At 40.2% G+C, this 109,371-nt stretch overlaps 5 protein-coding genes and 1 pseudogene across 5 annotated transcripts; 3 read left to right on the top strand and 3 right to left on the bottom strand.

The window, feature by feature from the left end:
- The first annotated feature begins 7,394 nt into the window (after positions 1–7,394).
- Positions 7,395–29,958, top strand: LOC139471561 (tRNA pseudouridine(38/39) synthase-like). Its single transcript, XM_071253939.1, has 17 exons — positions 7,395–7,483; positions 8,970–9,477; positions 10,296–10,984; positions 14,106–14,233; positions 15,011–15,151; positions 16,804–16,864; positions 17,881–17,965; positions 18,720–18,825; positions 19,328–19,388; positions 20,537–20,670; positions 21,380–21,497; positions 22,358–22,421; positions 22,951–23,013; positions 23,789–23,846; positions 24,491–24,546; positions 26,037–26,153; positions 27,232–29,958. Exons 2-17 carry the CDS (start codon positions 9,165–9,167, stop codon positions 27,324–27,326), a joined length of 2,289 nt encoding a protein of 762 aa, XP_071110040.1. The 5' UTR covers positions 7,395–7,483; positions 8,970–9,164; the 3' UTR covers positions 27,327–29,958.
- An 8,500-nt stretch (positions 29,959–38,458) lies between these two features.
- LOC139471627 (ankyrin repeat domain-containing protein 46-like) lies at positions 38,459–40,499 on the bottom strand. Its single transcript, XM_071254019.1, has 2 exons — positions 40,119–40,499; positions 38,459–39,169 (listed from the first exon to the last, which is right to left on the bottom strand). Exons 1-2 carry the CDS (start codon positions 40,439–40,441, stop codon positions 38,836–38,838), a joined length of 657 nt encoding a protein of 218 aa, XP_071110120.1. The 5' UTR covers positions 40,442–40,499; the 3' UTR covers positions 38,459–38,835.
- Positions 40,500–40,721: 222 nt separating this feature from the next.
- Positions 40,722–53,924, top strand: LOC139471762 (transmembrane protein 185A-like). The gene is made up of 7 exons (XM_071254248.1): positions 40,722–40,821; positions 42,693–42,869; positions 45,217–45,424; positions 47,920–48,003; positions 48,910–49,086; positions 51,558–51,687; positions 52,914–53,924. The coding sequence occupies exons 1-7, from the start codon at positions 40,784–40,786 to the stop codon at positions 53,138–53,140; spliced, it is 1,041 nt and encodes a 346-aa protein (XP_071110349.1). The 5' UTR covers positions 40,722–40,783; the 3' UTR covers positions 53,141–53,924.
- A 12,666-nt stretch (positions 53,925–66,590) lies between these two features.
- On the top strand, positions 66,591–76,550 carry LOC139471796 (ciliogenesis and planar polarity effector 2-like). Its single transcript, XM_071254287.1, has 5 exons — positions 66,591–66,944; positions 67,517–67,660; positions 72,785–72,909; positions 74,770–74,906; positions 76,188–76,550. The coding sequence occupies exons 1-5, from the start codon at positions 66,836–66,838 to the stop codon at positions 76,432–76,434; spliced, it is 762 nt and encodes a 253-aa protein (XP_071110388.1). The 5' UTR covers positions 66,591–66,835; the 3' UTR covers positions 76,435–76,550.
- Positions 76,551–81,333: 4,783 nt separating this feature from the next.
- Positions 81,334–91,546, bottom strand: LOC139471846 (thymidine kinase 2, mitochondrial-like). Its single transcript, XM_071254344.1, has 10 exons — positions 91,474–91,546; positions 91,027–91,085; positions 90,308–90,382; positions 90,063–90,116; positions 88,414–88,503; positions 86,163–86,239; positions 84,151–84,239; positions 83,539–83,618; positions 82,536–82,616; positions 81,334–81,448 (listed from the first exon to the last, which is right to left on the bottom strand). The coding sequence occupies exons 1-10, from the start codon at positions 91,499–91,501 to the stop codon at positions 81,362–81,364; spliced, it is 720 nt and encodes a 239-aa protein (XP_071110445.1). The 5' UTR covers positions 91,502–91,546; the 3' UTR covers positions 81,334–81,361.
- A 516-nt stretch (positions 91,547–92,062) lies between these two features.
- Positions 92,063–93,237, bottom strand: LOC139471881 (uncharacterized; annotated as a pseudogene).
- Between the last annotated feature and the right edge of the window lie 16,134 nt (positions 93,238–109,371).

Raw genomic sequence — 109,371 nt, forward strand, 5'->3', positions numbered from 1 at the left:
TCTATCAGGGCTTCACACAACGTGTTTCACTTCAAAGCTTGCTAGTTTACGGTCCAGACTGGTATAACCCGCAAGACGAGGGTGTATGTATCTATCAATCACGTGTACATTTCATAGTCCGACTTCGCCTCGCTTGACAGGTAATGCCTTCTTGTCACCCCGGATGCATGTACATAGCATCCAGTTATCCACCTTTCTCACGCAGGAAAATAAACCATAAACTCGCAGTTTTCCATGGGGTAAACGGTTGCATAGTGAAGCCTCGTGTCTACCCATATGGAATGCCTTAAAACGATACATGTCTTCACCTCGTTATAACGCGTATCCAAAACTGCTCCCTAACGCGATGTTATAGAAGCAAAATACACGGGTGTTTATCATTATTACGCAAACACGCCCTTTAACGAGCAACATCCGTAAAGATTCACACTACTTTGCAATTAATTAACGTTTCATTGCGGTACAATGAAGATAAATTCAAAGTTGCTTTGGGCTCATTAAACCGCATGGTACTGTGAGGTAAGGAGAAAAGGGATGCATTTTCTTGCTGGGTGTTACGACAAGAGAAAGTTGGCCGCGTTTCATTGGGTACAAGTGACATGGTATCGGGTCAGACCCCCAAATGAACTTACCCGTTACTCATTGTCCCCGGGGCTGTCACATCTGACAGTAATGCGGGTGCGATCACTGAACAAAGCCCCCAAAGACAAAGCGCCTCTGTATTTGGCTTTCACATGGGAATTAACCGTCTAACTGTGTGGACAGGGTATGTTGTGAAATATTTCTATTTCGTTCACCGCATTTTGTGAGTATTTTATTTGATCTCTTCATTAGTTACTGATTGTGTTTGCTTTTTAAACTTCTCAAACAAACTGCATCTTGAATATGTATTTACATTAATATGATATTAATATGTTCTTTCAACTTGAGCTACACGAGTCTACTTGATGGATGGTTTGGATTTATTTAAAATCCACACATAAGTTGCATAAATAGAAATGGTTACATAAACTGCCGGTCAAAGAAAGTATACTCTTGAAATTTGGATTTGACCACATAATTATAAACGTTATGAAAACGTTGGCTGAAAACAGTCACCGATACATCGCAATGTTAAGGTCCAAATCATAAGCATCATACCCGTATGAAATACAGCTTCATCAAGTAACCATTTCTTGTTTAATTGTTTCATTTTTAGACACCACCAAATATGGGTGTTTACTTTCTTTTGCCCTGAGCCCCGTTCCACAAAGCGATCTTAGCACTAAGATGATCGTAAGTCCCATACTTTAACATAGGTTTACTATCATCGTAGCGCTAAGATCGCTTTGAGGAATGGGGCCCTGTATCATTTTTTCAAACTGACCCGGTAGTTATAAGGTTGGTTGTAATCGGAGCTGTATGTAGCTTCATAGTACACAGCATCATGCACTCTCACATAACAACCACAGGACACTGGTTATGTGAAGTATTAGACGATAATAGTTTTAAAAAACACTTTCTGGGCCGATCCACGTCTGTTATCATTCATCATCAAGTTGATTATCTCATTAAATTTCGTGTTTTTAATTCCACCCTCCACGTATGTACTGAGAAATGATTGACGGGTTGTTGTTATTGTCGTTTAAGTCAGTAACTCGATCCCCCGTTGGAAAGAACACAGGCAAGAACAAGTTTGTCACATGGCTGAATCAGCCGAGACATCAGACTGATTAGAATGTATCAAGAACCAAGATTATACACATGATTCATTAATAATGGTTGACGTTGTAACGATGTCAAATTTGTATCCATCACGCAGAAAATCTTAACCTCTTTTGTTTAATGTTTTGAGTCGCATTGAGGAGGGGGTAAGGTGGAAGAGCAATACAACAGATGTGACGAGATGTGACAACATGTGATGAGAACTGACATGCCGTGATGCAGCTCTGAAATACTCTCTCTCTCTCTCTCTCTCTCTCTCTCTCTCTCTCTCTCTCTCTCTCTCTCTCTCTCTCTCTCTCTCTCTCTCTCTCTCTCTCTCTCTCTCTCTCTCTCTCTCTCTGATACCATGTAAATCCGTTGAAACCTAATGCTCGCCACATGTTCAGTTATGCTCACTTCCGCATTGATGGCTGTGTTGTCGACTTCCTGCTTCGTTCCACGTCATGTCCGCGTAACTCGGGACCATGGTCATGTAACCATGCACTTGACATGTAGTTTCATATAAACACATTGTCACCAGAGCAGGTTTTCAAGTGGATGTCCGACGTGTTTGCCATCACGTGTTTATCAGGGAAAACAACGGAATGTTTTAGTGAATTCTAGCAGCCAGCAATATTCTCTTATTGAATATTCTAAACGCAACTGACCACTCCATCCCTATTTTCGTGAGCTCTCTAAACGCCACGCTCTGGGTACTAATTTGACCCGGAAACATGGGAAACAATAGATGCTCACCTGCCAATGATATTCTTAGACAAACCGACGAAAATGTGGATTGATTGGTCACAAACGCAGTTAATTCAAGGGGATTCTGAATGCGGTGTGTGTGTTTTTGTTTGTTCTGTTTACTTTGTTTGGGGTTGGGTTTTTGGGGTGTTGTTGTTTTGTTGTTTTTTATTTAGGTTGTTTTTTTCTGGATTTGTTTGTTTGTTTGGTGGGGGGGGGGGTTGAGAGTCACATATCAGTAAAAGTTTGAGCCTTTAGTTATGACAGTTATTATTTTTTCGTCATTGTCAGTAAACGCCGTGAACCAGAATATACATGGTAACATCATCTGCCACCATTCCCAATTCACAGTCTTGACAATTAAGTATGTGTTGTACCTTGACCTTATGGCACTCGCGCAATCCACCATCTTTTTTGTGATCGGATCCATACTCGAATCTTAAAAGAGTCGCCGTTGCGATGTCTCTAATACCGCTGACGACGACGTAGAACAACATTCAGCATGTGACTCACATTCTGTTTCTTCATTCTGGTTGTATTGCATGTCTAAAAAAGTGTAAAATGATATTCCGCTAATCCGAATTTACGTTTATCCGGTCCACTGTACAGAAAACGGTTCCGTCCGGATAAACGAGTTGCCCTGAATGTGTGACAGGTCAGTATATTCAGATGGCTCAGGTATAATCTCACACGTCTAGCCATCTGTAACAACCATGAAGGTGAAATCGTGTCAATGTCATGCATATCTTCATTAATATTCTGACTGTCATAAATGCTGACTCCACATTTAAGGCAAGTTGAAGAATGGGGCTGATGCACCAGATTCGTCTCTTAGGTTTGATTTTCTTAGAGACCACATGTAGGTATGTGTATGATTTCTGATTCTATTGTGATTTTAATAGTTGACAAAACACCCCGTTTTATCTATTAACAAAGACGTATGTCATGATGTCTTAAAAAATGAATATTTTAAAGGATAAGAAATGGAATAAACCTGTAATTTAAATTTTAAATTATATTATGTATATAGGGTTATATTGTAGTGCAATACATTTCATCTAACAAGTATGTTCATTGTGAGTCTATGTTTATACTATGAGTCATCTACACGTCACCAGTTAGCATTGTCGGGTGGGTCTTTCCCTCACCACACATGCCACAAACCACCCCATTCCCATTGCAACCCACCCCGCCAGCTTTTAGGTTCCCAAAGTCGACACGTGGTCTACCCCTATTCCAAAGCCACCCGGCCCCGTCAGATTTAAGCTCCCCAAATGACACATGGTTTGTACTGCCGCAAACGTACCCCTATTCCCACCCTGACCCCATCCGGTCTGTCAACTTATCGGTACCCCCGGTGTGCACATGGCGTGTGCTGCCAGCTGGCACTGAAGACAACGGCTATCTGAACAGGCTGATCAAATTGACCGTTCTCCTCTACACCCCGACTGACACAGTAATCAACAACACCCAACAGTCACGCAACAGCTCTCCCCTCGCCCTCCAAACATGTAGGGGTCTGTCTCGTACATGCAACAATCTCACATGTAACATGTAAGGAGGACCCCCCCCCCCCCCCCCCAACACAGACATATGATAAGTTTACTCCCCCCCCCCCCCCCCCCTTTCGGCATCGTGCCATGCCTTGCAACATTCATATCTGACTCGCTACAGCACCAGTGTGACCTCGACGTGTTGCCGTGACACTGCACTTCTCTCCCCCAACCCCACACCACCGCACTGCCTTCTGTGATGAACACTCGCCATTTGCTCCCCTCTGAATACCCATCCGTTCACAATGCACCCTGCCCCGTCACCTATCACTGCTATCTCCTCCTTTGTCAGGGTAAACCAACCAACCAACCCCCCCCCCCCCCCCCCCCCACCCACCCACCCACCCACCCCGGAATATTAATCTCACCACAAACTCACTTAGTTATCTCATCTCACATTGCATCAATTTGTCAAGTGTTAACCCAACCCAACTCTCCCAGGGGCATACAGTAGAGACCCACCCCCCGCCTCCAAACTGTCTCTCCCCGACGAGCACGCACACTCACACACCGCGATTACGCACCCCCCCCCCCCCCCCCCCCCCCCCCCTCCACACACACACACACACACCACCACACACACGCACAGCCTCAACCCTTCTTGCTTCCACCTCCATGCAAACATTACATGGTATTTCGAAACGCGCTAAACAGCCATGCCCCTTCCACCTCCCGACCTCCCTAACCCTACCCCACACCCAACCTTGTCCACCACTGCTGTAGAAAAGTCCTCATCACAAAATACACCGAAAAACGTACAGCGTCCTTCATAATACCAAGCATCTGACCTCCTCCACCCCACCACCTCGACCCATTCCACTCCCCCCCCCCCCCCCCATCGCACTCTCCCATCCCCTCTCCTAATAGACACACCACTGAGAATCCATCCATCCGCTTCGTAACCGAAAATCCAAATATTCCTCAGTCACGGAGCGAGATTCTTCTGCTAAACTCGGAAAATATTGATTTGTGTTGGCGATATCGTGTCGCACCCAGCATTAGCCAGATGCCCGCAGTGAACGCTCAGTCTCAGCTATTGTGTAGGGATGAGCAGGATTAGGATTAGGTACAGGGCTGCTGGGCTTATTCTCGGTCATTATGAACAATGGAGTTTATGGCACATATTTGCCAGATATTGATTTTCCCCTCACCATCCAGCAATGAGGATCTGCATGTGGCTCGCCCTGTATCAAGTCAATAGATATAGAGAGATGCTATTATTAAATGGCTATTGTTATCTCTTCGCGAATAATATTATTTTAATTTTCATAACTTCGACACAGAGTGACACATGTTGTGAAACAGTTCATACCCTCATGATATTGTTATATATACTTTATACATGTACAGTATCAAAGTATTATTTAAATACAATCCAAATATATGACAAAGGATACACCCTCTGGTTATATAGTGACAAAACATGGAAGTCGTGTGTAAAACGATATCATAGGACCAAAATGTAAAACCGCTTATTTTAAATTGACAGTGCTTTAAATTGAAATCGCCATAATATCCCGATAGTAGTTTACAGAGGTTTGCATAGATACCTTGTTATTACAATATTGCATGGTTTAAACTGAAAAGGGTGGGGTATCTAAACATAAAAGCATGCAGAACAACGTCCAAGCTAATCACACTTAATAATCCTTTAACGCACGTATCGATTACCTGAAATATATTTTTAAAAGAATGGATTACATTGTTTCATATAATCAACATATACATCAAGTTAATGGCTTATTGGTCATGGCCAATGCATGTCTGACGCTGCTAACCTTACACTTCGTTGAATAAAGTGCGCATGGCGAATGTATGCGGAGTCTCACATATGTTAACCTTAACATCGTAGCGTATTGATATGAAGACTATACAAGTAGGATTTTTTAAAGTTGGTGATCCGAAACAAAATATGTTTCATACACAAGTAAGCATTTTTCTTTGATTGGTAAAATTGTGATTCATTCTGCAACACGTACAATATAAAAATCTCGTTTTATATGAAACATATCTGATCAAATTGTTCATATTTTCACTTTTCCACTGTAGTCCTTGTGTCCTATAATCGTTATGTCTGCACTGGAACTAAAGTAGTTTTACGAACGAATTATACATATTCCATAGCGTGAGCGACAAACACACGGTCAATATTTCACAAGAGAGTTGTCAATATACAAACAGGCAGGTGCGCGTTATAACGAAACGGTATTGTAAGTATACTCGTATTTCAAATATGTGACGAAGTCAGTACTTTTATGTGATCGTTATGAAACATATTGCATTTATTTTAATCTTTCATGAAATTAATGACTTCAGCTGTTGTTAGAGCATGTCGAGGACAGGTGCGCGTTATAACGATGTGCTATGTAACGCAATTTCTCTCTATAACATGATGATTTCCAAAGGGGTGTATACAGATGTATGCCGTGCGTTCCTGTTATCAGCAGCTATACCAATCGATATCGATAAAACACAAGGCCGACATGGAATAGACACCTAATTAGTTCATATTAAATAGCGATTCATCGTTACACGAACTTACATCGGACCAGAACGCGTTATAACCGAGTTGACATCTAAACAATGTTTCTGAACAAGGCGTCTTTAAGATTATCAAATCTCGCGTACCCACGTGCTTGTTCTTCCTCTTAGTAAGGAAACTCCACTAATTCCACTTACATTCGTCAGTTTCCGTATCGTCAAGCTGAACTGAAATTCCGTCTCCCGAGCACATTTGGTCACGCCCATTTATTTCGTGGTGTTGTCGAGAGCTGTCGCTGTATATTTTCTCTCCATCAAAATGGAAGAATCTAATGTCTTTCCAACTCGATGGTATATTTCACAATTTTTGTTTATTTGTGTCCCCTTTTCGTCAGATATTACGTTTAATTTTGTTTCGTTTTTTTTTCGTTTTCGTAAAATGTCTATGTGTTCAAAGTATCAAAAAATATAATATGGAATAAATACTTCAGCATCACTCTGTATGAGATAACCACTAGTTTTGAGTTTAAACGTGTGTTTTTGCATATTTATATAATCTAACACATTCTGTGGTTAATAATATCTACATATCCTAATAAAATCAATAAGATCGATGTCAGTTATTGATATAAACAATTCATAGAGTCGTTAATTAAATGATTTAATGAAAATATTATTTTCGGGTTTTTTTCAGGATTTCGTTTTGAAGTAAGAAAAAGTGAAAGTGAAATTAGATTAATTGGTGGGTGATAAAATGCGTAGGTATTTATAAATACACTTTGTCACATCTAAAATTATTAAAGTTCATATTTTCATGACATCACACATTTCAAAGGCATTAATGAGATTCAAATGAGGGTAGGAACAGACAGAGTTACGGGTACTGTCCGCGCACCCACCGGATAGGGGTCGCTGTTTACTTTCCCAGCAGAGGAAACAAAATGGCTTCACCCGGTTCAACTGCAGATATGCCCTCTCGACAAACTGCACCCGTTATGCTTGAAAATTTATCGAAGGAGGTAAGTGGCTTAGCTGGTATAAATCCTAGATGCTTTTACACGTTTGTGACTGAATATTAGCCCGTTAGATGAGTTAAGGAAAAGGTAATGGGGGTTTATAATGGGGTGGGGAGATCGGTCTTTTGTCAGCAGCGAGCGATGGCGATCGGCCAATACCCAGATGTGTCCAAGCGACTCCGCGCTACGCCCAACTCTGGTGAAAAATTTAATGACTGTAGCGTTTTAGACGACTGCGGAGGTACTATTTGAGCAAGTGAGCTTTGTTATTTATTTGATGCATGTATTAGAAGGCTTGGTTTGATTGAAAATGTTATTTGTTAGACGGGTACGATTGTAAAAGCTTTCGTTTTCAGTCATTTAATATTCAGGTCAGAGTGGTGTGACGTCACGCAAGCTTCGCTGCAAGGAGTTCACCTCGGACTGGGCGAAATGTGCCAGATGTTGATAGCTTGTAAATGTGTGGGAAGATGTCCCGTTATTTTATCAATAAACGTTACTTGGTCCTAATAATTAGAAATATGTGACCAAAACTTAACATATTTATTTCTCTAGGTGAAGCTGGATGCAAACAACAACATTGGAGATCTCAGTCACTATTGAGAATTCTCCTGAGTTTATGAAATATCTCATAGCTTAAAGTTGAACCATTTTAATGGTGTTAGTCTCTATGTTGTATGTTGTTTTGAACATGTTAATATTATTCTGAATGTAGTCAGTGATGCAGTTTGTTTGAAAAGTTTATGTTGCGGCATAAAGGTATAAGTTATGTTTGTGTGAAACACCATTTACCTTTGCTTGAAATATGGAAATAATCAAATCGTCAGTTAGGACAATAAAATTAATGTACCCAGAATATTCCAGATATATTTCAAATTTTGTGCTTTTGTTCCATTAATACTTTTCTAAAAAATGTCTTTTCTTCTTACACTTGATTAATATTGATTCCATACTCAGACAATTTGTAAAAAAAACTTTGTGCAGCTTTTAACCAAATTTATTCATTAGCTTTTAGAAGTGATCAATATTAGGAAAGCCTACTTTTCACACTTTTTCAGATGTTCTACTCTCTTTGAGCACCATTTCCTTTTACAAGATAACCCATAACATAATCTATAGCTCATTTTCTGTCTGAAAATGTACAATCATTGACATTCATAAGGACAGTCATCATTTCACTTGTCATAAGAGGCGCCAAAAATGGGATTGGATGGCCATACAGCTGCTGAGTATGGTCAGTACTTAGTAAGGAGACAAACTGGGAAGACCAACACTCAGCAGTGCCTGATGTGTGTCATGGTACCCAAATGTTCTGGATCTATGCTGCACTGACCACTTAATTGGCCAGTTCTTGGCCCTATTTGCTATAAAAACCATTGCAGTATAGCTGTGATTTTGCTGAATATGGTGTAAAACCCTACTCACTCACTCTCTGCTTTTCTTTTTGCCTGTCCTCTTCTATGCTAACACTTCTCTTTCTACTGTCCAGCTTAGTACCAAGAAATACTCTACCACGGACAATGTAATGGGGTGAGCGTCTCCTATGCAGAGCCATTCGCTTGCCAGGCTTCTTTAGCACCTTTGTGTGCTACACAACAATTGCTACCCATGAAGAATACTCAAATCCTGTGATATTCAACCTACAGCCAGTATATATACAATTATATAAGAAAATCTCACCAAAATGAAGGGAGAGAAAATAGCTTGTCAGGACCTGCGCCAGTACCTCTATAGCATTGATAATTATCGCCAAGCAAGCATGCTTCGGAAAGGACGGGAGGTGCACAAAATATATTGTGAAGTTCACAAGGGACCGAGTTTCCTTGACGACCGATTCACATTGACAGAGTTTGGAAAGATGGTGCTGCAAAATGGATCAGTCAGGGCTGGAAGAGCTAAAAATGTTCGTCATATCGTCATGGCGAGAGAGACTTTGTACTGCAGTGGGACTAATTCATGCAAGAGAGGATGTGGCGGATTCGGAGTTTGTGTCCCAGGTATTGAACTGTTTCTGTTTGTACTAAGAATAAACATTATTACCTACTTATTGGTTACATATAAATTAACACGATGCCCGAATTTGTGGTTAAACATAAAATTTCTGAACTAAGTATGTTTTGTATGTTTGGGTACAAAACCAGTTTCAATCTTTTCTCTTTGGCAGTGTTTAAAAAACTGTAATTTAAGAACTTCAGAAACATTCAAATATCAATAGAAATTATACTGGAAACATCACAGATATAATTTTCTCTCCAGTTTTTCATTAATGTCTTCTTGGTTGTCATGTTAAAAAGATCAGAATTTATTTGTATTTCATCTGTTTATGACCGATAACATCCAGTATCACATTCGTAATACCCCTTTGGTGGCCAGAAGCTGATCTGGTTGAACTTGAATTGTGTCACATTCGATATGGAAATGCATAAATATTAAAAAAGCCTTAAGATTATAATCACAAAATTAGTTTTTCCTTTTTTTAAGTTGGGAATTAAGTCCATGGTGTACCAAAATTGAACTGAAATTATGACAGTCAAAGGGGAATAACTCTTCAGATAACCAAATACAGAAATAGTCTGGATCAGATGTCGAAGAGATATGACTTAAATGAAATGTCAAATTTGAATATTCATGGAAGGATCATGTCTAGTGTCTACTTTTTATGGTTATGTTGGGAAATAAAAAGGTGTTTTTTTTCTGGATTTGTAATTTTAATCTAGATATGTTTGATGTTTAGTTAAAACATTAAGAGTGATGACATGAACCATTTGTTCATACTTTCACCACTGTTTAACAAATTTGTTCTCATGTATTGCAGGATGTGAGAAACACAAAGTTCGTGGTCATAAGTGTAGTTTTCGTGTGAAGCTGACAATGAGGCTAGGCTTTGCTGACTTCTGGTTTGTGGAAGTTTTGGGCAACCATTCAAACTTCACCGATGAGCCTGATCCCACTGCAACTGATGTGAAGAGGATGGTATCAGAATACGAAGGCTATACACAGACAGTAGTTCCCGTAATTACTTCCAATCATGCCAGCGAGGAGAAGAAACTGGTCAGTAGCGTTGGGAAGCGTGGTGCTATATCTATTCCTGAAGTCTACTGTAACTCCCCAAGTCTGACAGTAACTAGTCACCATTTGAATATTCCTGTATTTCCTGAAACATACTCACTCAACTCCGTCAACCATGTCCAATCACCCGCCCAGTCCACACCCACTTCTCAGGATGGCAATACTCAGTTATCTCCCCTCACCATGGCCATTAAACAGGAACCGGTCGATGATGCGTACCTCGGAGGTGTCATGCTGGCATACGCAAACGGTCATGGAGCGATCCAGCTTCGGCAGTTAAATGAGATTAATCACGTGGAAAACAATAACGATATCGCCAGTGTGACCGATGATTCTATTGTAGAGACTCAAACTTACGAGGATAGTCGCACAAACGATGACATCGAAGAGGAATATGTTGATATGATAACCGAGGAAAGTGACAACGAAGAAAAGGTATATCCTGGTTTAGTGGATGGTCATGGTTGCCACACTTAAGTGGTGCGCATGTGCATGAAGATTGTAGCATGCTTTGGATGTTGGTAGCTTCTGGCCTAAAGCTGTGGGGAGCTTGCACAACCTGCAGTTCTGTTCTAAGAGAGCTGCTCCTTACATGGTGTTTGTTTTGACAAGGATTGGTCTTATCGTAGCAATCAGAATTGCCTGAACACTGCATTCATGTCTTGAGTCTGATGTTCCTGAAATTTCTCCTATCACTCTATACCCATATCTGTATAAAAAAAGTAAATTTCTTTCACAAAAAATTGCATTGATATTTTTTAAATTTTTTACATATTCGTCTGTCAAACCAGTTCTTGGTCCCTGACTGTACTAGTCTAAAGCTGGTTTGAATGATATTGGACCTTTTTTTAGACCACTATGTCATGGTTAAATACCCTGGTACTTTTTTGAAGAGCATAACAGTTATCACAAAATGTCAGACTTGAAACAGGCAGTTCTGATTTTGTTAGTCCAATGTTCATTGTATGGTTTGGTTGGTGTCTGGTTGTCCTTGGTGCAAGACATTGAAATGATTTGTCCTCATTTATGACATGCTTAACAGTGCTTAACCCAGACCAAATGGTGATTGGCATTATAATATGGTACGCGATCATCAGTGTACACGTTTCTACCATGGCTGACATTCATGTGGGTAATCCCTTGCTTAACCATTTAATCCATTTCAATGTTTCAGATAAAGCTAATATCAGAAGACGAATTAACCTTCAAAAGAGAATTTTTTTATTTAACATGTTTGTGGTTGTATATATGTATAATTGTCAAAGCTAGGATGATGATGCCTTTGTAAGGCGGCGAATAACTAATATAGCTTATGTATATCTGGATGTATATATGGCACAACATCATCATTTGAATCTTGTTCAGTTTGAAACGGAATGCATGTTTGTTTTGTGTTGTCTTGCAAATATAGACTTGTATGGCATGGGTATGACACATATTGTGAAATGTGAATGAACACGGCATGAGCACTGAAACAACTTGACCTAACCGACTGTTAGCCACGGTCATGTCTGAACAATAGTTCCTCTAGCAACACAAACATGAAATTCGTTTGTTTGATGACTTTCGCATAGGAATTATATCTTGCACAGCATGTGATTATAAACCATTCATTATTTTTTCAAGCCCTTTTTTTGACATATGCTAATATTTTGTTGGACATGGGTTTTTTGGTTATTTTTGCCATCGCTGATATCGTGACTGCTGACTAAAGACCATACTGGTTGTAGGTGCTATTGCAATTTTACCTATCTCTCGAAATTAGATTACGCAGTACCTAAAGCTATTTTTAACTTACTCCTTTTGGGGAAAGAATTTCTGATTTGCCCACACTAGCCATATTTATTTAATGACTAACTGACAAATATGACCATCTTATCTGGATTTCAGCTGGAGTTTCTTTGAAAATCTTCATGAATATGTTGATACCTATCTGAGGAAAACCACAATGTTTTGCTTTTTTATGCTTTGTTTTTGCAGTTCTTGGGATGCTATGGGATGCTCTAAATTTTATGAAATATTTTTTTGGGATATGCCTTGGAAGAAATGATTCTTATGAATTTTGTGAAGTTTTTAGTCCCAAGAAAAAATGAAAATAATTTATTTGAACAATATTTCTACTTTGTTTCAGTCAGAAATGGTAATCATGTATTTTGGCAACAGAAATTTTCAACAGATACACCAAGAATCTTTTAGGTTTTCTTCAAGATGATTTGAGACATGTAAGAGATGTGAAAACCATTCATGGACATAAATTATTATTTATTATTTTTTTATTGAGTGAGGAACTTTATACCCGATTTCATTAATTCTCAAACCTGTACCTCATAACATAGTGTACCTTTTTATTATATATTGGGAGATAATATATTTATCTTTTGAGAAAAAAAAGTGGTTGCACACACAATATATTGTTGAATTCACAAGTCGCTTAACTCTTAATAGATTAGTTGTTTTATTTCTTGGTTTGCAGATTATTCTGTGAGAAATCCTGGATGGTGGGTGGGAAATTTTTTTTTATAAAAAAATGATCCTGTTTATGTTTTAAGGATTTTCGAATAATATTTGAAAGAATGTTTCAATACATAGAATGTCAAGCTTGTCACATTAGATAGCATTTCAATCAACTGCACAATTTTCTTTTGGTGATCTTGTAAGTTTCATGATGCTGTTTAGATGGTTTTTTGAACTTTCATTTTTTAGGGTTAGTTGGATCTGTTTACCAGTCATATAATTTGAAAAAAAAACAACTTTCTTTTATTGTCACAAAATTAATGAGTCAATACTACCTGGCATGTATTTGAAGTGCATGACACACATTATGACATGTCAGTTGTTACTTGTATGTCTCAAACTGTATATATTATATATTTGTGATGTCACAATGTTGATATGCATGTTACTTGTCTGATGGTGAATAACTGATGATAACAAATGGGATCGTGCATGATTATTATGTGACTATGGTAATTGCAGATTGTTCTTGTATGTGATCACTGCAGAGATGTATTGATTAGTAAACAGGCTGCATCCATTATGAAAACTGGAAGATAACATATGTTTAAATTTTTATAGAATTATTAAAGGAAGGGTTGATAGTAATTAGCATGCTCAGTTTTCACATATCTTTGTGAAACATAAAAACACTTTCCAGTGTAACCATGGTAACTATTGACTAGTGAATATGTAAATTCTGGTATAAAAGGTTTCAGTTGATTGTGCTTGTCAGAAGAGGCGACTAAAATGTATTAGATGGTCACAGTGACTACCGAGTATGACAATTAGTTTTATGGGTAGCAGTCAGGCCAGATTATTTTGTCTGGTCTGTTTATACACCGATACGGTGAACGGTCATTGTTCTACTGCACTTGTGTTAATAATAAATATTGGTCCATTTATGATGCGCCTAATATCCCATGACGAAGTGGTTGCTCATGACGCTTGCTGTAATAGCCTGATGCTGACAACAGCTACAGCTTGTCTTGAAACGAAGTAAGGTTGATCATGGGAGCACCAGTGTGATTCATGTTTTTGAAATGTGGCTGTTCACTTGCAGGACCTCTTAACGCGTGTCCGTCAGTTGGAGGCTCACGTGACCCAGCTGAGAAATATTGTGCTCAAGGGAGAGTTGAAGGTCGATTGCAAGAAGAAACTAAAGGCCCAAAGAGAGTTTGATTTCTCAAAGTGAGTGTTGTGACTGTCATGACCGTTAGCATGGTTCTTTCCTTCCGTGAGCATCAGGTTTAGAATTGGTTCCCGGGAACCTGTTTGTGAGGCAGTGTTCCCGCTGGCTTTTGAAACTGCCAGTCCTTTTGGACTGGCAACTCTAAATATAACCAGTCCCCCACCACTTTTTGTCAGTCCCAGCTTTCAACAAATATGAAAATGTTTTTGGTTTTAATTCTTTCAACATCTTGTACAGTGCAAAGATGTCATCTCTGATGTAATTTTGTTAGATCTATAAGTCATTCACTCAAGCTTCAGTCACAGTTTTCTCTTCTTCTTTTTTTAATATTTCGAGACAAACTTGGTAAACATGGATATTTAACCTAGAAATAGACAAGGGGAAACCCAGATGGTAACAGAGGATGGAGCGTCTGCTTGGAGACAGTGTCGATGTCAAACCAAACGACGCTAAAAGGTGGCACTTGTTATCCTGATTGGCCCTAAGCATCAAGGAAATGAAACAAGGACTGTAAAATGTCTGAGCATGGTGTATTGTTAGAGGTGTATGAACCATGTTAAACTGAGGCATGGTAAGTCAGTAGGCTTTCTCTATAAAACTGGCATTTGTCAGACTAGTACAAGCAGCCATGTTGCTATATAGGTGCATTAATCTTGAACGTAACATTCCACTTCACCTCGACTGAAATAGTGCTGAATGTATTGTTTAACAACCCAATTGTGTGTCATGTAAGGAAATATAACCAATCAAGCTGATGCTAAGTTTTTGTGTGTCAGGTACAACACTCGTCACATTGCCTTGAAAATAGCGTACCTGGGCTGGGACCACCAGGGCTTTGTGGTTCAAGAAGAGACGGACAAGACCATCGAGGCAGCTGTCTTTGATGCCCTGCTCAAAACACGGCTCATTGAATCAAGGTAAGATACTCTTACTGTGTGCATGTGCAGTGATGCTGAGCTGTTGTTACCCTGTCTGGCGCCTGGCATTACAGGGCTAAAACAAAGACAGGTCAGTTCAAAGTCAGTAGGGGCGGTCGGGTAGCCTAGTGGTTAAAGCGTTTGCTCGTCACGCCGAAGACCCAGGTTCGATTCCTGACATGGGTACAATGTGTGAAGCCCATTTCTGGTGTCCCCCAGCCGTGATAATGCTGGAACATTGCTAAAAGCGGCGTAAAACCATACTCAGTACTCAGTCAAAGTCGGTATAGTTTGTCTTAGTGGGGTATTCAAGTTAAACTGCGGCGTGGTATCTCAGTGGGCTAGCACTATTAATCGGCATAGTCAGATCTAGTACGAGCGCTCATGCACACACTTACATCACTTCATAAGTGCAAAAATCGTGGATGTGACGTTAAACCCCATTTCACCTCACTTCACCTCACCTTGTCACACCATTTAACATGGATCGATTGTGATGCCCATTCCCTTGGGTGCCAGGGTATGAATAGGTGATCCCTGGAATCTTCAAAATGGCTTAAAAAAACCCATAGCTTGTCCAATATTTAATACTAGAATCTCCCTGACGCCCCCTACATTTATGATACTCCCTACGTTAATGATACCTGAGTGTTTTGTGTACATCATTTTGCAACTATTTGATTATGTCTGATTTTGTTTCAAATGGGATTTATGACATTTGGGTTGTCTAATGGGGTTTCACCCCTGCTCTTTATAATGTTGGATACCAAGGGTAGATGTCAAGGGAGGGACTGGCAAGTGCATATCTAGACCAGTTCCTATCACCTGCACTCGACAAATACACGAGTGTATGGTGAGGCTCACCCTTTCTCCTTTCTTGTTAGCAATAATGACTGGAATGTGAGGTATGGCCAAGGGGAGATAATTCAGAAAATTCACAACCTATAAGAGTACCAGTATAACTAGAAGTGAGAGGGAATCTCTTTTATAAATTGAAATATATAAACACAAAATGTTATTGTTGGAATGAAGTGTCACATAATCTCCAAAATTAAGATGCAATAGATCAAAGATTAATGAAGCTCACCTGGTGAACTTCAGGGTTAGAAACTAACACTCTTTGTCCACTAGTCCTTGTGATAATATATAGCAAAACCCCTAAAAAGGGCTAATTTCTACTAGTCCTTATTATACCTTAACTATTGGGCACTTTGGCAAGGACTGTAGGACTAGTGCCAATTTCTAACGCTGAACTTACGACTTGTGAAAATAGACTTGTACGAATTATTACCATGCTTAGAAGGTGCTGTTGTGTTACATCCACGGTGACACACCTTAAATAGAATGTTGATGTATGGTAGCTGTAATTTAGCCTAAATAACGTTATAAAGTTATGTATCATTGTAATATTGATGTGATATGGACAATGTTGATGTCATTTTGGTGTTTCATGGATGAAAAGCTGTGATATTGCTGTCATATAGCTGTTGTATTGCTGTAAAACCATGTTTACTCTCTGAGGCACATAAGCATTGGCGAGCATTTATTGCAATGCAACCCATAGGAGAACAAATATAGCTGGAGTTTTAAGCAATTATCACTTAACATTATCATTTTTCCAAGTATTGCACGTGAGTGTGTTGATGTTGCAGAGAGGTGTCCAACTATCACCGATGTGGCAGGACAGACAAGGGAGTCAGTGCCCTCAGCCAGGTAAACAGCAGTTTTGTTTCCATGGTGTCGCAGACCACCTACGTGGTGTTGTAGATAGAGCATCTGCCCAGAGAACAGAAGGTCTGTGGTTCGATCTCTTGGCAGTGTAAAAAAGATGGTACTTGTTATTACCCTTCCTTGTGATCAGCAATAGCGGATAAGAAAAGGTCTGGTCAGCTTGGAGTCAGTTTAATGTGTCTGGATCAGATATTCATGTTAATCTGTGCCACTGTATCCCTGTTTAGTCCCATAAAACCGGCATGCATGCATAGTTAAATAATTTTGAATAAAAGTTATCTTCACCTTTGGTGTTCCAAATGTCCACATCACTTAAATACTACTAGTAAGAGATAACTTGCACAATTCCCATGCTCAAGGTATTTAGGTTCGTAAGTAATCAAACAGTTTGTTCGCATGACTGGTTTACTTCGCATGACTGGTTTACTTAGGTTAACTTTGATTCGTTCTGATAGTTTGGTTTGGATTGTTTGTTGTTTAACGCCGCATTCAGCAATATTCCAGCTATATGACGGCGGTCTGTAAATAATCGAGTCTGGACCAGACAATCCATTGATTGACATCATGAGCATTGATCCATGCAATTGGGATACAATGACACGCATAAACCAAGTCAGCGAGTCTGGCCACCAAATCCTGTTAGTCACCTTACGACAAGCATAGTCGCCTTTTACAGCAAGCATGGGTTGCTGAAGACCTATTCTACGCCAGATCTTTACAGTCCCATCCTAATAGTGTCATACATAGATTTATCATTTTGTTTCAGGGTGGGTGGTATGGTTACGCTTGTAAGAGTTGTAATTGGGACAGGTTTTTGCCGATTCAGGTATTTTTTTTGAGAATCCGTACAAGAAACTGAATTGATTCATGGGTAGGCCTAATGTGCGTTGATGTTATCAGGCTTAATTCACAATGCATTAGAATAAAATACTAAATGCTGTAGTTGTGCAGTGAAAAGTTTTCATGTTCTTTTGTTATCATGATGGTATTTGTTGCAGGTGATCTCTATTGACCTGCGGACGAACCTTCTAGATGGGCCAGGTGTTAAACAGAGAGACGGTGGCTCGGCCCACCTCAGACAAGGTAAGGACATATCTGTGTGGGAATGTATTAACATAGAGAAGTATGTATGTTAAGAATAGATGTTTCCAGTGTGTACCATTAAATGACAAAACAGGACCGCCTCCGTGGTCTAGTGGTAGAGCGTTCGCCCTGAGAGAGGAAGGTCCGGGTTTGGATCCCCGGCCGCGTCATACCAAAAGACGTTAAAAGATGGTACTTGTTATTACCCTGTCTGGCGCTCGGCACTAAAGGGCTGAAACAAGGACTGGTCGGCTCGGTGTCAGTATACTGTGTCTGAGTGGGGTATTCATGTCAAACTGTGGCATGGTATCTCAGTGGGCTAGCACTATAAATCGGCATCAGTCCGGACTAGTACAAGCAGCCACACAAACACACACACGTGCATGCACGTCGCTATATATAAGTGCAATAATCTTGGACGCGATGTTAAACCTAATTTCACCCAATGACAAAACAACGATCAGTCAAATGTTACCACAGAGTGTCTTTATTCATATCACAAAATGCTGCAGGATTTCCTTAACTTTACATGCTAATCTTGCATAAAACTGATGCATCTCGAGTCTTTGATGTATGACGTCACATGTGATGCGTCAACACCGACTCAGATCATAAACACGACCTGAACAAACCAGATATTTGCTTTCCCAGACCAGTTTGTTTTGCTAAACATATTTCCAGTACACAATTTGTCATATTGTCACAAGTCATAATACCTTAACGATGAATGTGATGGTGATGCGTTATGTTTCAGGGGACAAGAGTACCGAGATACGTTATGTACATATTCTCAACAAGGTTCTTCCCCCTGAGATAAGGGTCCTGGCCTGGGCACCAGTAGAACACAACTTTAGTGCTAGGTAAATTAGGAAACTCACCCCTATTTAAAAATGGTTTGTCTTGTAGCAAGTTCTGCTTAATTTGATTTTAAGAATCAGTTTTGTAAGAGCTGACTCGTGTGGTTAAAGTTTGTCATAAGAGGCGACTAGGTTGGGACTTGGACTTGGTTGATGCATGTCATCGTATCCCATTTGCGTGGATCGATGTTCATGATGTCAATCACTGAATTGTCTGATCCAGACTTGATTAATTACAGACCGTCGTCATATAGCTGGAATATTGCTGAGTGCGGCATTAAACAACAAATAAACAATAAAGTGGTAACAATGTGTGTTAGTGTTAAAGGTGGCTTGCTTTTCATGATATCAACCACTGGGTATCCTGACGAAGATTTCATTATTTGCAAGCTACAATTTAGATAATGTACTGTGTACAAATTATGTTTATATATATTCATTGTTTCTTTTTTGTAAGCTTCCCTGTTTTTGTGTATTTAATGACTCATTGATTGTTGTGTTACAGATTTAGTTGCAAACGAAGGACCTACAAGTATTACTTCCCTAAAGGAAATTTGGATTTGGGAGTAAGTAGTAGTAGTAGTAGTAGTAGTAGTAGTAGTAGTAGTAGTAGTAGTAGTAGTAGTAGTAGTAGTAGTAGTAGTAGTAGTAGTAGTGCTGTCAGTCAGACTGCCTGTTACCTGTTAGTAGACCTGAACAGGTGTGTGTTGGGCAAACATTGGTGGCCCAGTTGCATCAATTCTGGAACTCGCGGCCGATTTCTATCCTGGACAGTACCCGATGCAATGTGTTGATTTTGGCTCCTAATCCCACATTCGCCTTCAGTGTGATTCTTTGTCTGTCAGTGGGGGCACAGGTGGCCCAGTCATCTACGGCACCACGATTCGTTGTTACGCCAGAAACCTATGATAGTGGGTTTGAATCCTGGTTCGCCCCGATTGTGTTTCTAGGTTTGTCAGCACCATACCTGTGCTCGTGGGTTTCACCGAAGTGGTAAACTTCTGAGACCCGCATCACTTTTGGCTTCCCTCCCACATTAAGCTGACATGTTGTGATATAACTGGAAAACTGTTAAAAGCGGCGTTAAACCCAACTCACTCACTCTCTCACATTGTCTGTCAGCACTTACACATGCTCATACAAACGTTTCAATAAAGTAAATGTCCAAGACCTGCATCACTTGGGGCTTTCCCAGGGATAGACACAGCCATTAGTCCCTTTGTCCGAGGCAAGTAAAAATTTAGAATGGCTTGTTGTTTTCTCCCAAAGTTGTTTTTAGGTTGCATAACCACTTGCCCAAAATGACCATCAGACAAGTGAGATATGACCAATGACGTCTACCCTTGAATTTTCCTCCCATATTACAAGCTATGTCATACTTGAAATACTTTTATAAGTGGTGTTAGGCCAAAATAACTCACTAGTTTGTCCATAATGATGCAAATTGAATCCAGTTGTCACTCATAAGTTAATTTTCACACTGACAGAATGCAGAGGTCAGAATAGGTCTTCAACAATCAATGCTTGCTGTAAAAGGCAACTATGCTTCTCATAAGAGAAGACTGATGGGATTAGATGGACCACCGTCATATAGCTTGAATATTGCTGAGTGCGGCATAAACAGCAAACAAACAATACAGAATACAGATATTAGCTCAAGTATTGACTGATTCCAAGGTGTCATCTGTGTGTTAAACTTATCTTTTCATTTCAGGCAATGTGTGAAGCATCAGCTAAACTGATAGGTGAGCACGACTTCCGCAACCTTTGCAAGATGGATGTGGGCAACGGTGTTGTCAATTTCACAAGGAGAATCCTATCTGCAGAGATCAAGATTTTAGATGAAAGGTATAGGACTTTATTTTTCCACATAGTACTAAAGAATTAACACATCTTAACTGTTTCACAAATTAATAATTGGAACCTGACTACAATCAAGTCTTGTTAATCCGACACTCGTTAATCCAAAATCGGCTTTATCCGACACTAATGGTGGAAAACCGAATAAATCAGTGCTATTTAGACCATATCAGACAGTCTCACACTCCGACTCTGACACACCTCATTTGCAACGAATCACTGAAATCACTGATTAATCAGTCTCGTTAATCTGACACAGTGATCAGCGTAGTCCGTGTTGATCTGCCCGCGAATACACATCCCTGTGTTTTGATGCGAGATGAGTCGGCTGGTAGCTGCATATTACAACGACTGCAGAGATAATCTTGCTTAACAATAAACAATTAATGAACAATTAGTGTTTGTATCGTTATCTATCGTGTAGTTTTCCGATTTTCGATCAGTAATGTTGATACAACTTATTTTCGTTTATACAACATACTCGTTAATCCGACATAATCATATGCAAACCAACCATGTCGTTACTTGACTGTATATCATAACACATGTCAAAGAAGTACAATATATATATAATTTTCTCAAAGCACATGAAATATTATTGTTACATCAGGAAACATCAGACTGTGATGACAACTTGAAGTGATGCATGAAAGAAATTAATTAAACCAACTAACATGAGGAAACTTTTCAATTGCAGAGAAAATGGGTACCAGATGTGTGAGCTGACAATAGTGGGTCAGGCCTTCCTGTGGCATCAAGTGCGATGTATAGTGGCGGTCCTCATGCTGGTGGGACAGGGGAAGGAGGGGCCAGACGTAAGTACTGACCATCACCTAGTGGACGACCACCTCTCTCTGGTTCTCCGTGGTCTAGTGGTAGAGCGTCCGCCTGGAGAGGGGAAGGTCCGGAGTTCGATCCGCGGCCGCGTCATACCAAAAGACGTTAAAAGATGGTACTTGTTGTTACCCTGTCTAGCGCTCGGCATTCAGGGGCTAAAACAAGGACTGGTCGGCTCGGAGTCAGTTTACAGTGTCTGAATGGGGTATTCATGTTAAACTGTGGCATGGTATCTCAGTGAGCTAGCGCTATAAATCGGCGTCAGTCCAGTCTAGTACCAGCAGCCACACACACACACACGAGGATGCATGTCGTTGTATAAGTGCAATAATCTTTGACGCAACGTTAAACCCCATTTCACCTCACCCACCTCTCTGGTTCTACACAGTGCCAGGTCCTTATACTTGTTGAAAAAAAAAAGACAAAAGATAAAGAGTAAACACAATATGTAATTGGCCAATTTTAACTATGGCGTGCAAGATTGAAGATGTTAGTGTTAGTGCTGCGACAATAAAATAAGAAATTAGTATGAGGAAAAAGTAAAACCATTTTGTTGTTCACAGCATAACAAGGTTTGCACAAGTTTGATAGGGTCTTTAATTTGTCAGTGTGGCTTTGAAAAGGATTTGATGTTTATCTGCCTTGAAATGGTCTTAAAATTTGTTAAGATGACTTGAATAGACCTTTCATTATGCTACCCAGACTATTAAATAAATATATTAGAAATATTTTTTTATGATATAGTTGTCATGTTGCATTAATCCACCAACTCCAGTCGATGCTGTACTCCTGTTATAAGCAAACATAAACGAATGACATGTTCCTTTCTTCTGTACAGATTATAGATGAATTGCTGAACATCGAACAGAACCCCAGAAAACCTCAATACACGATGGCCTCAGGTAAGGAGACGGGAAAACTATTTGGGGTGTGACCAGCGTTAGGAACCAAGTGCAATGGAAATGTGGATGCGTTACTCTTTTATGTTATTATTAGGACATGTGACTGACACAGGTGATCGAGCAAACTTGGATCATGTGTAGAAACGATGACCGCAGTTAACTCTTTTTAAACATTGTTTTTGCTACCAGGTTTAAAATATTTATGTTTAAAATATTGTCAGCTGCATGCTTAATATTGAAGCTTGTTTCCTCTATTATGAGACTTGAAGGGGCGGGGACGGGGGGGTGGTGGTATGGGTAGGAGTTGGGTCGGTAGGCAAGGGTGGCCCAGTTGTATAAAGCTCTGCAAAGACTGTGCAGAGTTGCATTTCTTGGGCACGCCTGAAACACATGATCATGCCTGATCGATTCTGAAACACTGACTCAGAAATTAAAAATACATGATTTACAAAACTAATATGTGAACACTAGCTGCATGTTTTGTTGAATGTTTGTCTTTTATTTTACATTGCTTGTTTTGTCCTTTCAGAAATACCTCTAGTGCTGTTTGATTGTGATTTTGGAGACGATGTTGAGTGGGTCTATGAAGCAGGTATGAATCTTTAGTTTCAGACAAAGGAGAAATGTGTGTATCAGAAAAAAGTATAATGGTGTTACATGTATTTCAAGTTATGGTTGACGATGATGTCTTCATTTGCCCTGTGATGCTGACACACACGTCAACTAGGTCACACATTAATTTGCCAGTTACAAGACTCCTACACACGAACTAAACACATCAACTTTTCAAATATTTTGGCTCGGACAAAAGTATATTTATGACTCCAACCAACAACTTTCTATTTGAGTATACACAAACAGCTAGCTGACTATTACAAACCCAATATTAATCCCCATTGAAATGGGCATTATTGTTGGAAGTACGAACTTTTGATGCAAGCTGATTTTGAGGGTCCTTTGTTGACTGTTGTGTATAACTTTGTCTGGCATACTCCATGTTCCAGTTGTTGCTCATTTAAGAATTGACGTCAATATTTTTTGCATTTTTTAAAGGTATAAACGTAAAAGACGGTATGCACACAGTGAAACCGATGAGTACATTCGGTCACTGATTTACATTTTGTTTACACCTCCAAACATGCAAAAATATGATACAAGTCAGTTAATCAGTAAAAACTGAACATGGTGGTGAGAAATCGATGACATCATTCCATGCAATAATTCCTGGCCCACCCGCTGAGGTAATCAGGAAACTGCTTGTGTGTGTGTAACTTCTCAGTTGGTTGAAGTGTCAACACCAAAATACTTTCTTTGTTGTCCAATTTCGTGAGTTTGCAAATTGTTTATCATGTGTTTTTGTTCTTCAGACTGGCATGAAGACAACATTCGCCACCTTCAGCAGCTGTGGGCCCAGCATGCAGTCAAGTAATGTCACATCTTCATCTTTGTTTGTTAGTTCTCAGCTATAACAAGAAAACTGTTAATTATTTTCAACAAAACTTGGCATAAGCAGTGCTTGTTAGATCAACTGGTACCTTCTGCTGTTCTGAAATGTTTCTCAGTTTTATTGTTTTGTTTCCATGGAAATAATTTTGACTTAGTTGCAAACAAAGATAGGGTTCGTTTCTGGGCCATTCGTTGAAAACTGTTCAACATATTTCAACAAAACTTGGTATATGCAATGGTCTTAAGCTTCACTGATGCCTTTTGCTATTGGAAATGTTTCTAAGTTTTATTTTGTTACATTGTCACGGAAACAATTTAGACTTTGCATGAAACTATACATGTGCAATGACCATATGCCTAACAATTGCCATTTCAAATTTTTCATTTGTTTAATTTCTTTTTTTGGCTATTACTTTCTAATATTGTTTCTCTCATTTGGAAACACATTTGCAGTAACAACTTGACCTAATGTTTAAAAAAAAGCAGTAGGGAAACATTGTCTTTTAATAAAAACACATTCTAGTTATACCTATGCCAAATTTGTTTAATCAATTTTGCAATTAAATCATATTTGAATGAAATGTAATTTGAAATAGTGATGAGAATAATTTCTTATGCTACAGGGCAGCCATGATAAAAGGCATGTTGGACCAGCTTGACACAGCCAAAGTGGAAACAGGTTGGTGCTGTTACAGGGGTGTCAATTTGTACATACAATCAGACCTGTGAAGGTTCCGGGGTAGAATAGGTTTTCAGCAACCCATGCTTGCCGTAAAAGGTGACTATGCTTGTCGAAAAGGGGACTAACAGGATCGGGTGGTCAGGCTCCCTGACTTGGTTGATGCATGTCATCGATCCCAATTACGTGGGTCGATGCTCATGATATCAATCACTGGATTGTCTGGTCCAGACTCGATTATTTACAGACCGCCGTCATATAGCTGGAATATTGCTGAGTGCGGTGTTAAACTACAAACCAACCAACCAACCAACAAGAGTTTCAGTAGCTTGGGTTGCATTTAGGCAGTCTGTGCCGAGGTTGATAGTCCTAACATGTTTTTGGCATCATTATTAATTTAAGGGTGTGCGATATTACCGGTATATTGTGGGGCAAATCTTCAGCAATAGGTATTGCAATACGTTTGTAAATGTAGCAATATATTGGGGCTGATATAGATAAGTATTAATGTGTGTTCCTAATCGATATGGATATATTATCTTTCTGATACAACATGCCTCTGGCGATCTTTTAATCGATCAGCGTGTACACATCGTGACTATCAAGCTCCTTACAAATTTAGCCTGTTCGCTGAGCTCTCTATACCGAGAATATAACGAAAGTGTCACAGGCTGGGAAGGAGCTTGCGCTGCCTTGTGACCATATTATCTCCTTTGATCGTTGCTTGGATACCAAATGGCGAGCCAAGTAAATTGGCAGTGTATTGCAATTCGTATAAAGTATAAGTTTAATAAAACCAGTAAGACTAAACTGGGAAGCTACGTATCGGTAAAGTCTTCTGACTAAATCAGTGATTCAGAACAGGGATTTATCAAAGATTTGAAACTAAGTGCTATTGGGAGGCATTTTTTTTTTGTATTCCAAATGTGGATTATTTTTTAAGAGCTCTTATTTTCCTTAAATCTGAAGTATTTTAGCAGTGCAATGAAGTAAAAATAAGCCTTAAAGCCATTTCCTTGGTTCTGTTATTGATATACAATTCCATCTACAAAGCTACAATATTCATTTTTACTTACCTGAATATCAGCCTCTAGGCAGGTCTAGACAAATCCCTTGAAGACTGCGTGCTATCATTTCTGAGAGTTCATAGGGCACGGGTGGCCCAGTTGTCTAAAGCGCTGCGATTCGCTGTGCAGAGTTGCGTCCCTTGGGCACGCCAGAAACCTATGATTGTGGGTTCGAATCCTGGTTCGCCCGATAATGTTTCTAGTTTTGTCAGCACCAAACCCGTGCTCGTTGGTTTCACTGAAGTGGTAAATGTCTTAGACCTGCATCACTTGGGGCTTTCCTCCCACATTAAGCTGACACGCCGTGATATAACTGGAATACTGTTAAAAGCGGCGTAAAATCCAACTCACTCACTCACTCCAAATTATGTCAAATATGATGTGGAAGTCATGGCAGTTTTAACACTATGTTTTGTTCATCAGAGTCTGACATTGCTCCATGGAATGAGCTGAGTGCTCCCATTCTACAGCAGTCAGAGTGGCTCACACCAGGCAACAAACCCAGGATATACAGGCCTTTGTTGGAACGGCCCATGTGCGGTAAGAACCTGCTCATTTAATTTTTACGTTTTTGACACAGCTGGCCCGGAACTGTACAGACTTGTTTCCCCTGGTTTTGAGTTTAAATCACAACAGCAATGGTCAGCACCATACCTGTGTGTCTTGGTTTTACTTAAGCATATATTGCATCAATTTGGACTTCCTTGCACATATTTTTGACAACGATTTAGTATTACGGAAGACCAAGGATACGTCTACTCCAAATCCAGTCGAACTAGCCAATTGTTTGATGTTATTTGGCATTAAACCAAACTCACTTATTTACAACACCCATGGGGGATGCTGGGTAAGCATATAGGGCCCCAGCTTGTCATAAGAAGCAACAAAATGGAAAGTTTGGTCAGACAGGCTGACTTAGTTGATTGGACCTGTGAAGGCCTGGGTAGAATAGGTCTTTAGCGACCCAGGCTTGTCGTAAAGGGCGACTATGCTCGTGTCCGAGGCAAAAACGGGATCGGGTGGTCAGGCTCGCTGTCTTGGTTGATGCATGTCATCATATCCCTATAGTGTAGATCGATGCTCATGTTGTCAATCAATGGATGGTCTGGTCTAGACTTGATTATTTACAGACTGTTGTCATATAGCTGGAATATTGCTGAGTGTGGTGTTAAACAACAAACAAAGACTTTTTGATTGCATGTCATTGTGATTGTTTCCCAAATGTATGGATCGATGTTTATGACGTCAGACACTGGATTGTCTGGTCCAAACTTGATTATTCTGGTAAAGCAGCTTCACACACACACTCCTCACCTCAGGGGGGCCGGGTAGCACAGTGGTTAAAGCGTTAGCTCGTCACGCTGAAGACCCGGGTTCGATTCCCGACATGGGTACAATGTGTGAAGCCCATTTCTGGTGCCCCCCGCCATGATATTGCTGGGATATTGCTAAAAACGGCATAAAACCATACTCATTCACTCCCCTCACCTCACCTCACCTCACCTCACCTCACCTGCCTTGTAAACCTCATTTCACCTCACCTCATTTCACCTCACCTCACCTCACCTCACCTCACCTCACCTCACATGTAAACCTCACTCCCTTCTTTGTTTTACAGATAGCTTAGAAGACAGAATTGAACATTTTGCCAAGCGTCGGAAGACTGGCCATCACACGGAGCAGAGTGAAGGCAATGGAAATGGACATTCATGAAATTTACTTCCAGGATTTCATGGAAAACTGACCCCACTGTCTTTGTGGGAAATTTCCAGTCCGACATCAGGGTCCAGTTGCAAACCTTCTGAACTGAGAAACCGTATGGCTTCCGCTAAAGGCTTCCACATATGGTGCAAATATGTATTAATGACCCTTCCGAGACTCTTCTGCTGGAGGAGTTAACAATGTTGACACAATCATTTTCCTCTTATTCTTGAGGAATTAAAAATGTTAACACAATCATTTGCTTATGTAAGGCAATCTGAAGTCAATTCTTTTGCGAATTATTCTTTTCCAGAATATTTTTTATGTTTCAAACTTCATGCAAGGGTACAGTATTGAAGTCATGCCTCTGAAGTTTGACAGCAAAAACCTCAATTCTTACCCAAGCTATTATTCTTTGTATTGAAGACGTATTAAATATATCGCTTCTACTATCGGGTCAGAGATGACTTTGATGGCATATTTAAGTTTATTTTGTTGCCTGCATTGGTGCAATTTGTGTAATTTATTTATGATATGCTTCTCGCATCATTTTTAGCTTGTCTTTATGCTGAACGAAAAAGATTGGATTCTGGTGTGGAAAAATGGAATGAGTTTCAAATGATTGTTGAGGATATTTGTCAGTGAAGGTTGTAGGTGACGGAAACCTAGGGTCATTCTTTCAGCCTCTTCCTATGTCTTTGTATATGAGATTGAACCATGCTCAGTAAACACATTCCCTTTTGCATCTAACTTACAACTGGACAACTTTAGATCTTTTAACTCTTGACTTGCAATATGTTTTTTATGTCATTCCTTGTATACAAAACCTCAGTCATTAAATAATTGCATTTTTTGCTTTCATTACGTTCACTGCCTCTTATGAAATTTTAAGTCAGTTTTGATGTTTTTTACTAGAAACAGAATCTTATTGTGCATTGCAAAATAATCTTGGGTGGTAGAATTACGGATTAAGACAAGCCTTCTGTAGCTTGAACTTGTGTTTCTTGTCTACTCAATGCACAAAATGTCATGTGTATTTGTCTGGAAGGTGATGAGGTGAAACCCTTTCATCCTCGTGTGTACAACTACTAATACAATGAACTTTCAAGAGATATGCCAGTTGAAGTTGAGCCAGTTACGATGCCTTGCAAGTCTTCTATCCCAAACTGTTCAGCAGCTGGTCAGGGTTGAATGCATGGATAAGTCACTAATACAATTGGTCAGTTTCCAGTGGGGCAGTCATGGAACAATGAAATATTGATGTCTACACTGAGTATCCTGATTCTGTGTCTGTGCACAATGAGAATATCAATACAAATATGGTTATTTTTTTAAACTGATTTTTTTGTGCCAACAATGGTATCACTAGGAAACGTATGTAAAAGCATAGCCTTAAAATAAACTAAACATTATGATAAGACAGATTTGGTAATCTTTTTCCTCATTCACTATCCTTAAATTTATTGTACACCTGGATATGTGAATGCAGTACTCTGTATGGTGTCAATTATCAATGTATTGATAAAAGACATTTTTCAGATGAGATATCAATGCTGAAATATCCAACCAGTGACAGCTGTAGTTTCCAGTTTCCATATTTATGATAAATTCTTACTTGCAAAAGGGAGAACTCCTTGTATTTACGACGTTGTTGATGACTGGGGGGCTTCCATACTGAAGGGAGGCCTCTGGCGGTGCGAACCATTGCACTGATATAATTCCAGTTTGTTGATGTATATTAACATATATGTGTTTCTAAATGGCCAGGCAGACTGTATAAATTATTCGTTATAACGTGTCCGTGCTTCCACTTGTATTAAGATATTTGTTTACTGTGCCATATATGATTTTATTTACTCTTGTAGGTGGTGCATGCATTAGTTGTGGTATTTTGCATGATGGATGGTAATTTATTTGTTGGTCAGTGAGAGAGAAAGACATGCAGAATGGTCACAGAGGCTTAGAGGGAACCTTGATGTATAAGGGGTATATGTCTGCAGACAATTGTGGCAATTTATATATAGAGAATACTAAAGACTTGGTGGTTGTCAAGTCGCAATTTTTGAAACTAGTCAAATAGTCAGCTCAATGATTAAGATATTCATGAATTGTGAAAATATTTTCCTGTGTGTTTGATCATAAGGAAACGTAGGCAAGCTTCTACTCGTCTGCTGGAAAGAGCGAGTTAAGTTCTAGACTCTCTCTCTCCCAGTGGTTGTTATGAGCAATGTCGGCCAACAATGGATTAACTGGTTAGCCTTACAATAGAAGTCTCTGTGTTTCCTTCCTCCTAGTCTTGGGGCAGGATATAATCAGTATTGTCAGTTTGTTCCTGTCATACTGTCGTATATTTTAAGAATCTCAACGTTTGGTGCTGTTCTAATTCAAGTTACGTTGTTTCCAGAAAGCAGCCCATTAAAGACATGTCGGAGACAATTTGACGTTCGAGAATGTCACATGCTCAAGTATTATTCTCACTTACGATTGTATGATTACGTTATTACAAGTCAGTCTCTTTCATCTTTTTCATATGAAATTCAACAACAAAAATTGAAGTTAAAATTGCCAGATTTTGCATATTTAGAAAACATCACTTTATTCATGTCAGACAAAAAAATTTAAAAGTGCTATATGAAAGAAAAACTAAAAATGTATTTTATGTGGATTTTTTTTTTGTTTTTTGGGGGGGGGGGGGGAATGCATTTATTATTGTAAGCAAAGAAAATAATTGCCAGTTGTCTTTGTAAGTTGAAATATAAGACCTCAGTTGACGAAACTCACCGGGTACATATTATTTCAAGTGCTATGTAGGTTAGTGTGTGCATGCCATCCTAGTCATTGTTATGCATGCTATCTATTGAGACATTGTTAATTATTGTGTATGTCATGTTGCATGTAGATTTTGCCACACCAATTAGTCCATACTCATTTGTACAAATATGTATCAATATGAATATCGATCTTCCAGTTTTACTGACAAGCTTTCATTTTTAAAGAGAAATGGTGCCAAAACTACACACTCACAATGGGTTCGAGAACTTTCCTCGTGTTTTACTTGTCAAATGGCTCCAGCTTTTTCAAGGTGCTCCACGAAGAATATTGAGAAAGCATCCCTGGTTATGGTTATGTGTTTTAAGAGCTTCTAACAAAATACTCATCAGCTGTTTGTCATGGTGGTGATGCTGAGGTTTCTAGTCATTTCATCATCATAGTGTACTCTTGGTCAGAGGCATTGTTATCACTGGCACTGTTTGATTGTAACTTGAGCTGACTCTGTAGGATCACATTTTTGCCTAGATGCTACATTCTTTGATGATTTCATAAATCATGAGTGTCAATACAGATAAGGTACTTGCTTATTTGATTTATCCCAATACTGACATCACTGTCATTATGTTGCCAATGAAATTGAATTATATATGTTAGTTAATTTGTACATATTTTCACCACAAATAGTTTTATGTAGTTCTGGGTGAGTGAATGGCCAAACACTTCTCGAAATCCTAGATTCAGATTCCATGTGGACAAATTAATTGAGCCCCAGTACTTGTTAAAGGAATTATCCCACTTCCAGGATGAATCGTATTGTAACACAATCTCTCATTGATACAAATATCATTGCATGGTTCTGTTCAATGTTAATATTAAGAAAATAAGTTACGAAGTGTATTTACTATTTGGACAGTTTTTAAACCAAATATGTGAATACTAATCAGAAATTAAGAAAATCAATTAAACTTTAGTGAAGGATCTTCTTAAGTTACAATCAAACTGTGTCCTTGTTTTCTTGTTCTATGTACATGTATGTAAGGTGGGTTTTCACACCCGTTGTCTTGGTGAGTGTACGGATTTGTCGGTGCATGGGTTAGTATGTCTCTCACAGTATTATTTCACACATGTTATTGTTTTGTGCAAATTTATTTGATATTTTATGCCATTGTCACTGTTTATATTGAATATAAATTTGGATGTCTGAATTTTATCACCAGAAAAGTGTATTTCTATGTCATATTTTTCAAGTACAGGGTCAGTAGGATTAAACAGTTACATGTACATCATGATTTTAAGATCTATTATATTTACAGATTTTTGTCATTGTCTCTGAAAAATGCACTAGTCATGTTTGGAGAAATATAGTTGTTAATGTTCTTGAAAATATTGCTTGTCTTGTAGAGTAAACAGCACCTCGTAAGTCTCAAGCCTCAAGAAATATTTATCCTATGACGATTACAGGTTATAGAGAGATTAAGAGGGGGATGTCATGAGTTCTGTCGCTAAAACACATCGCATTCAATTTCTTGTTGTAAAATGTCCAAAAGTTGTAACCGTAAAAATTCAAAAATGCTTCCATCTTATTACCACAACACTGAACTATTTTGAGTTCATGGATTATCACATTGATAATTGATTTTAATGAATTACGAGTTCTGATGGGTTTTTAAAAACTAAGAGAGATGCGATGTTCCTGTTAACAACTAGCCAGACTTTAGCATTATATACATATTTATTATCATAGAATATTGTTTTAGTCTTTACCAAAGTATTCCGATCACGTTAGTATTTACATCTAAGTATTGTTTGATGCCCATCTGTTAATAGTGTACATCATCACAGACATATTCTCCAGTTTCAGAAACACTAATTCGAGAATATGTTGTTCAAATATTTATGTTCATGAACTAGGTCAAATGTTTGTTCATGATCATGACATTCTGTCCATGAAATGATGGAAATTAATATTCATGACATTCTGTCCATGAATTGATGGAAATTAATAATCATGACATTCTGTCCATGAATTGATGGAAATTTATATTCATTTTGTTCACATTAAACTTGAACATTATAAAGTCAAATATTAGAAATCTTCTTTCTAATTGTCTTCTTCTTCTTTTTAAATTAATGTTGTGATTCATCAAAGTCATCGAATAATTTTATTTTTTTCTGTAACCATATTTGACCTATTAAGGTGCAACTCCTTGATATCAAGTGTTTTATAGTCAGCATGATTTGATATAATAAAGATTTGAACCTCCCACAAGATTAACTTTCTTTAAGTCAGTGTCCTTTTTTCAAAACTATTTCAAAGTTCAAAATTTCATGACAAAACTTAGTTTTGTTTGCCAAGAGTACTCAGTTAAAGCATGATCATTTTTTAAATTATGTTGCCAATAACTGCAGATTAAGCCGTTGGCCCTAATCGTTACAAGATCTTGGAGTGAAGTAAAACCCTCCTGGCTGATAATTCAGTATAAACAGAAGTGGTTGCCAGTTTCAAGAAAGTAAGAACTGTAAAACAATGAAATCAAGCTCCATAATTATCATTAGACAAATAAATAGGTTTCATTTGTGTGATTGGTCAGTTTGTGCTGCCATTTTGTTGGTCAGTTCTACTGCTACGTTAAGGCATTCCAGAATAGTCCAATGTCCAAAGATTGTGAGGTCGGAAATTGTACGATTGTCAAGGGGATTCCTGTGCACTACGTGGGCACAGATCTACAGTATATGCAACACTGAATCCAGATACTCTTTACTGCAGAAGTCATTTATTACGCCCTTGTTACCATCCATGTATTCCATTCAGCTGGATATTCAATAGTATTGTTTCTTTTGTTTGTGCATGCCTTTGTTGAAAATAAGTCACTTTAGTAGCCTCTGTAACTTAATATTATTAAATAAACTGCCATTGTCCTTTGAAATTTGTTTTGTCTTAATCAAGAAAAGAATGCAGACATTTTGTTCGTGATCGATATGTTGAGGGGATATAACTTGTCAAGTTCCCATTTGGTGTTTCATTGTCAGATTTGGTGGAAGAGTGAATGTCGTTTTATGCTACATTTAGCTATTGTCCAGACATATCATGTCTGTGAATAATCCAGTCTGGGACAGGCAACCCAATGGCTGAAAACGTGAGGAATAACCGATAAGCTTCTATCAAAATAGGGAAGACTGAAGACTTATTCTGCTGCATAATCCACAGGATCTCAAGCATGGGACCCATTTTGTGCTGGAGTCGCTATTGAGTACTGAGGGTGCATTCAACCCCAGAATAAGATAGGTTGTTGGTTGGTTGGTTTGTTGTTTTACGCCACACTCAGCAATATTCCAGCTACATGATAGCAGTCTGTAAATAATCGAGTCTGGACCAGACAATCCAGTGATTGACATGAGCATCAATCCACCCAATTGGGATCAATGACCTGCATCAACCAAGTGAGCGAGGCTGACTACCCGATCCCGTTAGTCGCCTTTTATGACAAGCATAGTCGCCTTTTACGGCAAGTATGGGTTCCTGAAGACCTATTCTACCCCGGATCTTCACGGGACGCCCAGAATAAGAGACTAACATGGATTACAGGTTGCCGTTGTAAAAAACGACCCTTATTGTTCTTTAGACTGGTTCTGCCCAGAATCCCAAAAGGCAGTTGAAGTATGGTGAACAAGAGACATCGTGAACTCTGGATCAGACAATCCAGTGATTGACGTCATGAGTATCAATCCATGCAATTTGGGATACGATTACATGCATCAACAAAGTCAGTGAGCCTGACAACACCATCCCATTAGATGCCTTGTACGGCAAGCATGGGTTGCTGAAGACCTATTCTCACCCAGATCTTCACGGGTCACTCAGGTTTTTATGAGATAGAACACCCTTGGAACTCATAAAAACCTTTGGACATGCCTTTACCTATTAATCCTACACTGCATTTCAATACACTTGTTTAAGTTTGTCAGCACCATACCCGTGCTCCTGGGTTTCACTGAAGTGGTAAACGTCTGAGACCTGCATCACTTCGGGCTTTCCTCCCACATTAAGCTGACACTTGTTCAACGCAATCAACTTTAGAACATGAAAATGTACACTACTCAAAAGTTAAAGAACTCATGATTCTTTCATCATACTTTGTTAGTCATGTAGGGCAAGGACGGGGTACTCGGGTTGGGTGGGTGATGAGTAGGACCCTGGTACCCACAGGACTACCCGGACCCGTGGTTAGTCATGTGAATTATTGTTTAAGGACAAAAAAATCACTTTAGCTCAGTGGTTACACTACATGTCGCTAATGTTCGCATTTCTGTCAGACGATACATCCATTCCTTTTGACTTGCATACGTTTGAGTAAATATAACGCTTCAGTTACCATACATGTACGCATGATGAGATCGTCTGATACATGTAGCTAAACAGCTACTGCCCGGGCTGCGGTAAAACAATTACCAATCTGACATTTTGTTCCCATCTCTTGAGACCTGCAGTGTGTACCCGGGTAGGGTCGTGTAATAGGGGGTCGGATACCCGGGTAGTAGATTTGGACTCTTCTGTCATGTCTGATTTTGAGTGAGTGAGTCAGTATGGTTTTACGCCACCTTTAGCTATATTCCAGCAATATCACAGCGGGGGACACCAGAAATGGGCTTCACACATTGTACCCATGTCGGGAATAGAACCTGGGTCTTCGGCATGATGAGCGAACGCTTTAACCACTAGGCTACCTGACCGCCCCTCTGATTTTGAGTAGTATATACATTTGAGAAGTATGCATTTCAACAAGGGTGGAAGCATACCCCTGGGCCCCAACTCTGGATCATACCCCTGGGCCCCAACTCTGGATCATATCCCTGGGCCCCAACTCTGGATCATACTCCTGGGCCCCAACTCTGGATCATGTGGAGGTCAGAAACCAGTGTGCATGGGCTTCAACAAAGAAGTTGTTTGAAATTAAGCCTGGAAGTGAAGGGGTCCTGATGTTAAGGGTTGAGATTTAGGAGGTCCCGAGATTTAAATACCATTGGAGTTAACCTTAATGACCACCTTAATTTCAAACACTTTAAGTGGTAAATGTGTATGGCCTGTGTCAAAGGTTTTTCTAAGAGTCCAAATTGATTGCCCTTGGCAGACAAAATAGGGAAATACATGATTTTGTTCAAACTTTGCTCTTTCTTAAACATCAGGGATATATTTATATTTCACTCAATGTAAAAATGTAAAACTGAACATTAAAGCCTCTTCTTGTTTATGAGTCATGATATCAGTGAATTGCAAGTCACCTCTACAACATTATTTACTACTATAACTTAGCAATTTTTTAGGGGCGGTCGGGTAGCCTTGTGGTTAAAGCATTCGCTCGTCACGCCGAAGACCCGGGTTCAATTCCCGACATGGGTACAATGTGTGAAGCCCATTTCTGGTGTCCCCCGCCGTGATATTGCTGGAATAGTGCTAAAAGCGGCGTAAAACCATACTCACTCACTCACTCACTTACTCACTCACTAGCAATTTTTTAATTTCAGTTTGGGAATTTGTACTGACAATTGCATATCAGGCTCTGAGCAAATCTCAAAAAGTCCCTGGTGTCTCTTTGGACTTTCCACACGTTAAATGGATATAACTGTTATGTTATTGAAATACTGCTCAAAGCTGTGATATAACTGAAATACTGCTCAAAGCTGTGATATAACTGAAATAATGATGAAAGCTGTAATATAACTGAAATACTGCTCAAAGTTGTAATATAACTGAAATAATGCTCAGAGCTGTAATATAACTGAAATACTGCTCAAATCTGTGATATAACTGAAATACTGCTCAAAGCTGTGATATAACTGAAATACTACATAAGAGCTGTTATATAACTGAAATACTGCTCAAAGCTGTTATATAACTGAAATACTACATAAGAGCTGTGATATAACTGAAATACTGCTCAAAGCTGTGATATAACTGAAATACTACATAAGAGCTGTTATATAACTGAAATACTGCTCAAAGCTGTTATATAACTGAAATACTACACGAAGCTGTGATGTAACTAAAATACTACACAAAACTGTGATATACCTGAAGAATACTCAAAGCTCTGATAATAACTCACTTGTGTCAGCATGTTAACTGTGTAACTGGCCATAACCATATACTTATCCCCTATTTCTCAGCATGTATATGAACAAGACAAACCAGTGGGTGATAGCATGAGCAACAATCCACACCATCTGATCTTCATTTGTTTGGCTCTGACCTGACCTGAGAATTCCACATGGATGTGCTACGTGTGGCGTCAAACAAACAAACAAACAAACAAAACATGGCTGCTATTAAGCACAGCTCTCATACTGATCTATTGAGACACTTTATTAGCAAATGTACATGTGATTTTAGCTGACAAACAAACAACAATATAAGGAAGACACAAAAGTTAAATTGACAACACATCTAATACAATTAATACTTTTTCTCATCCACCTGAGGTACAGGATGTTTCCTCGATGGAGGTGACTCCTTTTCTTCCATACTTCCAACTTACGATTAGATGTAGTAGAATAGCATGGACTTTCCTACATATACCATTATACATGTATATACATTGTATTAGGCCAGACCAATTGTACCGTATTCGATGTAATAAGCGCCCACGGCGACATTTGCTAAGATATTGGCCAGTGAACAATCCCAATTAGCACTCCTTCCGATTGATCAATGTACTCAAGACTTATTGATTCGCGTATAATACGCACTCATGTGTTATATGCACCCTTAATTATGGGCATTTAATTCTGGAAAAATATATCTGTTGCACATAAACATTTCAGGCTGTCAGCATAAACCACGAAATTTAACTTTCAACTCTGAATTTTTCACCAAAATAACATTCTAATAAGAGCCCCCTATTTCTAATTTTGAGAACGCCCTGGGCGCTTATTACGTCAAATACGATACTTGTTTTACAGACTTTTATCCCTTAACTTGAAGGCAGGAGGGAAAAATTCATATGAAAATCATTTTTAAGAAATACTGCTACTGCATTGCCCCCTTTGTACTGTTTTTTCTTGTGCAAAATACACAAATGATTTGGGAGAGTGGGTGGGACTGGGTGGGGCCGTGGTGGGGGGTATATGCTTTTTTTTTATTTCACAAGTGGAACTGATATAACTGCACATTTGGAGTAAAAAGGTTATCAGACATGATTTGGCTTTAAGTGAGGTAAGGTGAGGTGAAATTGGGTTTAACGTCGCGTACAAGAATATTGCACTTATATAGCGACATGCATGCACGTATGCACGACCTTCCGCTCTCCGGGCGTTTCGCTCTACCACTAGACCACGGAGGCGGTTTTGGTTTTAAGTAATTATATTGGTCTGGCCTTACATTGATAACAGCCAGAGTAACAGGGTGGCACAGGTGGCCCAGTCGTCTAAGGCGCCATGATTTGCTTTGCAGAATTACATACCTTGGGCACGGCAGAAACCTATGATTGTGGGTTATAATCCCGGTTTGACCCAATTATGTTTCTAGGTTTGTCAGCACCATACCCATGCTCTTGGGTTTCACCGAAGTGGTAAACGTCCGAGACCTACATCACTTCAGGCTTCCCTCCCACATCAAGCTGACACGCCGTGATATAACTGGAATAATGTTAAATGCGGCATTAAACCCAACTCACTCACTGCACTGATAATATGGGCTTGGTTTTGATGCAAGTTTTACATGGGTGAAATTTCAACATCCACATAAACACATTTGTTCTCCAGTGTCAGCTTCAATTGGGTGGAAAAATCTTTCAATGTGACTCAGGTGATAACTGTGTTTGCCACTGTCAAACTTTGGTGAAACCAATGAGCATGGGTAAAGTGCCGACAAACCAAGGATCATAATCAGGGTGCATCTGGTAAATCCTGGGATCAGCGGATCCTGGCATGAATTCAAAGGATACACAACTGCATCAGCAAAGTGGTGCGCCACAAACATGTGAGACCACTGAGCCCTTATCGGCCATTCCTTTTGTTTTGAAAAGAATGTTAAGAAATTTGGGTGTGCTGTATTATCGGTATATTGGTAAACTGAGATTCATTCTTTCAACGATTCATATCTAAATATAATTTTTTCATGCTGGATATAGCATGTATAGTGGATGATTTCAAATAGCGATTTTTAATAATAATAATAATAAGTCCATTTATACTGCGCCAGATTCCATTCACCAAGATAATGCTCATGGCGCTACATAGTTTTAGCAAGTAATGCTAATGAAAGGCTTGTATTTAGGCAGTAGTTCTGTGAGATATAATGAGATAGCATGTGTTTAATGTTATTTCCTTGCCAAATGCCTTCGCTGCCCAGCAGCATGCCTCCAGGGTTCCAAGATGTGCCAGCATCTTGTTTTGTTCCATTTATCAACTTCAATTCATACCATTATGTATAAGATTACATCTGAATTCAAAATTGAGAATTATACAATATTGTGATACATACCTCAATAAGGCCTTGTGGATAGCAAAATATTGTGATACACTTTTAACCTCCAATATCCATCCCTCATAAGAAACAAGTTGCCAAGAAATAAATGAAACATTTTGATCATCTCAGAACATAGCACACAACATTATTCTGATTACAGGACTTTCAACAACGTTCATGGAAGCAGGGTCCAAAACTAAGTTTGAATATAGATAGCCCATTTTGGAAAGGACATTTATCTTTATACGTGTGGGCTTCCTGCATATCAAGAGTTGATGAGTTCAGTTACAGATGTATCTTATAGCTGGTTTCATCTAGTGGGATCTTCTCATCATATCCTCGATGCAGGCCCGTCAGGATGTAGGCCAGGTAAAGGGAAAACCCAAGCAGGCCAAGGACTAGAAGACATGTGTTTTTGATGCCCATCTCACAATAGAATTCATACCAGACACTTGGAATCACTGTGGATCTGGGTGATTTAACATAGCTCGAAGCGGTGTTTGTGAGTGAACCTTGTGATGTACTTTTCTCCTTCTCAAAGTGTTCGAACAGGTCAAGAGTATTCTTTGGGACTCCTCGTCTCTCAGCCAAGAATTTTGGGGTGAAACCCATCTTATTTCTGAAAAAAATAATCATTGTCGCTGATAAATCGTAGCTATGTACTGCTCTGAATATACTGAATATATATGGTTTATGGTGGAAAATATATAGATGTGAATTCCTCATTCAGTAACATTAATGATTAATGATTATTTACCACCAGTCTTCACAATCACTGTCAGCGTCACACTAAAGAATTTATATCTCCCAGCATGCCTAGTTCACAAACAATTTGCATTCAAGTTCACCAAATATTTCAATTGAAAGTATATATGTTGTCAAAATGAAAAACACAAACAGGTGCAGTTGGTTGTCTCAAGCCACTTCGAGTGGAGTGAGTCAGAGAGGTAATCGCAATAAGTTTGACCGTCCAAAAACCTATGATCATATTTCGTCGGATCACAGGTTTTTAGGACAGCATCACACAGACATTGTAAATACTCAGATGATGGCTTGTTTTCAAGAGAAAGTTGTCTCTTATGAGCAAATGAGATGGGGGGTTTTCAGTTGTTCATGTGATCAGAGAGAAACTACGACCGTTTCTTAAGCGTCTGAAAACCCATAACACAGGGATACAAGAAATCTGGGTAACGAAACGCCCTGAGAGTTATCGAATTACCAGGATACTACCAGAATAATAAAAGACACAGAACCCTACAGAGAAGAAAAGGGGTTATAGCGAAAACGGCACCTCAGCAAAACGGCACCGGGCGAAAACGGCACCGATTGGCGAAAAAGGCACCTCGACTCAAGCGAAAACGGCTACTATTGCCTAGCGAAAACGGCACCTTATTTTTTTAAACCTTGGTCAAATAAATGATAATAAACTTACATAAAACAAGAAAGAAATTAGCCCCCTTCTCCAATTTACTCGCCGACTCTGATTGGTAGGCGCAGTTAACTTATTATGAAAACACTATACGCTTTGAAGTTGTTTAAAGTTTAATATGTCAAGGACTGATGCTGACCGTGCGTTAACATTAGCTCCCATTTCCACCAGTATCTCCACGGTATCGATGTGACCGCACCAATGAAGCGGCGTGTTTCCTTGGCGGTCCTCAGCATTTATGTCAGCTCCACTATTTATCAATAATCTCACAATTGCAGCGTGACCTCGACATGCTGCCAAATGCAACACTGTCCGGCCATTTGCGTCTGATTCTTCGAGACGACAGGTGCCCGTTTCAATTGCTGCCGTTACTTCCGCTTCATTCCCGTCTAACACAGCATCACGAAGAACATCACCTCTTTCCATAATGTCAAACGAAAAAGGATTATCGTAATTCTCCATTCATGACCAGTATTGGACCAATAATAGAGAATGTTGATGAGTTAACTGTCGAACTAGGAAGTAAACGACCGGAAACGGAAGTTTTATATAAGCCCCTTACTACATAACAAAAATACATTCTAGCTAATTTCCAGACTGTCTTCAAATAAACATCACATTTGATATCTTAAAAGCATTCCAATTTTATTCCAAATTTATGGGATTTCTTAGTTTATCCAATCACTAACTTAATATTCAATTTATTTGACCTAAAACTATAAGTCATCTGTGTTCCGTTTCTACCGTTCGGGCTGGTGGTGTCCAGGGAATATGGGATTGGAAATATCTCATCTATGACGGAATATGAATCTGAAAAACTTCTTCCAAGACTTCAATCCAAGGTTTACTTGTTTTGTCACTCGGCGTCTCTTGATATGTTATTGTTTCGTGCACATGGAAACAGTGTATTCATTCAGTTTACTCGACAATCTGATCTTCTGTGGCCTTTTGAGGAGCAGAAGATCGTGAATAGAAAACACACGTTTGAACGATTATATTTTCTCATGATAGGTTTTCCTACACAGTCACACTGTTTTGTTTTGTTACATGGGCCAAACGGTGTTGTTGTAGGTGTCACCATTGAAAACCATTACCTACCCCATTCTACAAGTTTTATAACTTAATATTGTAATATGCTGGAGATAAACATATCCCAGTGTATGGAGAATGTTCTGGTGTTTTCAATGCACATACTTCTCGTGATATGGAACACTTTTGTGACTCCAGAGATATAATCAGATGCAAATATTCACATGCATATTTGAATCAGCCATACCATACCTGATTAGCTTTACTCTCAAATAATGATTCATGACTATAGATTAGGAATCTAAAGGAAAAAACAAAAACAAACAAATATTGAAAGTCCTTGTTGCCAAATATTTCTATTCAATATCCACCTATTTTAATAATACCACATTGTAGGCTACCTTGATTCCAAGGATCACCTGCCAAGATCTTGGTGTTTACAAACAATAGGTCACATGACTATTATTTTGTGGAGAATATTTATATCACTACATCCACAAGGGACATACCCCCAGCCACCCCTGAAAAATTTGATTCTGTAAGGATTTGAAAGTGTTGACATCCTTTCCTGTATTGACTAAGGAATCAAGATTTTTAAAAGATTATTCAACATCACATATGCTGAAACAATAAGTGGACTTGTAGTTGTGTCTAACCCTGTTACAGCTGTGTATGACTGTGAACACTGTTATGACTCCTGTAATGGTTCACAGCCCTATGCAAATCATTAAAGCAGACTTAAATTACACAGGTGGTTACAATTCTGAATGATTTAAACATAATGACGATGTAACCTGTATGAATATGTGTCAGTGTTCCCTGACAACTTGGATTATTATCATGCTGTTAACCTCTTGATTCCCTGGCTCAGACACGATTACCATATTCGACGTAATAAGCGCCCACGGCGATAATTGCTAACATATTGACCAGTGAACAATCCCAATTAGCACCCCTTCCGATTGATCAATGTACACAAGACTTATTTATTCGCATATAATACGCACTCGTGTGTTGTATGCACCCTTAATTATGGGCAATTAAATTCTGGAAAAATATATCTGTCGTACATAAACATTTCAGGCTGTCAGCATAAACCACGAAATCTATCTTTCAACTCTGTTTCTTCCACCAAAATAATATTCTAATAAGAGCCCCCTATTTCTAATTTTGAGAGTGCCCTGGGCACTCATTACGTCCAATACGGTACCTGAACCAGGTACGTAGCATCAAGCGAGTCAGCAAGCCCGACCACCAGATCCCGTTAGACGCATTTTACGACAAGCATAGTCGCCTTTTACGGCAAGCATGGGTTGCTGAAGACCTCTTCTATTCCAAATCTTCTTTTAATGTAATGATGTTATAATGATGCTGACCCTAGAGATTCCGGGATAGAATAGGTCTTCAGCAACCCATGCTTGCCGTAAAAGGCGACTATGCTTGTTGTAAAAGGCGACTAACGGGATCGGATGGTCAGGCTCACTGACTTGGTTGATACATGTCATCGATCCCAATTGCGTGGATCGATGCTCATGATATCAATCACTGGATTGTCTGGTCCAGACTCGATTATTTATGGAGCGCCGTCATATAGCTGGAATATTGCTGAGTGCGGCGTTAAACAACAAACCAACCAACCAAATATAATGATGCTAATCATGCTAACAGAGACTTTGTATTTCAGTAAGTTCCTGGTCTTCTCCTGCTTGTTGGTGTTCTCTCTTCTGTTCGCTCTGCGTCAAGATGACTCAATATCATGGAGCTATTGGGTCATATTCCTTCCTATCTGGTTGTGGAAGGGCACCGTCATAGTTGGCGCGTCTGTGGGAAGCTACGTGTGGTGGAAAAACCCACATTATAGGTGAGAGGTCAAGGTCATGAAACAACACATACCTTTTTCAAATTTGTTCATGTTGTACCAGGATATTAATGAAACTTGGGACTGAAACATGTCTTTTGAAGTTAGAATTAACTTCAGGGCCTTCTGCACAAAGTGATCTTAAGCTAGCTATTACTCCCATAAAGTAACATAGACGTACAATGAATGTAGTGCTAAGATTGCTTTGTGCACATAACCCTTTAGACTAACATCTAGTCTCTGAAATGAACATATCGTACAGAAAAAAAACAATTGTTCAGTTATCTTAATAAAAATATTATAAAAAGGAGCCCAGTGACTCTCTTCATTTTCAGACTTGCCAAACATTATAAACTTGCATGGGCTGTATTTGATATATATTTGTATCAGGGTCTGTAAGACAGACTAATAGCCTGATACTGCAGTGATCTAGACGTGCCAAACGTTATAGACTTGCATGGGCTGTATTTGATATATATTTGTATCAGGGTCTGTAAGACAGACTAATAATCCTTCGTAATAATCAGCATGGTTAGTGTATCATCGTCAAAGAACCAGCTGTTTGATTGGCCAGTTGTCTCGTGAAAATCCGTACAAATCCGCTGGATGGAAAGTACGGCTAAAATGGTGAGAACAACTTTCTTAGATCTTTGAGGTATGGCTAGTTCGGTAGAATCTATTTAACACATGGAATGTCACAGTAGTAACCTGATGACACAGGAACTCTTCAGCATTGTCAGTCCATTCAAATCTGATGTGCCTGGTCAAACTTGATTTCTTTTTACACATGGAACATGGCAATCAGTGGTGTTATTAGCACTCATTTTCAATATACATGATCATCACTCCACATGAGTCATCATGACAGCCATGTACAGTACACAGTTGGGTTGGAATGTGTTGCATGGTGCTCAGCATCTACGCTATACCATGTATACAGTAAGCCTTGCTTTGTATCAATACATGCCTTCATCCAGATTTGGCTAATGTTAGATATTTTGACGTTTCTTAATGATCTTCTCCTTCCAACAAAACTATGTCTTGGTGTTTAACGTAGTGGCAGGTCAATACATAACTTTGCATGGGTCAGAATGAAAGAAATTATGCTTCACAACAACAATAATAATGATACCATATTCGACATAATAAGCGCCCAGGGCACTCTCAAAGTTAGAAATAGGGGGCTCTTATTAGAATGTTATTTTGGTGAAAAACAACAGATTTGAAAGATCGTAAATTTTGTGGTTAATGCTGACAGCCTGAAATGTTTATATACGACAGATATATTTTTTCCAGAATTTAATTTCCCATAATTAAGAATGCATATAACACACGTATTATACACAAATAAATAAGTCCTTTTTACATCGATCAATCAGAAGGGGTGCTAATTGGGATTGTTCACCAGCCAATATATGAGCAAATATCACTTATTAGAGCGGGGCGCTTATTACGTCAAATACGGTTAAAAGAAGAAGACTATTTGTATCGCACAAAATTCCACATCACCGAGGGACATGCTGAATGCACAGAAATCAATCACATTTCATCCTTTTCCACTTTCGTTTTCTCAGGGTTGCAGAACCATTAACCTAAATATATTCGTAAGGTATGGCCTGAAGCATGTTAAGTCATGTTTTTGTCAAGACTAGCGCAGTCTACAGCAAGTGTCAGAAATAATTCCGAGTTGGAATAAAGAAAGGTCTCAAGTAATGTCAAGACATAACAAGCATGATAACTTGGGTCCATGAAGTACTTGGGTAAAGATAGTACATGTTGTTAACCTGCCTGACACTCAGCATTAGCAGGAGAAAACAAGGACTTCTTGGCTTGGAGTCAGTTCGCTGTGACTGAGTGGGGTTTCCATGTTGACCTGTGCCGTGGTATCTGAGTGGGCTGGCACTATAACATTGGCATTTGTCCAGACTAGTACAAGCAGTCTCACTCACACACACATGCACGTCGACCGCCTCCGTGGTCTAGTGGTAGAGCGTCCGCCTGGAGAGCGGAAGGTCCAGAGTTCGATCACCGGCCGCGTCATACCAAAAGACGTTAAAAGATGGTACTTGTTGTTACCCTGTCTGGCGCTCGGCATTAAGGGGCTAAAACAAGGACTGGTCGGCTGAGAGTCAGTATCTGAGTATCGGCATCAGTCCAGACTAGTACAAGCAGCCACACAAACACACACACGTGCATGCACGTCGCTATATAAGTGCAATAATCTTGGACGCAACGTTAAACCCAATTTCACCACCACCGCTGTATGAGTGCATTTATCTTGAATGAGACCTCAGACTCCACCTCCCCTCCCGTCATCTCATTCCTGAAGTGTGTGTTTGTTGTTGTACAGGATGGAGGGCGACAGCTATGTACAGTACAAGGCCATGGTGATGTGCACTGGCCTTCACCTTCTGCTCCTCATGTTTGAGGTTTTAGCCTGTGATAATCTAGAGACGGAGAACCATTCGTGGATCCTCGTCTTCATTCCACTGATGTTTATGTCCGTCGTGTCTATTGGTATCTGTGTCTGGGCTGTCAAGAATGAAAGGTCTTTTGAGGTAAGAATCAACTTCAGGACTTCTGCATAAAGGGAGGTAACTCTTCCACACAGACCTAATTCTCAATCTGTCCAACACTGGGCCATCATAATATGAGAGTGAGTGAGTATGGTTTTATGCCGCTTTTAGCAATATTCCAGCAATATCACGGCGAGGGACACCAGAAATAGTGATTTTATTTATCATCCAACATCATTCTTCCAACTTTTTGTAGACCGTAATTAGCAGTGTTTTCAGTGCAAAAAGTACTGCTAACAGCTTCAGTAGAAGAGCCATTAGTGATGTCATTTGATTGTGACGTCATGGTAACCGGTGACGGCACAATGATCTGTGGGTGCCAGTTTTGGATGATAAATGGGCTTCACACATTGTACCCATTTCGGGAATTGAACCGGGGTCTTTGGCGTGACGAGCAAACGCTCTTACCACTTGGCTACCCGACCGCTCCCATAATATGAGAGATCACATATCATTATATGGTCTCTGAAGATATGTACTGCCTCACAGAACTTTTCTATGTAACTAGAGTAATGATTAACTGACATGTTACAAGTCTTCCTTCCAAATTGATCATCACTTGAAACCAGATTATTAGAATTGTTTAAGGAGAAGATTCCTTGTACATCTGATCATTCAATCGATCATTTACAAGACAGGATGTGTACATTTTTATTTATTGTTTCAATGTTTGTGATGTTTGTTTGATTATCATTTAATCATTGAATTTGTATTTCAAACATGTACAATTACATTATATCTATTCTTTGTGCTATCATCCCATGAAGATCTCAGCAGCCCTACTATCCTACATATACCATTATTGTCGTAAGAGGCGACTAACAGGATCAGGTGTTTGGGATTGCTGACTTCATCCTTTCCAAAGGCTCATGATGTTAGTCAATGGATTGTCTGACCCGTGAAGATTCCGGGGTAGAATAGGTCTTCAGCAACCCATACTTGCCGTAAAAGGCGACCATGCTTGTCGTAAAAGGCGACTAACAGGATCGGGTGGTCAGGCTCGCTGACTTGGTTGATACATGTCATCGATCCCAATTGCGTGGATTGATGCTCATGATGTCAATCACTGGATTGTCTGGTCCAGACTCGATTATTTACAGACCGCCGTCATATAGCTAGAATATTGCTGAGTGCGGCGTTAAACAACAAACCAACCAACCACTGGATTGTCTGGTCCAGAATCAATTATTTACAGACTGACTAGTGTTGAACAATAAACAAACAAACAAACCTCTTTGTGCTGTACCTACACTTCATGGCTGTTTATCAGTGTGATAACAAGAAGTGTAGTAAGTGAATATAGAAGTTAGACACATCCTTGTCAGATAAGTGGAAAGCTGAATAATTACTGTAAACAGCTTTATTTCTGCGCCGTTAAAATATTGCGAATACCACACCGAAGACAATACTGCGACGAGATATTTTTGCAAGTTGTCGTGTTGAGATGACCCCTCGATTACCAAACAATAGACTGCTTCTATCCGAAGCTGAGTTGGCCGGAAAGTTGACAGGAAGAGATTGCAAGGGGTAACAGTGACACTAATTGGTCTGTTTACACTGTCATTTGTGACCATTCTGCATTCATTTGTGTTTTTAACTTATTGAGTAACTTGTGGTTTTGGTTGATGATTTCAACATTTGATGACGGGTTGCAATGAATAAAGTATGTATGTATTATTTATACTTATTTTTGCGTTTTTAATTTTTGCGATTGAGTCTCGTTCGCAAAACTCGCAATAATAAAACGGTCGCAAAAAATTCCCTGTTTACAGTAGATATGTTTGGCTCAGAAGCTTCATTTGCCACTTGTGAAAATAGTAAAAATGTGCCATGTTTTATTAAACATCATAACTGCCACGGAAACTTAATTTTGTGTTTGGGAAATTGTAAATTTGTTTTGACGCCACTGGTTAACCAATTATCTGAATGCAGAATATCGCTTCTTAAGTGTGCCAGGATTCCATTATGGGGGGGTTTGAATCCCAGATTTTCCCTATTTATAATAATTATTGGTGTATGATCAACATTGTCATGTTCATGGAGTTCACGGGGGCAAAGTTTGTTCACTTATTAACTTGATGGGGGCACGGGTGGCCCAGTCATCCAAGGCGCCGCGATTCGCTGTGCAGAGTTGCGTTCCTTGGGCATACCAGAAACCTATGATTGTGGGTTCGAATCCCGGTTCACCCCGATTATGTTTCTAGGTTTGTCAGCACCATACCCGTGCTAGTGGATTTCACCGAAGTGGTAAACATCTGAGACCTGCATCACTTCCGGCTTTCCTCCCACATTGAGCTGACATGCCGCGATATAACTGGAATACTGTTTAAAGCGGATTAAACCCAACTCACTCACTCACTCATTTCACCATCACTAAGACTTTCCTCCCACATTAAGCTGACTTGTCATGGTATTACAGCTAAACTGTTCAAAGAGACATGAAACAGAACCACTCACTCATGTATTTTGTTTTACAGATGGAGTTGTTTTGTTCTGTCAATGTTCTTCAGTTTATTTTTCTGGCTTTGAGACTGGATAAGATCATTAACTGGAGTTGGGTGGTAAGTATTCAATACTTTTATGCTCAAATTTGGCAAATACTTGATAAGGATTCTGATTGGTTAATAAGGGATATCACAGTTACATTATTCATAAGAAAAGAGTGTTGCCAATATGTTGTGGTCTGATGGTACTATATTATTTGCATGCTGACTAAAAATATTGCACTTGCCAGGGTTAGAAACTAACAGTTTTCGTCCACTAGTCCTTATAATGATAACATATAGCTAAACCCTTAAAAAGGGCAAATGTCCACTAGTCCTTATGATACCATTACCATTGGGCAGTTTGGCAAGGACTATAGGACTAGTGCCAATTTCTAACGCTGCTTGCATGTGTTGTACTGACTTTACGTATCTCGTGTAAGATTTCATGTACTTCCCGGGGGCACGGGTGGCCCTGTCGTCAGAGGTGCCACGGTTTGCTGTGCAGAGTTGCGTCCCTTGGGCACGCCAGAAACCTATGATTGTGGGTTCGAATCCCAGTTCGCCCTGATTATGTTTCTAGGTTTGTCAGCACCATACCCGTGCTCATGGGTTTTCGGAGACTTGCATCACTTCGGGTTTTCCTCCTACATTAAGCTGACAAGCCTCAATATAACTGAAATACCGTTAAGAGTGGCATTGAACCCAACTCACTCACTCACTCACTCACTCACTCACTCACTCACTCACTCACTACCCTCGATCTCACTTGGGAAATACACTTATTCTGACTCTCGTTTTTTAAACTCTGTATGACACACATGCTCGTATGATATCTCAATTGAATCAATAAAATAACTGAACATGGTGACAGGAAAGAAACTTTGAGAAAAATTACTCAACTGTGTATATGCTCTTGACTTGTGGGTTTGAAACATTATACTGGAATGTCTGTGCAACCACATTTCCCATGTTGTGTTTCAGATTGTGTTTATTCCTATCTGGGTCGTCATGTGTGTTGCCCTCATCGGTGTGCTGTATGCGGTCGTGCTTGCTGTCATTCTTCTCAAATCACCTGACATTATTCCTGAGCAGCGACGAGGCAACATCTCCTCGGCAATTGGCTATTCCTTTCTCGTCATTCCTCTACTAGTATTTGAAGTAAGCTGTGCAGTAAATGTAGTTTGTGTATTTGTCGTAATTAGAAATCAGGAGTTTTAGATTACCATTGCCAGGGCCCAATAACAGATGTATTGGAAAGTCACCAGGGCCCACTTGCACAAAGTGATCTTAGCGCTAAAACTATTGTAAGGCTATGTTAAACTATGGGAGTTACGATCATCTTAGCACTAAGATCGCTTTGTGCAAGTGGGCCCAGAACTGGAACATTGTTCAGTAGTTAAATCCCACCAATAGTTTGTTTTTAAAAAAACATGAAAAAACCCTCCACCTTTTTCTGTGTACCACTGTGTACCAATTATTTTTCAGCTCCGTTCAGAGCATTTTGCTATGAAATAAATTTCAGGTGTTTGTCTTGAAAGTAAACGTCAATTTTCATCGTATGAGCCATCAGTTTGAAACCAAACATCGTTCATTGTGTGGTACATTTCCATACTGACGTCCTCAATCTCCAATCAACCTGTGAAGATCGGGTTAGAATAGGCTTTCAGAAACCCAGGCTTGCCATAAGAGGCAACTAGGCTGATCGTAACGGCGACTAACAGGATCGGGTGGTCAGGCTGGCTGACTTGTTTGATGCATGTTATTGTATCCCAGTTATGTAGATTGATGCTCATGATGTCAATCACTGGATTGTCTGGTCCAGAATCGATTATTTACAGACCGAGGTCATATAGCTGGAATATTGCTGTGTGGTGGTAAACAACAAACAAATAACAATCTTCAGTCTTTAATTTAAGTTGATTACCAGTTATGCCACTGTCAACAATGTTCATGCCATATCAGGGGGCACGGGTGGCCCAGTTGTCTAAGGTGCAGCGGTTCGCTGTGCTGAGTTGCGTCCCTTGGGCTAGCCAGAAACCTATGATAGTGGGTTCAAATCCCGGTTCGCCTCGATTATGTTTCAAGGTTTGTCAGCACCATACCTGTGCTCGTGGGTTTCACCGAAGTTGTAAACGTTCGAGACCTGCATCGCTTTGGGTTTTCCTCCCACATCAAGCTGACACGCCGTGATATAACTGGAATACTGTTTAAAGCGGCGTTAAAACCCAACTCACTTACTCACTCACTCCATATCACGGCGATTTGTATATGAATGTGTGTGAACCAGACAAGCCCCCAAAAAGTGAGCTGTTCTCACAAATTTGCCATTTCCACTGAAGTTGCTATTCCTGAATTTATTTTTATAAGCCTCTGTATGTCGGTGTCACATTATTTCAATACATGTGTATGACACATGATGGCAGGTTACTGTGATCTACCTTCAGTGAGTACCATATGCTGTTGTTGCATTGAATTTCACCGAGGAACATCATATTTGGTATATATGTTGGATAGTAGGGCTGGAAAGAGTCCAAATTTACTACCCGGGTACCTACCCCCTATTACCCGACCCTACCCAGGTACCCATTGTAGGTCTCAAGAGATACAAAATATCCAATTGGGAATTTTTTTACCATAGCCCTAGCAAAACCGTATTTAGATACATGTATTAAACAGTCTGGTCATGCATACACTGAAGTTGACTTAAAGTTATATCTTTATTCAACCATATGAAAAGTCAGAAGGAATGGGAGCACAGTCAGAGAGAAATGTGAACATTAGTGACTTGTAGTGTAACTATAGAGTTACAGATAGTTTTTGTCATTAAACAATATATCACCTGACTAACCACGAGTCAGGGTAGTCCTGTGGGTACCTGGGTCCTACTCAGTACCCACCCGACCTGGGTACCCGAGTTACCCGTCCCAGCCCTACTGGTTAGCCCTTTAAAATTTCTTAAAATGTTTGCAGTGAGGGTCGTGCTCAAGGTCATACACTCATTTTTTTATTAAGTTCACAACAACTCGAGAAGCGTTCTTTGTAGTTGGATGAAATTTGGTATATAGGTTACGTAAGGGCATTAGAGTGAAACTCTTCTCCTTATTGTCGGTCATTGTGAAGGTGAGGACCCTCCCTCTGTGTTTATATATCATTGTCTTGCATTGGACATGTGTTTTAACAAACAGGAAGAGATGTCATTAAACTGGCAAGGAAACTACAAGCATGATACTTTCTTTTTTAAAGTTGTCTTGCACTGGGGACTGCCTCCGTAGTCTTGTGGTAGAGAGTCTGCCCGGAGAGCGGAGGTCCGGGGTTCGATCCCCGGACGCGTCATACCAAAAGATATAAAAAAATGTTCCATTTATTGGTGTCTTCCCTGTGTGATGCGGATGAAATATTGCTACACACCCATACGCTCACTCACACACTAAATGTAATTTACTGACCTTGAACTTGCAATTTTCAAGTCCAGGGGCCCGTACCACAAAGCTATCGTAGTGTTACGACTGTCGTAAGTCTATGTTAAAGCAATGGGAGTTACGACTGACTTTGTGCTACGACAGCTTTGAGGAACAGGGCCCTGGCTTTATAATTTATCCTCTTATAAGTATTTTTTCTTGTATTTCCAGATATTACTTGCTGACCGTATGGATAACTCTACAAATAACCCGAAAAACTACACGGCTGTGACAGTGCCCCTTCTCATGTCCCTCGTCACGCTGGTCTGCCTGTCCTTCGGGTCAAAGGGAGGCAACCACTGTATGTACCACTTACTACTCAAACATAAGGTTGCCTGTTCCTACACATACTATGCAAAAGAAGTCAAAGTCCATCCGTTTCTTTCATATTCAATTACAGATAAACTATTGTAATGTGAAAGAAACTGATATTATTTTACTTCTTTTGAGTAGTATAATTGGGCTACATATGTCTTTTTGTGAAAGAAAAATATAGAAAAATGTGGGTTTGGCAGTCACTAGACTCAAATGTATAACAGCAGCGTAAATTCCCAATGAAGCTTTTTCAGCATGTGTTCAAAGCTGCTACTTTCCGAACATGAGCTAATTTATTTTCCAGGTCAAGCCTATTTATTTACATATTTACAGTTATATACATCTAAAACATTATTTCATTTTTTTTTAAATCTTAAAATGTTCAATAATTTGGGGAAAAAAAACAATAGATTGATGAATAGATGAGTGAAAAATTATTGGTTACCCAATGAAAAATGTAATAAACCATTTGAAAAAGAAACCCTAGAGTAAAAACTCAATAGCTCAAAAAGTTATCTGGAGCTCTGATGACATCCTCTGAACATTAGGCTTCCTTCAGTGAAGTTTCTCTGTGGGGTTCACATTTCAATTTGTTGGTTATTCTCTCAATATATGTCAGACCGCCTCCGTCGTCTAGTGGTAGAGCGTCCGCCCGGAGAGCGGAATGTCCAGGGTTTGATCCCTGGCCGCATCATACCAAAAGACGTTAAAAGATGGTACTTGTTGTTACCCTGTCTGGCGCTCGGCATTAAGGGGCTAAAACAAGGACTGGTCGGCTAGGTGTCAGCATACTGTGTCTGAGTGGGGTATTCATGTTAAACTGCGGCATGGTATCTCAGTGAGCTAGCACTATAAAACGGCATCAGTCTGGACTAGTACAAGCAGCCACACAAACGCACGCACTCACGCACTCACGCACACACACACACACACTCACACACACATATGTGCATGCACGTCGCTATATAAGTGCAATAATCTTAGACGCGACATGAAACCCCATTCCACCTCATTCCCAATATATGTCATTCTTCCAGTTTGTTAACATTTATCTGAATTGAATTTGTTAAATATGTGTGATAAAAAGGTTTGGAAGTGTCCCGTGAAATCCTGTTTAGTCAAAATTACCCAGTGTCCTGTCTTTCTCCATCATGTCATTTAATTTTGTAACATTTTTAACATTTTGTTCTAATAAGAGAGATTTATTTTCAGGGTGGTTTGGAATCAGAAAAGACTTTTGTCAGTTCGTTCTTGGGGTGTGTCCATTTCTCCAGGAATATGGAAACATATCCTATTCTATACAGAACAATGAAACTGAATCCGAAGAGAGTTCGGTGGACACGTCGGAAAAGTTGAAGACAAGCACCTCAAAGAAGGACCTCGTTGATGAACAACCTCGAGCTGTTGTGCCTGTGTTGTCCATTGAGATGCCGGACTGAAACACAGAAAAACATATTTATACAAGATATTTTTGTGTGTTTATTGTCTGTTGTGAGCTGGAGGATTATATACTACTCAAAAGAGGATAAAGAACATCCAATTATTTCATATTACTGAGACCCGTGAAGGTCCGGGGTAGAATAGGTCTTCAGCAACCCATGCTTGCCGTAAAAGGTGACGAACGGGGCCAGGCTCACTGACTTGGTTGATGAATGTCATTGTATCTCCAATTGTGTGGAATGATGCTCATGATGTTAATCACTGTTTTGTCTGGAACTGACATGATTACTAACTGACCACCATCATATAGCTGGACTATTGCTGAAGGCGGCGTGTACTTTTTTAAGTTATATATTTATTAGGGTACACCCACCCTAAAAAACTGGAGATCAAGGTTAGAATTGCTCTTCAGCAACCCATGCTTGTTGAAACAGGCGACAAATGGGATCAGGTGGTCAGGCTTGCTGACTTGGTGAATTACGTATATCGATGCTCATGATGTCAATCAATGGATTGTATGGTCCAGACTGGATTATTTACAGACCGCCGTCATATTGCTGGAATATTGCTGTATGGGGCGTTAAACAAACAAACAAACAAACATAAAACTGGAGGATTATCATGGTCTCTTCTCAACTCTCATTGTGACCAGCCAGTCCCCACGGTAGTTACTTTTTATTGATTTTACTTCGGAAATAGTTGATGCCTGGGTATTTGTACATTTGAAATGAGTGAGTGAGTGAGTTTTGTTTTTATGCCACTTTTAGCAATATTCCAGCAAAATCGTGGATGTGAGGAATCGAACTAGGGTCTTTGGCGTAACAAGCCAACACGTTAACTACTCGGCCACCCACCACCCTGATTCCAAATTACATTACAAGGCATCGGACACTCATTGTCAGCCTGGAATGTAATAGTGTAATCATACAATGGTTCATAGCACATGCTTCCATGATAACTGAACCGGTCTGCTTAGGAGAATGTAGAAAAAATAACTAAATCGAAGTTTTACTGATACATATTGATCAAACTTTAATTAATGTTCTATCCATTTACTCAAGCCCAATGGCTCATTTTTCTAATTTAGGATTGAGGAAAACTTACTTATTAAGAAAAGAATTCATGCAAAGAGATTAGTCCAGGACATTTCCGGGCTTTCAATCACATTTAATCACATATCTAAACCAACACACTTTTTAGATATGAAATTTCTTCAAATAGCTTAATGTGGTCAGAGGAATTTAAAATCATTAGTGTAGACATATGAGTGCTTGGTGTGTGTAGGATTACAGGTTGACTGGTAGTATCTGATGTTGCAGTTTGTTATGCAGAGTTGCTTCCCTTAATAGTTCCAGTATCCGCTGATCATGGGAAAGAACCTCAGATTTTGTCCTGATAATGACCCTTGGTTTGTCTACATTCGCGACTTGTGGGTTTCACTGAAATGGTAAACTTGTTACTTTGGGTGAGTGAGTTGGGTTTAACGTCGCTTTAAACAGTATTCCAGTTATTTCACGACATGTCGGCTTAATGTGGGAGGAATACCCAAAGTGGTGTAAGTCTTAGACATTTACCACTTCGGTGAAACCCAAGAGCACAGGTATGGTTCTGACAAACCCAGAAACATAATTGGGGCGAACCAGGATTCGAACCCACAATCTTTGGTTTCTGGCATGCACAGCAAATCTCTGCGCCTTAGACGACAAGGCCGCCCGTGTCCCCTGTTACTTTGGCTGGGGCATGAAAAGTTGTGGTACAACTGAAAGACTGTTTGTGTGTGTGAGTGCATGTGCGTGTGTGAGTGCATGCGCGTGTGTGAGTGCATGTGCGTGTGTGCATGCATGTGCACAATTAGGGACCCAATCATATTTTGCCAATTTTGCCCATGACACCCCCTATAATAAATTACCAGTCCCTGAATAACATTCAATTTTATCCTCTTTTTTTTCTTTGAAAAAATAAAGTGTCATGTTTTTCAGTACAAGCTTTATACCTTTGATAAATTTGATGCCTGTCATTAAATGAAGGAGTCTTGTGTGTGTAGCTTACTTGTTTTTTCTTTGTAGTGATACACATACTAATGTATGAAATGATCATTTTCCATAATCATGATAATATTGTCACCTTAATATTAACCCGTAAAGATCCGGGTTAGAATTGGTCTTCAGCAACCCATGCTTGTTGTAAGAGGCAACTACCGGCATCGGGCAGTGAGACTCCCTGACTTGGCTGATGCATGTCAATGTATCCCAATTGCGTGGATCGATGCTCGTGATGTCAATCACTGGATTGTCATTTACAGACCGCCATCATATGGATGGAAGTTTGTGAAGTGCGGCGTTAACATCAAACAACAAACAAACAAACTTTATTGTTTTAATATTTTTGTGAGTCAAATTGCATTGATGTTGTGGCAGTATTTATGACAAAACAATATTATATTTTTTATGTAATTCCATGACGAAAGTCTTTATTGGCATTTAGAAGTTGAATATAGATATGACAGGGAATATTATGGAGAACTTCTTTATATGTTGTTTGTGTATAATAAAGAAGTTGTTATCCTTAATATTCCCCGTCATAATTCCATGACAATGTCATCCACTCCTATATACTGTTCTTGATGTATTAAGAGCACTGCTTAAAGAGAACACCCCATATATGCCCCTTTGTAAGATAACAATTAATGATGTTTTAATGTGAAGTTTCATGACTAGCGTCTTTTCCATTGGACGAGTCACGTGATTGCAAAGCTGATGTCCACAAGCATGTAAACAAAACATTTCGGTGTCTATACATTTTTCATGACACTTTTTGAAAAGATGTAATCTGTGACGGACTACTTCCACATTACAGGCGAAACCCCTTGGAATTCCCTTGCATAGATAAATACAGACGCTTTATTTCTGACCTTAGACCTTTTCATCTTGAACTCTTAAACGTAGGAAATTGTCAGAGAGTTGCATGCCCATGTGTGACAATGTCGCTACAACCCATCGTAGAAAACAAAACGAAAAAATGCACATGAAATCAATTGATTTGATTACTGTCTCAACTTGCAAGCTCTGACATTTCAGTTGTGCCCTCACTCAATCGCTACCGCTGAAGACATCCCATTAGGGGCCACGTCAGAACGACCTTTCATCCGACCAATCAGTGCGTTGCTTACCAGATTATGAAAGTGACTGTCGGAATGTGATTTCTAATCATGCAATTTCGAAAACTTTAACATGGGGTATTCCGAATGATAGTTACGGGTTTAACCACTGAGTCCATATAATCTAGACCGTTCCAGAATGTTTTTTTGTTAAGGTTTCAAATTTGTAATCAAGAATTTGTCAAAATATGTTTCGAAGCGTAGTCTCCAATTTGAAATTTGTGCTGTAAAGCATGAGAAAGCTGCCTTCTGATTGGTCATTCCATTGGGCGGTCAAAGTTCGCGGAAGGTCGGTCTGATGTGACCCGTAATTGGATGTCCTCAGATCTTTGTTTAGCGGTAGCGAGAACTGAGATCTGATTTTAATGAGATTGGCTCTCACTCTATGAAGGCTCATACTCCAATGAACTCACACATTTTGTACTGAAGAATTTGGCCGATTGACCTTGTTAACGAAACGTGTGTCCCAGGGCCTAGGTCAACTATCACCTCAGGCATGGGTATTGTGCCAGAAACTGATACTTGCTGGTTTGAATCCCAGATGTTAAGTATGTTAATCCAACTTCTTCACTTTATTTAAATAAATTCCCATCATTAGAGGGGCGGTCGGGTAGCCTAGTGGTTAAAGCGTTCGCTCGTCACGCCGAAGACCCGGCTTCGATTCCCGACATGGGTACAATGTGTGAAACCCAATTCTGGTGTCCCCCGCTGTGATATTGCTGGAATATTCTAAAAGTGGCGTAAAACCATACTCCCTCACTCCCTCCCCTCCCTCCCATCATTAGAAACTCAAACTTAAACCCTGTATCCTCTTATAAATACATTTTGACTGTGATCATAAAATATTTCCTTTCTTTTTTTATTTTGATGGTTGAAAATGTCATGCATAGTTGTGTATAGTTTGTCAAATAATTTGTTTGTTTTTGTGGTGTTGCTTTTAATTTTGTAGTTGCATCATGTTAGTGTCAGCTTAGATACTTCTGGATTGTTTCATCACCATGTCTGTGGATCCAAAGGGCTCCACCTTTTTGAAGCACACAAATTATGTGGACATAAAACACATTAACAAACAGACATTTCCTACATAAATGACAATTATTGCAACAAATCTCCGGATTATGTGTATTTATTTTTAAAATATTTTAACACACACTCATTTTTTCCCAATACACTATATCAGCTTTTTGTACAAATTGTGTATAATCTTCAAGTACTTTAAACACGGTGAAGTAGATATACTTTTTTAGGGGTACAATTATAATTTTGTAATCATTTAAAATCTCTAAACCATAAGAGGGGTGATGGGGTAGCCTTGTGGTTAAAGCGTTCGCCCATCACACTGAGGACCCCAGTTTGATTCCCAACAATATATGAAACACATTTCTGGTGTCCCCTGCCGTGATATTGCTGGAATATTGCTAAAAATGGCATAAAACTACACTCACTCACTCAAAAACATAAAGACAACACACAAAATTACTAACCTGAAGTGACAGACTTTTTATCATTTTATTTAAAATCCCTGCTTAATCTGTAAATTTATATATTTCATACTCAGGTGTATCACACTTTGTTGTTAAGGTGAATGGTTAAGAATATATATGTTGCTCATGAAGTTTTTCATGTATTTGAACATTATTATTTGTTGTAATATTTCGAACTTTGGCGCAGTTCTTTTACTGTTCAAATAAGTGTTTTTGTGGATGCTTTTCCAGAAAGAAATTGTGTGAGTGCAGGCTGTCAAGCCCTCCAATGAAAGATTTGAGAAATGTAAGCTCAAATAAACGTTAAGTCTCGGAAATTGTTTAGGTCTGCTTTGTTTAACTGATGAATTGTTAAAAGGTTATGAGCATGTGAATGTACTGATTATGTGTGGTTATTGATATTGATATTGTCCCAGGGGTGTTATATGATAAATGTACCCCAGGGTGTCGAGGATGGTCCTCTCAGACATTTCATTACGTTTCCAACCTCACTGATCTACGGCAGCCCAGTTTGTTGTGCAGAGTTGCATTCCTTGGCAATGTCAGGATCTTGAGATCTTGAAACCCATATTATTATGAACCTAAGTTTTTCAGCACCATTGCTTTTGAATTTCAAAGTTGTGAACATCTTCTGGTGCATCTGTGGCTTTCCTCCTACAGTAAACTGACATTCTGTGACATAACTGAAATACTGTTCAAATCAACGTTTAATCGAACTAACTCGCTTGTGATTCAAGATAAAGCATGGGGGACCACGGGACATGCCATTGTCTGTTTGTAGAGAAATATTTATTTTGATTTCTATTATTCTGTTTACTAGGTCACATCTTTGTTTTGTTGATCATCATGAATAGAAATTGAATCATATTTTCATATGACTATTATAGTATATTTTTGTTTGAATTTGAATTAAGTGTTTGTGGATTTACTTCATATACTTACCGTCTCATGTTATGAAAAAAAAGAAGAAATAAAGACAAAATTGTGATTGGTTGTTTATTCTCACTTATGATGATAACAGGGGATCTAGCTTAGGGTCGACTACACGGGATCTAGTTTAGGGTGGGCAACAGGTGATCTAGTCTAGGGTGGACTACAGGGGATCTAGTCTAGGGTGGACTAGAGGGGATCTAGTCTAGGGTGGAGTACAGGGGATCTAGTCTAGGGTGGGCAACAAGGGATCTAGTTCAGGGTGTACTACAGGTGATCTAGTCTAGGGTGGACAACAGGGGATCTAGTCTAGGGTTGACTAGAGGGGATCTAGTCTAGGGTGGAGTACATGGGATCTAGTCTAGGGTGGACTAGAGGGGATCTAGTCTAGGGTGGAGTACAGGGGATCTAGTCTAGGGTGGACTAGAGGGGATCTAGTCTAGGGTGGACAACAGGGGATCTAGTCTAGGGTTGACTAGAGGGGATCTAGTCTAGGGTGGAGTACATGGGATCTAGTCTAGGGTGGACTAGAGGGGATCTAGTCTAGGGTGGAGTACAGGGGATCTAGTCTAGGGTGGACAACAGGGGATCTAGTCTAGGGTTGACTAGAGGGGATCTAGTCTAGGGTGGAGTACATGGGATCTAGTCTAGGGTGGACTAGAGGGGATCTAGTCTAGGGTGGAGTACAGGGGATCTAGTCTAGGGTGGGCAACAGGGGATCTAGTTCAGGGTGTACTACAGGGGATCTAGTTCAGGGTGGATTACAGGGGATCTAGTCTAGGGTGGGCAACAGGGGATCTAGTCTAGGGTGGGCAACAGGGGATCTAGCTTAGGGTGGACTACAGGGGATCTAGTCTAGGGTGGACTACAGGGGATCTAGTCTAGGGTGGACTACAGGGGATCTAGTCTAGGGTGGACAACAGGGGATCTAGTTCAGGGTGGACTACAGGGGATCTAGTCTAGGGTGGACTACAGGGGATCTAGTTTAGGATGGACTACGGGGGATCTAGTTCAGGGTGGGCTACAGGGGATCTAGTTCAGGGTGGACTACAGGGGATCTAGTCTAGGGTGGACTACAAGGGATCTAGTCTAGGGTAGACTACAGGGGATCTAGGCTAGGGTGGACTACAGGGTATCTAGGTAAGGGTGGACTACAGGGGATCTAGTTCAGGGTGGGCTACAGGGGATCTAGTTAAGGGTGGGCTACAGGGGATCTAGTCTAGGGTGGACTACATGGGATCTAGTTAAGGGTGGACTACAGGGGATCTAGTTCAGGGTGGACTACAGGGGATCTAGTTAAGGGTGGACTTCATGGGATCTAGTTCAGGGTGGGCTACAGGGGATCTAGTTAAGGGTGGGCTACAGGGGATCTAGTCTAGGATGGACTACAGGGGACATAATCTAGGGTGGACAACAGGGGATCTAGGCTAGGGTGGACTACAGGGGATCTAGTTCAGGGTTGACTACAGGGGATCTAGTCTAGGGTGGACAACAGGGGATCTAGGCTAGGGTGGACTACAAGGATCTAGGCTAGGGTGGGCTACAGGGGATCTAGGCTAGGGTTGGCTACAGGGGACATAGTCTAGGATAGACTACAGGGGATCTAGGCTAGGATGGACTACAGGGGATCTAGGCTAGGGTGGACTAGTCTAGGGTTGACTACAGGGGATCTAGTTCAGGGTGGCTACAGGGGATCTAGTCTAGGGTGGGCAACAGGGGATCTAGTTCAGGGTGGACTACAGGAGATCTAGTCTAGGGTGGACTACGGGGGATCTAGTTAAGGGTGGGCTACAGGGGATCTAGTCTAGGATGGACTCAGGGACATAGTCTAGGGTGGACAACAGGGGATCTAGTCTAGGGTGGACTACATGGGATCTAGTTAAGGGTGGACTACAGGGTATCTAGTTCAGGGTGGACAACAGGGGATCTAGTTAAGGGTGGACTACAGGGGACCTATGCTAGGGTGGACTACAGGGGATCTAGGCTAGGGTGGACTACAGGGGATCTAGGCTAGGGTGGGATACAGGGGATCTAGTTAAGGGTGAGCTACAGGGGATCTAGTTAAGGGTGAGCTACAGGGGATTTAGTTCAGGGTGGGCTACAGGGGATCTAGTCTAGGGTGGACTACAGGGGATCTAGTTCAGGGTGGACTACAGGGGATCTAGTCTAGGGTGGACTACAGGGGATCTAGTCTAGGGTGGACTACAGGGGATCTAGTCTAGGGTGGACTACAGGGGATCTAGTCTAGGGTGGACTACAGGGGATCTAGTTCAGGGTGGACTACAGGGGATCTAGTTTAGGGTGGACTACAGGGGATCTAGTTTAGGGTGGACTACAGGGGATCTAGTTCAGGGTGGACTACAGGGGATCTAGTCTAGGGTGGACTGCAGGGGACTTAGTCTAGGGTGGACTATTGGGGATCTAGTCTAGGGTGGACTGCAGGGGAACTAGCTTAGGGTGGACTACAGGGGATCTAGTCTAGGGTATACTACAGGGGATCTAGTCTAGTGTGGACTACATGGGATGTAGTTTAGGTAGGGCTGGAGGGGATGTAGTTTAGGGTGGACTACAGGGGATCTAGTTTAGGTCGGACTACAGGGGATCTAGCTTAGGGTGGACTACAGGGGATCTAGTTTAGGTCGGACTACAGGTGCTCTAGTCTAGTGTGGACTACAGGGGATCTAGTCTGGGGTGGACTACAGGGGACATAGTCTAGGGTGGATTACAAGTTGTCTTGGGTGGACTACAGGGGATCTAGTCGAGGGTGGACTGCAGGGGATCTAGTCTGGAGTGGACTGCCAGGGATCTAGTCTAAGATGGTATACAGGGGACCTAGTCTAGGGTGGATCTCTTTGGTGTCGTGTGATGAAATCTCACCAAAACGATCAAAGTTGTTTTTGTCTCTGCTCTTTCGTAGATTAGTTAGAGTGGCAGTAATACATACATTAGTATGGGATTCGATGTCCGGCTTTTATTAGAGAACATTTGGAGCGATTCCTCCCGCTAGTTCGTTATTTCTTGCAAAACTACTTCCAACATTTAGTTGGTTGTGCTTTTCACAAACATTTTGCCTGGTTCAAATCGAAAGTTTCATATCAAGGTTTGTAAGTGAAAAAGGCCGGCGTCAAAGTAACCTTTGAGTTACTGGCATACAGCAGCATCAATGAACAGTTTAGGTAATTTGACCGATAACTGAATAGACATTGTGGATTTGTGATGTGACCTGACGTGACTCAAGAAGCTCTGTTTGATTCCATTATGTCTTCGCAAGCCTTTTGAGGTGAAGATATTTCAGCGAAGTATGCAGTACCAAAAGAGAACCGTTTATAATTTAATTGTACCATATTCTTATAATTGATGCACATACGTTTGTTAAATCCTTGGTTTGGTTGGTTTGTTGTTTAGCGCCGCACTCCAGCAATATTCCAGCTATATGAGGGCGGTCTGGGCCAGACAATCCAGTGATTAATATCATGAACATCGATCCACGCAATCCTTTTATGGTCAATTCCAGTATTTGAATAGAAGCGAAATCTTGAACTGATATGAATGTCAGGGCATTCGATAGACATTGGCCACAAGAAAACCAAATGAGTTTGTAAACGTCTTTCATTGGTGGATGTTCATCTATGTTCCATATCCCCTGTATCAACAATATGCAAACACGATGGTGAAAAAAATCCATCAACGAAACATGAATAGAGAGTATTTTTTTCCATTCTTGTGAAAGGAATTCATCCTTTTGTGTTGTTTCTGCCATTGTTTACACGCCTTGAATTTATTTGGCCTTAAGCTGGCTTCGTGGAATAATAAATTCATTACCGTAATTCCCGTAAATGTTAACCCCGTTGATGTTAACCCAACGAATCAAGCCACGTCCCTGTTCCAGCTGGAGGAAACCGGATCATGAAGTGCTCAGGCCAACCTGCGCTTAGATCACATCGACAATGTTTCCAATCTCATTAAATAAAAGCGACCAAAGCCCTTTCCGTATTCTTGTAATAATTAAAAGCAGAGTCGAATGTACGATTCCGACTAAATAATGAGCATGTGTTTATGAATCACTATCGTGTAGTGATGATGCCAGGTTTCGCGAAAATGTGAGCGTATCCTTTCCCATCAACGGAGGTGAAACTTCCCATGGAGGTGACCTCAGATCTTTATGCAGAGCGCGTGGGAGTGAAAGATCTGATCTGAGATTGGCAATATTTATTGTTGACTGCATCTTCGCGAGAGTGAACTGACTTTAAAAGTCCCATTTTCCACGACTTTTGTTGTCAGTTAACACTCATGCCTCGGTGAGATGCGTAGAATGTGTCCAATAGCCTTGCTACCATCTACGCTATGCATTGTTTCAAGATCAGTCAAGGGCTGGGTTCAAACAAAGTTCCTCGCTTGAGTAGGAATCCTTGACCTTTGGATGTTGTGGACACGGCCTCATCACCTGAATGAAAACAGACCCGCGTCACTTCATCACACCACACAGCGGCTGTATGTAACCATGGGTGATGGGGGAACGTGATGAACGCAACAAACCCGTCCATCAAGTATTGACGATGGCTCGGGCTGCAGAAGGGTTTGTCTGTCCCAATGACCATTCGTCACCACTCGCCCCTTTCCGTGACCGCTATTCGGCTTGTCCCGGAATAACACGAGTTGGTCACGAATGCGCTATTCGGCTTGTCCCGGATTAACACGAGTTGGTCACGAATGTCCCAATGACCTACAATCCGAAACATTATGTTCCACCCTGTTGAACCCAACAGACCCATGTTGTTATAAAACCAACGGGGTATGGGGGAAGAGTAGCGTCCCATGGGCGTGCCAGGTGCCTATGGGTTCGAACCCAAGATTCGCCCAGATTCTTTTTAGGTTTGTCAGCGCCAAATACATCGTCCGTGGGTCTCACCAAAGTGATAAACGTACAAGACACGCATCACTTCGAGCTTCTCCCTCCATCAAGCTGACACGCCTTGATATAACTCAGTACTGTTCACAGCGGCGTTAAATCAAACTCACTCACTCATAAAATACAACGAGGAATTGTGGTTACAATGTGGCATCTGGTATCGTCATCAATTCTATCACCCACTGGTATGGTGCCTGTAAAGGTTCGGTTAAATACATAGAATACAAAAATCCGGAGAACCACCAATCTCATGAAAATCAGATCTTAGTTCTCGCTACCGCTAAACAAAGATCTGAGGACATCCCATTACGGGTCACGTCAGACCGACCTTGCGCGAAATTTGACCGACCAATGGAATGACCAATCAGAAGGCAGCTTTCTCGTGCTTTACGGCGAAACATTTCAAATTGGCGACTACGCTTCGAAACATATTTTGACAAATTCTCGATTACAAATTTGAAACTTGAACCAAAACAAATTCTGGAATGGTCTAGATTGTAAGGATTCAGTCGTTAAACCCGTAACTATCGTTGGGAATACTCCATGTTAAAGTTTTCGAGATTGCATGATTAGAAATCACATTCCGACTGTCACTTTCATAATCTGGTAAGCGACGCACTAATTGGTCGGGTGAAAGGTCGTTCTGACGAGCCCCCTAATGGGATGTCTTCAGCTCTTTGTTTGGCGGTAGCGAGAATTAAGGTCTGATTTTAATGAGATTGTCACAAATTGAAAAAAATAGAAGAATGATTTACGACGATACACATCTTACCCTTGTGTCTCCTGATATCAAATACATCAAAGATGATAAAAGTTTAAACTTTCAGTGTTTAGCATCCGGCGTACCAAAGGGGGTTTGGCTCCCTCTTTTCCTTCTGAATCGAAAATGTGAGGTGTATGAATGTATTCATGTTGTTTCAATTTGATCCAAGTGAGAGTTGAAGATCGAGGATACATATGTAATACTGGCATCCAGGGGTTAACCTCAGCAGCCGTGATTCAGATGAAGTAGTTGTGGCTGCATCATTCACTCGCATATTTCTAAGTGTTGTGTTTGGTTCGAACTGTATTCGGGAATAGGAAGGTGGAGTTTTAACCCTATACCGACACGAGAAAGGGCTTCTGTTTCAGGGCGTTATGGCGGGTGTCCATGTTTGTTGGTCATCAATATTCAAGCTATACGAGGGCGGTCTGTAAATAATCGAGTCTGGACCAGACAATCCAGTGATTGATATCATGAGAATCGATCTTCGCAATTGGGATACGATGACGTGCATCAACCAAGTCAGCGAGCCTGACCACCCGATCCCGTTAGTCGCCTCAAGCGACAAGCATAGTCGCCTTTTACGGCAAGCATGGGTTGCTGAAGACCTGTTCTACCCCGGATCTTCACGGGTCTTCACAGGTCTGCGCTTGTCGTACGAGGCGACTTAATGGACTGTGGGCTGCTCAGACTCAGAGACTTGATAGCATGTCATTGTATCCCGCCGGTGTGGGGCGTACAATACCACCCCTTTCATAAGCCAAGACACAATACAAATAATATACTACAGTTAACTACGGTTATAACGAACTCAAAGGGACCACTGATTTTAGTTCGTAATAACCGTAGTACGTTATAAGCATATATACAACATATATGCAACAAATGGCCGGGACTAAAAAATATATTCGTTTTATCGGTAAGTTTGTTATAAGCATGTTCGTTATAAACGTAGTTTACTATACTTCACAATGATGACAGTACACTACAACAACAAAGTATTCAACACACACATAAACATGTCGAAGAATTTCATTACATGATCGAATTTAAAACTGACTTATTGTTACTGGGCTAAAAGTGGCCCAGTCGTCCAAGGCGCCGCATTTCGCTGTGCAGAGTTGCGTCCTTTGGGGACACCAGAAACCTATGATCGTGATTTCGAATCCCAGTTCTCCCCGATTATGTTTCTAGGTTTGTCAGCACTATACCCGTGCTTGTGTGTTTCACCGAAGTGGTGTACGTCTGAGACCTGCATCCTTCGGGCTTTCCTCCAACATTAAGCTGACTTGCAGTGATATAACTGGAATACTGTTAAAAGCGTATGAGTGAGTGAATGAGTATGGTTTTACGCCGCTTTTAGCAATATTCTAGGAATATCACGTCGGGACACTAGAAGTGGGCTTCACACATTGTACCCATGTATGGAATCGAACCCGGGTCTTCGGCGTGACGAGAGAAGCTTTAACCACTAGGCTACCCGACCGCCCCAAGTCCGAGTGGAATAATGATGCAGGTCCCGAGCTCATGGATTTTCAATTCCTCGTAGCTATATATGTCAATAACACGCTTTAACTGTAGAGATTAGTATGTATTTATTATGAAATACTATATATTTGCATTGTGTATTTATTGATGAAATACTATATTTATCTCCATATATAAAGTAAAATATAGAGTAATCTCATAAAAACAAGGCAACAATTAAAGTACATAATAAACATTACAATTGTCTTTTTATTGTCAAATAACACTTTTAGCTGATCTCGTGACCTGCAAAGTGGAAATTTTATTGAAATTTTATTCTGCGCCACTCATGATAACTTTGCAGGGCCCCGTTCCACAAAGCAATCTTAGCACTAAGGTGATTGTAAGTCCCATATTTTAACATAGGTTTACGATCATCGTAGCACTAAGATCGCTTTGAGGAACGGGGCCCTGTTCACTTGATCGGGAAGATTAAAGTGTTATTTAACAAGAAAATACAAATATCCTCTGTATATTTTTAACTTGATCTAACGTTATATTGGAACATTTTGCTACTTTACTGGAGTGTGGAGTATTGTTCTTTGAAACAAAACAGTCCAATAGAAATATCATGAATTTCCAGCAGCAGCCTTGGCAGATCCTCGAGTTTGTCTGTTATTAGCGGTACACCAAGAAAAACGTGGAGGTAGAGTTATCTGCCTTTTGTTTACAGTGCATTTTTGGAAGTTCGCCTCTTTGAACATGAGGTAGATCTACCTAAAGTTATTATGTTCTATACATCCACATTCTGAATAGCATATAAGAAGTTAAACCGTGAAAACTCTTTGCATGCGCAACGAGTCGAAAATTGACCAAGCTGCGCCCAGGCACCAGAGTGTTGATAACTTGAACCTGAAAGAACCGAACTTGAATTATTTTGGTGAACACCCTGAAGGTTGCAGCTAATACAGACAGCGTCCCGCCATGTTCTCCCCCGGGTCGCTACTTCAGTTAGACTGGTACCGAAGCCAAGAAGGAAGGGAGGTCTTCAGCCATTTTATGCAGAATAATGGCCTGAGGAGAAAAACATTTGGTACTATGATATTCTTACACTTTCAAAATCCCTGTATCTACATCACCTATCAATTCCAGCAGCATGTGTACTGTAAATCCTTGAATACACACCTGGTATTCTATTTGTTTCAGCATGTTCAGATAGTCTTACACTCAGTTTCTATTCAACTCTTCAAGGCAGGCGTTTATTCATTGTGAGATATGGGGGGTCGGGTAGCCTAGTGGTTAAGCGTTTGCTCATCATGCCGAAGACCCGGGTTCGATTCCTGACATGGGTGCAATGTGTGAAGCCCATTGTTGGTGTCCCTCGCCGTGATATTGCTGGAATATTGCTAAAAGCGGCGTAAAACCATACTACTTACATGCTATGAACGATTATACATATTCACAAACAATCTGAACAGATAGCCAGACTGGCAACTCACCAAAGTTACCTGCCCAGTAAGAATGTTGCCAGTATAGATATTTTTAATGTAAGGATCAAATCCTTGCAAATGATTATGAACATTTGATGATATCACAGTCATGTGTAGAAGGAAAGAGAACTGAGAATATTGTATTGAGCATGTTTGTTCCTGGTTTTTGTCTCAGGTTTACTGGAGAGGCCAAACATTCCTTCTCTGGAAGAATTCACCTATAAATTGTTTCTGGTGGGGAAGACTGGTGTTGGCAAGACAAGCACTGCAGCCAAGTTGAGTGGCAACGATGTACCTTCAGTTCATTGTGAGACATCAGGTAACTATGGTTACTGTACCCATGTCATGTGGTGTACCTTCAGCTCAGTGTGAGACTTGATGTTACTATGGTAACTGTAACTTCAGGTCATTTTGTTAGTCACTCTTTAGGGGCGGTCGGGTAGCCTAGTGGTTAAAGCGTTCGCTCGTCACGCCGAAGACCCGGGTTCGATTCCCGACATGGGTACAATGTGTGAAGCCCATTTCTGGTGTCCCCCGCCGTGATATTGCTGGAATATTGCTAAAAGCGGCGTAAAACCACACTCACTCACTCACTAGTCACTCTTTGTTAACATAAAGTCAAGTCTGGACATCTTTTTTTGCCTTACTTTGATTATTTGGGGAATGGGGATGAAAAAATGACACAACTATTGGGTAGTGGTGGGGGAACGATTAGAAAATGTTGCATGAAATTTGGGGAGGTGAGCATTAGAAACCCAACTCCTCTGTGCAAACCATGGTTACAGTACCATTCCAGGCAGTGTTAAACCCAACTCCTCTGTGCAAACCATGACTACAATACCATTCCAAGCAGTGTTAAACCCAACTCCTCTGTGCAAACCATGACTACAGTACCATTCCAGGCAGTGTTAAACCCAACTCCTCTGTGCAAACCATGACTACAGTACCATTCCAAGCAGTGTTATACCCAACTCCTCTGTGCAAACCATGACTACAGTACCATTCCAAGCAGTGTTAAACCCATTCCTCTGTGCAAACCATGACTACAGTACCATTCCAAGCAGTGTTAAACCCAACTCCTCTGTGCAAACCATGACTGCAGTACCATTCCAAGCAGTGTTAAACCCACTCCTCTGTGCAAACCATGACTGCAGTACCATTCCAAGCAGTGTTAAACCCAACTCCTCTGTGCAAACCATGACTACAGTTTCATTCCAAGCAGTGTTAAACCCACTCCTCTGTGCAAACCATGACTACAGTACCATTCCAAGCAGTGTTAAACCCACTCCTCTGTGCAAACCATGACTGCAGTACCATTCCAAGCAGTGTTAAACCCAACTCCTCTGTGCAAACCATGACTACAGTACCATTCCAAGCAGTGTTATACCCAACTCCTCTGTGCAAACCATGACTACAGTACCATTCCAAGCAGTGTTAAACCCACTCCTCTGTGCAAACCATGACTACAGTACCATTCCAAGCAGTGTTAAACCCACTCCTCTGTGCAAACCATGACTGCAGTACCATTCCAGGCAGTGTTAAACCCAACTCCTCTGTGCAAACCATGACTGCAGTACCATTCCAAGCAGTGTTAAACCCACTCCTCTGTGCAAACCATGACTGCAGTACCATTCCAAGCAGTGTTAAACCCACTCCTCTGTGCAAACCATGACTGCAGTACCATTCCAAGCAGTGTTAAACCCAACTCCTCTGTGCAAACCATGACTACAGTACCATTCCAAGCAGTGTTAAACCCACTCCTCTGTGCAAACCATGACTACAGTACCATTCCAAGCAGTGTTAAACCCACTCCTCTGTGCAAACCATGGTTACAGTACCATTCCAAGCGGTGTTAAACCCACTCCTCTGTGCAAACCATGACTGCAGTACCATTCCAAGCAGTGTTATACCCAACTCCTCTGTGCAAACCATGACTACAGTACCATTCCAAGCAGTGTTAAATCCACTCCTCTGTGCAAACCATGACTACAGTACCATTCCAAGCAGTGTTATACCCAACTCCTCTGTGCAAACCATGACTACAGTACCATTCCAAGCAGTGTTAAACCCACTCCTCTGTGCAAACCATGACTACAGTACCATTCCAAGCAGTGTTAAACCCAACTCCTCTGTGCAAACCATGACTACAGTACCATTCCAAGCAGTGTTATACCCAACTCCTCTGTGCAAACCATGACTACAATACCATTCCAAGCAGTGTTAAACCCACTCCTCTGTGCAAACCATGACTACAGTACCATTCCAAGCAGTGTTAAACCCACTCCTCTGTGCAAACCATGACTGCAGTACCATTCCAGGCAGTGTTAAACCCAACTCCTCTGTGCAAACCATGACTGCAGTACAATTCCAAGCAGTGTTAAACCCACTCCTCTGTGCAAACCATGACTGCAGTACCATTCCAAGCAGTGTTAAACCCACTCCTCTGTGCAAACCATGACTACAGTACCATTCCAAGCAGTGTTAAACCCACTCCTCTGTGCAAACCATGGTTACAGTACCATTCCAAGCAGTGTTAAACCCAACTCCTCTGTGCAAACCATGACTACAGTACCATTCCAAGCAGTGTTAAACCCACTCCTCTGTGCAAACCATGACTACAGTACCATTCCAAGCAGTGTTAAACCCACTCCTCTGTGCAAACCATGGTTACAGTACCATTCCAAGCGGTGTTAAACCCACTCCTCTGTGCAAACCATGACTGCAGTACCATTCCAAGCAGTGTTATACCCAACTCCTCTGTGCAAACCATGACTACAGTACCATTCCAAGCAGTGTTAAACCCACTCCTCTGTGCAAACCATGACTACAGTACCATTCCAAGCAGTGTTATACCCAACTCCTCTGTGCAAACCATGACTACAGTACCATTCCAAGCAGTGTTAAACCCACTCCTCTGTGCAAACCATGACTACAGTACCATTCCAAGCAGTGTTAAACCCACTCCTCTGTGCAAACCATGACTACAGTACCATTCCAAGCAGTGTTATACCCAACTCCTCTGTGCAAACCATGACTACAATACCATTCCAAGCAGTGTTAAACCCACTCCTCTATGCAAACCATGACTACAGTACCATTCCAAGCAGTGTTAAACCCACTCCTCTGTGCAAACCATGACTGCAGTACCATTCCAAGCAGTGTTATACCCAACTCCTCTGTGCAAACCATGACTACAGTACCATTCCAAGCAGTGTTAAACCCACTCCTCTGTGCAAACCATGACTACAGTACCATTCCAAGCAGTGTTATACCCAACTCCTCTGTGCAAACCATGACTGCAGTACCATTCCAAGCAGTGTTAAACCCACTCCTCTGTGCAAACCATGACTACAGTACCATTCCAAGCAGTGTTATACCCAACTCCTCTGTGCAAACCATGACTGCAGTACCATTCCAAGCAGTGTTAAACCCAACTCCTCTGTGCAAACCATGACTACAGTACCATTCCAAGCAGTGTTATACCCAACTCCTCTGTGCAAACCATGACTGCAGTACCATTCCAAGCAGTGTTAAACCCACTCCTCTGTGCAAACCATGACTGCAGTACCATTCCAAGCAGTGTTATACCCAACTCCTCTGTGCAAACCATGACTGCAGTACCATTCCAAGCAGTGTTAAACCCACTCCTCTGTGCAAACCATGACTACAGTACCATTCCAAGCAGTGTTATACCCAACTCCTCTGTGCAAACCATGACTACAGTACCATTCCAAGCAGTGTTAAACCCACTCCTCTGTGCAAACCATGACTACAGTACCATTCCAAGCAGTGTTATACCCAACTCCTCTGTGCAAACCATGACTACAGTACCATTCCAAGCAGTGTTAAACCCACTCCTCTGTGCAAACCATGACTACAGTACCATTCCAAGCAGTGTTATACCCAACTCCTCTGTGCAAACCATGACTACAGTACCATTCCAAGCAGTGTTAAACCCAACTCCTCTGTGCAAACCATGACTACAGTTTCATTCCAAGCAGTGTTAAACCCACTCCTCTGTGCAAACCATGACTACAGTACCATTCCAAGCAGTGTTAAACCCACTCCTCTGTGCAAACCATGACTGCAGTACCATTCCAAGCAGTGTTAAACCCAACTCCTCTGTGCAAACCATGACTACAGTACCATTCCAAGCAGTGTTATACCCAACTCCTCTGTGCAAACCATGACTGCAGTACCATTCCAAGCAGTGTTAAACCCACTCCTCTGTGCAAACCATGACTACAGTACCATTCCAAGCAGTGTTAAACCCACTCCTCTGTGCAAACCATGACTGCAGTACCATTCCAAGCAGTGTTAAACCCAACTCCTCTGTGCAAACCATGACTACAGTACCATTCCAAGCAGTGTTAAACCCACTCCTCTGTGCAAACCATGACTACAATACCATTCCAAGCAGTGTTAAACCCACTCCTCTGTGCAAACCATGACTACAGTACCATTCCAAGCAGTGTTAAACCCACTCCTCTGTGCAAACCATGACTGCAGTACCATTCCAGGCAGTGTTAAACCCAACTCCTCTGTGCAAACCATGACTGCAGTACCATTCCAAGCAGTGTTAAACCCACTCCTCTGTGCAAACCATGACTACAATACCATTCCAAGCAGTGTTAAACCCACTCCTCTGTGCAAACCATGACTACAGTACCATTCCAAGCAGTGTTAAACCCACTCCTCTGTGCAAACCATGACTGCAGTACCATTCCAGGCAGTGTTAAACCCAACTCCTCTGTGCAAACCATGACTGCAGTACCATTCCAAGCAGTGTTAAACCCACTCCTCTGTGCAAACCATGACTGCAGTACCATTCCAAGCAGTGTTAAACCCACTCCTCTGTGCAAACCATGACTGCAGTACCATTCCAGGCAGTGTTAAACCCAACTCCTCTGTGCAAACCATGACTGCAGTACCATTCCAAGCAGTGTTAAACCCAACTCCTCTGTGCAAACCATGACTGCAGTACCATTCCAGGTGGTGTTAAACCCACTCCTCAGTGCAAACCATGACTGCAGTACCATTCCAGGTGGTGTTAAACCCACTCCTCAGTGCAAACCATGACTGCAGTACCATTCCAAGCAGTGTTAAACCCACTCCTCTGTGCAAACCATGACTGCAGTACCATTCCAGGTGGTGTTAAACCCACTCCTCAGTGCAAACCATGGTTACAGTACCATTCCAAGCAGTGTTAAACCCAACTCCTCAGTGCAAACCATGGTTACAGTACCATTCCAAGCAGTGTTAAACCCACTCCTCTGCACAAACCATGACAGCAGTATCATTCCAAGCAGTGTTAAACCCACTCCTCTGCACAAACCATGACAGCAGTACCATTCCAAGGAGTGTTAAACCCACTCCTCTGCACAAACCATGACAGCAGTATCATTCCAAGCAGTGTTAAACCCAACTCCTTTTTAATTTGCAGGAATTCAGACCAGCACGATATATTGGCCGGCTCGGATTCTTCAACTGAACAAGACTGTGCTCTTCAACATCCAGTTGTGGGATGCTGGGGAGAACGCACTGAGGAAGTTTGATCATGTTCTCCCGGTACGTCTGTCTGTCTGTGTGTCTTGTCAGTCAGTGCATACTCAACAATACAAGGCCTTTTTATATTTCACATACCGTATTCGACGTAATAAGTGCCCGCTCAAATAAGCGCCCACAGTGACTTTTGCTAATATATAGGCTTGTGAACAATCCCAATTAGCACCCCTTCCGATTGATCAATGTACACAAGACTTATTTATTCGCGTATAATACGCACTCATGTGTTATATGCACCCTTTATTATGGGCAATTAAATTATGGAAAAATATATCTGTCGTACTTAAATATTTCAGCATAGATAACGATATTTATCTTTCAACTCTGTCTTTTTCCACCAAAATAATATTCTAATAAGAGCCCCCTATTTCTAATTTTGAGAGGGCCCTCAGCGCTTATTACGTCGAATACAGTAGTTTATTTGGGTGTTTTTCCAGAACTGTAAGGTTGGAGGGTGAACTGAAAATGTAGCAGTATGTACTTTATGTGATTTCTGAAAAGATTTAAAGGTTCATTGAAATAAAGGAAAAATGAGGTGTTTTCCGGGAATGACAAGTCCAAGTGTTTGCCTTCCATATTGAGGTCGCCATGTGGTTAAAGCTTTTGTTTCTTACACTGAAGGATACAATGTGTGAAGCCCATTTCTGGTGTCCCCCATTGTAATATTGCTGGAATATTGCTAAAACATTGTAAAACCTCACTCACTCAAATTTTAATTCAAACGTGTACAACTTTTATCAGGTCAGAAGTAAACAACTTGTATCATATACCAAGTCAGTCATGTAAAAGTTGTATGATATACCAGGTCAGAAGTAAACAACTTGTATCATATACCATGTCAGTCATGTAAAAGCTGTATGATATACCAGGTCAGAAGTAAACAACTTGTATCATATACCATGTCAGTCATGTAAAAGCTGTATGATATACCAGGTCAGAAGTAAACAACTTGTATCATATACCATGTCAGTCATGTAAAAGTTCTATGATATACCAGGTCAGAAATAAACGACTTGTATCATATACCATGTCAGTCATGTAAAAGTTGTATGATATACCAGGTCAGAAGTAAACAACTTGTATCATATACCATGTCAGTCATGTAAAAGTTGTATGATATACCAGGTCAGAAGTAAACAATTTGTATCATATACCATGTCAGTCATGTAAAAGTTGTATGATATACCAGGTCAGAAGTAAACAACTTGTATCATATACCATGTCAGTCATGTAAAAGTTGTATGATATACCAGGTCAGAAGTAAACAATTTGTATCATATACCATGTCAGTCATGTAAAGGTTGTTTGATAAACCAGGTCAGAAGTAAACAACTTGTATCATATACCAAGTCAGTCGTGTAAAAATTGTATGATATACCAGTTCAGAAGTAAACAATTTGTATGATATACCAGGTCAGAAGTAAACAACTTGTATCATATACCATGTCAGTCATGTAAAAGTTGTATGATATACCAGGTCAGAAGTAAACAACTTGTATCATATACCATGTCAGTCATGTAAAAGCTGTATGATATACCAGGTCAGAAGTAAACAACTTGTATCATATACCATGTCAGTCATGTAAAAGTTGTATGATATACCAGTTCAGAAGTAAACAATTTGTATCATATACCAAGTCAGTCATGTAAAAGTTGTATGATATACCAGGTCAGAAGTAAACAACTTGTATCATATACCAAGTCAGTCATGTAAAAGTTATATGATATACCAGGTCAGAAGTAAACAACTTATATCATATACCATGTCAGTCATGTAAAAGTATATGATATACCAGGTCAGAGGTAAACAACTTGTATCATATACCAAGTCAGCCCTGTACACCTTGTATTGTCTACTTCCAGGCCTGTGTTGACAAGGTGGATGGGATCCTCCTTCTCTTCTCGTTCGTGGACAAGGGCAGTTTTGAGGAGATCCCCCAGTTCATCACGAGACTGACTGATCCTGATGATGGTGTGTGTAAAGTGGTCATTGGAACCAAGTATCCTTTCTCACATGAACAAATATACTTTAGTCTAGAACATCTACCAGCCCAAATGGGGGCACGGCTGGCCCAGTTATCTAAGGCAAGGGTGGAAACTGGACTTTTAAAGTCAGTTAACTCTCTTGCCTCGGGAAGATGGTCATTCCCTGGCAATGTGGATCATTGATAACCTTCCCTTGACATCATTTCACACAACGGTTGTAGCTCCATCAGTCGAAGTCTATCTTTGTCTATGGGAGGTACGAGTATCCTAGTGCTACAGTGGATTTGTGGGTTAAATATACTATAAAAACTAATCAAAAGAAGTTATGGAACATGGCATGACAGATGAACTACACCAATATGAAAAGAATCGAGTGGTCTTTAATTTATTTCGACTGGTATGTGTACCGTATTTTCTTGAGTATAGTGCGCACTTTTTTTTAAAAAAAACACAGCTGTGTGGAAGGGGGTGCGCATTATACACGAATTATGAGTTTGGATGGTTTTTTTCCCCCATGGAAAGACATTACCGTGAGCACGAAACACCGGAAATACCATGTCAACAAATCCATACTGACGTACGCAAAATGATCATGTAATTACACTGCCTGGCTATAAAAAGTGTTCTTTGTATACACAAGGTAATCTTAATCCGTAGATATAAAACAATGCCTGTCAGAACAATAAATACTAATTAAACGGTAAATAAACATGTCTGGTGATTTTTTATCTCAAATTTCGAATTTGTACTGACGAAGTTTCTCAGCACCCGTTCGTTTGACGGACTTCGCTGAAAGGGTACGGTGTAAATTTTTTCTGCGCATAATATTCAAATTTCTTTTTTTCCAAACTATTGAACCCGCTAGAAGGGGGTGCGCATTATACATACTATACTCAAGAAAATACGGTATATGTTGTATTGTAGTAGTTCCCAGAACATATCTATTGTTCTCTGTTCTCAAATTATCTCCAGGGGACACGGGTGGCCCAGTCGTCTAAGGCGCCGCGATTCGCTGTGTTGCGTCCCTTTGGGCACGCCAGAAACCGATGATTGTTGGTTCGAATCCCGGTTCGCCCCGATTATTTTTCAAGGGTTGTCAGCACCATGACCATGCTCGTGGGTTTCACCGAAGTGGTTAACATTGGAGACCTGCATCACTTCGGGCTTTCCTCCCACATTAAGCTGACACGCCGTGATATAATTGGAATACTGTTAAAAGCGGTGTTAAACCCAACTCACTCAAGTTGTCTCCCTTGAGGCTACTTTCCTCACAACTCCTACTTAACTGAGCTCAGATTTGATCAGCACGCCCACAGCGAGATAACGCAGAGGGACATCCGGGATTTTGAAAGCACATGGAAAATACCTATACTGAAGATCAAGAATGTTCCAGAATACCATCACACGGACAGTCGAAATGATCTGAGTGATGTCCTGCCGATCTTGAACTCAATCTGTGAGCATCTGTGGTACCGGGATGTGTTACTGGCTGGCAGATCACAGAACAAAGGTCACATGGACCACAGGATAGCATATTGCTGAAGTCACAGGTCACAGACAACCGAATAGTGTGTTGCTGAACTCAGGGGACAATGGACAACAGGATAGTGTATTGCTGAAGTCAGGGGTGACACTAACAACAGGATAGTGTATTGCTGAAGTCACAGGTCACAGACAACCGGATAGTGTATTGCTGAAGTCACAGGTCACAGACAACCGGATAGTGTATTGCTGAAGTCAGGGGTGACACTAACTTGCTGAAGTCAGGGCACAGTGGACAACCGGATAGTGTATTGCTGAAATCAAGGGACAAGGGACAACAGGATAGTGTCTTGCTGAAGTCAGGGGTCACTTGGACAACAGGATAGTGTCTTGCTGAAGTCAGGGGTAACAGACCACAGTAAAGTGTCTTGCTGAAGTCAGGGGTCACTTGGACAACAGAATAGTGTCTTGCTGAAGTCAGGGGTCACTTGGACAACAGGATAGTATATTGCTGAAGTCAGGGGTGTTGAACACTGTCAGTAGTACTTCATTGCTCCATAGGGAAGGGTTCAGTGTGACACAAGGAAGGATAGGCTGATGGGACAATAAAGGCAAACTCGCATGTTGCTGAAGTGAAGTGTGTTGAAGGAGAGGTGGCATGGCAAAAGGTAATGTCATCACACAAATAAACTGATGGAAAACAATAAGGGAAGATACATTTGACATGCCACGTGTTCTTGAAGGTGACAATTTTTTTCATTTACATATTGAACGAAGGCATTGGTTCCCTGTTCGACTTTCATCTGTTTTAGGGTTTTCGGAATCAGTGCAAGGAGAGTTGGACAAGAAGGTTGATTTCACAGAAAACAAAAGCAAGTTTTGAAGATATATGGTCAGAATACTGATGGTTGGTTGGTTGGTTTGGTTGCACTCAGCAATATTCCAGATATATGGCGGCGGTCTGTAAATAATCCAGTCTGGACAAGACAATCCAGTGATTGAAATCATGAGCATTGATGCACGCAATTGGGATCGATGACATGCATCAACCAAGTCAGTTAGTCACCTTTTACGGCAAGCAGGGGTTGCTGAAGACCTTTTCTACCCGGATCTTCACGGGTCCAGAATACTGATGCTGGGATGTTATTACAGACAATGTTTAAGCGTTTACAGTTATTAAGAATATAGTCATACAGATAACAGATAACAAAGATTCTTCTACATTTGTAAAGTACATTTTTATTTGGAGACATTTTATGCCAAAACAGGTGTTTTGTGTACATGAATAAATCAACATAAAACATATAGACAACTGTTGTTTGTGTGCCAAAATGCAACTGGACATGAAACTGGATTGAGAAGAATGAGTGGGGGTTAACACAACCTTCAGGCATCCTTGAAGTATTGTTAACTGTTGTGTCCTTTGACAACATAGCTTAAGTCAATGTTATCTTCAATAAGAAGAGACACAGCTGAGAATAATAGGCTGAATGACAAATGGAAATGTCACTGTTTGTTAGAAATGAAAGGCATCATGTAAATGCACGTTTTTATCAATTTGCTGAAATGATTTCCTTTTGATAAAGGTTTTGCTGTATGTGGTTAAAATATTCCTTTTACTGAAATAATATGAATTATACTTAACAGTAAATTATTTCTCACACACACACACACACACACTACTGAAAAGAAGTTTTAAGAACCCCCAATTTTTTCATACCTATAGTTTATCATGTTATGACAGCTTAACTATATTCATATGAAAAAAAGATTTGAGTAGTATGTCTGACATGCCTCTGTGGGCCAGTGTAATGAGCACTCCAGTTAATGAGTACTCTTTGTGCAATAGCCCGTTTTTCAATTGAAAATAATCTCAATTTTTGGAAAACTTATATTAGTAAGAGTTTAACATTATTCATACAGACTAGCAAACAGCCTCGAGTAGATGTACAATTCAAATAGATTGGCCTCATGCAGTGGTGGAACAAGATAAACAATCTAGGACACAATACAATAAACACAATCAAATCTAAAGGTATAAGCACGAAAAAATTACATGTATCAAATTTTAACCACTATGACAATACAAGAGCAGAAAAAAATGTGTCTCTTGAATCAATGTTTAACATATGACCTCCAAGGTTCCTACAAAACTGACGCCACGTTAACAACCTATTCACACCAATGAATGATCATACCTTTCAAGGTAAAAATTAAGCTTGTTTGTTGCAGGTGTGTTGTATTGGTAACATTTATGCAATGGTGGTCATAAATCATGTGTTTTCTTCATGAAAATCTCTGATGTCAACATTTTCACAATCAAATTAATCTTTTTATCTGTCATCAAATTTTTAGAACTGCCTTTGGATCCCATTTTGACCAAAATCTTCTCAGGGTCCCCTTGATATATCATTAAGTTGCCTCATGGTGACAATTTGAAATGCTAATCCTACCCTTTATAATTTATGATATTGTCTGGAATACAGGAAAACAACATCACATTAAAGGTAAACAATCTAAATACATGAATCAAACTATATATGTAATAAAAAGTAAATATAAATGAACAATGACATTAATAAGTTTAGGAGGTAGTATGCAGAATAGTAGCACTAATCAGGTTAAAAACAATGTACAAATCTAATATTTCATTTCACAATGGCACGTGGAGCAGGTAGAAAAAAACGGGCATCTTATTACATTTAAGAAAAACACATTCACTCTGTGAAAGTTGTTCGCTGATGTTTTTCAATGACTTGGTTTTCACATCCGAACATGATTTCACAAATGTTGAACATACTGAGCAATGGAAAGACATGTTTATCATTTATCTATTGTCGAATTTCAGTAATTAAAAATTACTTTAAAGAAGGTCAAATTAGGAAGCTAAATAACCCTTTGACTTGTTAAACACTTTTTCAATTTTTTTTTTGATTTCATCAATTTCCAATTCTTCAAGAACTTTGAAGAAATTACATTAAAAACATGCTTTATTTCATTTCTTTTTTTACCATTTACCCTTGTTTTGTAAAAAACATATGCAAACCAAGTTATCAAATAAAATATGCCCAAACATGAACACTTCCGCACAAGAATACATATTATGTACAATTCACAAATCAATTCTCAAATAATGATAAATACAAGTAACAAATATTTATGTCACCAATCATGTTCACATCAGTATAATTTAGTTATGTTTAGTGATGACTTCTCTCCTGGCAACAAAGGTGAACACAACAAATTAATGACAGGCTGGTTGCGAGAAGGAATATGAAAATAGTTTTATGCTGAAGTCAGCAAATATTTCAGATACATCACATTGACAAATTAAAATATCAAGTCTAGGCTTCCATTCTAGTGGTTGATAGTCTGAGCATACAATCAACATTGTAACCACCTGAGTTCATATGAGAAAAAATTGCCTGTTATCCTCCAATGGAAGCCCCATGATGGGGTTCTCTGGACCGAATTTAAATGATCTGACACAATGACTTTGTAAATATATTCATGATAATAATACCATTGGGTACACATGCAGCCTGCGAGAGCAAATACTGTAATACATGGAGAATCTCACCCAAGTGTCTTGAAACATCAACATGCGTCAATAAAAGTTTAAACTTTTATCATCTTTGATATATTATATATCAGAAGACTCAAGGGTAATATGTGTATCATCGTAAATCATTCTTCCAATTTTTTCAATTTGTGACAATTTCATTAAAATCAGACCTCAGTTCTCGCTATCGCTAAACAAGGATCTGAGGACATCCCATTACGGGTCACGTCAGAACAACCTTTCATCCGATCAATCAGAGCATCGCTTACCAGATTATGAGAGTGACAGTCGGAATGTGATTTCTAATCATGCAACCTCGAAAACGTTAACTCCAAACAATAATTACGGGTTTAACGACTGCATCTATACAATCTAGACCATCAATTAGCCATTCCAGAATGTTCTTTTGTTCAGGTTTCAAATTTGTTATCGAGAATTTGTCAATATATGTTTCGAAGCGTAGTCGCCAATTTGAAATTTGTGCCGTTAGGAGAAAGCTGCCTTCTGATTGGTCATCCATTGGTCGGTCAAAGTTCATGCAAGGTCGGTCTGACGTGACCCGTAATAAGATATCCTCAGATCTTTGTTTAGCAATAGCGAGAACTAAGATCTGATTTTAATGAGATTGAATTTGGGATAACCAGTGATCTGAGCTTAGAACGTTCAGATGGGGGCGGTCGGGTAGCTTAGTAGTTAAAGCATTCCCTCGTCACGCCGAAGACCCGGTGTGCCCCGCCCCCATCTGAGCCTAGAATGTACAGCTGACCAGCCTCCATGGCTGATGAGAGAGATGAGCAGTTTTGGATGATAACTATGGAATCGTACAATACGCAAGGAGCTACTGTGGCAAAAGTCTGCACCACAAACCTTGGCGTAATAACATGCCGTCATGTTAAAGAGCTATCAAACTGGGAAGGAACTGTTACACAATTTCAAAAAAAAGTTTTGATACAACCCTTTTATGACAATTCAGTTATTATTAATTTCACACTTTTTCATGCATATTTAATAAAAAAAATAAATGTTATCACATAGTTAGTGTTCAAACTGAGGATCTCTGATAATACCTCCACATCGTTGAAGAATGATAATTTAATTAACAAATATTTGTCAAGTGAAGTCATATATATTATATTCTAATTTCTAAACATTCTAAAGGTTCTCAATTTGTAATAATTTTTGTATCGATGACACTGGGAACTTTTTCTGTAAACAAACAAAAACGATATTGCAAATCTGTATTAAAACAATACACATATTTGCATTTGACAAAATTGTTCATTTTTGAAAATATTTTCTGAATGTCAGATATTCAGTTTTGTTTTTATACTGAAATGTATCATATTGCAACCCCTCTATACTATCACACCCCCATTATCAGGAATAATATGTACATGAGCAGTTAATGAATGCAGTGGATGAGCTTCAGCTGAGGTTCCCACTGAGGATCTTTGGTTCCATCTGGGAAATCGTCTTTAGAAGATCTTCTAGATCCAAGTTGGCATCAATAACCTGCAAAGACAGATTTATAACCGAACTTAAACATCGTCAGCTTCACCAATCAGAATCACAATTCGCACAAAGCATTCTTGAGGACGCACAAATGTTCTTATAACTCATTGTAAGAATCAACAAAGTATGAGCTGCTGGAGTGAGTGATTGAGTGAGTGAGTGAGTGACAGTGAATATGGTTTTACGCCGCTTTTAGCAATATTCCAGCAATATCATGGTGGGGGACACCAGAAATTGGCTTCACACATTGTACCCATGTCGGGAATCGAACCCGGGTCTTCGGCGTGACGAGCGAACTCTTTAACCACTAGGCTACCCGACCGCCCCATGAGCTGCTGGAGTCCGTTCCACACAGCCATCATTATGCTGTGAAGATTCCGGGTTAGAATAGGTCTTCAGCAACCCATGCTTGCCGTAAAAGGTGACTATGATAAGAGGCGACCAACGAGATCGGGTGGTCAGACTCGCTGACTTGGTTGAAGCATGTCATCGATCCTAATTGCGTGGATCGTTGCTCATATCAATCACTGGATTGTCTGGTCCAGATTCGATTATTTAGACCTCCATAACAGAGCTGGAATATTGCTGAGTGCGGCGTTAAACAACAAACCAACAAACCAACTTGTGAACTGGGGCTGAGGTGAGGTGAAAATGGTATTCAAGATGATAGCACTTATACAGTGATGTGCTTGCACGTGTCCGGTTTTATACTGCTTGCCCACTGAGATAATATGCCACAGTTCAACATGAATATCCCACAGTAAACTCTGAGACGACCATTCCCTGTTTTAACTCCTTAATGAGGAGTGCCTAGCAGGGTATCATCCTTTGGTATTGGACAATAACACATTAAAGTTGCAATTATCTTGTTTAAATGAAATTAAAGGTCTTTGAAAACAGAAATGTGAGAAATATTTCTTCATGTAGATGTATTTTAAACATTCTTTCAAAAATCAGTTTCAGATCAAAATAGATATCTTCCATGGAGATTCCTGGTAATACAGGCATGTGGTTTCAATGGAAGTGCCTGTTAAGTCTGAAAAGTCTCAATGATACAGAATATGGAAGCTCATAAACCATGTCTCACCAAAAGAGGGGCAGGTAACTCTCCTCTCTTCTTCTCTATCAGCCAATCTTCATGCAGCTTGTGGAGTGAGTTGAGATACTCCTGCAAATGTTAGCAGACAACTAAGAATGAGGTTGGCCAAGTTGAAGACTGGCTCCTAGTCCGACCCACAATATATATCTGATTTCCAAACAGCAAATTTATGCTACCAAATTTACTTTCCAATCTGATTTGATTCAACCAGGCAGAAACTGACGTACAAGATTATTTCACTTTTTTTGCGATGTATACCAGTGACTGTTTGAGGTTGTCTGGCAGGAACTGAGGTGAGGTGAGATTCAAGATTATTTCACTTACATGGTGACTTTCATGCACATACCTCCAACCTTCCTCATTATCTACTACACTAAAGTCTGTAAGGTAATTTAAGGTACCGACGTTTACTACAATATCTGAAAAACTATCAGACCTACTCCAGTCAAAGTTGGTATGAGATTATTAAACAGTCATACATAACTGGATATTACATTTAAAGACAATCGGTGCATGAATAAAAAATCTGTCTATTTAGTTATTACTATATTTCATCAACAACCAGACCTGTTCGTCATGGGTGAAACGAGCATTCATTGAAACAGCCATCTGCATAATGCTACCCCTGCGTGACAGGGCCATATGACACAGTTGAACCAATCAACTCAACTCGAAAGGGTGCACGGGAATCACGTTGAGACGCCCAACGCTAACAGTCACTAAGTGGCCCAGTCGTCTAAGGCACCAAGATTCGCTGTGCAGAGTTGCGTCCCTTGGGCACGCCAGAAACCTATGATTGTGGGTTCGAATCCCAGTTCGCCCCGATTATGTTTCTAGTTTTGTCAGCACCATACCCATGCTCGTGGGTTTCATTAAGCTGACACGCCGTGATATGACTGGAATACTGTTCAAAGCGGCATTAAATCCAATTCACTCGCTCACTGATAGTGACATTAGTATATACATTCACAAACACATGCTGAGTACGTACAATAGGGACATCCTTCTCTTCATCTCTGTTTCTTTTGTGAATCCGATCAAAACAATTTTGTGGACTTGCTCGCAGATAGACTGAAATGAAAGCAAGGGTACCTTGTACAGAAGTGAACCCTCAACAATGTTACGCAAAGCGATGCAATGACATTACACTAGTATTGAACCTCTTCCTCTACATTGAGCCTCTTCCTCTGTATTGGTCAGAGTCAGACAAGTCACCTCCACACAACATGAGCATGATGAACTGGGAAGTGTTACCAGTAAATCAAATTGGGGAATTGTTACAGTGACTGACTGAGTATGGTTTTACGCCGCTTTAAGCAATATTCTAGCAATATCACGGCGGGGGACACCAGAAATGGGCTTCACACAATGTACCAATGTCAGGAATCGAACCCGGGTCTTCCGCGTGACGAGCTAACGCCTTAACCACTAGGCTACCGGCCCGCCCCATGGAATTGTTACAGACAAACAGACAATTTTGGCTGCAGACTGGGGGTCAAATATTGACCTCTGGGGTCCAACATGTAGAGCTAATATTTCCCTCCTGAATCTCACAGGGGCAACATCTTCAAGCCATGAGCATAATACTGAGAAAGTAACGTACCAATGAGGTTGATGTCGGTCGTTGAGTTCTGGTGGAGCCAGTCGTGCCATTCACTGAGGATATTGTAGTCAATGTCTGGCATCAGCCCACTAGACAAGAAGACAACCACAATCATGTTACCATGGTTACCGTGCAGCATTTGAAACTGAACATGAAAGTCCTGAGTAATGTTTTAGCATCTTTTCAGACCCAGCACAACCTCTGACAGGGTGACCGGTGGCCTTGCCAATGTACCAACAATATATGAAATATAAACATGATAAAGTATTTGTGAGTGAGTGAGTATGGTTTTACGACGCTTTTAGCAATATTCCAGCAATATCACGGCGGGGGACACCAGAAATGGGCTTCACACATTGTACCCATGTCGGGAATGGAACCCGGGTCTTCAGCGTGACGAGCGAACGCTTTAACCACTAGGCTACCTGACTGCCCCTTAAGTATTTGTGAGTCTGAAGCTACTTTTCAGGCTTAGAATTTTGGTTTTCCTTGTTTGAAATAAAACTTAAGTGGATGAGTAAAGAAAATTGGTGGACAGTAAAACTTCATGAGCATGCTATTTTTGTTAGTCCTTAGTTGCTTTGATTCAAATGTTCTATATTTTAACATTGTATTCAATGTAATAGTGCCAAATTACACATTGAATACTAGTTCTGAAACAATACTTTGGTGCACCGCGAGTTTTCATGCGACGATACAATACACAAAGTACAAGGCTGACAACTGCATAAGGATCTATATGGAAACCTCACCATTACAGAAAAATAAAGAAGTTCTTATTCATTAATTGTGTCACCTTTGTCATCTGTCAACTTCTAAGGAATGCCTATAAAACAATTGACACGATGCATGTTACGTTTTTTTCTGCATCGATAACATAAGATTCACTTGCTGAAATAGATTACTTAATACTCATTTCATGACCTCCCAGCGTTTTTGTCAGTCAAGTATGAGTATCACAATAGTATTATGAGCTTTGTACCGTGATACATCTTGTATCATGACCTTGCTGTATCGTTTCATCCCTATGGAATTCTCTTCATCCAAATTGCTCTGGTTATCAGTGAAATAACAGTCACCTCCATAAAAACAGGGTTCAAAGTCATGTCATTATAGTCATAACAATATTAGTGAGTTAGTGAGTATGGTTTTACGCCGCTTTTAGCAATATTCCAGCAATATCACGGCGGGGGACACCAGAAATGGGCTTCACACATTGTACCCATGTCGGGAATCGAACCCGGGTTTTCGGCGTGACGAGCGAACGCTTTAACCACTAGGCTACCCGACCGCCCCATAACAATATTAAGTGAGTGAGTTGGGTTTAACGCCGCTTTTAACAGTATTCCAGTTATATCACGGCGTGTCAGCTTAATGTGGGAGGAAAGCCCGAAGTGATGCAGGTCTCAGACGTTTACCACTTCGGTGAAACCCACGAGCACGGGTATGGTGCTGACAAACCTAGAAACATAATCGGGGCGAACCGGGATTCGAACCCACAATCATAGGTTTCTGGCGTGCCCAAGGGACGCAACTCTGCACAGCGAATCGCGGCGCCTTAGACAACTGGGCCACCCGTGCCCCCATAACAATATTAACATAACCTAGGCAGGTCTAGGTAAATCCCTGCTAGGATGCAATATTTTGTGTCCAGTAAAAGCCTACAGGTGGAGCACTTTGATCACCCGTGAAGATCTGGGTTAGAATAGGTGTTCAGCATCCCATGCTTGCCGTAAAAACACGACTTAGCTTGTCGTAAGAGGCAACTAACGGGATCGGGTGGTCAGGCTCGCTGACTTGGTTGATGCATGTCATTGATCCCAATGGCGTGGATTAATGCTCATGATGTCAATCACTGGATTGTCTGGTCCAGACTTGATTATTTACAGACCGCTGTCATACAGCTTGGATACTGCTGAGTAGTGTTTCACAACAAACAAACAAACAAACAAACAAACAAAAGCCTACTGGGAGAACACGGAGATAAAAGTCTGAAGGAAGCATTGTCCTACCCCTGGTGGAGATTTTCAATGAAGCAGTGCCTGGTACTGTAGATCGAGCGCTCGATCATCTTAACTTTGGGTGTGTCCTGAAAATTAAGTAACAAAAGTTTGTATGGGTGAAATCCAATTACAAATCTTGAATGTTGTTAAAGTCTGGTGGAGAAAGTGTGCAACAATCTACCAGCAGTGTCATCATGTTGTCATCACTACTCAGAAGTACACAAATATGATGAAACTTCTCTTTGCATGTCTATCATGATATTTGCATGTTATTGGAGATTATTACCAATTTTTGTGGGAGAAAAGGGTCCTTAAGGGTGCTTGGATTAAATTGTGCTGTGAGAAAGGTGTTTGATGTCAAAACATTCCAGCATACACGTCTTTCAATTAATCAGACATCATATCTAAAAACTGCAACCATGACATAAACAGTTTGTAAATGGGACTTTGCAGAAAATGAGGTCAAATGTTTGATGTCATGTGTCTTTTTTGGGTTTTTTTTGTTTGTTTTTGTTTAATGCCACTCAGCAATATTCCAGCTATATGGCGGCGGTCTGTAAATAATCAAGTCTGGACCAGACAATCCAGTGATTAATATCATGAGCATCCATCCACGCAATTGGGATCGATGACATGCATCAACCAAGTCAGCGGGTCTGACCACCCGATGCCGTTAGTCGCCTTTTACAACAAGCAGAGTCACCTTTTACGGCAAGCATGGGTTGCTGAAGACCTATTCTACCCCAGAATATCTGTCTTTGTAATAAACATGAATTGAAGCTTATGAATTATATTTTTGTGTGCCGAAGGATCTGTATGTTTTAAATAAAATAAGAAGTCAAAATGTGATTTTTCACCTACACGGTCCCTTATTTCATGGTTGGTCACATATGATGATTTCAGTTAACATGGTTTAGTTTAAGCTTGACAAAATAAGTGGTATTTTCACAAATTTAAGACTGACAGATTTATCCCAATTTTCAACATGGTTAGTAAAGACTTTCATTCACAAAATTAAACAATGTTAAAGGGGAAGTGTACACACAAAAATCACTTTCTTTCTTTTTCTAAACAAAACGCAATTTTAGAATTAGTTAGTATCTGTGTTTGAAAATATTCACTCATTTTTTTTCACAGTGAAAGTAGGAAGCTCACAATAGTGTGAAAGTGATATGCCGTTATGAGGCCTTCGTTTTACGAGCGAAATAGGCCTGAGTTATCCCCCTTAGATTATGACGTAATTGGTGCCAATTCAACTGGGTCCCTGTCTATTCTCAACGCAAAAGATATCAAGGACCAGTTTGCGGTAAAACAACATGGTCTACGACACACTCCGGCGCAGTGGTGAGTCAGCATAACACAATTCTGGCTGGCATCTGAGATGCTAGAATCACAAAACTGTACCTACACCACGTGAAGCGGCTCTAACAAAGCATGATGACGTCATAATGTTTATCAATTGGCACCAATGACGTCATATTGCAAGGGACATAAGCCATGGTGTTTTTGTTATGGAAATAGAACACTTGGTAAATGTGAAAAATATAAATCGTTTTAGTGCAAAAAATATGTTAATTAAATATGATGTTTTTATATTTTTGTCTATGACACTTCTATGTTAACACTTTTAATGTGGAAAAAGTACAAGAAAAAAAGGTTCATTTCCGTGTGAACTTGCCCTTTAAAGGCCTTTCAAATCGGTCTTAAAAAAATTAAAAAGTTACTTGATTTAAACTTGTTCATCCCACTCAAGCTCATGAAGCTATTGAAAATCAAGAAATTAAGTGTCTTCGGCGTGACGAGCGAACACTTTAACCACTAGGCTACCCGACCGCCCCCGCAATCCTTTGAACGTAAATAGACGAGTATGTATTCAATGCTGTGTTGCTGGGTGAGCAGTGTTTAGCTTGTTTTTATAAGATATTTTACCAGGTCACCAAGAAAGAAAGTTAGAGACTGTCATAACAGCTTGATCAATTTAACAGACTGCGCACACTTGTGGCTGAACTTGCTGAGAAGCACTGTCTAAATATTGCACTCCATTTATTAATTGTTTATTGAACTTTGTCGTATATGTCACTGTTTCCATTCATGTGTAGAAAAAGCTGACACGACAACGTTATGTCCAGAGAAAAATGTGTCACTTTATGAATGCATGCAATGGACATTCACATTTTGGTCATTTTTTTCACGATTTACAGTAATGGCTAGAAAAATCAGTAAAGAATGAAACAAGGTGAATTATTGCACACTGTCGTACCTCTTTGTTTTCATGGTGTTCCATCATGGTGAGGGTCACATAGGACTGGAATGCCAGACTCCACCTTGCTGCATCTTTGTACATCATGTCCTGCAGCAGACAGAGACCAACACTCACTCCAGTGTACACACACACTGGCCATGCAACCACAGATCTCTGCACTGCAATACTTTTGTCCACTTCCATTTGTATTGATACAATCTTACTGAACCGATCTTTAAAAGGTTTTTTTTGTTTGTAACACATGATTACTATAATTTATTTCTAAGCTCTGTTCAACATGAGACATCAAGGCTTTCAGTAAAGAAGGTCGTGTTGTTTGGTTGGTTGGTTTGTTGTTTTACGCCGTACTCAGCAATATTCCAGCTATGTGTCTGTAAATAATCAAGTCTGAACCAGACAATACAGTGATTCATATCATCAGCATCAACCCACGCAAATGGGATTGACATGCATCAACCAAGTCAGCGAGCCTGACCACCCGATCCTGTTAGTCGCCTCTTACAAGCATAGTCGCCTCTTACGGCAAGCATGGGCTGCTGAAGACCTATTCTACCCTGGATTTTCACGCGTTTGTTGTTTGTAGTAAGTGTTGCAAAGTAAAGATATTGAAAACATTTCCTGTGGAATACCCCCTCCCAAAAAGGTAAATTTCTCTTTTTAAATGCAATAGCAGCCTCCAAATTGACAACAGTCTGCTAGCCCGAGACAATTAGCATTAGCATTAATAGCATGTGCTAAACATGCTAAAACTCCAATGATGGTAGTCCTCATTGACTTGTAGCATTTGAGGGCTATGACTCGGAATCAGTTCAAATAGTAACAAATTGGAACTGAATATTGCTGACAGAAAATGTAAACGTACTCAATGTTTTTGTCTTTTTCAAGCAGGACTAAATAAGATTTCCACCAGTCCTCTGGAGTACTACAAGTCTTCCAAAAAATGTCTATGGCTGAATAGTATGCAACTTGGTATGACAAACAAGCAAAACGCAATTGTAAGTATATATCCTGCAAAAAATAAGTACAGTCCCTGCATATCACAATATACATCGCAAGTTGATTTTGGCTGGAAATATTTATCCACAGACTCAAATTCAGCAACAAGGTTGGAATTTTATTCATGGGTGATACGGTCATATTTTAAACCGATCAAGTTTGTTTCAATCTCAAAGTCATTGACTATAACAAGTACTGTTGATTTGACCCTTTTTGGGCCTGTCTTTTCCAGAGACCGCGTCCATGGCCTAGTGGTAGAGTGTCTGCTCGGGATTTTTATCCCTGGCCCACATCTCATACCAAAAGATGTGAAAAGATGGTACTTGTGGTTACCCTGTCTGGTGCTTGGCATTAAGGGGCTAAAACAGGGGACAGTATACTCTGTGTGTGTGTGTGTGTGTGTGTGTGTGTGTGTGTGTGTGTGTGTGTGTGTGTGTGTGTGTGTGTGTGTGTGTGTGTGTGTGTGTGTGTGTGTGTGTGTGTTATTTATGTTAAACTGCGGTATGGTATCTCAATGGACTAGCACTATAAAATCGTCATTAGTCCGGACAAGTGCAACTCGCAAGTCATATTTCCAATTTATCTTTAAAGACAGAACCACCAATGCCTACCAATATACTCCAGTATGTAAAATATATTCGTATACCTACCAGACTGTTGTATCCTTTGACACTCTTCCATTTGTCAACTGGTTCTGGTAGCACCTGAAATAACATTCTTTCAAAATGAGAAAAACAATTGATTAAAGTACACAGACTTAAACTCTACAATCCCCTGTTGTAGCAATATCCTTGTACTTTATGTTGTCATAAACAAAATAACATTAATGTTGACATGGTTGAAAAGAAAAGTTTCTTATTTTACATTTCCAAACACTTACTGAAAAGAAACTTACCTCCACTTTGGGGTTCCCTTTGAAGTGTTGAAGAAAGGTGGTCTTCCCACAGCCAATGTTCCCCTCTACAGCAATCTGAAACAAGACGTTCGTCATGGTATCTACTATTTGTTTTATTTGGCCTCTGTTCCCTGTCCATCAGTCAACATTGTCAAATAAAGGAATGTGATTCATTTTTGGCTTAATCATCTTGATGTAGCAGTAATATTGCATCCCATGGTAATACTAATTTCTCTTTCAGCCCACAGCATATAAAATGTTCGTTATATAGAAAATGTGTTGCTGCTTTCATTTGTTAACTTTATTAAAAGCTGTTGCCATTTTCAGTGGTGACATGTTTGGCTGATTTTAAAGTATCTAGTGTCCATTGGCAAATATTCTTTATTTATAATGATAGATAAATGACTTGCATCACCACTGATGCAATCAGGAAACTTAACAGCATATTTTCAACACAAACTGCATCAAATATGCATGTTTCTCTGAGTAATTATCATCTTATCAAATGTGAGTGTAAAATCATTTTGGGTAGATCTACAAACTAACCACATAGACCTACCATTAAAATATTTCATGTTATCAGAGACCATGAAATAGATATCAATTTATGGTCTCTGATGCTATCTTCAAAAACAGTCAATCTTGTCATCTACAAAACTGTGATTATGAGATAATTCAATGAAGATTTGAAAATCTACAAATAATGTATCATTTCTCACTGTAAAGATTTGTGATTTTGTAGTCCCATCAGGAGTAGGCATCAACTGTGTTAAGTTTCCTGAAATGAAAATAACAAAGGTGCTGATATTGCAGAAATTGACTTGATAACCATGTAATGTAGGCTTAGCCTAGGTCTAACAAAGAATAAAGCATTAATTGTATTTGTACATGTGACATAATAGAGTTCATGAAATGTTTTTAGGAGTTTACAAATTGTATATACAAACTACATGAATATTATACGTTTTGAGACATTCAAGCAATGATTGATCAAACATTTCTTTGAACTCGGCCCAAGTCCTCTTTTGGCGCAATAAGGTTGAGCTTACAAGTCAATATTAAGTCCCAAGAGTAAGAACGCAAAACAATCTCTATGCATAACAAGATGTTGTTTTAAGAATAAAGTCGACGATTTGCTGGAAAGGAAATGCATAAACAACAATTACCTAGCTGATGTAAGCTTGAACCCAACATTTTTTCATCAATGTGATTGTGTTCTCGTCAGGTATCCCAGTGTTGGAAGATCACAAATCCCGCTAATTCACAACTCCTTACACAGATATACCTCCCAACAACTCCAAGCAGCGATATCGTAGTGTTGAGCATTGAATTTGCGCTGGAACGAGAGTTACACGCGCTGCTCTTAAGCTTGCATAAATTAGGTCAGATGAAAAAGTAATGTCGGGAGCTTCTATACTTACCGGTGTCATTCAACATTTGTTACCTGTGAAATATATACATAACATAACTCTTTCATCAAGGGGGGTTCGATCACGGGGGTGCAGGCTAAAACGGCATCTCAGCAAAACGTCACCGATTTCTCTGGCGAAAACGGCACCGCATTTGGCGAAAACGGCTACTATGAGTCGGGCGAAAACGGCACCTCTGTTTTTAATAACGATAACAACGATTTTTGTAGTAATATATAGGTTTTATTTACATGGTATTTTATTAGGGATGTATTAACATTTCCTCTTTGCAGAGATATAAGTAAATATAGTATTTGATTGGTGATTTACATTGTATTTCCTCTTTTCAGTAAATATGTTCCTATATACATGTCTATCATCATCATCATCATCATCATCATCATCATCATCCTCTTCACAAAATTGGTCCATGAACAACAGAACATTGTGAAAGTACTTGGGTCAGGGAGAGATCCCCATCCTTGTATCTTCGCCATACGTCGAAGATCTCCTCTTGACGAGATGTTGAAGAATTGCGAACATACGCCCTGAGTCGTCCCTCCTGAATCAGTCGCGACTGTAGAGGCAACAGACTGGCCTCTCGGAACAGCTCTGGGATCAATCTGTAGATCCCCAGGGACTGCTCACCCACCTTGTTGTTGATGCGTCTGTGCCAACCTAAAACATGAGAAAAAAGAAATTTTAATGTATAATAAAAACATTTTCATTGTTTAATATACTTTATTTTTATTGTTTGTATTTGTATTTGAACTATTTGTATTATTTTTTATTAACTTCCACAAAGTTGTTTGTCCTGACAGCTATATTGAACACAGACCAGGATCGGGGAGAGAAGGTGGGATGAGCAATCCACTGGGCTTGAAAATAGTTGATGAGGTCACGCAGTTTGCCAGTGGCCGGGACACGCTCTGTTATCTTCAAAAACATCCTCGTGATGTCAGCGGCCGGTAGAAAGGGGAGTGCCATGATTTTCCGGACAAACTTGTGGATGGCATCCTCCTCCATGTAGGCTACCTAGAAACAAATGAAAAATTTATGTAAGACATATGAGATAAATAAGATATATTAGATTAGATATATGTTACTATCTATTTCTATTACAGTTCTTCTTTTTTTTACAATACATTAAATATATATTATACCTGCAATCCAATTTCTTGACATTTCCGCCAGACTACCTGAGTCAGGTGGAACAGGCATCCACGGATGCGGGCTTCTGGTAGGGTCTTACTAATAGCTTTCCACGCAGCCTGTTCAAAGTCCAGTATTATCGTCTTGACTTGAGGATCGTTGGGGAGTAGATCTAAAAGCTTCTTCAAGACTTTGACGTAGTCCGTCATGCACAAAAGCATGAATGGTCAGCAGTTGATGGAACGGACGTTTGACAATCTTAAACGTTCCGTCCATAAACCATTGACCACTCCTACTTAGGTGCTGTAATTGCCGGTCAGTAGCAAGCATGATATGCCTCTCATCCTTGTGAATTATGTCGCCACGGACGAAGCCTTCGGGTAAGAAGTCCTCGGCAATCTGAAATTATAAATGTGTTAAAATACAATATTCGTTATGTTACAACATTTCGGTTATTCTATGAATTTGAATGATAGCATTATTTAGTTCAATTTATTATAAGTAGTACCTCGAAGTCCAGTGTCCTCGGTTCTTTGGGGCGCAACAGTTCCCTGGTTCGGTTCGCCATGCGAATGAGTGTCGAGTGGTTTTGGCGATGTGATCACGGCGATGTATTTCCCCCCGCGTTATAATGATCGTGGTAGTATTGTAGATGATTGCTTCACTGTGTCATTTGCAGACCACTCCACCTTTAGGGGTCTTTTAAGGGATATCATCTTCCCGAGACAAGGGAGTAGACTTTAAAAGTCCAGTCCCACCCTTGCCGAACTAGGCTGCAGTTATGGAGTTACATTATTGCTGAACTAACGACTCGATGCATCGTCCAATCAAAATCCCGTCACGAAATCGACATCTGGTTCATAAACAACATGGAAACCGACGTGCCGAATTCAACCTTATTCTTCAAAAATAATTTGGTTTTTTAGAAAAGACAACCATTTATAAGTCCGTTGATTTACCATTGAATCCCTGTACAAGCCTGAATACAATACATACGATGGTTTTTAGTATTTAGTGGTCACAGCGTCCGCTCGCCACGCCGAACACCCAGTTTTGATTTTCCACAAGGTACAATGTGTGAAGCCCATTTATGTGAACCCCAGCCCCCACCAACCGTGATACTGCTGAAATATTGCCATAAGCGACTAATGACATGTCTAAACTTATTCTCATTGTGGACACATTAGTTACCACTCCATTAGTAAGTTTCCTCATAAGAGGAGGGAGACGGAATCATGGGAAAATATGTTTTAAATATATTTAATTACAGAATGGGTGAAACTGGATTGGTAAACAAGTAAAGACTTATGTCAATACCGCTCCAGCTGTCATACAAATGTCATCAATAATAATGTACAGTCACGGGTACGTAATAAGGGAATTAAACATAAAAACACAGTTGTCGACTCTGAATATGCTGAAGTAAAAATAAGTAGAGATTAAACGATAGTTTGCATTTAGACAAAGTTTGGAAATCTCGCAGGAGGCTGATATGAAATTATGAACAGATTTTAGTATTTCTAAATTAATCATTGCTGCAGTATTTGCATTTCCATAAAGAATAGACTTTAGATCATTTGGAATAAAAATACATCGGTATTTTTTTCTTATGCCGGTGTAGTTGGTACAGGTAGAGAAATAGTGAAGTGCATCTTCATGGTGCTAGCCACAAGAACAATTTGGATTAGCTGATAAGAACATTTTAAATCTCTCAGCATAGAGGTCACTACAGTGAATGAGTATAGTTTTACGCCGCTTTTAGCAATATTCCAGCAATATCACGGCGGGGGACACCAGAAATGGGCTTCACACATACATTGTACACATGTTGGGAATCGAACCCGGGTCGTCGGCCTGACGAAAGAACGCTTTAACCACTTGGCTACCCGATCGCCCTCTGCCTCTTATGACTCTTATGTAGTCACTACAACCAGGTCTCAGGCGACCGTGCACAGTTTGGTTGAACCTAGGGCCATAGTTTAAATCACGATTATTGCAATGCTTTTCATCACCTTTGATAATTATTTTAAAGTCTTTTCAATGTATTGCTCAAATATGACTTGAGGTGGGTCATAAAAAATAATACACTTTCTCATTGAGGGTCATGATCAAATGTACATGGGCATGGGGAGGTTCATCCAAAAAGTGATAAGCAATAGGGGTGGGTCATTATGTTCTGTATATTACAGCATCAAAGACCTCTTTATCGTTGATGTACCCATTTTTCTATAGACAACCAAATATCATGTCACCGGTTTGGCAGCTGCTTTGTTTATCCAGACGATAAAAATGTAGACGACGATATAGAATACCCATTTTCATTTACTCTAAAAGAAATATCGATTAATATTTGCTGGGATGTTCAAATATATTTTTACAGTTGTAGTGTATTATCTGCGGAGTTGCCATGGCGCCAAGTTAGAAAGTTTAGGATCTGATGAACGCTGCATGAAAATGCACCGAAACTATGAATCGACTGAGAAATATTCGAATATTTGTTCGAAATAAGCAAAAGTACAACCCAGCATCTTTTTCCACGGACCTGCAATATGTTGACATTACTGATTTTGCTGGAACAACAATTGGTTACATTAAAGAGGTTGTTATTGTCCTATTTTCGATCACAATGTTTGCATGACAATATTGCCTGAAAATACGACTGGCCGAGAACAATAAACAGTTGCAACAATTACTGGGTTTTATAACCAAGTGCTTTGTAGTTGCACCGCATATGTCCTCTTCAAAGAAAATGAACAAAAACCCGTTTGACTATTTTTTACATTAGATTTTGTCGAGTCTTCGAAGTAAGATGTGGTTTAAATATAATAATCCCCTGTACAGTGTTTCGGATTTCTTTTTATATCGGCACAAAAAAATACAACTTAACTTTGTCTGACAGTTTAATTTCCGTGGAATATTAAAAGATGATACAAATAATAATTGATGTGTCATGCATAACTTTGAACTTGTTTTTTAATGACTGGACTGACTGTCGACAGCTTTACTTAGAGCCTGTGTCCCTCATATCATGAGGCCTACTATAAGTGCCACAGTCACAATTCATCACAAACATTTAGTTTTTCTTAGCAACAGATTCTTCTCCTGAATCGTCTGCTTAATTCATACTGCTTGCCATTCTTATGAATCATGTCATATGTGGCCAATATTATGGAGCAATTATATGCTGATGACATTGTATTAGGCCATTGACTAAAAATATAGAAGTGTCCATAATTAGTCCTACAAGAAGTTCAGAGGTATTTAAGATTTCTTTGCAATAGATACACTTTGACAGAATCATCAGCTTTTTGCCATGCTTCTGAATTATGTCATGTGGCCAGTGTTATGATCACCTAGGCCTACAAGAACTTCAGAGGTATCAAATATCAGTAAAACTGCTCCAGTGAAAGCAAAGTGACAATTAAATTTACTGTCTCTCTGATGCATTGTTTGTATCTTTTATCTATGTTTTTTTTGTGATCCATTTACCTCATCACAGCTGACTGACAAAGCATCATCTGCAGTGGTCAGATAAGGCTTACAAGTCAAACAGTATCGGCCTTTAGATGAACCTTATCTCTACCTCTCAAGGTCTCAATGGGACAACAGCCTTTGAATTTACCAGTCCGTTATTATTTACTATTGTTCTGGTCCATAACTGGTATACACCCGACACGAGAACACAAATACTGTTGTAATGATGTAACCATTTTTCTGCTCCTAAAACTAACCCGATAATCCAACATTCATTGGTTGCTATTACACAGTTGCGAACACCTTGAACAGTAGTGTGTATCAAAGCTCCAGATAAGCTTTTGGTGTTGGTATTTTACCCATGCATTTTAAAATCATTGGGTATGTCATTCTATCTGGGTATTCTAATTTCTGTTACCCACTAGTTTTTACACATGTGGGTATTAAGTTAAATATTTAAAAACACTATTCATCTAGTCCCTGCAAACTGGTGTCGTGTGGGTTCAAGAGCTTTATAGGACTAAAAAATATCACGATATTTCCACAAGAAAGTGTGATGGCAAATGATCATGATGTAACTGTCATCGTGGAGTTTGGCAAGGTTGACGGAATACCCGTTTATAATTTAAAAAAATAAGTTGCTGATTTGCTAATCGAATACGCAGGGTTACTTCACAATATTTTGAATATACGCACAAATTTTATGTTTGTAGCGTATCTGTAATGTTCGTTGCGTAATTGATAGGCTTGGATTTTATTTTACTGCGTATTTCTGCATTTCTGATGCGTATTTTACTCAGATACGCAGCTTATCTGGAGCTCTGGTGTATTGAGAGCAGATAATGCATGAGCCTTGTTCCTTTAGTGCATATTGAAAAAAAATGATGGAAATGTTTTTTTTAACCCTCCCTAACTCCCCAGATCTATTTCGAAATGCATAATAAGGAGAACAAGAAATTTGGTTAAAATGTATTCTGTTAATTTGAAAGATGAACCCGAAACAAACTAAAGATCACCATTTCCCTGCTTAATCATCCTTAGTTATCAAGGATATTACATTCCCATTGTATTATCATTAGTACCCTTGACACATTTTCCACCATAGCTTAATTTTGAGCCTGGTGGGAAAGACACAACACTGAAAATAGCATTCTAATCAAATTACCATGTACCGTATTTGACGTAATAAGCGCCCCAGGCACTCTCAAAATTACAAATAGGGGGCTCTTATTAGAATATTATTTTGGTGAAAAAAAAACAGAGTTGAAAGATAAATTTCGTGGTTTATGCTGACAGCCTGAAATGTTTATATATACGACAGGTATATTTTTCCAGAATTTAATTGCCCATAATTAAGGGTGCATATAACACACGAGTGCGTATTATACGCGAACACACGAGTGCGTATTATACGCGAATAAATGAGTCTTGTGTGCATTGATCAATCGGAAGGGGTGCTAATGGGGTTTGTTCACTAGCCTATATATTAGCAAATATCGCCATGGGCGCTTATTAGAGCGGGGCGCTTATAACGTTGAATACGGTATACCCCCTCAAATACCAGTGGGAATGCCTGGTAGCCAATTCAGACTTCCCTTACCCTATCTCTTTGGAATAAATATTGTAGTTGATTGATCGTTTGTGATAGTTTTCTGATTTGATTCAATGTATCAAGGCCTCGCTAATATGAGCATGCAATTTTTACATCAGATCTCTGCCGAACTCTCTCTTAAGAAGAGTCATTTCATGCTCATTAGCAGGTGAAATTGTGTGCTGAATTGCTGAGATTGCTGATGAGATAGGACGTCATTCCGAAACAAAGCCTTTGTGGCAGATGGATCCAGGGGATTTATCAACATAACAAATACACTTGAAAAAGAATCTATAATCCTGCATCATGACCTTGGAATGTATTTATTTTACGGAAAAACAAAAACAATCTATAAATGCATACAAAAGCAAGTCTAGCTAGCTCCATTCCACAGTCTATGAAATCAGCAAAGGGAATTTTTTTTTTTCTTTAGAGTCAAGAAGGATATTGTGTAATATAAGATTTCATAGACAGGAAAATATGCATATCCTGTTCAGTCTTTCATGTTAAAGTGACATTGCATATGCCAGTGATGACATTGTCTTTCCGATGTGTTGTAGGAGTGTAAACGGAACAATGCAGCTAAGATAGATGACCTGTACTATGACAATACACCCCTTGCAGATGATCGGTATGTTGCCAACATTTTGGTTTATATTTATTGTGTGACTTAACAGAATCCTGCATGTCGTGTATAAACAGTGACATCTTTTGCCATGTAGAATCAAAGATAGGCAATGGTATCTAAACAACAGTGTTTGTAAGTCTAAATAGTGGGGTGCACTATTAGTAACATGTGTCACAAGCAGGATTCACTGAATTTTAGCGATTTTAACCCAGGGAAGATATGGGCCAGAATTGGTCTTCAGCAACCCATGTTTGTCGTAAGAGGCGATGAATAAGTTTGGAGGGTCAGACTTGCTGATGTGGTTATTTTTGTCACCATATCTCAATTCCGTAGAATGCGGCCCGTGAAGATCCGAGACAGATAGATCTTCAGCAACCCATGCTTGCAGTAAAAGATGACTATGCTTGTCGTAAAAAGGTGTGATCGGGTGGTCAGGCTCGCTGACTTGGTTGATGCATGTCATTGATCCCAATTGTGTGGATTGATGCTCATGTTGTCAATCACTGGATTGTCTAGTCCAGTCTCGATTATTTACAGACCGCTGTCATATAGCTGGAATATTGCTGAGTGTGGCATTAAACAACAAACAAACTGTAGAATGCTAATCACTTGATTATGTGGTCCAGACTTGATTATTCACAAAATGCTGTCATTTAGCTGGAATATTGCTGAGTGTGGCATTAAACAACAAATACAGACAATGCTGGATTTTATCAGCGGTGTTTGTACACAAGAGCAAAGGCCAAGGAATGTACCCAAACATTCGGCTTATAAGATACTGTACATCTTGCTAGTGACACATGTAACTCTGTACAATATTTAAACTCAGGTACTGACACAAGGACTTATGTATTGAGTAATATTGGTGAATGTGACAAAATCATCTACCTAATGACCGACCCGTGAAGATCCGGGTTAGAATAGGTCTTCAGCAACCCATGCTTGCCATAAAGGCAACTATGCTTGTCGTAAAAGGCGACTAAGGGGATCGGGTGGTCAGGCTCGCTGACTTGGTTGATGCATGTCATCGATTCAAATTGCGTGGATTGATGCTCATGATATTAATCACTTGATTTTCTGGTCCAGACTCGATTATTTACAGACCGCTGTCATATAGCTGGAATATTGCTGAGCGCGGCATTAAACAACCAACCAACCAACCTAGTGACCACCATGGGAATCTCACTATGGTAACTCAAAGTGGGTCAGTTGGGACTTGACAAGCATGTAACGCCATGTCAAACATTCAGGCCTATTTGATTATTCTTTAATGAATTTGGAAGTTACTTGGCTCTGATTGGCCCATCAGAGGCATCAAATCACAATAACCACCTCGGATTGATTCAACTGATTTTCGGTCCACATCACCACGGAAGCTAATATTTATTGAAAAGTTACTCTAAAATGTTTTGTGATTTTAGTACATGGGGCACTGTCCCAGTATTCAGCATCTTGATTATCTTCCTGGAAAAATATCATGAAAAGTGTCAATAGTAGTATTTGAAATTGATCATAAATCAGAAAGTGTTACTTAGGACAAATACTCATTGATTATGATCAGATATGTTTATTTTATGTTCAGAAATAACAGGTCAAAAGGTCCTGCTATTATTAGTATGATCATGAATGGCTTAACATTTATACAAATATTTCATGTTATTTATTTTTCTCAACAATTCATTTTGATTCAATATGATTGATCGTTGTATTTGTTTTGAAATCAATAAAGCTTCTCTTATTTTGAACATTAATAATACTGTCAATTTGTGTTCTCTAGCTCTGTAGCTCATTACAACCTTACTGATGGAACTATCCTGGAAACGACCTCTAACCCCTTCTGGGTGGCATGTATTAATATCAAGATGGTGGAGGTTGAACGGCAGAGAGAAGCCCATCCCCATGATATCGGAGTACAGAAGTGGACACACAAGTCGTATATCCGCAAGAGGACTATTCTTAGTGTCTTGCTTAACTCCAAGAAGTAAGTTAGTACTAGAGAGCAGTGGATCTATACAGTTTGTTTGTTTGTTTGTTTGTTTGTTTTTTGAATAACACAATATTCCAGCCATAAGATGGTGACCTGTAAATAGTCGAGTCTGGACCAGACAATCTGGTGATTGATATTGATATTACGGACAATGATCCATACCGTTGTGGTATGATGACACTGTCAACTCAGTCACTGAGCCAGACCTCCCGATCCATTTGGTTGTCTCAATGAGACCAGCATAGGTTACTGGGGATCTATTCTAACCGGAATCCATGTGGAACCATACAGTGGGCTGGTAATGCAGCATGTGTAAACTTAAACGTAATCATAAGATGTTTCACATCCTGATACACATATTTTGTTATTTATTATTGTTTGATTATGATCATGTACATGGTATGATCAACAAAACAACATAACAAACTATAGTCAAACACCATTGTGTCAAAGTGAATGGGACCCATGTTAAAACTTTGAGTTATCCGAGGCTCAACACAACCAAAAATGATAAATAAAGAAAGCATTCACAGGGACCCAGCTTTTACTTGAAGAGTGAGTGAGTGAGTTTGGTTTAACGCCGCTTTTAACAGTATTACAATTATATCGCGGCGTGTCAGCTTAATGTGGGAGGAAAGCCCGAAGTGATGCAGGTCTCAGACGTTTACCACTTCGGTGAAACCCACGAGCACGGGTATGGTGCTGACAAACCTAGAAACATAATCGGGGCGAACCGGGATTCGAACCCACAATCATAGGTTTCTGGCGTGCCCAAGGGACGCAACTCTGCACAGTGAATCGCAGCACCTTAGACGACTGGGCCACCCATGCCCCCTACTTCAAGACAAGCGTCCGTTTGACACATCAAAGTGAGACACAATGGTGTTTAACTGTAACTGGGTTCAAACCCTGTGAGTTTGCCGGGTCCAAATATGTCCCCAATAGCTTTTGCTTTTTGTGGCATGTTGATGATGCTGTCAACCGTTTGTTTGCCTGGCCCTGACAGATTATTGAGTGCTGCTATTATTTAGCAGGAATATTTCTGACTGCTGCATAAAACAAAACTGTTCCATTACATGTACAGTAACAGTTGATGTATTTTCAAAGTGTTCAGTAGAATTTGTAACATCTTGTGTATCATGGTAGTACTGTTGTAAACTAAGTGATCATCCACTGCATGTTGACGAAGAGCCACGAATATATTCCAGGGTTAGAAATTGGCACTAGTCCTATAGTCCTTGCCAAACTGCCCAATGGTAAAGGTATCCTAAGGACTAGTAGAATTTTGCCATTTTTAAAGGTTTTGCTATATGCTATCATTATAAGGACTCATGGCCTGAAACTGTTAGTTTCTAACGCTGTATTCAATCACTCTGAATCTTTCAAGTGAGTTTCCACGACAACCCCAGCACCTACCAACTGTCGAGTCGCTGGTGGACTACTTGAAGACACTAGGGAAGAAGGGAGCTGTGATGAACCCGCTGTACACTCAAAGAGACCTGCAGCAGATGTACACAGAGCATCAGCAGCTTGACATCCACCACGTTGATCCACTCGGCTCCTTCCTCATCCGCCAGGCAGCTAGGCTCGGCTACAGTAACAGCCCCAAGCCCAGTGTTGGTATGTATGTTTCCTGTGTGTCAAGCCATAGTCACTGGTGGCCGAGTGGTCCAAGCTGCACAATTTGTTGTGTAGACTTGCATCCCTTACCTATGCCAGGATCCTCTGCCCAGTGTTGGTATGTATGTTTTCTGTGTGTCAAGCCAGATTCACTGGTGGCCAAGTGGTCCAAGCTGACACAATTTGTTGTGTAGAGTTGCTTCCCTTACCTATGCCAAGATCCTCTGCTCATTGGTTTGAATTCAGGATTTGTCCTTTGTCAGCACCAGACCTGTGCTAGCAGGTTTCACCAGTGTCACAACGTCTATGTTTTGCATTGCTGTTGGCTTTTGTCCAACATTGAACTGACATGTCCAAATATTTGCTAAGCCCCACCATTCATTGTTGATATCTGCAAGCTGAAATTTTTTTTTTTTTTTTTTTTTTCATAGATTGATATCTAACATTAACAAGGCTTAAAAAAGAAAGAAAAGAATTGGTTCTCAGACAATGACTTTTGAAAATATAGTGAGGGAGGGCAGTGTTTTTTTGTTTTGTTTTTTAGCTTGTTCAAACTTGTATGTAACCAAATATACAGTTGTGTATCATCAACTGCATGCTATACTGGATCGCATTGTTTCTAAGTATTAGGATTTTTGTGTTTTCTTTTAAAAATGGAAATAAAAATGAAACGTGCGGCGAACTTAATGTTGATGCGGGTGGTGCCTGAGAACCAAGATTATTATTTTCTTTAGTTTAAGGTTGTTGTCTTTTTTATTTCAATAGCTCAGTAGTTTTCAAATTTATCATGTACCTTAAGGACTCAGATAACTCCTGGATTGACTTCGAGCGTTGAAAGTTAATTTAGGTGAGGTGAGGCGAAATGGGGTTTAATGTTGCGTCCAAGATAATTGCACTTATATAGCGATGTGCATGTACGTGTGTGTGTGGCTGCTTGTTCTAGTCCGGACTGATGCCGATTTATAGTGCTAGCTCACTGAGATACCATGCCGCAGTTTAACATGAATACCCCACTCAGACACAGTATACTGACTCCGAGCCGACCAGTCCTTGTTTTAGCCCCTTAATGCCGAGCGCCAAACAGGGTAACAACAAGTACCATCTTTTAACGTCTTTTGGTATGACGCGGTCGGGGATTGAACCCCGGACCTTCCCCTTGGGCGGACGCTCTACCATTAGACCACGGAGGCAATCTGAAAGTTAATTTAGCATGTTTAGAGTCTTGGAATCATTTGTATACCATAATGTGCTTTCTTTGGCCCCATCACAACCAACTAGTTGCTCCAAGCTATATTCCAAAGCAATGTCCACTCACTTCAAAGTTTCCAAATTCTACCTATCCAACTCTTGTCATTCCAACCTTTTGAGCTCTGTGGTGATTCTGGTTTAGAATAGGTCCTCAGTAACCTAGGATTATCGTAACAGATGATTACATGGATCATGTGGTCAGGCATGGTGACTTGTTTGATTGACTATTGTTGTACCTCAGGGTGTGAAACGTCTCATAATGTCAATCACTGGTTTGTCTGGTCCAGACTCGATTATTTATAGGCCGCTGTCATACAGCTGGAATATTACTGAGTGAAGCATTAAACAACAAACAAACAAATATTCCAAACATGGCACCCCACACATCCTATCATATGTGAGTGAGTGAGTGAGTATGATTTTACGCCATTTTAAAAAATATTCCAGCAATATCGCGGCAGGGGACACCAGAAATGGGCTTCACACATTGTACCCATGTCGGGAATCGAACCCGGGCCTTCGATGTGACGAGCGAACGATATAACCACTAGGCTACCCCACTGTCCCTCCTGTCATGTGTGCACAACAAATTCACAAATCCACAAATCCACTGTGAGCAGGGGTCCGGAAACGGTCATATGCGCCGGACATGTCCGATTGGGTATCTCAAACGTCCGATTTAAAATATTGCTTACTGGACATTTAAATTTTTCTGTCCGAAAATTTAAAAAAAACAACAACGCTACCTTCGGGGTCCAAATAATTGATGAGCGTTATCGTATCCCTTCAACGACTTCAGGTGAATAAAAAGGTATAACAAACTTGGTGAATAAAAGTATGAAATTTTATATAAAACATCACTAGACATGATGATTTTACCATTTAAAATGTATTTCCTGCTCTCAAAGGCATTGTTTTATATGCAGAGATTAAGATTACCATGTGTATTTTCTCGTAAACTAAGCCGGAAATAGCAATCAGCTGTGCACACGTTTCCTCCCAAACTCCTGGTGATTCAGTTAAAACGTACTCAGTCTGTGAGCATGATGATAAAGGTCCCGTAATTTTTGTCTGGATTTTAAGACATGATATGAACTGACAGATCCACCACCAATACAATGAATCAAGCACACTAATCTAACCATTATTTTATGAAATATACTGCAGCTTTTTGAAAATTATTGTTTTATTACAAGATGCTGATGCTCATGTTATTGTTTGAGTTGAAGAAAACATGTCTGTTCCAGCTGTCCCAAGACAAGGTGCTGCTAGACCAGGTGCCACCAGACAAGGTGCCAGGAAGTCAGCTGCACAAACCTCCACACCAAGAGCAAGGAGAACTTCAGGGGGCAAGAAGACTGCAAATAAGGTGATTGCAATAACTTGTAAATCTTCTGATCAGCACCTTTTCAATTCCCCAGTGCAGATTCCCTTGTTTCTTTTCTTGTGATGCTAAAGACACATCTGCCATTTCCAACGTTTAGAGTTCTGGGAGAGGGCATTGTTTCAGTCTTGTATAATGTTTTGCATACTTTCTGTTTGAAAATTTATGGTAGAGTACTAGAAATATTGATGATTGGTATGTATTTAACAACATCTAGACCACGGTGACACACTTTACAAGATCTAGACCATGATGGCACTCTTTACAAGATCTAGACCATGATTGCTCTCATTATACCATCTAGATCATGGTGGCACTCAGTACAACATCTAGACCATGGTGGCACTCATTACTACATCTAGACCATGGCGGCACTCATTTCAACATCTAGACCATGGTGGCACTCATTTCAACATCTAGACCATGGTGGAACTCATTTCAACATCTAGACCATGGTGGAACTCATTATACCATCAAGATCATGGTGGCACTCATTATAACATCTAGACCATGGTGGCACTCATTTCAACATCTAGACCATGGTGGCACTCATTTCAACATGTAGACCATGATGGCACTCATTACAACATCTAGACCATGGTGGCACTCATTTCAACATCTAGACCATGGTGGCACTCATTTCAACATCTAGACCATGGTGGCACTCATTACAACATCTAGACCATGATGGCACTCATTTCAACATCTAGACCATGGTGGCACTCATTACAACATCTAGACCATGATGGCACTCATTTCAACATCTAGACCATGGTGGCACTCATTACAACATCTAGACCATGATGGCACTCATTACAACATCTAGACCATGGTGGCACTCATTACAACATCTAGACCATGGTGGCACTCATTTCAACATCTAGACCATGGTGGCACTCATTTCAACATCTAGACCATGGTGGAACTCATTATACCATCAAGATCATGGTGGCACTCATTACTACATCTAGACCATGGTGGCACTCATTTCAACATCTAGACCATGGTGGCACTCATTTCAACATCTAGACCATGGTGGCACTCATTACAACATCTAGACCATGATGGCACTCATTTCAACATCTAGACCATGGTGGCACTCATTTCAACATCTAGACCATGGTGGCTCTCATTATACCATCTAGATCATGATGGCACTCATTTCAACATCTAGACCATGGTGGCACTCATTTCAACATCTAGACCATAGTGGCTCTCATTACAACATCTAGACCATGGTGGCACTCATTTCAACATCTAGATCATGGTGGCACTCATTACAACATCTAGACCATAGTGGCACTCATTTCAACATCTAGACCATGGTGGCTCCCATTTCAACATCTAGATCATGGTGGCACTCATTTCAACATCTAGACCATGGTGGCACTCATTTCAACAGCTAGACCACGCTGGCACTCATTACAACATCTAGACCATGATGGCACTCAGTACAGCATCTAGACCATGGTCGCTCTCAGTACAACATCTAGACCATGGTGGCTCCCATTTCAACATCTAGACCATGGTGGCACTCATTACAACATCTAGACCATGATGGCACTCATTTCAACATCCAGACCATGATTGCACTCAAATTTCAACATCTAGACCATGGTGGCTCCCATTTCAACATCTAGATCATGGTGGCACTCAGTACAACATATAGACCATGGTGGAACTCATTATACCATCAAGATCATGGTGGCACTAATTACTACATCTAGACCATGGTGGCACTCATTTCAACATCTAGACCATGGTGGCTCTCATTATACCATCTAGACCATGGTGGCTCTCATTATACCATCTAGACCATGGTGGCACTCATTACAACATCTAGACCATGATGGCACTCAGTACAACATCTAGACCATGGTGGAACTCATTATACCATCTAGATCATGGTGGCACTCATTACAACATCTAGACCATAGTGGCACTCATTTCAACATCTAGACCATGGTGGCTCCCATTTCAACATCTAGATCATGGTGGAACTCATTTCAACATCTATACCATGGTGGCACTCATTTTAACATCTAGACCATGGTGGCACTCATTACAACATCTAGACCATAGTGGCACTCATTTCAACATCTAGACCATGGTGGCACTCATTTTAACATCTAGACCATGATGGCCCTCATTTCAACATCTAGACCATGATGGCACTCATTTTAACATCTAGACCATGGTGGCACTCATTACAACATCTAGACCATGATGGCACTCAGTACAGCATCTAGATCATGGTGGCTCTCAGTACAACATCTAGACCATGGTGGCACTCATTTCAACATCTAGACCATGGTGGCACTCATTACAACATCTAGACCATGATGGCACTCATTTCAACATCCAGACCATGACTGCACTCATTTCAACATCTAGACCATGGTGGCTCTCATTATACCATCTAGACCACGGTGGCTCTCATTATACCATCTAGACCATGGTGGCACTCATTACAACATCTAGACCATGATGGTACTCAGTACAACATCTAGACCATGATGGCACTCAGTACAACATCTAGACCATGGTGGCTCTCATTACAACATCTAGACCATGGTGGCTCTCATTACAACATCTAGACCATGATGGCACTCAGTATAACATCTAGACCATGGTGGCTCCCATTTCAACATCTAGACCATGGTGGCACTCATTACAACATCTAGACCATGATGGCACTCATTTCAACATCCAGACCATGATTGCACTCAAATTTCAACATCTAGACCATGGTGGCTCCCATTTCAACATCTAGATCATGGTGGCACTCAGTACAACATCTAGACCATGGTGGAACTCATTATACCATCAAGATCATGGTGGCACTCATTACTACATCTAGACCATGGTGGCACTCATTTCAACATCTAGACCATGGTGGCTCTCATTATTCCATCTAGACCATGGTGGCACTCATTACAACATCTAGACCATGATGGCACTCAGTACAACATCTAGACCATGGTGGAACTCATTATACCATCAAGATCATGGTGGCACTCATTATAACATCTAGACCATGGTGGCACTCATTTCAACATCTAGACCATGGTGGCACTCATTATACCATCTATATCATGGTGGCACTCATTACAACATCTAGACCATAGTGGCACTCATTTCAACATCTAGACCATGGTGGCTCCCATTTCAACATCTAGATCATGGTGGCACTCATTTCAACATCTAGACCATGGTGGCACTCATTTCAACATCTAGACCATGGTGGCACTCATTACAACATCTAGACCATGATGGCACTCATTTCAACATCCAGACCATGATTGCACTCATTTCAACATCTAGACCATGGTGGCTCTCATTATACCATCTAGACCATGATGGCTCTCATTATACCATCTAGACCATGGTGGCACTCATTACAACATCTAGACCATGATGGTACTCAGTACAACATCTAGACCATGATGGCACTCAGTACAACATCTAGACCATGGTGGCTCTCATTACAACATCTAGACCATGGTGGCTCTCATTACAACATCTAGACCATGATGGCACTCAGTATAACATCTAGACCATGGTGGCTCCCATTTCAACATCTAGACCATGGTGGCACTCATTACAACATCTAGACCATGATGGCACTCATTTCAACATCCAGACCATGATTGCACTCAAATTTCAACATCTAGACCATGGTGGCTCCCATTTCAACATCTAGATCATGGTGGCACTCAGTACAACATCTAGACCATGGTGGAACTCATTATACCATCAAGATCATGGTGGCACTCATTACTACATCTAGACCATGGTGGCACTCATTTCAACATCTAGACCATGGTGGCTCTCATTATTCCATCTAGACCATGGTGGCACTCATTACAACATCTAGACCATGATGGCACTCAGTACAACATCTAGACCATGGTGGAACTCATTATACCATCAAGATCATGGTGGCACTCATTATAACATCTAGACCATGGTGGCACTCATTTCAACATCTAGACCATGGTGGCACTCATTATACCATCTATATCATGGTGGCACTCATTACAACATCTAGACCATAGTGGCACTCATTTCAACATCTAGACCATGGTGGCTCCCATTTCAACATCTAGATCATGGTGGCACTCATTTCAACATCTAGACCATGGTGGCACTCATTTTAACATCTAGACCATGGTGGCACTGAGTACAGCATCTAGACCATGGTGGCTCTCAGTACAACATCTAGACCATGGTGGCACTAATTTCAATATCTAGACCATGGTGGCACTCATTACAACATCTAGACCATGATGGCACTCATTTCAACATCCAGACCATGGTGGCACTCATTTTAACATCTAGACCATGGTGGCACTCATTTCAACATCTAGACCATGATGGCACTCATTTCAACATCTAGACCATGGTGGCACTCATTTTAACATCTAGACCATGGTGGCACTCATTTCAACATCTAGACCATGATGGCACTGAGTAAAGCATCTAGACCATGGTGGCTCTCAGTACAACATCTAGACCATGGTGGCACTCATTTCAATATCTAGACCATGGTGGCACTCATTACAACATCT

This window comes from Haliotis cracherodii, unplaced genomic scaffold, assembly GCF_022045235.1.
Source record: "Haliotis cracherodii isolate W230 unplaced genomic scaffold, xgHalCrac1.p SCAF_23, whole genome shotgun sequence".
NCBI lineage: Eukaryota > Metazoa > Mollusca > Gastropoda > Lepetellida > Haliotidae > Haliotis > Haliotis cracherodii.

Bases quoted from the DNA above. Each gene is read 5' to 3' on its own strand.
- LOC139471796 (XM_071254287.1), top strand. From the start codon at position 66,836: ATGTTCTCCCCCGGGTCGCTACTTCAGTTAGACTGGTACCGAAGCCAA. The intron at 66,945-67,516 runs GTACTATGATAT...TTTTTGTCTCAG, and splicing joins CCTGAGGAGAAAAACATTTG to GTTTACTGGAGAGGCCAAAC. The intron at 72,910-74,769 runs GTACGTCTGTCT...GTCTACTTCCAG, and splicing joins AGTTTGATCATGTTCTCCCG to GCCTGTGTTGACAAGGTGGA.
- LOC139471762 (XM_071254248.1), top strand. From the start codon at position 40,784: ATGAATCTGAAAAACTTCTTCCAAGACTTCAATCCAAG. The intron at 42,870-45,216 runs GTGAGAGGTCAA...GTTGTTGTACAG, and splicing joins TGGAAAAACCCACATTATAG to GATGGAGGGCGACAGCTATG. The intron at 48,004-48,909 runs GTAAGTATTCAA...GTTGTGTTTCAG, and splicing joins TCATTAACTGGAGTTGGGTG to ATTGTGTTTATTCCTATCTG.
- LOC139471846 (XM_071254344.1), bottom strand. From the start codon at position 91,501: ATGTTGGGTTCAAGCTTACATCAGCTAG. The intron at 90,383-91,026 runs GTGAGAAATGAT...GTCTTGTTTCAG, and splicing joins CAAAATCACAAATCTTTACA to ATTGCTGTAGAGGGGAACAT. The intron at 90,117-90,307 runs GTAAGTTTCTTT...ATGTTATTTCAG, and splicing joins AAGGGAACCCCAAAGTGGAG to GTGCTACCAGAACCAGTTGA.
- LOC139471561 (XM_071253939.1), top strand. From the start codon at position 9,165: ATGAAGGGAGAGAAAATAGCTTGTCAGGACCTGCGCCAGTACCTCTAT. The intron at 15,152-16,803 runs GTAAGATACTCT...TTGATGTTGCAG, and splicing joins ACACGGCTCATTGAATCAAG to AGAGGTGTCCAACTATCACC. The intron at 21,498-22,357 runs GTAAGTACTGAC...TCTTCTGTACAG, and splicing joins AGGGGAAGGAGGGGCCAGAC to ATTATAGATGAATTGCTGAA.
- LOC139471627 (XM_071254019.1), bottom strand. From the start codon at position 40,441: ATGGAGAATTACGATAATCCTTTTTCGTTTGACATTATGGAAAGAGGT. The intron at 39,170-40,118 runs GTCAGCATCAGT...TATTTTTTTCAG, and splicing joins GGAGCTAATGTTAACGCACG to AAATAAGATGGGTTTCACCC.